Source organism: Cyanistes caeruleus, chromosome 12 (assembly GCF_971803275.1).
Source record: "Cyanistes caeruleus chromosome 12, bCyaCae1.hap1.1, whole genome shotgun sequence".
Lineage (NCBI taxonomy): Eukaryota > Metazoa > Chordata > Aves > Passeriformes > Paridae > Cyanistes > Cyanistes caeruleus.
Window position 1 is genome coordinate 7,665,800 of NC_141712.1, and position 118,706 is coordinate 7,784,505.

General features: G+C 44.7%; 4 protein-coding genes across 16 annotated transcripts; 2 read left to right on the forward strand and 2 right to left on the reverse strand.

Moving 5' to 3' along the window:
• Positions 1-33,948: 33,948 nt before the first annotated feature.
• Positions 33,949-46,535, reverse strand: CCNE1 (cyclin E1). 2 transcript variants are annotated; one of them, XM_086848219.1, is made up of 11 exons: positions 46,323-46,535; positions 45,911-46,001; positions 45,674-45,742; positions 39,239-39,381; positions 39,028-39,163; positions 38,077-38,223; positions 37,248-37,343; positions 36,759-36,893; positions 36,565-36,676; positions 36,321-36,478; positions 33,949-35,447 (listed from the first exon to the last, which is right to left on the reverse strand). In XM_086848219.1, the coding sequence occupies exons 2-11, from the start codon at positions 45,944-45,946 to the stop codon at positions 35,325-35,327; spliced, it is 1,155 nt and encodes a 384-aa protein (XP_086704345.1). In that variant the 5' UTR covers positions 45,947-46,001; positions 46,323-46,535; the 3' UTR covers positions 33,949-35,324. The 2 variants fall into 2 exon arrangements, with proteins under 2 accessions (XP_086704345.1, XP_086704344.1); XM_086848218.1 differs by lacking the exon at positions 46,323-46,535 and adding an exon at positions 46,112-46,306.
• A 78-nt stretch (positions 46,536-46,613) lies between these two features.
• Positions 46,614-83,409, forward strand: LOC111934657 (uncharacterized protein F13E9.13, mitochondrial-like). Of its 5 annotated transcripts, none has more exons than XR_015275563.1 (9): positions 46,631-46,693; positions 46,857-46,932; positions 48,086-48,168; positions 54,544-54,724; positions 59,357-59,507; positions 61,301-61,428; positions 65,983-66,156; positions 66,914-67,021; positions 82,667-83,409. XR_015275563.1 is itself a non-coding variant. In XM_086848220.1 (7 exons), the coding sequence occupies exons 2-7, from the start codon at positions 46,860-46,862 to the stop codon at positions 66,171-66,173; spliced, it is 807 nt and encodes a 268-aa protein (XP_086704346.1). In that variant the 5' UTR covers positions 46,614-46,693; positions 46,857-46,859; the 3' UTR covers positions 66,174-66,919. The 5 variants fall into 5 exon arrangements, 2 of the variants coding, with proteins under 2 accessions (XP_086704346.1, XP_086704347.1); XR_015275562.1 differs by lacking the exon at positions 82,667-83,409 and adding an exon at positions 68,519-71,066; XM_086848220.1 differs by lacking the exon at positions 82,667-83,409 and having other exon boundaries at positions 46,614-46,693; positions 65,983-66,919.
• A 3,855-nt stretch (positions 83,410-87,264) lies between these two features.
• Positions 87,265-97,029, forward strand: C12H19orf12 (chromosome 12 C19orf12 homolog). Of its 4 annotated transcripts, XM_086848223.1 has the most exons (5): positions 87,344-87,384; positions 89,089-89,169; positions 89,282-89,382; positions 93,657-93,833; positions 95,953-97,029. In XM_086848223.1, exons 3-5 carry the CDS (start codon positions 89,370-89,372, stop codon positions 96,213-96,215), a joined length of 453 nt encoding a protein of 150 aa, XP_086704349.1. In that variant the 5' UTR covers positions 87,344-87,384; positions 89,089-89,169; positions 89,282-89,369; the 3' UTR covers positions 96,216-97,029. The 4 variants fall into 4 exon arrangements, with proteins under 4 accessions (XP_086704350.1, XP_086704349.1, XP_023790587.1 ...); XM_086848224.1 differs by lacking the exon at positions 89,089-89,169 and having other exon boundaries at positions 87,265-87,384; XM_023934819.2 differs by lacking the exons at positions 87,344-87,384; positions 89,089-89,169; positions 89,282-89,382 and adding an exon at positions 89,883-90,017.
• Positions 97,030-110,133: 13,104 nt separating this feature from the next.
• PLEKHF1 (pleckstrin homology and FYVE domain containing 1) lies at positions 110,134-117,241 on the reverse strand. Of its 5 annotated transcripts, XM_086846993.1 has the most exons (4): positions 117,130-117,211; positions 116,697-116,904; positions 114,260-114,305; positions 110,134-112,510 (listed from the first exon to the last, which is right to left on the reverse strand). In XM_086846993.1, exon 4 carries the CDS (start codon positions 112,496-112,498, stop codon positions 111,677-111,679), a length of 822 nt encoding a protein of 273 aa, XP_086703119.1. In that variant the 5' UTR covers positions 112,499-112,510; positions 114,260-114,305; positions 116,697-116,904; positions 117,130-117,211; the 3' UTR covers positions 110,134-111,676. The 5 variants fall into 5 exon arrangements, with proteins under 5 accessions (XP_086703119.1, XP_086703120.1, XP_086703117.1 ...); XM_086846994.1 differs by lacking the exon at positions 116,697-116,904 and having other exon boundaries at positions 117,130-117,238; XM_086846991.1 differs by lacking the exon at positions 114,260-114,305 and having other exon boundaries at positions 117,130-117,191.
• Between the last annotated feature and the right edge of the window lie 1,465 nt (positions 117,242-118,706).

A 118,706-nucleotide genomic window follows, 5' to 3' on the forward strand; every position in this document is an offset into this window, starting at 1 on the left:
TTAATTATTTTCTCCCATATTACACTTTCTACATGATTTTACATTATCCAGTGCACAGCATGAATGGCACTCTGAATTAGCAAGTGTGAAATATGTACATATACACATGACATTACCCAAGTACACAACTGAAGATGCTTAGCAGAGTCTCTCCTAAAGATGTTTCTACAAGTGCCCATGATACCCTGAGGAAAACAGCCAGGATTTTCTCATAGAGAAAATTTGCCTGCTTTCCTTCAAGAAGTCTGTTCCTTTTCATTATTTTTTGCAGTTGGATTTTAATGTTGAAACCTATCCAGAATATTAAAACTACCTACTCCTAAACAGTTGGATGAACTCCTCATTCATCCAAGTTCATTGCTTCTCCCCTCCAGCACTGTCCTCCCTCTGGCTCATACACACTGCCTCCAGTGCTCCAGGAGCCCACTGTTCCACCCTGTTTTGTCCACTCAAACATTTCTGCATCCTTTTCAATCTGTGCAAATCAAACCTCTTATTTTAGTCCTTTCATCACTAACTCTTATGTTCCCTTGTCACCTGTGCTTTTTATCTTTATTTTCCTGTATAAGGCAGCCTCACAGAAATGACTGGAAAAACTATTACCCTTTCTCTTTCTCTCCATAGCCACTACTGCTGCCACATCAGGAAGAAATCAGCTACTTAATTACAGCGTATGAGACAGATAAAATGCCAATTTTGCCTCCTATTTATAATGATCACTTAATTTTGCAGGCACCCCACAAAGAGCAGAATCTGCATGCTGGTCCCTCGTATTTTCATATTGTTATTAATAATCTGAGCATGAGGGGGGTGAAAGACAGAAGAGATCATATTTGCTGCTGTACAGCTAGCTCTACACTAGCTATCAGAACTGTAGCACAATAATCCTATTTGTGAGCAACTAAATGTATCTATATTAATCACTGAGTCATACAATTATTGAGGTTAGGAAGGACCTTTAATACTGAGTCCAGCCGTTAACCCAGCACTAACAAGCCCACCACTAAACCATGTCCCTTAGTGCCACATCTACACATCTTTCAAACCCACCCAGGTGTGGCAACTGCCCCACTGCCTTGGGCAGCCTGGTCCAGTGCCTGACCACCCTTTCAGCGAAGAAATCTTTCCCAATATCCAACCTAAAGCTGTCCTGGCACAACCTGAGGCCATTTTCTCTGGTTGTTTCACTTGTCCCCAGGGAGCAGAGTCCAGCCCCCACCTGGCTGCACCCTCCTGTCAGGGAGTTGTAGAGAGCAATAAGGTCCCCCCAAGGTTCCTTTTCTCCAGGCTGAGCCCCCTTCAGCTGTCCCTCATAATGCTTGTGCTCAGGGGGACAATCTCTGCCCTGTTCTGCTGGCACCACTGGTCTGTGTGCCCACCTGGGCACACCTGGCTCATGTTCAGCTGCTGCCAACCAGCACCCCAAGATCTTTTTCCACAGGAAGCTTTCCAACCACTTTGCCCTCAGCCTGGAGCAGCACACGCTTTCCTGGCATAAGCAGTCCCTTCTGACCCACCTTATAGACATCTTTTGATTGAGCAAGAAGAAAGATAAAAGGGAAAGAAAAGCATTATTTGATTATCAGTTGAGTAAAAATGGAAGAAAACCATTAGCAGTAAAGGAACCTAAGAATCTCCAGCTGCAAGTGTAAATGTACAGTCACAGTGCTCACAGAACATTTTGAGTTACAGCGTTCACAGGTTGTATTAGGAGGCTTTGAGTAACCTGGAAATATGGATCCATCAGGAAACACAGTTCACTTCAGGGGAAGCTAGCAGTGCTCAGACTTCTTAAAATCGGGTCCATAAAGACTTACACCTAGAGAAGTGTGTCCCTAAGATAGCCAGAAACTAATTGGTCATGGATAATAATATAACATGCTTGCCCTCCACCATTAATATGGGGCTATATTAATATATCATGGCTTGGTAACATAGTATGATTGGAATCTATATCAAATGATTATGGCAATGGTCCATTAAGCAAATAGTACATTAAACCAATAGAAGAGCATTAAGTGTTTGCTCCATAAATGGGTATATAACAGCAGGTTTAGGATTTAAGACTCCCCAATAAATGCAATATTATATAAGCTGCAGGTTAGCAACGAATTTGCTCTACCTCATTGATTTCTATATAGAACCAGACAAAAGGAGCCATTTTCTATCCTAAGGTTTGCACTGTAGCCAATTAATATGAAATATTTTCCTATGAAAAGTCATACAAACATGACCATGTAATTCCCTTCTAACAGAAATGTTTCATTAGTGTTTCTGATAGAGGTCATCAATTCTTCTTCATCACATTACTTCCATCTTGTCCAGCAATTATTTACAATGCCAAGGACACCAAACACTTCTCCTCTGCTTTTTTCCCCTCACCAATGTTTGAGTTCAGCTTGTCACAAAAGTTTAGTAATGATAAAAACTCTTGGACAGTAGCCTGTGCAGGATGAAACCCTTTCCTGTAGTGCCCTGATGTTGAAAGGAAATTATTCAGATGAAAGAGGTTTGACTTCTGTGCCCATTCCCCCTGCAGGGTTGTGATGAGGACTTCCAAAAAGAAAAAACAAACAAACAAAAATCCAACCAACCAAACAAAAAAAATCATCCACCACAACAAAATTCAAGTTGTGATTGGAGATGTTTATCCACATTTCCAGGAATGCATTGAAATGGCAACACTTGCACAGGTCACCATGCAGCCATCACCTGGCATCTGACCCAGCCACACCAGCTGGAAGCTGGACAGCAGTGTCAAGGTGAGGGGCACCATATAACAACAGGAAGGTCACAAAGAGCTGAGTCTCTCCAATATCAAGCTCTGTCTCTGAGCACAGCCTTAGTCCCAAAGTCACTTCTGTTGTGTTTTGCTGTACAGCCTCTGCCAGGCACCCCCCACATTTTCCCAGCCTCTCTACTGCAGCTGCCAAGAAAATTCTGACAAGAGGCTGGATTGATCTGTACCTTCCCAAGCCTTCCAGCCCTCTTCTTCAAACCATCTGCAAGGAAAACTCCTTTCACCTTATAAAGAAAACAAAGGAGACCATTTTTCAAACAAAGAAAGAAACTGAAATTAAATTATGAAAATCTTTAAGCGTGTTCCTGTGTACTGTCTCACCAGCAGAGCACAGGCCTGATGTCCTTCAGCACACAGCTAAGTCATGGCAGCAATCATTCCCCCCACCAGCACCTTCCCAACCTGCCTGTCCTGTACACTAGATCAAGAGTCACCTTTTTTTGTGTATCCTTTAACAAACTCACATAAATAAAAGCCATGTGGTATTGATAGACACTATTAGTCTACAAGAAAGACTTCAAAAAAACAACATGGATAGGAGATGCAGAACCCAAAGGTTCAGGCCAATTATTATAAACAAAAAAGGAATTCAAAAATAAACCACTAAGTCACTCAGTACAAGCTGCAGCTGGGGGCCGGGGCCACATCTCTCCCACTGCATGAGCTGAGGAGCAGCAGAGCTTTGGGGGGCACAGACCCTGCATCCCAGAGCTCCCCTACCACTGTCTGTGTGGTTCAGGTGCCCAGCCCTGCTTCTGGGCAGCTCAGCTGCAGCTCTGTGCCCTGTCCCCAGGGCAGGCAGGCTTCACCCAGTGCCTCTTCTCCACAGCAGGGCTGTCACCACCACTCCCTTGCAGCGCACTCCTGGGGTTCCCAAGCCAGCCCTCCCCACCTCTGCCCCCCTCCAAGGCTGCCCAGTGCAGTTTGCATGCACCCCAGCCTTTTCCTTCCTGGGACCTTTCCCCAGCACACACAAGTTACAGCCCTTCTGCTTCTCTCTGCACATCGAGCACAAATTGCTCCCCTCCGCATGTGTTTTCTGTTCACGGAAACACGGATCTGGTGACAGTAATCCTCTTTAGTTTCAAAATGGTTAATGGTTTTGGGCTCAGCTCCTCTCCACTGTGTGTTCAGCTTTCTGGCCTCTACAAAGCGAGCATAAAACAGAGTTTCAGACACTTCTGTTCGCTGTGCACGAGAGTAAAGTGCTTGAAAAGATGCAAGATAGTGAAAAATCAGTGCGGTGTGTTTCTGCCTCATTCATGCCTGCCAATATCATTTTAAAAAAATCAATAGATTGCAATTTGCATTCATTTTAATACATTTGCATAAACTCAGGCAAATACATTGAAAGCTTTGTCCCTAACAACTTTAAAGTTATGCTGGAGCAAAACACCAGCATGGAGAGCTCATTGCAAGCTGCTGCCTTGGGGGTGGTTCGAGTGGGCAGGTTCTCCTGTCCCTGCTCAGGGCCAGCTGGGCAGGCAGCGTGGGCACGGAGCAGGGCTGGGCTCTGCCCTGGCAGCATCGGGAGGGATGGGCACATCCCTGCTCACAGCAAGGCCAGCTTGTGGTGAGCCCAGACCGGTTTTGTGGCTGCAGGTAAGTTCTCAGGCTGTGAGTAGTCTGCCCTGTTTCACTCCCACGTTTTGGAGCCCGGTGTTAGGTCCCTGAGGGCTGATCAGGCTCACGCTACCTGCAGCAGTCACTGAGCAGGAGATAGTTCAGGGACACAGAAATGTGGTTTGACACTGGGACATTGAGGCTAGAGCAGACTAAAAAGTCTTTCCTCCCTCTAGTGGGGAGCCTCTAGGTCAAATCTGTGAATTCACCTAGCTCCACCAGCAACTCTTTCTCTTTCCAAGAAGGTGTGTTTCATCTCCCAAATCCACAGATGATCGGGTATAAAATTTGTCACAAGACAAATTTTGCTTTAGAAAGCCTCAGGTTTTCTGGCTCTCCTCTGTGTCCAGCCAGAGCAGCATCCCCTCAGCCTGTGGCACAACCTGCTACATATTGGGACTGTCCCATGCTGTGCAAGGCGCTTTCTGCCATGGCCCAGGTAAAACCAAGCAGGCAGAGCAGGGCAGGGCAGGGCAAGCCACGAGCCCCCATACCCACAGTGCACATCCCAACGCTGGCACTGTGCAGCTCAGCCCTGCAGCAGGGCACAAAGCCCAGCCCTGCACCCCAGAGCAGCCATCCCCCAGCCCTCAGCACGGAGAGGCTCAGCAGACAGCACTTCTCCAAGGTCCTCAAGCCACGCTGTTGTGCAAAAGTGGTGCTGCTGACAGACTGGCACAGCGTGGTGCCCCTCAACCTCAGCAGTCAGCCACAGGCACCACCAGAGCCTACCAAGATTTAAGGGGAAGAAAAATAGTGCTGCTTACAGGCCTAAAACCAAAAATACAAGGGTAAAAATGAAATGAGTAACGGCTTTTCTGCAAAATGTGTGAAATATCATCGAGAGACTAAAATCTGCCGTTGGCTGGAATATGAATAGTAAAAAAAATCACAAATACACCGAGGCCTTCAACATTGCATCTAGACCAAAGAGGGGCAATGTGTTGGAAAAAAATCTTTCAGATTCAGTTCAGAGAAGCTGATTTCTGATGTTCTTCAACTCAGAACTTGGAATAATTTTTTCCTCTGTAGGAACTTATACAAAAATGACAAAGAAGGAAAAATATATAAAAAGCCAAGAAATAATGACTTTTTAATCTTTGATGATATCTACTCAGAGGGTAACTATCTACAAGGATTGCAAAATTTAACCTATCCTTTCCATAGTGACAACAGAATTTATAGATTAAAGATTTATAGAATTTAAACATTTGGAATGAAACCATCTGGCTCCGCAATAGCCAGCCCCAGACTTAGTGCTTCAATAGCTAGAGCTCTTCTCACTGAACAAAAGCCAAACCTCAAGCCATCAACAGCATCTGGCTATGATAAAGCCCTGCTCCAACACCAACTATTCAGAGATGCTCTGCTAAATTAGCAGGATGCCTCCGAGAAGCCGAACTGCACAAAGGGGTAAGTGGAGACGCAGTAGGTGTCCTCTGGGAAGGCTGGAGAAGGTGCTGAGCATGTGCCTCGCTGGGGCAGGAAGAGCATGGTTGAAGCTGAGCAGACAGACTCAATTTTTTAAATCTGCTCTCAGAGGGGTCAGTTGCTGTCTGGGTGTTCACAGATGTCACAGGAGGCAGCTGCTGGGAGCAGCCAGCAGGGTGGTGCCATTCCAGGGAGGGTGACAATGCAGAACCCAGCTCCACTTGCCCAAGGAAGCCACCTCCACACTCTCCCTGTCCCCATCCTGAGGCTGGGGACCCAAACTACCCAATTCCCCATCAGGGAAGCAGGATCTCCAGGGCTGGGGTGGCCAGAGGCTTGCTCCCCACCCAGCCAACCAGCCTGTTTGGAAGCCATTTCTGTTCCTCAGTGTTAAGGCAGAAATAGAAAACTTGAGACAAATCTCTGACATTTTATAAACTGCATTTCCACTAACAAATGTAGACGATACATTTATTGACATTGTAACAACTCCTCCAGGACAACTACATTTTTTTAAAAAAGGAAGAATAAAGATAAATCTCCCATAGATATTGCAATGAATCTTACCCTGACATCCTAACAGCTCTGATTCAATCCTTGAATAGGGAAGAGCTCATTAAAAATATCTTCCCCAGCCGCTGCATGGGGCCGATGGCTCCTTCAGCCCAGCCCCAGCGACTCCCGCGTGCAGCTGGTGGTGCCAGACAGGCACAATTTATGGTTTCATGAATTTGATGAAGTGATATATACACTCAGATTAGTATGTTTGTAAGAATTGTAAAGGTTTCAGGCCCAGATTTTGTGAACTACAAGTTTAATTGGCCCGCGATTACTATGACTGCATATGCAAATTAGATCAGCGCAATTTCACATGTAAATGGCCATAAATTGGGCACGCCGAGCCTGCTGTGGCCTCACTGCCACTCCACCCGCCTGGCACTCGAGCCAGCCCCCGAGCTCTCTACACCTGCATCTTGCTGGTGCTGCTGTCCCCAGGATCCATCAGCATTGCTGGGAAACGTGGCTGGAGGCTCAGCCTTGGGCTGGGGAAAGCACAGAGTGAGGCACCACCAGAGCATGGCAGGCTGCAACCCAAAAACTGAGCCAGAACCTCTCCAAGGTGCTTCTCTCACCTCATGAAATCCTTACCCAGGGCTTGTCCATGCTGCTAACTCACCAGCAACTAGAAACAGATCTTACCCCAAAGTTTTTCATACAGGCTTGGTTGTGCTTTAGAATTTTTGCAAGTTTTCCAGACTTCAGTGCCTTCCGTCAGGACAGCCTCTTCCTCCTGGGTTTTCATTCAAGCCAAGAAGTGTCCGCAGTTAATGGCAACCCTGAGCCACAGGACTGAGCCCCCATTTTAAGGCCATTTAGCAGATTTGAACCTAGACTGGTGCATTTCCACCCAGGGCCTGGAGCTTTGGTGCACTGCAGGGCACCATCTAGCCCCCAGCTTTGGGGCCTGGGGGGAGATGCTGCAGCACCTGGGGACCTGCAGAGGAGCCACCTGATCCAGACAGAGCCCTAAACATCTCATCTGCACACTGTTATTGTTGTTGCTCTTTTTAATGAAGAAAGACTTCAGATCTTCAGCCATGGACTTGTAGCTCTTCAAAAAGAAAAAATTCAAAGGCTAAAAGCCTAATATTAATGAAGAAAAACAGAGCTATGCAAGCCTGAGACAACTAATAACCTGTGCAGAGCTATAAACTGATAAAGATTTGCTGGTCTTTAGTAAGAAGCGAAACACCAAGAGTTCTCATATAATAGGAAGACTCCAGCATTCAGTCTATCTGAGCAAGATGCTTTAGGCTTAGTTTCCTCAAGACTTTTGTGCCTTTTATGGACCATTTCTGCATGTAAAACAGGAAATTAGTGCACTAAAAATGACTTATACACCAAATTAGTCTGTTTTCATACCCACAAAATCCCAAAGCAGCTCTATTTAACTCTGACCCAAGTATTCACCTCAGGGGTGAATTACCTAGAGAAGCTGGAGTCAGATGGAAAAGCATTTTCAGCTTTAGGAAGCCTACTTTACATATTCACCAATAACTTCATTTTGTGGAAACCAGTGCAGATTTGGTGGATGTTGTGCCTTGACCCAACGTGGCAGGAACCATTCCCATAGCACCAGAACCCCACAGATCCCTTCTGACCATGGCTGCTCTTCTCATGCTTTCCATTTTAGGTGAGCCCTAAAAATACATTCCAAAATAAAGAATTCATCCAGAGTACCCAACCTCAGTAACCTGCACATGTTGCAGTGCCACAATTTCCACACCCTGCTGCTGCTGGGCTGCAAATCTCACAGGGATGGGGATGCAGGTCTTTTATTCCTACAAGGAATATTCCTTCCACGTCATCCCCTGCCTGACACAGGGGCTGAAGGCACTTGGGAAGGAAAGCTAAGCATGTTGTACAACAGCCTCCCAGACTGTGGAACTTGTTCCCACACATTTAGGGGGCACTTTCCAGAAATGAGGATATCTTCCCAGTGCTGGAGGCACCACTCAAAACTTCCCTGTAACTGTTTCTCATTCTCTGGGTGTGGGTTAGCCTTCAGGAGGTCACAAGCAAGAACTGGAATAGAAATTTGTATCTTTTGCTCCCTTTAACTCAATGCAATCTCCTCTGTTTACATCTGCAAGCTACATCAGCAAAAACATCCTGCACAGATGAACTCTACAAGTACATAATAAATAAATAATAACAATAACAGTTTGTGTTAATATAGCACCTCTAATCCAATTATCTGAAAGCTCTTTGCAAATACTAATTAATTAAGTCTTGCAACACCCCTGTGACATAGGTTATTATTATCCCCACTTTATATATGATAAACGGGAGTCACCAGAATTCCGCTTCCCTCGAGCACGTGTTTAGAGCAGAATGGCCAGAGCCTGAGAGCTGTGCTCCAGCACCACACACCACATCACTCCACTGATGGAAAAGGGTCTCTTTTGGTGAAGACCATCACACTACAACAGCAGAAAGATGGGAAGCTTCCCAGCCATTACAGGGTACAGGCAGAGCCAGCCCTGACACATCACCGAGCACCAGGCTCCTCCCTGCAGCTTTCCTGCCCCAGAGGATCCCTGCAGATCCACACCGAGGGAAGATGAGGCCACACCTTGCCTCTCCAGCCATCAGCACAACAGGAAACAATAATTATTTGCCTTGGGTCTACTCCAAGGCCAGGCTTGCAAAACAAAGAGGCACTGAGGAAGAGCTCAAGCCCCAGAAGGGCTCACAGGCACGCAGGACTCTTTCCTGGCTTTGGTTTCCTTAAGGTGTTGTGAATTTCAGCATCCCCTGAAAAGTGTAATTTATGGCAGGTAAATTTGTGTTTCATCAGGAAATGCTCCATCCCAAAAGCACAGGTGGGTGGAGGTTGGAGGGAGTGGCACTGCCCAAGGGCTCCCTCACCCTCTTGCCTGTGGCAGCCAGGGAGGCTCAGGCTCAGCCCCAGCTACACAGATAATCCACCTTGCTGCCTTCTACATGTCTCAGCAGCTTCAGTGCTCACTTTTTTCATAAACCTTTAGAAGATATCCTAACATCATGGAAGCAAGTAATTTTTTTAACTTGCATTTTATGAAAAACTAATTGTTTAAAAGAGAGTTGCTGTTCGCTCTTTGAGGAAAGCAGGCTGGGTTACTTCCCATATCAGGAAAACTGGGGCAAAATACCTCTGAAAATTATTCCTTTTTTTCTCTCTTCTGACAGGGAAGCACATAGGAAGGCCTTCCAATTTGTCAGAACTCATTTTTTCCCATACTGTTTTTAATCATTGCTGTAGTCTTGGAGAGCTTTTGGAGCTCCCTGGACCAACCATCCAAGTCCTCTTTGGCACACTTTTGGCAGCAATGTAGTGGGAACCATCCATCACCTCATTTCAGCTTACCCCAACACCAACGAAATGGTGTGAAAATGGGAATATTTTACATTCCAGTTGTACCTTTCCAGGAACATGCTGACCTTCACCCCAGAAGCGTGTTTCTGTCAAACCCATCCCTGCTGTGTGCTGAGCTGTGGTCTGCTTGGTAGTAACAGGGGGGAACCACCCTTTCATCTGCAGTGAAATCCATCCTCCCCATTTTTTAACATCCAAGCAATAAAATTCACACAGCTAAATGAAAGATGTTGTTAATTATTTTATGGACTCGTTGCCAATTCATTCTCTCCCGTGTTACAGTGAGGTCAGTTAGGTGCTGCAGCTTCCCCACTTCCCCAGCAGCACCACACGTGCCATGTGGAGAAAAATGGGCAAGGAGGTGTATTTAAGTATGCTTTAAGTCAAACAAGGTAAGGTGTGTTTGCCAGTTGATTACTAAACCTAGGAAAGATCAAACGGCTCTGCTGGAGGAGAACTGGGTACAGCAGCTCGTAGCAAGTGCTGTGGCTAATTCCAGACCAAAGGGGAAGCAGGATAAGAGGAAATTTATGAGTAAGCTCTTGAAGTAATGAAACGAAAGTAATGCTGATTGGCCTCATTTGCAGCAGTTCAAAAGCTGATCAGCATCGCTGAAGTAGTGAAGGATCAACTGACAATCATTTCCGTGGTGAGGAGCGGAGCTGACCCGCAGAACACAGCACGGGGGTCCAGGCACAGGGGCCACAGCTGCCGGCCCCCAAACTCCCTCTCAGCATCACCCAGACATCCTGCTGGCCCTGCCAGGTTCCCAGTTTCCTTGGGAAACAAGGGGTGCAGCACTGCGTGATGGCCCGAGCAGCTCACAGGGTGCTGTAAAAAATGTGGGGACAAAGCCGGAGAGTGGGGAGTGCCCAGAGACCCCTCCCAGGAGCCGAGCACCGTGCATGGAAAGCACTGCCCCAGAGCAGAGAGGAACCTGTGACCAGCTGGGCTTCACAGGGACAGGACATTGGCTGAGATCCCACCAGGAGCTCCTGTCCTTGGAGCTGGAGGGGCTGTGGCAGCCCGGGGGGACCGTGATCCTCCCTGTGTGCAATCACGGAGCCAGCAACCAACAAATCCACGTGAAAGCTGCTGGATCTCCAACTACCCCAGAGCCTGTATTTAGGATAACAAGGGTTTGTAGTGTGCTCACCCAGAAATGGGGAGGGGAGGAAGAGTGGCACATTTGTTACTAATATACCTTTGCTTCGAGACTGAGTCTGACCCGTGTCCCGGTCAGAGTTGTATGGGAATACATTATTTGTGAACATGGAGCCATCTGGAAAACATGTGATTCCACTGGATTTGGACAAACCATCTGCCTATAGGTTGCAATGAAACACTGATGGAACATGCAGTTTATGGAAATGTTTGTCTCTTCCTGGCTGATGTGCTGTATTATGACTAATTTTTGAAGGCCACATTGCATTAAGTCAGGATGTGCAGTGGAAACAACATGCCTGATAAAATCTTATGTGAGACAATGAATTGTAATATGTACATTTTAAGACTGTAGAGAAAAAAAAACCCGGCCTTTTTCATCTACTTATTGATTCAAGTCCTTATGTAAGCACAAAATCGCTGACCATAAACAAATACAGACAAAATCATTGTGTTTCTAGTAGTGTTTCACATACCTGGGAGGAGGGGAAAAAAAACCCATGAACCCTAAATCAGTAGAGCACTTTTGATCTTTGTGTTTTGACACTGGACACAGTGAGCTGGTTTAGTTTAGTCACTATAATGGGGAGAATACTAATCCGCCCCAGCACTGGCAGTTCTACAGGACACAGTGGTTGTGCCTCCATGAATTTCTTCCACACCAAACTTTATTCGTGTAGAGAACAACATCCTCTAAGGGCCCAAGAGTTCCCGTGTGTCTGTGTGGTGGCCCTGCGTGAGGCTCTCAGGGCCGGGCTGCTCGGGCAGGAATTTCCTGCACGAGAAACTTGTTCTTTTGGGCTGGGAGGGATGGAGCGGTGGGAGGGCAGACGGGAACCTGCGGGTGCCGTGGAGGGATGCGGTACAGCGGGGAGGATGCGGTACCTCGGGGAGGATGCGGTACCAGGAGAGGATGCGGTACCGGGAGGAGGATGCGGTACCAGGAGAGGATGCGGTACCGGGAGGAGGATGCGGTACCGGGAGAGGATGCGGTACCACAGGGAGGATGCGGTACCGCGGGGAGGATGCGGTACCGGGAGGAGGATGCGGTACCGGGAGGAGGATGCGGTACCGGGAGGAGGATGCGGTACAGCGGGGAGGATGCGGTACAGCGGGGAGGATGCGGTACAGCGGGGAGGATGCGGTACCACAGGGAGGATGCGGTACCGGGTGAAGGATGCGGTACCACAGGGAGGATGCGGTACCGGGGAGGATGCGGTACCGGGAGGAGGATGCGGTACCGGGAGAGGATGCGGTACCGCAGGGAGGATGTGGTACCGGGTGAAGGATGCGGTACCGGGGAGGATGCGGTACCAGGAGAGGATGCGGTACCGGGGAGGATGCGGTACCGCAGGGAGGATGCGGTACCGGGAGGATGCGGTACCACAGGGAGGATGCGGTACCGGGTGAAGGATGCGGTACCGGGGAGGATGCGGTACCGCGGGGAGGATGCGGTACCGGGGAGGATGCGGTACCGGGGAGGATGCGGTACCGGGAGGAGGATGCGGTACCGGGAGGAGGATGCGGTACCGGGAGGAGGATGAGGTACTGGGAGGAGGATGCGGTACCCCGGGGAGGATGCGGTACCGGGAGGAGGATGCGGTACCGCGGGGAGGATGCGGTACTGGGGAGGATGCGGTACCGGGGAGGATGCGGTACCGCGGGGAGGATGCGGTACCGGGAGGAGGATGCGGTACCGGGAGGAGGATGCGGTACCGCGGGGAGGATGCGGTACCGCGGGGAGGATGCGGTACCGGGAGGAGGATGCGGTACCGGGAGGAGGATGCGGTACCGCGGGGAGGATGCGGTACCCCGGGGAGGTTCTGCGGGGCTGTGCGGGGCCGTGCGGGGCTCGGAGCGGCCCACGAGGTGGCAGCAGACCCTTTGGAATGCGGCGGCGGGGCCGGCGGCGGCCGGGGGCTCTGCCGGGACAGCCGGGCCCCGCCGCTCCGGGACGAGCCGCCTCCAGAGGGGTTTCACGGAGCAGCGGCACCGGCCCGCCCCGGCGGGGCCCTCTGGCAGGGCTGGGCGGTGCGGGAGCATCCCCAGGCGGTACCTGGGAAGGAGGAACAGCATCCCCAGGCCGTACCGGAGCATCCCTCGGCGGTACCTGGGGCTCGCCCCGAGGTGCAGAGGGCTCAGCCCTAAGAAAGAAGCGCTGCCCGGTCTCCAGCCCCCTCTGCCGCCCGCCCGGGACGCCCCTGCCCGCTGCCGCACTCGGCACTGCTGCTGCGGGACTGCCGGAACGAGGAGGAATTTAACGTTGTCGAGATCTTTTTAAACGTCACAACAGGAGGGAATTGTCCCTGGAATACCTGTGGTTCCCGGGAACAGCCCCTCGGGGCGGCTGGGGGCAGCCTGCCGGGCTCTGGGGGCACTGGGGCTGCCGAGGACCCGGCGGTGCTGGGGCTCACACGGTCCCTCGCCCATCCCGTGTGCCGCAGGCAGAAACAGCTTCCTCCTTTCCTCTTTTTCTGCTTCATCTGCCTGCTGGGGCAGAATTAGGACCAAGCAGGCCTGCCCTGCCCGCACTCCGGGAGCCGTGCCGCTGTCGGGCTGGGCTGGGCAGGGCTGGGCCGGCTTTGGCAAGGCACGATCGGCGCTGCGAGCCCACACACGGCAAAAGCTCAGCGGCTGCCAGCCGTGTCTGGGGACCTGCGGGGTGACGGCAGACGGCCGAAGGAGTTCCTTTATAAAGCGAGAATGCAGGCGTGGAGTTGCTGTCCACACCGAATTTCGCCCCAGAAGAGCTCACGCGCTGATAGACACTGCTGCACATCTCCGCAATTAAGCAGTCAGGGAGTGCTGAATAATGAACGAGCACAGGAAGGCCTGGGCTGCAGCTGGGACCGAGTCCCCCGGTAAATGTGGCGAGTGCGGCGGGCACACAGCGCTGGCAGAGCGCTCCAGCCCCGGCTGGGCCAGGGAAGCTCCCTCTGAGGAGAGCGGATTTCTCAGAGTGCCTTCTCCATCCCCTGTCCACCCTCCTTGTCTCCCTGCCCAGCACGGGGTCCCGCACAGCCGGTGGCTGTCCCCAGCCGGCCCCTCTCTGCTCCCAGGGGCCGGTTCCCTGCCACCCTGGCACCTCTGGGGCACAGCCCGCTGCCCGCTTTAAATGAGCTGCGGAGGTAGCGTGCATACACCTGAGAATAAAGTGAAAGGTAATTAAAAGATATGACCTACATCAAGCAAGACCATCAAGCGCCTGTTACATTAAATGAGGTGGATGAGTCCTCCATCCTGCCCAGTTTTAGCATTTATTTTTGGGCAAAGCGTTAGCACAATGGCATTTTACCTCCCCCTCCACACTTTGGGTGGCTATATACCTTTGTTTAAAAGACTGTAAGGAGCAAAGAAGTGAAAGGAATTAATGTAGTTTGAGGTTATTGCTTGAGTGGGCAGAAGAACATGAAAATTCAAAACATCCCAGCAGCCTATAGATGTAGGCAAACTCCTGGCTGTTCAGGCAACTGATTGTTCAATAAATGCAAATGGACAAAGCAAAGCATCACTGAACTTGAGAGATAAAGGTCCCCTAACAATAGAGGCTCTTTACAGCATTGAGTCCAATTTTTTTTTTTCCTGTTTGTATAAGTAAAACCCAATTTGAGCAACTGAAGCATCAGCTCCTCACAGTGAAAGATAATTTGTCTGGAGCAGCCAATAAGATAGTGTAAGATCCTCTAAAGGAAGTCCAAAATATGTATCCTCATTTCATTAATAAATGGCTTGAATCCAAGCATAAAAATGATGTGACTTTAATGGTTTTTCCAACTGGTAGCCACATTCCTTGTTAGCGAGAGATCCCATGTGGGAACATTAAAGTGAGACAACCCCACACAGTCTGGGAGTGATGAAACATGACCTAGCAGCTTCAGCACGCATCAGAGGATGGAGCTTGGTAATAAAATATTCAAATAAGCAATTCAGCCCTAAATGATGCTCACTGTCCAGATTTTGAAGCTGAGGTTTAAAGATCGTCATATTTTGAAGTGCCAAGTTTCCGTAAGTAAATATGAAACTGAAAGTCAAGAGCTGGTAATTACGACTTGGTTGTACCTGGATATCTATCTCCTTAATTTAAACATGTATTTCAGGTTAGTCCAGGAAATCTATCAAAATCCAGCATCTCTTTGTGAATAAATCTCTGTGAAGTTGGCATGCCACAGGTAGGAGAAAGGTCATGTGATATGGTATGTTCTCATTTTTTGCTTCAGTAGACTCATTTTTTATTGAATAGCAGAGTAAATATTTAAGCAAAACTAGTGTAAACTGCTGGCAGGTATGCCATGCTAAGTAGCAATCATTTACTTTTAAATAATTAAAAGTCAATATACAAGCATAGCATTCTTGTTGCAGTGCAGCACACGGTGCCACCGCTCTGCCTACATGTCACTTCAGAGCCTGATTTACTAACAAAGCATTTAGTTCAGCTCATTTGGAGGGGGGGAAAAAAAGGAGGTTTTTAATAATCCAGCCTCTATGTTGTGTGTGTTTGCAGGTATTTTGGCTATGCAGACCCCAGCTATTTCTGGGTGAGGCTGAGTCTGTATTACTTGTGGGGCTGGTAAGAAAAGCCCTGACTTTCTTTGCATTATGCATAGTGGAAGTGTCAGGATGGCTCTGATGGTGTTTAATTAAATATTTGGCAGTGTTTAATTAATTAAATATTTAAACATTAAATACTAAATAGGATGTGATGTCTGCTTAGTGGACATTATGTCTCAATAGCCATTAGTCATTAAATAGGACTCAAATTGGCCCTAGAAGACTCCCCTTAGCTAAGCAAGGTCTTAAGTACATGCACTTTTGGATCTTCATTAATAAGTAATAGAGGCCAATTCAGACTATGTAGCAACACAGAGATCCCTATTAACAGAAACACTGGTGTCTCTGTTTGAGACCAGGCTCTCCAGCCTAGCCAGCAGATGAGCTGCCCAGGGCAGAGGGGTGGAAAGGGCTCCTCGAGTGATGCACGACGCTGTGGCCAGGGCGGGAGGGCAGCGACAGCAAAACCATCCCCAGCGTGGCTGTGGGGCACAGCTCCTGCACTGGCAAGGACAGGGCTGCAGCCAGCACGTGCCTGCGGTCTGCCAGCACCACGATGTCTCCGTGGGACTGCTTTGGGTTGACTTCAGGGGGTTTTAAATGAATTCCATGGTTCAGTGTTCACACACACTTAGGCTCGCTGCACGAGCCCTGCTCGCCCAGGGAGCCCGGTGCAGCCACCTCGAGGTAAATGAGAATCAGCTCCTCACGCCCACCCTTGGCCAGATTCCCACGAGTGTTGGCCACGGGCTGATCCAGCCAAACATTCCCATGCCAGAGCTCTCAGCCTGCACTCTTCCCATGGCAGCAGCACAGCAGCTCACACGCTGAAAACTGAGAGCAGGCAGAAGTGCCTGGTGAAGTGGGGTCTATAAAAGTGAAGGGGACTGATGTTTTAAAGATTTTTCTGTAATATAATTTCAGCAGGGAAACAACATTTTACAGGCCCATGTGGTTTTGAATTTGCTAATTTATTATTCTCTATTCCCCAGACAACCACTAGTGGCAAACACTTCATGCTTTTCACCTCGGTGGTATTTTTGGTAAGATTTATCGGTTTTACCATTAGATCCAACTCTAACACACACTGACACTGCCTTTCAGCAGCATGCTGCTCAGCAGAAGTTGTGTAGCCCACACTAGGGACTCAGGCTCCCTGGGGACAACATGCAACCCTGGCACCCACCCTGCCAGTGGTGATCTGGAGCTTTTCAGGGTGTGATAAACAGATTACAACTTGAAGAAACTCTGAGATTGTTTTAATTGATGCTAAAGTCAAATTATAATCCAGCAGGGGGATCCCTAATTAACTGGAGGTTTTACTTCTTTGGGGAGCTGTGGTAACAAGCCACGTGCCATCAGTGGGACTTGGGCAGGGCCATGGCAAGGGGCCTGGTGTGCTCCTGCCCCGGTGCTCCTCTGCGTGTGTTCATAGATCTCCCGTGCCTCCCAGGCTGCAAACACGCCAGTAATCCTATTGTGCTTCTGCCCAGTAGTTCTTACTTGAAATATCATTGAGTTAGCTCTTGAGGGATTTGTGTCTGGTGACATATATATTGGTACCGAAGCCAGAGGTCGCCTATTGCAAAGATCATCTTGATAGGATGATTATGAAAAAAGCCATGCTGGTTAGAAAACCCTCTAACTAGATTTGGCCATCTTCTTTCAGCGTCACATTAGCGGATCCTGGTTTCTCTCTGAGTTTTAGTGATCCAATCTTTCTTCTCCTGAATTTCTCCCTCGGGAGCTTTCTACACAGACATTTTAATATATCACGTTATTCTCTGCAGAAATCATTTGCTTAATAAAGAGACTGGATATTTTTTAATTGTAACATTAGCAGTGTTCAGGAGCAGCCACGATGCCCACACCTACGCCTGGCAGGGGCTGGGAAGGGCTGGTCCTGGACCAAAGCCATCACAGCAGTGAGTCAGTGCTTTCACCTTCACATTTCCACCATGCACAGCTCCCAGGGCAGCCAGGACTGCCCTTGGAGGGGAGGGGGTGAATGCTGGGAGCAGTGCTCTCCACAAGATGTTCCTCCACCATTTTGCTCCACGCAAACTGCAGCTGGACCTTTTGTAGTTTTTAAGGAATTGTCAGTGTTGGGATAGGCACTATAAAGCGAGCACCCTATCAAATATTAAGCAGCACAGTCAGTCGCTGAATTGCCAGCTAACTGCCAAACGCAGCTTCATTTTTCAGTTTTAACGCTTCTTGTTGCACAGTGTCAAGCTGTCAGAAGACACTGCCTGAAGAACACAAAACAAGTATCAGTGCCACTCTTCCTAACAATTCAGACAGTCTGCTCAGCATCCTCTGCCCACACCACCTTCCCAGGTGACACGAGGTGAGCCCACACGAGCTGCAGGTGGGCTGTGCTGCTCCCTGCACTCGCTGCTCTCCCAGTTATTTCTCCTGGTAGCTTTGCATGCTTGTTGCGTGCTGTTAAAAGGCTTTTCATTTCCTGACAATTTATAAATATGTATTGGGCCTGAAGGATGAGGGTAAAGCAACTGCTGTTTCTTTTTTTAAAGAAAATTAAACATGACAAACTTAGTTATTCATGCAAACCATCCGCCTGTTATCTCTGATTATGCAGGATCCAAATGGTGAAGCTGAGTGAATGAGTGCATTCATCAAAGTAAACTGTCAGAGGCAGGAACACTGGGTTTAACCTACCCCTACCTATTCTCTTTTGTACTTATGTTTCTTCATCATCATCAGGCAGTGCAGTTGCTTGGTATCAGGAGTACCTATTTCACTACCCTCTCTCTCTTTAAGGGGGTTAATTAGCCTCCAGAAGACAGAGGAGACCCTGTGTGTAGAGCTCTCCTGCTTTAAAACATCACTTCACCAGGATATTTTAAGCTTGTGGGCCAGATCATATCATATGGCATTTCAGGGGCAGAGGCTGGAGGCACAGGCACTTTCACCCAGCCTGAAAGGAGGTGCAGTGTTTCATTGAGCCTTGGCGCTCCTGCATGTGCACATATGTCTGGGAGAAATAAGAAGAAATAAACTTCACACACAGGAAAGTAAGTGACAGATTGATTCTCACCCATCCACCAACCTGCCCCACAGCAACAGAGAAAACCTGGGACAAGTAAACATGAGAAAACAAGAAAGATTGTATCATACTGTCTGAAAATTGTGGCAAGCGCCGCTGTTCGCTTGTCTGTTTTAATGCAGAGAAGCTGCTTCAGACATCAGCTCTTATACTCAAGAACAGCTTTGATGTATCTTATGAGGAAAATGCCCTTTACCTGGCCTGGGGGGATTGGGTGGGGCCAGGTCCCTTCCTGAGGCACCAGAGTCACAGAATGAGCTGAGCTGGAAGGGACCCTTGGGGATCATTGAGTGCAGCTCCTGGCCCTGCTCAATCCCCAAGCATTGCACCATGTGCCCAGGAGTGTTGTCCAAATGTCTCCTGACCTCAGGCTTACAAGCCATCCTTTCCTCTCCCCAACAACCATTACCAGTGTCCTGACTGGTGCCTCCTAACTGGATGGTGCCCAGGTGACCACTGGCCCCCTCTGTCCTGCACTACCCTTCACTGTCCATTCCACTCATTTTGGTGCAAGCCAGGAGCAGAATTTTAAGCCCCATGGTACTGTGCCATGCCAGGGGGGTTAAAGTGTCCAAGTATTTTTAGGGTGGGCTGGAGGGCAAGGACGGCTTCTTGCAGCTGTTGTTGTACCTTCCGTGGTACAATATAATGCTTTAGCACCAGGGAGAAGCCACAGCACTCTCCCAGCGTGATTTACACTCTGGTTGAGTCAGTGTGACAGCAGGACTACTTAACGCTACCCTCCGCCCCCACTGTTACAGAGTTATGACTTTAAACGCCAAATATGAATCAAAAATTTCCTCTCCATTCAAGTCCTCCTTCTGCCCTTCTTATCTGACTCATTTCCAGGCTGCCCACTGACCTTCATGCTAATTGATCATTACTAATAGATAAGGGTAATGCAGCTTTTGAGCTGTGCTTACTGTGTGCTTTGTGCTTCTTGATTGGCACGGGCGACATTTTTTTGCCTAGACGGAAATTAAATGAGAAGCCAGTGGACAATGGCCCTGCACACTGGAGTGAAGTGCCAAGCTGCTGCAGGCACTACCTGAAACGTCTGGAAAAGCCCAGTTCCATCAGAGGTGGGCATTTGCAGGAGGCTGGGTCTTCTCTAACACCCCCACAGAGCACGCTTAGTCTCACCAAGCCCTCTTAGAGCAGCACAAATCTCCCGGGAAGGCGCCTGAATTCAGTGCTGTGAGTGTAGCACTCCCCAGCTGCCCTTTCCCGGAGGCTGAGGTGTTTCATGGGTGTTAATTAGCTCAGGAAGCCACGCAGCTCCCCAGGTATCCCTGGAGCTGAGCCATGTGTGCCTCTGGGTCCAGCGCACCGGAGAGGATTTAAGTGACTTGTCGGGAGTTCTCGGGAGAGCCCGAGGTGCAGCTCAGATCTCACTTGCTGCACGCAGCAATCAGATACTGCCAGCCCTCTGCCATGCACCAGCACCAGGGAGCACATCCCATACACAAATGGATTATTGCTGCAATCCTACAGATAAAGCCATTCATCTTCTGAGGCCCTTGGGAGTCTGAGAAGTTAATACCCATCACAGCAACAAGACACATACAGCACAAAGACACGGGGAAATGCACCTGCAGGAGTGCTGAAAGGGAGACAAGAACCGGAGCAGGAGAGCAAATCTGCACGAGATGCACAGATGTACACACAAACTTCACCAAAAATCCCAGATCTTCGAGCACTTTCAGGTGAAGCCTTCAGAAATATCAACATGAGCTAAAAACTTCAAACTCCTTTTGTCCAGCCACCAATTTTCTTGGAAAGACTGCCAAGGATAACAGTAATTATCAGCCTGGTTCTCAGACTTGGCCAGCATGGGAGCAGTCGCAGGTGGGAGCAGGTGCTGGTGGCACAGGACACCCGGCCTGCCCAGCCCAGGTGTTTGTACATCTGCCCCTTTATCCAGCCACGGTGACAAAAATAAGAGCAGAAATCCCAATGTCCCATTTTCACCAGCTTAAACCCTGGTGATGAGCACTCTAAGAACCCATTTCAGGCAGAATAGAAAATTAATGAGGGAATAAAAGAGGTTGAGTCACACATCTTACATCTCAAATATGCCTTGCACAAATCGGCCGTGATGAATTGCTGTATGAAGTCTGGGCAAGGCTCCTCGCTGGTCAGAATACAGATAAAGCATGTGTGGGGCTTCTCACATGTTAAACAGAGCTCATTAAGGGAAAGATGCTGTTTATCCTTTTAATTCTGACCACATCATTCACTCGTCATCTTATTTAGACCCTATTTTTCCCCAGACTGGCAGGTGATATGATTGCATTGGCCTCAATACAATCACAGCTCACACTTTGCTAGACAATCCAGCAGCAGTGACCAGAGCTTTTGTGCTGGTGCAGCTGGGAGAGCCGAGTGCCTGCTCATGGACTTCCCAGCCCAGCAAACCCACGCGGCCGGCATGGAAACAAAACCAGGCAACTTTCAGTCCATGAATATACATCTCGTTCGGAGCAAAAAGGAGGCTCTCCAGCAGCAATGCCAAACATGCAGATTAATGACAATGCTTTGCCTGTGAAAATGGCCTTGCTGAGTCCAAACACGTTCTCCCGAGATGCCAGATTTTGTAAGTTAGCAAAAATGTTGAGCTGTCTGTTTGCTTTAAACTATTATGTCAGCTCTGCAAGTAAAATATGTTCCCTTGCCTGACCTCCCCATGCTGCTAGGTAGGGCAGCATTTGGCTGGCTCTTGCTTTAACACAGACATCAGGGGACAGCTGGAGGCTTTCCTTGAGAGAAGAAGGGCACAGCCAGCGAGGGGAGAGGTGGCAGGACCCAGCAGCAATGAGTGTTATCACCTGCTGCATCACAGCAAAGCCCTAGTACCCTGACAGAGGTAAAAGCCCTGGTCAGGTGTTGGTTTAAGTCTTCAGTGGCAACTAAAAACAGACACGTTTTCAGAAGGCAACTCTTTAAGTAAGTATCTGGAGCCACACTTTATTAAAAATACAGTCCTAAAGCAGACAATACAAAGGAGCCTGTTGTTGCTGCTCCTACCTCTGTCCCCAAGGGAGAGCTGCTGCAGGAAGAGAGATTAATTGATTTATCCTAGGTCACAGAAGAAGTTAGTAGCAGAACTGGGAATTGCAGAGGCTCCCCTGGGTGCCCACCCAGTTCATTAAGCACAAACTGAACCCTCTTGTCCACAGCACTGGGTCAGAGGCTGTGTCAGGCATTCCCTGAGCTGGGACAGGCTGTCAGAGCCTGGCACTGGGCAGGAAACCCTGGCTGTCAGCACCGAGGGCAGGGCAGCAATATTTATATCAGAGCTAATGGAGGCAAACACCCATTGCTTTCCTGTGATTTACACCCAACACTGCACAGCCAAGCTGAGCCAGAGGAGCCCATCCTTCCACCCCCTTTCCAAAATCAGCACCCCAAACCAGTGGGACTGGGCTAGAGCCAGCCTGCAGGGTATTTTCTCATGTGAGGAAACACTCACTTGACAAGCATTCAGTAAAATGAGTCACACAAGCACAGCTTAGCCTAGGGCTGGTGCTTGGTGTGAGACCACAGGAGGCTCCCAGCCTGGAAAAACATTGCTTGGACAAACCTGGGCTGGATGGCAACAGCCTTGGGTGAACTGCAGTGGAAATAAAACTAGAGGGCAACCTAGTGACAGTGCTCAAACACACATCCCAAATATTTCATCACCAGTATCACCAGAGCACATCTAGGCAGCTTTCTGGTATGCAGAAAATCAGGTTTGGGAGAGCCAAAAAAACCACAGAATGGTACTGGGGGCTGTGCTGAGGTGATTGATTAGATCATGAAACAATTCTGAATACATGAGGGGGAAAAGCCAAACCCAAGGGGAAAAAAAGAAAACCCAAGCAAAAACCCCCCAAGAGCAATAAAGGGGTTGTTCAGTTTTGCAGTGCACTGCAGGGACTGTGGGATGGCACATGTGAGCATCCCTGGGCCACAAAGCTCCTGGACACTGCAGTACCTCAGCTCTGCAGCTCTCTGCTCCCTGGAGCTCCCTGGCCTGTACAAGGAACCTCCTACACCTTTTAACAACTAATTCATAAAAGTATCTTCCTGGGATGCAACTGCATGCAAAGTAAATACTCATCTTGTCTCAATCACAGCAAAAAAACTGTGTGAAAATACACAATTGAAGGTACTTCCCATGCTATAATCATGTGACAGTTCTTCAGAGAGAACAGAACTGTGCAACAAATTCAAAAGCCATGACACTTCTGACTGTGTTGATTTCACTTCCAAGCTAGCAGCAGGTGAGGACAGCTCAGTTTGCTCTTTCCAATATTCAAAAACAGTTTAGCATCAAAAAATCTTTCATAGTGATCACAGTCCAGGAGAATACATCTAATTCCCTTTAAAATAATTTGGAGCTTCACTGGGTAGAAAATTGCTATTTCTGCTCCAATGCTAGAGAATTCCATTTTTAATTATAGAAATTTCTGTTATGCACAATTATAATATTCTTTCATATTCTCCCTCACTCTTAGCTCAAACACACTATTAGCTTTTTAAACTACTGCTATGCATCGGGCAGACACAGGTCACTCCTGCTGCACAGGAATGCTGATGGTCCTGCCTCCAGAATCAGCTCAGAGCAAATAACAGGATGAAGCACGTTTTTTTTTGTATATTCCAGGAAAAATTACCATAACAATCAATGACTTTTCAGATAGAACCTTCAATCAGATGCAATTAGAACATAAAAATATTAACTGCCTTCCCCAGGGTGCAGATATATGGACTGATGCCTTGTGGAATGCAAGCTCAGGACCAAATTCAGTGAGCAGAGTGAGAAACCCAACATGGGAATCCAGAAGTCAGTGAAACAGAGGAGCCCCTTGCTACTGCCTGTGTTTGCAGGATCAGGAAATAGAGGGATAAATTCTCATGTCCCAAACCAATAAACACAAAATTATCTTTACACAATAATTAATCATCCTGTAGAATGAATCAGCTGAACCAAAAAATAGCAACCTGTTTCTGAGGAGCTGTTAGGGGCAGCAGCTGGAGATTCACAGCTCAAACCTGTCCCAGTCAGATGAAACGAGGGCTCCAAACACACAGGAGTGTGTCCAGACACACATCCCCGGGATTAGTGTTTGCACAGATACAAAGATGATGAATGAGTTGCTTTAATCCGTGGCTGCATTAAACAGATTGTCTCTGTACATTTAGTACCTGCTTTTTCAGTTCCAGCGGGAATTTAGTACCTTTGCTGATCAGAATCGATAACTTTAATTGGTAGTTTAGAGTTAGGTGCAAGGTGCATTGACACTAATGAAAATTACTTGCTTAATTTGCCAGTGACACCAGGGAACGTGCTGGGGAAGGCACAGGTGAGGCTGCTGCTCTCCGTGGCCCATTCCTCGGGCACAGAGGATGGGATGGGATGGGGATGGGCCCATGCAGCAGGAGGGTGTGCAGGCAGCTGGCCAAGCACACCCAGGAGCCCAGGCAGGGGCCACATCCCTGGGTGGGTGGCCACAGAGCACAGAGCAGTGGCTCAGGTGTGAGTGCTCAGGAGAACCATGCTCCTCCTGTTGCCCAGGGCACATCAGGAGCCCCGGGACCCGAGGGAGGTGAATCCAGGGGCTCTGGCACAGGCAGGCTGCTCTGTAGCATCTGCAGGGCTTTCTGTGCACCTTGTGGAGCAAATCTCTCCTCCTCAGTGAGCAAACCCACGGCAGAGCTCCAAGGGCAGCAGAGGAGGCAGGGCTGTGCCAGGAGCAGCCTGGCAGCGAGCTCCTGGTGCCCAGGGCAGACACCCAGGGACCACCCCGGGCCTCTGCTCATCAAACTGAAGAGGCCACATGCATCAAGCCCCCAGGATCTTCCAATTAAGCTCATTTGGTGTGGATCAAAATTAAAACACAGCTACCTTGCGGGCATATTTGAAGCCCTCGCTAGCCAGCGATTGAAAGGGCTCTGGCTGGCCCCATTCCCTTTGAAGCATGCCTGCTGGCTGTAGGTTTCTCTTGTGCTCCCTCGCAATTACAGCACTTTTCAGCTTCTCTCTCTCCTTTTTTCTTTAATTTAAATAGATTGAGAGGAATTAAAAAAACCCTCATCAATCAGACTTATCAAATAAAACTGTTGAGGTAGGGCCAGCTGCAGCTACATATGTCAAACTCAGCTGCAGATATGAGAGGCTGTAATTTATAGGGTGCTCAGCTTTTTGAGGGTTTAGCAGCAAAGCTAAACCCATTGCTGTATTCCTAAACCTATAGAGATGCCTCCAAGGTAGGCAAGGATCAGTCCCTGCATACACAGGTCTGTCTGGACTCTGCCCCCTGTGAAAGGGGTGTCTGTGCTGTTCTTGCTGCCTGGACACATTCCTTCACAAGCTGCTGCAATGTCCCCCTTCTCAGGGCTTAGGAAGGACTCAATAGACCTTTGGTTTCTTTCCTTGTCCTTGTACCACGTGTGGCTGAGAGACCTGGCTATATCATCTGTCTGAAACGGTGTGCACAGGTTGTTCCAGTTGTAAGAGCTCAAGTGAAAGACAAGAGCAACAGCAAAACTTCTCATCGATTAACATGGGTCAGTATTTCTCCAGCCTTTGCAAATTTCGGTTCACTGAGGTCCACTTTTGTTGAACACTATTAGCTGAGTAACAGTGCAGCCAAAGAAATCCAAATGCAGTAACATCCCCAGATACCTGCAGGAGGATCTTGATGTGTGGGTGAGAGCAATCCTCAGAGGCACAAGCTGAAAATGATGAAGAATAGATGTCTTGGCAATGCAGAAAGTCAGAGGTGGAGCAGTCTTCCCCCATTATTAAAAAATACTGCTATTACCATGTACCCCCCAAATGCCTGTGTTCTGGGACACAAGTGATGCCCGTGGTTCTCCTGCAGATCCTGCTGGACAATACTTTTTGCAAATACCCTGAGCACAACCCTCCTTCTGTCATGGCAAAGTGTCAAGGGGAGCATTGAGAAACCACAGCATCCTCTCCTCTCCCTCTGCTTTTCCACACTGCTGTGGCATGGCCAGCTCTGTGCAAGGGACATCCCAGCAGCTGCTGACTGCAAACAACAGCCCCAGGACATCCAGGGACAAACACACGTAACAAGAGACACTGAGGGACACAGAAGTGTGGAAGTACTTCATGGCTGTCCTCATGGTTATTTTAACAAAAGCCTAGTTTAAAATCTGAGACTTAAGAGGTTTCCCAGCCAATGGAAGCAGAGGCTTCCAGAGCACATCCCACACAGCAAACACTGTCAGTCTTTCCTTGCTCACAAAACCCGGTTTCTCAGGCTGCTGCCAGACCCTCGTGTCCTCCAACAGACTCCATCTGCTGGTTTTTCAGACAAGCAACTCCTGCAAGGACAAAATATATCGAGTTGAATAATACACACTTCATCTTCTGTTTCTCCCAGCAAAACTGTGCAATTTTTGGAGATATTTTGTAAATTCAGATTTATGATGATTATTTTTCATGCTATGGCTACCACAGTGACCACAGAGAATTTATGGAGGTAATAATGTATTTAAATAGACAATTTTGAAAAAAAACTGAGCCATTGCAATGGATTAACACTCAAACCATTAATATTCAAGCATATTAAGTCACTTGAAGGATTTTTTTTGTGTGTATGCATATTTTGGGGTATATTCTCCTTATAATACGTGGAGAGAAGATATGCTTTACTGTTGACATTTAACACATTTTCTTTATTGCTTTTCATTTCATTGTGAGTAAAAGCATTATTTGTCCACCCAGCCTTCCTTAGGACGAATGCCATCATTTCTGTTTGCAGAGGCAACCAAAAATTAAAGGAAATATTTTAGATGTCAACATTAAACGTCAAAAACTGATTTTAAGTAATTAGTAATACCCTGGCACATGTGCATTTTATTCAGAAAATTCCTGTTAAAAATATTCATTGGGGAATATTCAAATTTATTATGTAGAACAACACGGCATTAACGTGCTGGCTTCTATTTAATGCTTTGGTTCATAGCAACAAAGATACCAATGGGAAATCATTAAACAAATATGAGATTTTTTGCAGCATAATGGGTCTATGTTTGGTATCACTTGAAAAAAAAAAAAAAAGAAACCCCTCACCGAGCACAAACTGACGGAAAAAAAAAAAATAATGCAATGATCAGGCAAAGTACAGCAACATTATAAATGTTAACAGATTTCAGAAAGCGATTTTATGTTAATTCAAATGTTAACGCTGTCCGGGGCTGAGGGAGGAGATAGACGGAGCACAAAGGGCTGCCTCTAGATGGGGTGCGGGGGGGAGGTTTTATTAATTATATTTCCTTTGGAGCCCTAACAATAACATGTCAGTAATCTACACATTCTGTACTTAATTGACGTTAATGATTTGGCCGGCCGGGAGCCTCCCCGCGCCGTGAGAATCGCGGCCGTCCCGCGTTCCTCCAGCCCCAATTAAAGCGATGAGCGTGGGGCTGCTCCTCCTTCCCCACGGCCCCTGGCCCGGCCACGTCCCACACCGGCATCCCCCAGCCCTCCCCGGCAGCCCTGAGCCGCCACAGCCCTCAGGGAGCGGCACCCAGCCCGGCAGCGACCGCCCTGCCGCGGGGCGGCGGAGCTGGAGCACGGCCCTCTGCATCCCCTCCGGCACCACCGCTGGGGACATTCGGGGCTTTGGCTCTCAGGCAGGTGAGCAGCAGCTCCCAGAGCACACACAGCCATCCCCAAAAGCCCAGCCATCCCCAAAAGCCCAGCCATGCCCCAAAAGCCCAGCCATCCCCCAAAAAGCCCAGCCATCCCCCAAAAAGCCCAGCCATCCCCCAAAAAGCCCAGCCATGCCCAAAAAGCCCAGCCATCCCCCAAAAAGCCCAGCCATCCCCAAAAAGCCCAGCCATCCCCCAAAAAGCCCAGCCATCCCCCAAAAAGCCCAGCCATCCCCCCAAAAGCCCAGCCATCCCCCCAAAAGCCCAGCCATGCCCAAAAAGCCCAGCCATCCCCAAAAAGCCCAGCCATCCTCCTGCAGCTGCCCTGGATGCTCCGATCCAGGCACTCAGCAAAGCCATGCACGCAGCTATGGAAGGGAAGTGATGCCTCTCCAAACCAGCCCCTGCCTGGGTTGCTGTAGTAAATTCACCTGTGGTGCCACTCGGCCAACACAGAGCGTCCCAGACTCCCAGAATTTTCATCTGCAGAGTCAGCCCTTTGGGTGACAGCAGTCCCTGGAAAGGTGGTTTCTCTTTAGGCAGGCAGCTGGGGAGAAAGCCCAGTGGGCAGCAGCAGGATCCAAGCCCGCTGCGGCTGCCAGCACTTCCCCACCTTTTCCCAGTGGCAGATGGTCCTTGGAAATGGCAGGAGGAACCTGGAGCCCTACCATGGTCCAAGAGCACGTGGGAGTTACAGCAGCAGCACCAGCAGCGGCTCTGGGCAGATGCAGGATGCCTCCCTGGTGTGTTGCAGCAGTGCATTCCCTGCATCCTCCCAGCACAATGGGATGCAAGGAAGTCATGCAAATTCCTCCATGAGAACCCGTAATAGACCTGCTTTTGTGTATGGCATTTCCTCCCTCCTTGGGGCTACTCAGACTCCTCATCCCACTTCAGTGCCAGATGTGCATCACAGCTGGCACTGCTACAGCCCCAATTCCTTCTTCCTCTCTTCCCACCTTGGATCCTGAGGCCTCCACCATCGCTCCTGCAGGTGGGCTGAGCACAGAGCACGGTGGCTGAGCCTGCACCGCTCCTTCACAGAGGACAGCTGTTTGTCTGACTCCTTTTTCTTCTTACCTGCATTAACAGGAGTCAGATCTTCTTAAGCTGTCCAATGGAGGAAGCCAAGAGACAAGGAAGTGGGGAGAGGAACCACAAAAACCCCCCATGAGTCCAGATTTGGTAGGAAATCAGGTTAAAAAAACCAACTCAGTCACTGCAAGCAAATTCCACCCCCTATTAAGGGGTTTTTAGATCAGCCTTCCCACAAGCAGCACCTCTCCCACTCCCAGCAGAACAGGGTGGCCCAGGCAGCAAAACATTCAACAAATTGTTCCGTTGCCACTTCTCAGGGGAAAACATTTGCTTAAAAACAGTCAGATGAATTTGGAGTGATCTATAGGGCACTTTGTTATGTTAATGACTGTTACCAACTGTCTGTTCTTTATATTAAAGTGTTGACTCATTGTCAGTTGGGGCGAGACAAGACAGCTTGCTTGTGCCTTGCAGTCCTTTTGCACTCACCCAAACTACTCATGTGAAGACACTTTAATATGAAGAGACACTGTCTGTGGCTATTATTAATCTCCTGACTGAAGCCCAGAATACTAATAACACCACGCAGGATCAGCTAACCTTTCCTCAGAGCATTCTTCATTCTGCAGGATTTTGGCCAAAATGAAAGCATTTTTCTCTGCTCTCACAAGGCTGACAACCAGACTTCCCAATCTGAGATGTAAAAAGATTTTCACTTGCCCTCTCCTGTGCTCAAATATCATCATCATCATCATCATTCTGGCAGAGGTAAGAGGGGTGCCTCCTGTGAGCCCAGAAACATCAGCTTTACCCACATCAAACAGCAGCATTTGGCAGGTCTGGCTGAGGTGAGAAAGCATCTTGTTTATTCTCAGACTGATCTTAAACCCAAGTGTAACAACCAAACCTCACTGTGAGCTGTACAGTCCAAAAAATGACACTGGCATCTGGTAAGAACTGCAAGATGGATAATGGGGTGAAAAGATAACCTTTATCTTTTAGCTCTTTTCCTGGTCAATAACTCTTGACACGTAGAAAAATTGTGCTGAGGTACTGAACTGCAGAGGCTGGTGTCCCGATAGTACCCCCACCAAAAAAAAAAATCCAAACACCTTGCACAGAACTGCAAAATAAAGCACTGTATTACTGTTCTCCATCTGATGTTGCTGCTCTGGGATCCAATCCAAGAAAGCTCAAACCATTTATCCTGGTAGCACGCAGAGCACACCATAGGTAAGTTTGTGTAACTGAAGTCTGAACACGATAACCTGAGCAAATCACAGCTGTCCCTACTTCTTCTTTTGCCTTGGGAGGAGCCAAAACACATTTTACACAGTATCATTACATTTTTACTCTCTGCTTTCCAGCAAAGCCACTTATTTTAGTTGTATGTGGGGCCTCTTCCATCCATATCTAAGAAAAAAGCAACAATCCTAGATGCAGAGCAGTGTCTGCTCCCTGCTCATGCAGACCAGCCATTCTCACCCTGTCAGCTTTAGTGGACTTCACATCCTCGTGTCACCAACAGCTTCTTTCTGGAAACTCACATCTGTACATCAGTTACTTTGGGCTCCTGACCCTACTGAGAATAAAAGGATCTGCCCCCAAAGGAAGAAAAGAAACCCAGCCATGTGTTTAGCACCAGGAAAATCACATCTGTGGTGTAGCTGTTAACTGCATGATTTTCCAGAAAATGTTTAGGCTTGTTGCTTTTCTCTGTCAGGAAAATTGTTTAGCTCTTCATTAAACCCATTATAATTTCATTTTCAAGGAATGCTACGGTATAGATTTTGTGAGAAATCCAAACATTTGATGCTTTGATGTTGCCTTTATAGTATAAAAGTATAATATATGTGACTAAATACTGATTTTTAAATGAAGAGTGACAAACTCTAATATTGCCAGAAAGACACTAAGTGCATTTCGATTTACAGAAGCATTTCCCCTCCCCAGCCACTGTCCATAAACAAAGTAGCTTCTCTTCTATCAAAAGTCATGGGAATTTTAAAAAAGCAGCAAAACCCTTACTTCTTTAGCCAAGCCAAGGCAGAAGTTAACATCTGAGACTCAGAGCACAGGAGCACAGGCTGATACAGAAAATCTTTTCCCCTCACAGACAGTTCTTGTCAGGCTCCTGCTCTCCTCCATCCCAGGAACAGGGGCAAGGGCACATCTGACAGAACAGGCACCAGGTGAGAAAAGCTCCACACAGAATTTTTCCTCATATCCCAGGCAAACATATAGGATTTCATATCTTATCCCCTTGAATATTATTGCCATCATGCTGAAAATCAAAAAAGAAGTGCATTATATAAACATATTTGCTTTCTTACTATATGAGTTACATGAGAATGTTTGGCTTGGTAAAACAAACCCAGTTTTCAAGTAGATTTACCCTTCCAGTAGACAGTCTGCTCCCCTGAATTGCCAGCATCTGTAGGACCAAAGCCCCTGGGGATCAGAAAGGTTTTCCTTCCTTCCTTGATAGCCATCTCATTTAATTTGCCCTCAAACACCCAAGTGTGCAGAGTTTTGAAATCTCTGTTTTGATTCAGCCTACAAAGAATACTTCCTTTCTTTTTCTAACATGAAACTCACCTTTAACAGAAATAAAAAGCTTAATGTACAAACCTACCCTTTATGCTTAGCATAAACTTATTATTTCAAGAGATTGAAAGGAGATAGCTCATATAGCACTGCAATATTCTGCAGTCTTAGTTAACTCTTTGATTATGTATAAGTTGTGGCAATAGTGGAATACTCAAAATTTGAGAGAAACACATTTTCTACTTTGAATCTGGTTTGCAGATAGCATGGCTGAAAGAGCACAGGATCATCATCAAAATATTTACTGTTCATCAACTCGAGCCAAGTGGGTGCTCTGCTGTAGTTTTAGCTCCAAAGCTGAGAAGTTTCACAAATTGCTATAACAACAAAAAATGGACATTAAAGTCTTCTCATATTTGTACACACTTTTCTCCTGCCATCTCACAGACACAAAAAATAAAATAAAATAAAACCCCCAAACCTCTCAGTTTCTCCACCTTGACTGGCCACCCCATGGCTGGGGCAAGGACAGGACGACCAGAAGGGGAAGAGCCCTGCTGCTTCCTGCCACAGGCAGCACATGACAGAGCTGCATCCTCTATTTAAATGCCAAACCTGAACAGAGACTACAAGAGTCCAGACCAAGCTGCCCTGGCCTCACCAGCAAGGCCTTGATCTTAATTCCAACAAATTCAAGGCTAGACAAAGCTAACCTGTGTTATTGCACAGCATATACCAGTGTCTTTTCTTGATGGTAGAGACTTATGGAAGACGAAGCATGAATGACCTGGTGCTTTAAATGCATGTTGACAAATGTCTCTAGAGACAGCAGGCCCCTCAATTCCCAGAAGAGAAGGCTTGTGCCAACAAACGAGGTGAAGTGGGTACACCCAGTGTCAGCCTGTGCACTCACCAGTCCCCTGCTGCACTGCACACTGACCCTGCAATGGTTCCATAAGCTTTTATCTTGTAGGTGCTACTCAAATAAAGTCTGGGAAAAAGCCCATTGTAGGCTCTGGCAAGCCCCAGGCTAAATTTCAGGTTCCCTGACACCTCCCCCCAGCAGATGCTGCTGTAAGCCTCATACACTGGCAGCAAGGTCTGAGCTTGGTGTTCCACCCAGCCAGCCTCCTGGATTCAGGCTGCTGCTGTCCTGTGTGGGCAGCAAATAGCACCCAGGAAGAGAGAGAACCCTGAACCAGGCCTCTTGCCTCCACCTTGTGTGAGCAGGGATGCAATAAACCCCTCGTGTTGTAATTGCTGAGAACAAAGAGGAGCTGCTGACCTCAGACCTAGAAATAGAACCTGAGAAAGACCACACTCCTGCTTCAGGGCAGACAAGCTATGCAGAACTATTTCTGTGAACTATTTATATCAATAACTATTTCTGTTAGGTACCTACAGCATTTACAAGAGCAGAGCATCTGGCTGACTCCGTGGGGATTGCCATGCCTCCATCTTTTCTGCTCACCAGCACTGTTCCTTTCCACCCCAGCTCACAACTGCAGCCTCAGCTCACACATTTGGGGTAATTTCCTTCAATACAATCCCACAGCAACTCCCAACTTCCAATTTTACAGTAGCAATAATGCAAAATTAGCACTGGATTCAGTTCTGTTGTTCAGTTTCTCTGATGCCCCCAGCTTTCAGACCAAGGTGAGGGTTTGATGCATTGTTATGACAAACCTTTCAGGAGGAGAAGATAATCATGCACCACCTGGGTTACTGCAAATTCAATTTACTTTGCAGCATGCTTTATGCTGGTCTGGAGCTATTAAAGAGAGACAGTTTCCAGTTGAGGAGCGTGCAGCATTGTACAGCTAAATTGCTTTCCCAGGGCTGCCCAATGCTGCCCCTCCTGCATCACCCTGGGGCTGTTCATCCCTGGAGGCCTCTCCCCACCACCTCTTGGGAGAACACATCTGGGGGCAGAGCCTGCAGGAACATGATATTGGGCATTAGCCTACCTTTGTAGCCCAGCCCAAACACCTCAAACCATTTTCTCTTACCTAGTCAGGTAGAACTGTCCCCTTACTTCCCCCCAACCAGACTGGGACAGGATCAGAATTCAGGAGAATAGGATCCACAAGCAAAGAAAGAAAGAAAACCCTCTTGGAGGTGATTTTTTTCTAATAGGTACAACTATCTTCCTTTAAATTACTGGCACTCTTCTTCTCTAAAAAACTTTTCAGCTTGTGGCAACCAAGGCAAATTGTTTTCAAGCTACCCTGGAAAGGCAGCACCAGAGACAGTATCCACATGTTACAATAGACAACCAGAAAAAGGGTCTTATAAAAGATGAGATAAAAGATGAGAAAGTAAGAAAATAGCTCTCAAGGTAGGCCCCCCCCAGCTGGGATGTGCTGCATCTCTGGGACATGACTGCATTCCTACCTGGGGAACTGCAAAGCCACGATCTCCACACTGAACACGCTGCCTTCCACCAGAATAAAGGAGGCTGACCTTTCACAAAAGAAATAATTGTAAATTTAACAGGATTACCACCTGAAGCAGAGATTGCATTTGGAGATGCCTGCTGTCTGAACAAGTTTAATTCATAGGTGTATCTATCTCTCAGACCCTGGTTTCCCATGCAGCCCAGAAACACATGGAACATTCACTCTTGCATAGGTATTACCATAGTTAAATATTTAGCTGAAACTGGAAGTTAAGAGTTTACCACATCTCTAATAATATTACAGGATATTTTCTTGAACAGCTAAATGCAATCCCCATTTTTAAGAGGACAGTTAGAAATTAAAAAATGGAATTGTGATTTTGTTATGAAACATCTAAAAGGGACTAAGATCTGAAAAAAAACCACCAAAAGGGCTAGCACTGAAGCACGGTTGGTGATACAGGAATTAAACCTAGAGACTACCTTTCAGGAGGATTAGCTTCCCTCATCCACCCCAATTTTGTATTCTACACTGAAGGACAAAGCACCAAAATGTCCTAGCAAATCCTTCAGAAAACAGCAATTACATTTTTGTTTAGGGCATGCAATTCTCGGAGAAATTAAAACCTCTCTAAACTGGCAGCAGCAAACATGTTCAGCTCACATTTACACTTGTTTTGTTAACACAACTTATAACCACTCATTGCAAGGAAAAAAAGCCAGCAGCACCAAAGAACTTGCTTACCACTGATTACCACAGGCGTTTTTATTACATTAAAGCTTTAACATTTATCAGAATACCAGGTCAGGGAAGAGAAAAAAGCAAAATAACTTTAAAAAAAATAATAAAAAGCAGCCTTGATGGCAACTATTGTTTAAAAAAAATCTAACCAACACCAGAAAAGGAACTTCCTGAAATATTAAATGTTGGAGCATTTAAGTTATCCACAGCAGGACATGATGAACCCTGGTAGTCACACAAAAGTTTTCAGTGTTATTGAACAATCCTTTGAAGCAAGCACCAAAAACATGCAAAAACCAAGCAACCATTTGTGTTCCCCTCTTCTCCAGAACCATGAGTTTCCAACAAATGTCCCTCTAGGACCTCTGTGATTCTCAGATGTTGAAACAGTCAAAGACTTTCCTGTTAAAAGGCACATACCTCTCCAGAATTTAACTCTGCACACATTTTTTTATCAAATACTTTGCCAAACCCCCAAAGTTTAAATGATTATTTAAGAGGTAGATTTTTCCTACTTATGACCACTCACTGAGCATCACCCAAGGGTAACAATCCAGACCTGATTCAAGAATTTCCCAGTAAGCTGATCATTACAGAGACTATTAAAAAAGGATTCCCCATGCACTTGTCATGTTTATTATCCCCTCCCCAGCCTCCTGTACCTGGCTAGAGGAAATCCAAGTAGCCCAACACGACAATTTTACCTTAGTATCCAAAATAAAGAAGTTTCCATGGATAAGCCAATAGTGGTAAATAAATAAAGCAATAGTTACTACACTATTCATCCCCAACTCCCACACTTATTAATGGTCACAGTGTGAAACAATCTTAACTGATCATAATTAAAAGAAATATAGAAATATACATAAAACCAGCTGTCTTAGACAGCATTTTTATTAAAATGAATACACAGAGACATAGCAGCTTTTACAATAAAGAGTTTTTTAAAAGGCATCAAGTTGTAAGCCAACCATTCAAAAAAAGAGGCTTTGAAATGTTGTCTTCCATAGCACGTTTTTCCCATTTGTCAACAAGGGACAAATCTGCAGATTACCCCAAGGCACAGTAACCAATCTAAACTCCAAGCCCTTTTTCTGAACAGTTGATCAAGCATCACCCTCCGTAGCAGCATCTGGAGCACACTTCAGTGTTCTTTCAAGTGGCTGGTGTACTTGATCCATTTCTTTAAAATATTTTAACATTCAATAAAACTATTTCAAATAGAAAAACTTCTGTCACACGAAAGTAAGGTTTGTTTTCAGATTCCGTGGAAGCTTATGAACTTCACTGGCAGCATTTCTGTAACGGAGCAGGAGCTACAGCCAGCAGAATAGGCACTTCAGCAAAATTGTCCGTCGACAGTTCCTAAAGTCATAATGATTGCAGTCCACAAGACAGTTTCTTACTACTTTGTGGTGGTGTAAGGACACCAGTGGGGAAAGGTGAAGTCCTATTTTGCTCAGCCAATATGGCCTGTTTTGCTTGAGCTCTGTCCTGAAAGCACATGAAAAAGAGAGAAAAAAAAAAAATCTTTACTTTGGTGTGTCTGTGCATCAATAAACTTCAGTGTTTTATAAAGTGATAGATTGTTAATCTGGAAATGCATATCCATATCTAACCCTCCTAACAGTAACTGATAAAGCACATAGTACTCAGTAGTTACTTGTAGTACAGCTCCAAGAGATCAGTATTAGCTTTTGCAATCTAATGATTAGCATTAGGTATTAGGGCATGTACATTACATTAGGGTAATCCTAATGTACTCCTGTACATTCAAGAAAGCAAAATTCAGAAACAACTGAGCAGGAAGAACTTCAACTTCTACTTAAAATTCAATAACCTAAAGAGAAAAAATAACCCAAATAAACCACAATTTGCTGAAGATGATTTTGATCCTCAGAGTTTCTCACACTAGAAACCACTCTTGCTCCACTGCTTCTCAATGACCACTGTCACGTAACAGTCCCACTAGATCAGTCTCAAGTGATCAGTCTTTATTTTTCCCTGGATCAGACAAGATTATATTAGTGGTATTTCCTAGAGAGAAAAGTCTAACACATGGTATTTGAAGTATCCCAAAGAGTAAAGAAATGCTTCTGATTTTGAGGGTAATCATATGCTGTTTGAGATGAGAGGCTGAAGGCACAATCACCTTTTTAAACTAAATACTGAACAAATCAGTCCCAAGACAAGTCTCTGTCTCAAGAATTTTGGGATCTGGACTACAACCTTATGCCTTTTAGCATCTAAATACACTCAGTCTCAACCTGTTAAGGCTTCACTTAAGTTGACTGTATTTCCTAACCAAAAAGCAAGACTTCAGAGATTTTACAGACAGGTCTTTGTCTTCATTCTGCACATACATACCAGCAAATCAAAGCTGTTTATGTGCGTCTGTATATTGTGCAAATCTTCAGGAGCTATCCCGCTAAAGTGTTTGAGTTTGGAGCTTCCTACTTCCCTCAGAGCCATGGCAAAAGGGACCATCCACTTCACACAGTCCTCTATCTCACAGAATTCATAACCTGCAACACAAGACACATGCTTATCTGCCTGAATGAAGACATAACATTTGTCAACACACAAGATTTAAGTTTATAAATGCCAATACCTGAAACTTTCTGCATCAACTCAGATGAAGAGAAGTGATACAAAGCAGAAGCTGCAAGTATTCCATAGGTATACTCCAAGCAGCCAATATCTAGCACACAGAGATCCAAGAGCTACAAGACAACAGATGTTTAGTAAGCCTGACACAAAACCACTTTTCCAGGTGAAACAGCATTTGAAGGAAATCAGTCTTACCTCTGTTATTTGGACAAATATCTGCTGTGGATATTGTGGCAGCATTACCTCATAAAGATCATTTAAATATGCAACTTGCAGGTAAATGTTTAGCCAAGATACAACAGTCAGTGGATTTAAGTTCCAATTAAGAGCCTGAAAAAACAGACATACAAGATTTCAGTGCCAGTTTAAGTTAAGTTCCTAACTTAAACCACACAAGATGGTTTAACAATCAAAAGCTCTAATCCCAGTTGGCTAAAGCATCTTTAAAACATGCAAATCAAATACTCTCACTCTTCCTGCTGATACAGTCAGGGAACAAATAATTTTGTTAATACACACATACTGGTGGATGTTTTAGATCTCTTATTACCTAGACAAAAACTGCTTTCTAATAAGTAAGAGAAATTGTGCCTCTTAGCATCACCTAAGATTAACCGAGGAGCTCTGCTTTTAGTCTGATTATGCTACACATTTTTAAAAACTAATTCCACTTTTAAGTATTACCTTCATAATGATCAATTCCATACTGATGATTTCATCTTCTGTACAGGCTCCATCTGTAACATAGGCAAACTGGTGCAACTTTGGTGGATAAATTTCCTGAAAGATAGGAGATCAAGTATTTAATTCATGGAATAGGTTGCAACTAGTTTCACGTGTTACTTTTAAAAAAAGAAATAGAACAACCACTGCTTCAGCCTTCCAAAACAGAAAATTTCTAAATTCTGGTGTTCTCTGCCTTTAATAGACACAGATGTCTTGTTCATCATAGCCTTCAAATTTCACTTTGGATGGATCAGTACAAACCTACATGGTTTGACTACAGCACCACTGTGATTGTATCATAACTGACATCAAGATTTTTTTAAGCATCCTAAAGAAAAGTCCTTTTATCTCTTGCTTAAGAACAGACTGAATAGCAGCTCTCTTAAACAACTAAGAGCTTGAAAAGCTGTGTATTCTAGTAGTTCAAATTGTTCCTGTAAATAATAGCTCAGACTATCATGCAGTAGCTACTCTATTGCAATGAAAGTAGTCCCTGTACACAGCAACCAGCCAAAAATTCATTTAGCAACTGCAACTAAAACTTTAGATTTATTCTAACACTGAATTGTCTAATAAGAAAACCAGCTAACACCACAATATAATTTTACCCACTTCTAAAAAAAAGGAGCATTGAAAAGAAAAAAAAATAGATCTTTTTTTCTGTCTCCCAGCTGAAAAAAATGATAGTAACTAACTCCATAAAGCTTTCCACAATGTGTCCAGCAGCCAAGAAGTGTGCTGTGTGTCCATTCACATTTTTATGTTAAGTAAAGCTGGAGATACTTACCTCAAGCTTTGCTGCTATGAATAGAGAAGTGACACCAATAAGCTGCAACAGTGTTTTTACAACATCCTGTTGTGTTGCCATAAAGCGATCAAAGAAATCTTGTGCTAAATAAAAAGTTTCCCTGTGAAGTTTGTAGGCTTCACAAACCTGGAGAGACAACAGAGATTACAAAGGTCAAGAACAGTGTTAAAAAGTCAAATCGAGATGTTACATATGTATTAAAAAAAAGCACAAGATAGAGATAAAGTTTATATTGGCTTTCTACTTCATTGGTATTGTGAAGTAACATGTTAACTAAGTGCAGGAGTTAAACAGTTTCCTTTGACACAAGTGACAATCATTACAGTAACTTCCAAGAAAAAAAACAGATCAGAGTGAAAAACCCTTCTAGGAAATGCAGGCACATGTTCCAACATTGTCAGAACATCAGTTCCTCGTTTTTTGCAAAGATCCATCATTCCAACACCTCTAAAGGGAAAATTCTCACAAGCACTCTAAAGTTAAGATCAGGGATTATGCCACCAAGTCATCCAAATAGCAAAAAAGACTCAGACACAGAGGAGTTGCAGCACATTCTGCATGACAAAAACAGACAAAAAGGCTGTGAGATGGATCTGATCTAAGAGCTATCCACCTTCCTTTTTACAGTGACTTTTGTAATTATTTGTTCAGCCTTTGCCTGCAGTGTGGCCTTAAAAGCTTACCCTGTGTTAGGGACAAATTGATTATTATCCACTATCAAGCGAGATGAATAACAGAATATATTGTCAGTTTGCAGATCATCAGCTCAATACATCATATATTCTTTAAGTTTGGTGCCATTCATTGACAAAATTTAAGATGAAGACAAGTATCTGGAGCTAAACATGCTCCTGAAGTGCACTCATGACAGTTATTAGTGCTCTTCAACAAAAGCACACTTGAAACACTCACAAGCACAGAACAGCTTACCTCCATTAGCCAGTCTAGAAGGATGGCTCTCATTTTAGGCTGCAGCTGGGGATGCCTTTGCATGTAGAATTTATCCCTCACGTAAGTCTCTTCTTTGTTTATCATGTTTTTCCATACATCATCCCTGTTTGCCCAGCTAAGAGAGATCAATGTTTAGTCTTGGCTCATGAGACAAGAGGAAGGCAGAGCAGCAGCAGCCCAGCACACTCACCCTAGAGCTGGCAGTGGGGTAGCTCTGGTGGGAACAACGCTCAGATGGATAAAGCGTGAGTAATCAACAGGAACGGGATCGTCGTCTTTATCCGGAGTGGGAATCAGCATGTGGGCATTCTCGTGAATGTTATTCCAGGACATCTATTAAATCAAACAGGAGATTTTACACTGTGCTTTTTTAAGTAACTGCTTTAGTTGTACACAGAAAATACTCATAACTTTTATCGCAATTTCTTGCCAATTTTGTATGTTTAAACTGTACAAAATCACAGAATGGCAGAGGCTGGAAGGCACCTCTAGGCCTTTTGGACAACTTCCCTGCTCACACAGGGCCACCAAGAGCCAGTTGTCCGTGTCCAGAAGGCTTTACAGTATCTTCAAGGAAGGAGATTCCACAACTATTTTGGACAACTTGTGCCACGCTTGGCTGCCCTCACAGCAAAAAGTGTTTCACATTATTCAGAGGGAACTTCTGCTTCAGTTTATGTCCATCTTCTCTTATCCCAAAGAAGAGCTTGGCTCTATCTTCTTTACATCTTCCCTTCAAATAGTTATAAGCAATTGACACAAACTGCCACACACCTTTTTCCCAGGCTGAACAACCCCAGCTTCCTCAACTCTTCCTTTTAAGAAAGATGCTCTGGATCTTGAATTACCTTAAAGGACCTTTCTGGACTCTTTCTTGTATGCTCAGCCTTTTTTTAACTAGGGAGCCCAGAGCTGGACACAACACTACAGAGGTGGCCTCACCTGTGCTGAGTAGAGGGGGTTTTGCTTGTAAGCACAGTAGAGAAAGCTTGGAACTAAAGCTGAAGAACGTTCACCCTGCCATCCTTTTGAAGGACCACAGCTGTTTCGTGGAAGGATATTCAAGTCAGAACCTCCTACTCTCATGCTGCATTTTGTTTTTACCAAAAATATACTTGCCCATAGGTGAAGAACAAGCAGATGGAACTCAAAGATCCAAATATGAGGTCAGGATTTCTGGTAAAGAATATGTAAGATAACATGCCTGAAGCCATGCTTTCATGCAAAGCATCTCAGATGGTGAGCACAGCAAAAGTTTGTAGAATTTTGTACTCATTCTTTTAGCCGCTATGATAAAAACCCAAAGCACATGTGACCCAATATTCAGAATATAGACAAGCACATGTTAAGCAATTGCTGCTAAACTATCAAGCTGATAATTTTATATGTCAAATTCTGCCATGGTCAGCAAGCATCAGATCTCACAAACTTTACCTGCTATGTCTTTTCAACTCTTATCTGGACCAGAACTTAAGTCTAGGCTTACTCTTCTACATCTGACTTTTAAACAGGATCTTGTACACTTCACACAGTGCCCCAGGAAAACACTACTTTCTTTGCAGTAGAATACAAAGCCAGACCTATGTCATCATATCTAAGCAAATTAAAATTGAGCATCTTTGTTTCACACTGAAGTCAGCCATCTTGCTGTAAATTGATCAGTTCTGCACCACTAAAAGGACAGAACTCTCTAATAGATTTCAAATGTGCTAAAAAAATAAATTAAAAATAAGTTCAGATAAATCATTAGACACTATCAAGTAAATCACTATGTGAAACTTGGCCTCCTGCAAAAAAGCTTCCACAGCTGATTTTGCCATCTTGCATATGACATCACTTCCCAGAAAAATGGCTCCCTCCTGCACCAGTTTCACAAACAGAAACCACTGACTTGATGAAACAAAAACCACATTTCACAGTTCTCTCACAGCTAAAACTGCTTTGCACTTTGAGTTACTGACACACAAATCAGTCTTTTTTCTTCTTGGGAGTTCTACATGCAAATATAGCATAGTTATATACCCAGCCATGCCAGAATTTAATTTGGGTGGGGAGGAGGCAAACAAGAGAATAGTATCATTATCTTAAACATTACCAAATCCTTGCAAACTGAAAGTTCGAATGAAAACGTCACATCGGCATTGCCTGAAGTTAACTTTTGTCCTCCCCCAAACCTAGACTTTAGTCACACTTTGTTCTCCAAACTGCACAGCAAGCCCAGCTGCCAACAGCCTTTGGAGAAGTGCTGTCTTATCAGTTAATCAGCAAACAGAAAAGCAGTAGTTTATACAGTATCTATTTAAAGGTGCATGCTACACCAGCAGCTTCTGGAGGACAAGAGACTTACCCACAAAGTTCTCAAAGCAGACAGATCACATGCAACAATAGTGAAGATACTTCACCACCCTAATTTTTCTATAAGGACATAGAAATCAAAGTTCAAGAGCCTCTTAAGTGTTTTGAAAAGAAGGGAAAAAAGTTTTTGACTACATAATGTCACTTAACAAGACACTGAGGAAAAGATGCGAGCAACACCACAAGTACATAGCTTAGACAAGAACTAAAGTAATGTGCAGGGCCTCAAAAGAAAGCAGCTTATTGGGGAAGGAGACAGGAATTAGTTTAGGTGAGGGAGCACACCATAACTCTGGCACAGATTTTGGTTGAGAGAATGAACACATGAATCAGGCTCTTGAGTCTTTAAAGCAGATTTAGCAAGACACTCAATTGAAAGTAAGGAACACTACCAATAAACTGCATTACCTCACACTGCAACTGTAAGGAAATAGGACCCACCACTGAAAAAAGGAACAATTTAAGGTGGGGAGGATATGAGGAAAACATGAAGAACTTCCTTTGGGCTTGCACAGAGGCAATGTGAAAGTGGAGACCTATCAGAAAGCAACAGATGTTACCCAGAATCTGTGCAGCCTAACAGAGGAAGTACTACAGTCCTGAGCTTCTGAGACAAACAGGAGCTGAATTGGCACACAAGCAAAAAAATCAGCAGGGAGAACAGCCTCTTCAAACCTGTGTGGAGCACAGCAAGAAAGCTTGGTGACACCCACAGAAGTGTTCCAGGTACAGGAGCAACTAAAGATGCAGATCTCTGTCTCAGACCTAAGAAAAAGACACAGACTGGAGAAACTGAACTAAGCATGTGAAAAGGCTCATAGGAGAAGGGGTAGCAAGAGGGCAGAAGGTGGGTGAGAAACCCATTAGAGCACCCAAGCCCATACAGCTCCAAAGAGAAAACCCAGGAGTTCAGAGGTGAGGTCTTTTTAAAGCTCAAACACTAGCAGGCCTCAGTTTCCCACAGCATATCACCATTCACTTGTCCATCAAATACTCACAGAAATTAATCTTTTTGAACCTTCAGGACATAGATCAGACACAAAACAGAGCCGGTAGTGACCACTGGGGTTATTGATTATAGGCCAGGCAAGGCCTTCAGTGAAGAAGAAACATCTAAAAAAGCAAACTGCTGAAACCCTTGTGCACCTCAATGTGAGCTAGGAACCACCAGAATAAGATTCCACTGAAAAGCAAGGAATGCAGCAGGAGGAAGAGAATGACCCAGAACTGCATTCAAACAGCAACATCAGAGGTTTTTCAGCATAGAAATCAATGGCAAACAGGCCTGTCACCCTAAAAGCAGCACCGTACACCACGGACGGTGGTATCACTTCCAAGTCCACAGCCTTAGTTTGCTCATCAGAAACAGCAAGACCTATAATGCTAGCCATTTTTTACTCATAGGATGCATTACTTTGAAGTACTGAATTTTTCTTTGCCATCAGAAGGGAATCCCAGATTTAGTAAACAGGACAGAGAAAAGCAACTCACACCATTAAGTTGTTCCAATCCTCTTGGGATAGCATAGGAGCTTCTACTCCTTTTAAATAAGAGTCTAAATGTCCTGATCCAGATTAGAGCCAAGTCAGGTTCTCAACCTGGGTATAGTTTACACTGCTTTTTTTGTGGGTTTTGTTTTTTTTATTGAATCTTCAGAAGTTAATTTAGATTAGTCAAAGAAATTTTCTGGACGATATTTTCAAAACACTTAGGTGGAACACTTTGACAATGCAAAAATCATACTCTGGAAAATGTCTAGTGAAGAACTGATCAAAACTCCTTCCTGAGAGTTTATTCCACCTTTACATGTGAGAACATGAGCTAGTTTCATCTGAAGAAACTAACTTCTAGATTTAATTCTTCACTTTACATGGAGGTGACCATGCAACTTGTATCACAATTGCACAGATTATTCTAATCTAGTTAAGATGAATTTTGTTTTACATGGAGCCTTGGAAGTGCATTCATCCCCACAAAGCAGCCAGAATTAGTATGAGAATTGCTAGCAGAATTACAGCAGTGCCAGTTCTCCAAAATCAAACACAGAATTTATGCAATATTCTGCTGTCACAGACCTGATAATATAGCCACCCTTTCATCACATAAAGGGTAACGGCATCCTAATTAAGAACTGGGGCCTTATGTTCCACAGAAGCAAACTAATGAATTGACTATGAAGATGTCATAAAGTGGGATGTGACTCTGATATTTTGCCTTGTGGATAAACTAGTGTCAGTAAACAATTTATTTAATGTAGAAGTCATGTGGTATAGGCTGCAGTGGATTTATAGCTGCTTGCATTTTAGAACTGTCGTGTCTCCACAGAATAACTGTCGCCCTGGCTATCATTCCAGCCTGCTATACTGCTGCTGGAACCGTAAACATATTCTCATTAGTGGTCCATGGCAATTTATATCAGAGAATAGCTTGTGTCACACCATAGACTGAAGAGCTGCTGCTGTGCAGCCAAATGTTAGCTTTTTTAACCAGATCTGGAACAATCTGGCTACTTTGTCACAACAAAAATACTTTTCCTATGTAGGAAGAGGCATGATATCATTTATTGTTTATAGAATGAAAGGGTCAAATTCCACCAGCATCCTATGATTACCTTGAAAAATTCCCAAGTACAGATTTTTGATGCCTACTGACTAAATTATCTAAGTTTTAGTTTACCTATCATTCCTGAAGGAACACTGAATGGCTACCAGGCCAAGAGCACAAACAAGAAGACAGAATTGGAAGTCTTTATCTGCTTTCAAGGTTGAAGGTCAGCATATGCAAAAGATACTTCAAGTTTCTTTCCACATCTTTCTTACAGACAGTAAAACTGGGTCCCCGTTGAGATTTTCTAACAAATACCTTGTCATTATGCAATAAACATACACAAGAAGGCCTTGCTCAGTTTAAACAGAATGAATCTTCTGATGAAGGAGAAAGCTGCAGTGAAGGACAGGCAGCTCTTCCTTGTCAGAAGTGAGAAATTAGTTTAATATACTGTGCAAAAGAAAGACAGAAGGGAAGGAGAGATCCCCTCATTAAATGCTCACCATTTGAGCCCTGCTTAATACGTTGACTGATAACTAGTGTACGCAGTTGCAACAAGCAGAGGCCATTCCAAACAATGATGCCCATCTGTTATGGTAGCACTTCAGTCTTAGAACTTCCAGCTGCCACTTTGGGTTAGATGTGCCACATTATGCACAGGCTCGCCTACCAAATGGGGACAGGCTGCACACCCTGACCGTGACTTCTGCAACCTCAGCATCACCCTGTGTGTGCAGGGACAGGCTGAAGTCTCAGTGACAGTGACTGAGCAGGTGAGAGTGTGTTCAGGGAAAAAAGGAGGGGAATTAGCCTATTCCAGAACACAAGCTACTCAAGGTGCAACAGCATCACACTTTCAACCTCACTCACCAACACAGCATCCAACAGAGATACCAAAAGCATCTGCTTTTTCAAGAATGTGCAAAGCACACAAAGGGGACTAGAGGATACCAGTAACACTAGCTTTAACTTTATAAGTCAGCTCACTCTACAGGCCTTACTAAGAAAGCTAGCAATGGTCACTATCAACTTCCACTGCAGGGCTGATTTTCACAGGTAGAGTGACTTTACAGAAATATTCCTTCATTCTGCAGAGAAACAAAGCCTCTTTTACTGTACCATGAGCATCTAGTATACACTTCCAAGTTCCAATCAATCAGGAACCCCTTTCCTAGTCTGTCTAATAATTATCCTTTACAGTAGGAATAGAGTTGATGCTGGAAGGGGAAGCTTTCCTCTCTCCCAGATGATAGAGAAGTTGAGACATGACTGCAAAGAGAACCATCTCAAGAGATGATTCTGCCTGCATGCTTAAGTGTCTTGTGCTTTGGCCAGCAAGCTACAGGGGCACATGTGCAAGTTACATAAACACATGACTGCACTTCTGCACCTCTCTGGAGAGGTAAACACAGAATAGGTCAAAAGGCTTGACAGGTGCACCCTTGCAACCCCAGGACAGCTGAATTCACGTCATCATTAACATGTCTCAGACCAACACAGATCTTGTGTCTTGCAGAGACTTCAAAACTACATTTATGAACCAAATTGTTTTGCACACTCCATCATCATTGAGGGCCAACAGTCCCCCTTGCCCACTCACTGCCATGCAGCATGTGGCAGCAGCATACCTATTTCACCACGTTAACATAAATAATAAGGTATTGCAAAGGAGAGCAGAGTTAAGTAAGATTACAATATTTGCATATAAAGCAAATTCAACTACCTGTTTTTCACAGGGCTTTTTTCTAGTCATCTCCATTTTGGCAATTTCTTCATCAGGATCCTGTAAGAACTATAAAAAGCAAAATGTAACTTCCGGAGCACAAAGCGCGGGACAAGCAGCTGTTGGCCGCCTGGTCCCTCAGGAGCACAGCCCCGCAGGCCGACCCGGCCCCCGGCCCACCGCGTGGGCCCCGCACCCCCAACAAAAGGCGGCGGGGCCCAGCCGGGCCGCACTCACCGTGGCCACATCAGCTTTCCTCTTGCGGGCTCGCATGGCGTACTCCGCACCCGCGTCCCCCTTGGCGGGACCCTTCTCGTCCGCGCAGCCGCTGCGGAGAGAGGGGAAGCTGAGCGAGCGCCGGCCGCGGGGGCCTCCCGGGGTGCCCGGAGGGGCGCTCGGCCTGCAGGGCCCCGCGCAGGGCGGGCCCGGCGCACTCACCTCTCCCAGTGCATAGTACCCGCCTTGGCCGGCCAGGGCGAGCCGAGCACCGCACGGGACGCGGCCGAGCGGGCCCGGGCCGCAGACCACCCGCTCCCTCCTTCCCCCCGACAAAGGCCGGCAGAGGCGCGCAACGGGCGGCCCGACCGGCCCCACCGGCTCCCCCCGCCCCGCGGCCGCCCTCTGCCTACCCGCACTGCTGCTCACTCACCGCCGCGCCAGCCCTCGCCGGCCGGGAGCGGGCGGCCGGTGGGTACCGTGCCGGTGGGGCAAGGCGGGTTTCGCCAGGCGCCTGCTGCCTCACGGCGCGGCCGCTCCCGTCCCTGCGCGCGGCGCGGGCCGCGCCCGGCGGGACATTTAAACGCGCGGCGGCGGCGCGGGGCCGCCTCCCGACCGCGCACGTGGCCCGCGCGCGGGCCGGGGCGGGGCCGGCGGGGCGCGGGAGCGGAGCGGAGTCCCGCGCGCGGCAGGGGGCGGGGACGGGGGCGGGGCCTGCGGGATCCCGCGCGGGGCGGGGCCGGAGGGGCGGGGCCTGAACGCGGAAGCGGCGGGAGCGGCTGTGGCACGTGGGACCGTGCCGGGGTGAGCCGAGCAGAGCCGAGCCCAGCCGAGCGGCTGAGGGTTCTGTCCCGGTCCCGGCCCTGGTCCCCGGCCCGGTGCCTGTCCCGGTCCGCGGCGGGAGGCGGGACCGCCACCATGGCCTGCCGGGCCCCGCTCCGCTCACGCCCTCCTTTCCCCCCCGCAGGCCATGCAGCGGCCCTGGCTGTTCGGGCGGCTCAAGGCGGCGGTCATCGGGATGGTGCACGTGGGAGCGCTGCCAGGTAAGCGGCGGGCGGGCGGCACGGCCGCGGGACCCGGAGCAGGACCGGGAGCGGGTCTGGGTCGCCGGTGTCAGCCCTTAGCCCGGCTGCGGGCCCCCGAGGGCTGTCCCTTCACCGCAATCACCGCCCCGCATGAAGCGCCCGAAGTTTGGGCGCGCCCCGTTTAAGAAGAAAAAGGCGGGAAGCAGTTCCACATGGGGAGCTGGGCTGAGAAAACAAGGGTTTGGGTTTGGCGAGCTCTGTGTTTCAGGAAGCAAGGGTTAGGGAGTTGCACAAATGGGCGATGGGATAGGCTGGAGGTTGGATAGAGCTCTCCCATGCCCTTAGGGGCACGTGGAAGCTCAGACAACAGGCAGGATCTGGCAGCCTGGCCTCCTCGTCCACCTTTCCAGCGGCTGAGGGTGGGCAGAGCTGATCAGGACAGCCCACCTTCCCCCGACAGGCTGATGCCCAGAGCTCGAAGTGCCCCACGTTCTCCCAGAAGCAGCCCCCAGGTGGTAAGGCCATTCACCCTGTGCTGGGAAATCAGGCCAGCTAACAGAGCTGGCACAGGGCTCAGCACAGTCCTCTTTTCAGACTCCCACCGCCTGACCTGAGGAGCCCAAGTATCAGAAGAGACTTAAGGGAAGTTCATTGAACTCCAACAAAATCCGTATGTGTATATTTCTGAATAAATGAAGATCGGATTCAATCAACCTTGCAGATTAAGAACAGCTTTAACTGGTTTTAAACTCACTGTCATTTAGCATAGGTGTTCTGTGCTGACCTAGAGGTCAGTCTTGCCCATAGGTTGTACTGTCTGGAGCATCACTAATGCAGGATAAATTGTAAGTACATATTATACAATTACACATATTATACAGTTATAAGTAAAGCTAAGAGCAGGCCTCGTGCAACAGTGGATCATAGCAGACTCTGCTCAAGTTTGTGAATTAGATTTAGGAGCTGAATGGTTACAGCAGCTCTGCCAAGCTCAGATAAGGAAAGAAACATCAGAAAGGCATGTCACAAGGAGATCAGGCAGCCTTTGAGCAAGTTTGCCCTATACGTCCCTGTTTCAGTATGCAATCCCCATGGATGTCCTGCCCAAAGCAGTCCCTGTCCATGGGTTTGGTTTGTGCATGCCCTGGGGTAAGCAGCATTATTCTTGCAGGGACACCAAGAAGTTCTCTTCCATTGACCCAGATCATTGATCAAGCTTGTCAAGAGGCAGAAGCTTACAGGGATGCTGGAGTTGTAAGTTTTGGTTTCTTTCTTCCCATGATGGCCGTTAACAAAACCACTTCTGCATAGGCAGACTTTTAAATTGAGCCTATATAATTCATCAGAAGCATCTTGAAGCTCATCAGTTAGGGGGATGCATAAATCCATGTCTTTTATTTCAATATAGGAAGTAGGCCTACTAGATTACAGAAAAAAAAACCTAAGGTAAGTATCACCTGCACCCAAAACAATTGAAAAAGCTGAGATTCAAATTGTTCGAGTTGAATGAATCAAGTCAATTTAAGGAGTTAAATAAAAAAAAAGTGGCCTGAAACAAGGGCTGGCATTCAAGGTCTCTGGCTGTAGAATGCTTCATCAATCCAGTCTGACAAGCAACTGTATTTTTAGCTCTGTACAAGCCTCTGGTTTCCTGAGGTCGTGGAGGAATGCCATGTGCACAGCTGATACACCGCATGCATACCTCAGGAACCTGGAGGGTGCAGGATCACCCCACAGCTGTGTTTGTAACAAAGCAGCACAGATAATGCAGGATATTTTTTTTAAAAAAAGAGGCTTAGGCCCTTTTCTGCCCTGTCTAAGCCTCTCTCCAGGCCCCTGGCAGCAAACATGCCTGCTTTGCACATCCAGAAGAGCAGGCCCAAAAGGCCAGTCTCAGCCAGAGGCAAGAAGATACTGCTGTCAGAATGGCTGTTGGACCTAAAGTGGTGTAGTAATCTTCATAGGTCAGTAGATTTTAACAGGGTGTATGTCCTTTTGAAAGGTCAGATATGTTTTAAACATTTCATTACACCTTGTCTTGGGATGTTGATGTGCTTTTTCTTTGACCTGCCCATAGCATTATGAACATTTTCTGGTGGTGTACTAATGTCCAAGGTTTGAAAATTTCTTCAGTGAACAAGCTGTCACTGCTCTGAGTGGCTCTTTTCAGAAAAAAAAAAACTTTATTAACAAGCTGATTGAAACAGTTTTAATCTATAAATTAGAATGATACTTTACAGACAGAACAAAATTGAATACAAGAGCTTAGTTTAAAGAATAGAAGACCAAGGTCAAAATGCAGGACAAGTCACACAAGGTAGGTTATGGGCAGAGCACTGATACTGCTAAATTAGGAAAGAATGCTGAGAGTAGAATCACTGAAAGGATAAACAGCACTGGGGTAAAATGATGCTAGCCTGGTGGGCTTCAGTACCTGTGAACCAGATAATCATGTGTGAGATCTCTACCCAGTCAGAATAGTCCCTGACTGCAAGCTGGATAGAACAAGGAAGTGTTCTTCCTTTTATCCTTTTATCTTACTTTTATCTCCTTTGAGATAAGCTTTAAAATCAGTACTAGCACAGAGTTTTAATTTGGCTTTTATGCTTTGTCTTTTCAATGGCTGTACTGAATTCTGCAATTCCAGATCTAACTGCTTTGCCTTTTCTACAAGTGCATTGCAGTCTCTGAACTTGAATATATCTTTAAACCTACCTGTCAAGTAGACACATGAGGTGAATGCAGTCATTCCTCTACACATTTGGACAAATTCAGGGCTTTGAGAGTTATAATTAACCCATTTTCTTATAGAAGTCACGGGAACATCAATATATTTCCACACCAGTCTTCATTCTAAAAGTCTGTACAGTGTTAGAGAACAGAACAGTGTTTGAGCCATATAACAAACAAGTCCTTTATTAAGGAGATAAGTCTCAGAGATAATCAGGAGAGCCTCCATAAACATCAATAAGGTTGCTTAACACTTTCTGCAATTCAATTCTTTAGTTTTTTTGTGCTACTTCAAGAGAAATGCAAGTTTTCATGATAGATTCTTCAGGAGGTTCCCAGCTTTTACACAGAGATCACCACTGCCAAACCATTCTGGAATGGGAATATATATTTGGATTTCTTGCTCAGTATTCCAAAGGCACTGTTAAGCTGTCTGTTTTCCTTGTGGAAGAAGAGCTAGAAAAAGTTTTTTTTCCTGTGGATGTTTGTACTGACAGTGTTCACAACTGCTGCCCACAGTAACCCTTAAGAAGATATGTAACCATTTGCTGCTATTTAGATGTTTACACATTGTTTCAAATGTTCAAATTGGTGTTAACATTTAAAAATAAAGTGTGTGGTCTTGCTCACTCCATCTGTGTTGCACTTGGAAGTAAATTCTGGTGTATTCAGAGTAAGGTGACTTGTCTGGCACTTTCGCAGCTTCACATAATAAATATGAAAAATTTGTGATATTAGAGCACAGTAATGAAAACAAGTGAGTGCTCAGTTAGGAAGCCATCTGTGCTCAAAATGTATATGCTTTGTACTTGTGTGTTGCTAAACAATGAAATTCCCTAGACAAGATTTTATAAGCAGCAGGCTATGAGGCATTATAATCCCTCCAATTTCTACCAGCTTTTCTTTAAGAAAGAGGCAAAATATATATTCAGGTTAACTTTTATTCATTGCATTCAGCCTGGCTGACATTTGTTTTGTAGCTAGAAAATAGAATACAAGTTCCCACTTGACTGTTAGTTACTGTTCCTAACTGTAGCTATTGGAGTAGCTGACATTAAAAACAGTTACTACTATATGTATTACATTGATGTTTTAAAACAAAAAATAAAGGAGTGTTAAGCCTATTGCTCTTACAACTACAGTGATAACTGGAATTCACAATGCTTAGAATTTAATAACAGTGGAGACAGAATAAAGTAGTATTTCTGCATAGAAACATGTAGGTAGCTTTCACTTGGATTACAGAGGTTAACATTTCAAATCTCAGCTGTATTACAGGAAAATAAAATAGCACACAGACTGCCCACAGCTACCTCCTATGGCACATGCAGGAGAGCATGAGGTATCAGCTTATTTTTGTTAGTGATCTCCTGTTCTGGAGGTGAGTTTTAAAAGAAATTGCTAAGAGCTGTGCTTACAAACAGCAATTAAATGCTCTGCAAAGGCACCTTATTTCCTTTATAAGGGGCACATGAGGGTAATTGCTGTCATTGTCTTAGTCCCCACCTGAACCTGTATAATAATAGGGATGGTCCAAGCTCCTTTCCCTTTCTGCAGGAAGGAATAGAGGTGATGAGCTTGGAGAGTTTTGTACTGAGGTGTGTGTGGTTGCAGATAAAGCCTTTCTCTGGGGAGAAACACTCAGGTTAAAGTTGCCCTGGGTAAAAGTTACATTCAGTATATGCTGGGTTAAAACTTGTGCAATTGTTACATCAGTTGTGGTTTATAGTGTTGTTGCTGTTTTGAGGTTTTCCCACTGTAATATGTGAGTGGCTGAAGTGTTTTAAGAGGTTATTTCTGTAAGCAGAATACAACTAAGGAAATTATTTTTCATGTAGCTAGAGAGCTCTTTAAATGACCTATTTTTCAGTAGCTAACTGTGTTACAAAGGGCACTTCACATGTGCGGTACTTCAAAAGTCATTCAAAGTAAAAAGGAAATATAGTGTTTGAAAATTACTTATAATGAGGCTTAACACTTAAATCATCTTAATATTTAATGGAAAAGGAACATAGAAGGTATTTGTATGAGTTTTATCTCATACTATCTAAATAAATCCTGTTTTGGAGGCTTTAATGCAGAAGCTGTTTCCATAGGCTTCTAAACCATAACTTAAGTTCCAAGAACTTTAATTTAGCATAACTGTTTTCTTTCCCCCATTTTAATCAGTTGTTTGATAATACTGAAGTTTGTTTCATATACGTATCAATTCAGTAAACACAAATCTGTGGTGTTACATTTTTGTATAAAATATGAAAGAAAGCTTTGACTTAATGCATCTGTAATTCAGCTTTCTGTACTGCAGAACATATGTTGTTCTCTTTTTAATTAAACAAAGCATAATATGCAAAAGAACAGTTGGATGGTACCAAAAGAATAACACATTATTAAAGTTCTATCAAAAATATTCACTGTAACTGGACCTGGAGGCCATAGGAAGAGGCAGTTGCTGAAAAGTGAATATAGTAAATTTAAAGCAGGAGAGAGAACTGTTGCAGTCTTCCCATATGCCTGTGTTTTGAATTAGAATTCAATGAAATATTTTTATATGTAGTACTATGGCTAGGGGTTTTTATAATTTATTGAAAGAATTAATTCATTAATGTAGCTAATGGAATAATTTGCTTTATGCAAATCCAGAACTGTCAAAGTAGTAGCAAGTTGTGAAAAGTTCAGTTTCACTGTGGAATTTCTGTGGAATTCTGCCAGCCCTTGCTCTTGATTTTCTTTTTGGCTACTAGCATCGCTTTTTAGGAGCTGAACATTTTGAAGCCCCATTCCCAGTTGCCTTTCTTCTGTTAAGATTGATTCTTGACTGCCTGGAAGCCTGGGGAGGCAGTTTTGCAGAGCCTTGTTCCTGGTCCTTGTGATAAGCTTGGAGTTTCCCTGATACCCAGATTTTGCTGAAGTCTGCTAAGTAGAGCATTTCTGAGCTGAGGGCTTCCAGGCTTTTTGGCCTCAAGGAACCTGATTTTGATGGTTTGTTGCATTTTTTCGAATTTGTTTTGTTTAAGTATTATAGTTCTACATTAGTCTTTTTGCCACATGCAACTACTTCCCAACTTTGCATTCTTGCTTAGTCTGACTTAACACATTTACATGTGGAGAGAGCAAGAGGCTACAGGATTTCTCTTTCTGTTGGTACCACAAAAGGATTCGGTAGCTGTGCCTCAGATACCAAGGTGATTTGGTCAGTTCAGGTTTGTTGGAACAGTCATTCCAGAAAAAATGACTAAAAATTCTTTTTTTTTATTGTGGTTTTCTTAGGACAGGTTGTTATCTTTGTCATATGGCTACCTCCCATCACAGGTAGAGAAGTGCAGGTGTTACAGATTGAACTGGACACACAAAGTCAAGCACAGATGTTTTGGTTGGTTGCCATACCCGATTGCCTAATTCAGGTTTTCCTGGGCTGGAATTGTGTCATTAAATATCTGATGAATGTCACCACATAGTGCAAAGGTCTGTTGTGGAGTGTCATCATATCAGGTCCCCTTTTCCATTAGCAGGTTGTGTCCCTTTGCTTTTTAGGTAGCACGTGTTTTGTGTGTTTAGATACTGAGCTGTGAGTAATTTGGGAAAAGCAGCTGTGCCCTGGTGCATTGAATGTTTGCAGCTTGTGTGCTTGGGCTGGCCATGTTGCTCCACTGGATTATTTCCTTTCCACTTTTCCCCACCCTTTCTGTTGGGTGTTCATTTATGATGCCTGTGCCTTAACCTGTAATTCAGCCATTAAATGCTTATACTGTTTTATATACTTTATTATCTTTTACTGCCAGAAGGGCTTCCACACTGTAACAAAGATTAGAGAAGTGTAACATATAAAAGATTTTTTAAAAGGAAATTTTTTTTTTGTACCCCCTTCCTGATTCTCTACATTATTAATAACCAAGCTGCTATGTTTAATCTAATTGTATTTTTTCCAAAAAAATGTTCCTTCTATTCTTGTTCAGTTACAATATCTTTGAAAGGTGGAGCTCTCATTTTAAAGGATTAAGATGTGTGATAAAACTCTAGACAGAGCAGAATTTATTTGCTATATATGCAGTTAGCTCGTCTCTTAAACTTTCTGCATTCTTAGAATTAAGCTGGTGAGAAATATCTGGTTTTCTTTTCATCTTCTCACTGCTAATGCAAAATACCAGATATAGAATATGTTTCAAAGCTCCACTTTTACTCTTGTTATTAATCCTTGACAAAATTACATTGTATCTGCAGTTGTTGCAAACTTTTTGGTATAGCCTATGCAATGATTGGGAAAGTCTGTGGCATTAGACAATGTACAAATTGTATCAGCAGAGTGTTTTATCATCATTCCGTTGTTTGCCACGAGCATGTCCATGTGGATGAAGAGGTATAATAGGTAAATAAATTCCTTCCAGTAATTCTGAATACAGAATGGGAGAAATATCAAGTTTGTATTATGGCATTTGGCACAATAATAGTCAATTTTTTATTTATCCATACTAATGCTTATTTCCTGACACAAATTGAATTGAAAATTTCCCTGATTTTCTCAGAGTCCTCTGTTATCCGAACGTACTCAATATCTTGTATTCCCCTTGGATAATTGAAGTTTGACTTTACACTATTTTTAATGAGGTATAAGATTTAACTCATTTGCCTATAGTTCACATTTTAGGATGGATCAAAGGAACCCAAATTGATGAATGCATAATTAAAATCACATTTATTTCTCTTCATGATTTCACTGCAAATACCACACTGTTGATGAAAGCACTTTCATAAGTGGTTGTGTGCATCAACACAAACTTGCTGTAGATAATCCTTCCTTTGAAAGAAAATCTTTGCATTTGTGTGTCTTAATAGACAACATATAACAGTAAACTGGCCACATTTGTATGGTACAATGATGTTTTTTAACAATTCTTTCCCCAGGATGGGTTGATGGTGGAGAACATGCACGACGTGCCGTACACGGTGCGCCCGGGCCCGGAGGTCACCGCAGCCATGGCAGTGCTCGCTGCTGCGCTGAGACAGAGCTGTCCCCGCGTCCCGCTGGGTGTCCAGGTGCTGTGTGCTGCCAACCAGCAGGCAATAGCCATTGCTCTGGCTGCAGGTAAAGGAAAGGGCTCCTCACTTATTCCTGCTGTTGCACAAGCTGCACCTTGTGCTGCCATAGAGACCGTGGAACGCTCTCCGTACCCTGAAAAAGCAGCAATTAGATCCTGAGAAAGATGCCTGCTTGATTAGAATGGATGGTACTTGTGCACTGCTTCAGTTGGAGGCTGCTAAAGGCTGCTACCACAGCTTTGTAGGTGAAACCTGTCTAAATGTAATGATTAAGTTTAAATCTGCTCGTGTATAAAAGCTGCCTTTGGTGTAACTCTTATTTACTTCACTTATATGTGAGGATCAATTTAACCCGTGGTGGTTAAACATCCTGTTTCAACATCTATTTATATGTTGTTGCTGCTGCTGTTATCCATTAAAATGAAGTTTTTGTTGTCTTTTTTTTAATGAATGAATAAAATGAAGCTTTTTATATAATGACAAAAATTGAGTGTACAGAAAACCAAAGTACTTAAAATTAAATTGCATATGGGGGAAATTAAATACAAATTAATCTGTCCTTATTGCATGAATCCTAGAGTTGCTAAACATCCTGTTCTTACTGTTTGCTAAGGCAATTTTAGTTTTTCATAAGTAACCCTCCATGATGTAGAGGTGAAGGCTGGCTTAATGTGGAAAGACTGTACTTCCTAAATTCATAAATTGAAAAGAATCAATGCATGGTTTTGCCCAAATTGACTGTCATTATTGTAAGGCTGCACATTTTTGCATTTACAAATTTATAGAACCAGGCAGAAGATGCTGGTATTAAGTGGAAGCTGTACTTCAGGTACAGTCATGTAGGCTAACCTATCTGCAGTGGCAGTTTTAATTATGCCTTATATGTTCTAAAAGCTTTAAAATCTTGTTAATAGATGTTTTGAACAGGCATTTGTTTTGTGAGCTTTAAAAACAGATGATGCCATTTTCAAAGTATCTAGTCACTTCACAAATTAAGAAGACATCTTAATTTTTATTGTTGCATTGGAACCTATATGAAAACCTCAAATAAAAATGGTAATAGAATCCAGCTTTAGTTTTTAGTTTGCTGCTTTTGGGCCACTGGAGGTACATAGGTATTTGGAAAGATAGCACATACCCTATTTTTAAAAGCAATCCTTTGAGGAGCAAAAATCATGCCTAAATAAGGGATATAGTCTGGGAACAATGCATTTCTCTTCTTTGCAATTATTAATGAAGGGAAAAACTCCTGGAGGGCTTGAGTTTTTCTCAGCTCTACTACTGTTCTGCACTATTTCCTCTGTAACTGTAGAACACCAACCAGAAAGGGCCTGTGTTTAATGGATTTCATTGCACTTTTCTAAAAATGATTGTCTCAAGTTCACTGAACAGGGAAGCAGAAAGAAAATCACTTTAAGCAAAGCCATAGTAAAGTTGGTACCTACTTTTTAGGTAGCAAATTTAAATATTTTTTTCTGTAGTGACTTTAATGTCAATACAATTTTGACAGGTGGCTATTAAAGCAAATCCTGTATGCTCTTACTACAAAAATAACTTGCTGAAGGTGTTTCAGCTAAAAACAATATGTAGTATCTTCTGCCTACTATACAGTTGCTTCATTTTCCCTGTGGAAATCCCTGTCTTTGGTAGGAATAGCTGTTCTTAAGAGAACCACAGAGGGAATTTATAACGGGTCTGTAGGAGAAGGTAATGATTTTATTTTGTGTAGGGTAGGGGGAAATGCATAGGTCTGCAGTGTGACTAAGTGCTCAACTATCTTGAGCAAAGACTTGTAGGGTCCTGTGCCTGGGTGAGCCTGGGTCACTTATCATGAATCAGGGCTCAATTTTTATCTTATAAATTTAGAAAAAAATGATTCAGTTGGAAGGGACTTTAAGCAGTCATCTAGTCCAACTACCATCTCTACCTGAAGCTGCCCTTTTTCCTTTCAGAATCAAGTTACTGAAATTGCAGTTCTGAATCAGCCTTCATCAGTGATGATGACATGGTTGATAGCTAATAAATGAGGCACCATGTCAGGAGATATCCCAGATCTCTCCATGTCTTTTGTAAACACAGCTTTGCTGTCTGAGCCCATTCCTTTCCCTCCTGCTCCAGCAGAGTGGGAATTCACTTGCTATGATCCTCGATACTGTTTAGGGTAGGACAGAATTGGGCAGAGTGGTGCACTACACTTTTTGCTGTCCTTTTTCACTGCCACCATATTAGTGCTGTGGTGAGGAGAGGCAGCTCAGCTGAGAACTGCAGCAGGGAGCAGCCAGAGGTGCTGTGAAAGGCAGGGAGTGCTGTGGATCCTGCTGGGGAGACCCTGCTCCTGTGTCATGCTGAGCACATGAGGAGCTGCTGCAAGACAATGTCCTGAGAAGTATTTTTGCAGCACAGACACACCCTGCCTCCAGTGTCAACAGCAGCCAAAGTCAATGCTCTTCTAAGCATTCTCTTTATTAAGTTTCATTGGATATTCCCCATTCTTGTTTCTCAGTGAAACTACAAAATGTGTTGTTCCCATATAAGTCAGAATTGGGACTGCCTATTAACTATTCAATGGCTATTACTTTTCAACTTGCCAAATGCGAAAGTAAGCAGTAATATCATTCTCACAATTTTATGAGCATAAAAATGAATTCATTAGCAGAATCTGATTATGGCTTCATAAAACAGAAGGGTAATGATATGTGCCTGCACCTATTACACTTGGTTAAAAATTGTATTTTCATGACTTCCAAAAACGCAGTGAGAGTGCAGCCTTGTTAAACTAAGTAGAATTCATTGTTTAGCAGAAAGTCTTATATTACTGCACTAAGGAAACACAAACCAAGCATCAGCAATGTATTAGCAGTGACTTCAGTAAATGAAATTACACAATGAATAGGCCCTGTCCCGAGTTAAACCTTGATTGCTGTGAAGGTGTCACACGTCTCTAGGCTCATCCATAGTTTTATGATTAGAGAAATAATTATATAACTCTGAATTGTACTGTAAGCTTGGGTGATGTAATTAGAAGCTATAGCTTTTGTTCCTTGATGTAGAAATCTCAGTTTAGCTACTTGCACTGTGTTTATCACCCAGTGTCTACAAGCACCTGCAGTGGTACTTGTGGCACACTCTTGTCTTTGGATCCTGAGCGTACTCCACGCTTTGCACCGCTAATCTCAAGGCACAGGACAGCTTGCATTTGATTTGGCATCCATCTGTGATGTTTCTTGTTAGCTGGAGTCTGTGTTGCTAAGCAATACAGGCTCTTCTCTATCAGGCGTAAGCTTCTGCTTCTGCAACTTCAGGGCTTTTGGAAGGAAACTGAAATTTTAAAATAAACAGACACCTTGTCATTTGGTAAATAAATTTTCAAGATCATCTATGTTTATAGTTGGAATGTGCTAAGGCAATGCCTCTGTTGCCTAATCAGTTCTCTGGTGGATAGGATTGCATTTTTGACGACTGTTTCCACATGCACTGCTTTCCTTTGTATGATGTCGGCTCTAATTAAATGTGCATCTGACTCCAAAGCTGGAGCATAGCAGAGCTTCAGAAGGGCATGGAAGACACCTCCAAAACAAGCTGGAAGAATAGCAAAACTGCACAAGATTAGTGCAGAGCTTTTACACAGATGTGTAGAAGAGGCAGGTTTTAAATGACAGGTTCAAGGCTATGAAAGACAGAAGTAGGGAGTGCAATAAGAGAGTCAGAATTAAACTTCGTGCCTCACAGCTCTGGGTTTATAGCTCTGTGGTCCAAGGCTTCAGTCTTACAACAGAGATATTTTCAAGGCTGTGGAGGGTGGCCCTGAACATCAATGACTGGCCCATGTGAAGTAATTCCAATTCATAATCTTCCTTTTCAGTATCTATCCCACCAAACCTTCCTAGTGACAAAACTTAATGAATATGGTGAATCCATGTTAGTAAGGCATGGCAGAATTGATGGTTGGAGTAGAATGGCAAATGTTTGACTCTTCCTAAGCCTTTGGCACAGCTCTAGAAGTAATTTGTGATGCTGTGTAGGAAACATACGCTATGTTCAGATGGAGTCACATGGGTTGCATATATAACATGTTTCAGCTGTGTTTCCTTGCCTAATTTCCTAAAGAAAGGTGGCAGTGCTATTCCTCTGTGTCTGTAGCCTTGATGCTTTTAACCTGATGGCCAACTTCAGGCATATTTAACAGGGGAATAGGTGTCAGAAAAGCAGTAATGCAATGAAAGTTTCCAGAAAGAGGGAAGAGATGCAAGTTAATGACCCTCTTTGGAGAGAAAATACATCATTAGAATAATGGAGCTGTGTTTTGACCCACCTGCTCCTCTGTCTGGCACACCATGGCAGGAGACAGGGCAGGGTGTGCAGCTGCCTGTTCTGAGCTGCACAGGAACAAACCGAGGGGCTGAGGGAGAGAAGGGCACCAGGGGCTGGGGGAACACTGGTGGGGTCAGTGGGAGAGAGGGGAGCTGAAAGCAGTGAGTGGGAAGAAGTCAGAGAGAATAGGGGCAAAAATAAAGAATGGAAAATATGTGGAAAGTGAGGTTGGTTAGTCCTAGAGCACATGAAGCAATTTGTGTTGGGATCAAACAGGAAGGTCAGTGAGGTGAATTTTTTTTGGCTTTAGTGTTTTTCTTTTCCAGTTCTCAGTTTTATCTAAAATGTTGCTTTTGACTCTTTTCAGGTCTTGATTTTATCCGGGCTGAAGGGTTTGTGTTTTCTCACGTTGCTGATGAAGGGATTATAAATGCCTGTGCAGGTGACCTGCTACGATACAGAAAACACATTGGAGCAGACAACATTCAGATTTTTGCTGATATTAAAAAGAAGCATAGGTAAATACAAGCAAAATTTTATGTAAATATGAATGCAATCATGATCTTATATTTTTCTCCATTTTCTGATTTTTTTTTAACATCAATTTTCTTCCAGGAAAGTCAATCATTTAGAGAGAGGTTTATTATTTAAGTGCAGACGTGCAATGCTGTGAGGGGATACATTTAAAAATAAATCTGCAGCTGTAAGTTGCAAGTTGCTTTATCTGTGAAGTTTATAGTTGCTTAACCTTCAAATTTTCAATATGCCAGCTATAAAAGCCTTGCATCTGGTACAGGAACTTTGTATGCACGTGTGTATGTCTATTATGTCTAAAGAAGTTTTGTTGCTGAAAGTTAGGTATCTGAGATTATTTTTTAGTTATGAAGGCAGTTGCCATATAAAAGCATCCAAGTGATAATATTTTGGCATTTTAAAAAGCTCTTCTCTTTCTTCTCCTTTCTGCCAATAATACTGATTCCTGCTACTTAAATCAGTGCTGTCTATGTAAGGGTTATGTTCTATGATTATCAAACAGAAGGAACTTATGACAGATAAATCCAATTTCTTTTCTACTTATACTTTATCTTACCTGTCACATGGTACTTTCAGCTATTTAGATGTCATTCTTTGGACTTGTCTTTCTTTCCCCCCAGAAAAACTGCTCAAGTGCTATGTATTATACATGCCAAATAACCTAATTAAAATGTTTGTGTGTAGTATGTGAGCAATCATGAGAATAATCAAGTTTGGAAGATCTTAAATATGTAATAAGCAGGTAATAAATTTCAAAAGAGAAAGGAAGCAATGCAGAGTGGTGGTCAGATGAAGCTTTCCAGGTCCTTGTAGAGCAGTTTCTTTCTGATGACTTTTTTATATATATATACAAATATGTATATATATAAATGCAAATACAATGCATTAGACCTTCTGTAAATGAAGTTGCATCATGTCATTTTTATTCTTAGTCTTGACAGTTGATGAATTGGTATTTGGATTATACTTCCCATTTGATGAAGAGCTGGCCTTCAAGGAAGGGGAAGAAGTTTTCGTTTCAGGCAGAAACAAGCTCAGAAGGAAACTGAAGGACTTGGTTGAGCTTTTTAATGTAGAAAAATGCAGCTGCCACTGAGAGCTGCTACGCTCCTGTTCTTTAAATGAGGAGATACTGTTCTTGTGCCATCACCACTCAGCAGTGCAACATGTTTGCCATAGCTGTTGTTTTCTATTTAAATACAGAAACAACAGTGTCGGGTGTTCAACCAGCAATGGCCGGAATTCTTTCCAAGTTGGGGACCACATAAATTAATAGCTGCTGTTGCGATAGGTTTCAGACCAAGTGTGTCACCCATACATCAAAGCCTGCTGTGCAACAGCTGGGATGCAGGTGTAATTGATGTTTGTAATTGCTGTGTAAGATGATTCCTGTGGTTATATCAGGTATTAACTATACTTTCTGTTAGTTGGACTTGTGGAGGTTGTCGATTCTGTCCTAGGCAACAGGATCTGATTTATGAATGAGGGCACATCCACAACTCCCACTCGAAGTCAGAGAGCTCTGTGTGCTCAACACTTGTGAAATGCAGGTGCTTGACATGTAAGCAGCTGTCTCAGTTGACACTTGGTGGTTCACACTTAGCACTCGCTCTCCAGAGCCAGGAGAGCCGGGGCAATAACCCATCCGTCCAGGCACTGCAGGAAAAGGTTGGTTTTTACCTGTTGCTCGGGTGGCAGTGGCAGTGTGAACCCCGGGGGGTTCTGTGGGTGGGAGGATGGGGAAGCAGGGCACAGAGTGACGGCCGTGTCCCCGCAGTGCTCACGCCCTGACGGCCGATGTCAGCGTGGCGCAGACCGCGGGCGCTGCCCAGCTGTTCCTGGCCGACGGCGTGGTGCTGACCGGCACGGCCACCGGCCACCCCGCGGACCCCCAGCAGCTGCAAGGTGAGAGCCTGCCTGCCAGGGAGGGGCAGTGGGGAGAGAAACTCCACTGTGGGCTCTGACTTGATCAGAATGAACATACCTGGGTGTTATTTACATGGGCAGGGGTATGTTTCTATACAACAGTTTGTACAGGGCAGAAATGACAATAATTCCAAGCTTTTATAACGCTGAATGATGTGGAGGCTGAAAGGAAATACTGTTTCATTTGTAAAAAGCTACTTTATAACCCTAGGAAACTAGCCATATTCCACTAACTAGCTGGCCATAAATCTTTCCACTGAAGAGTTCGGTGTTTTTATCTTTCACAATGAAAATGGAATTCCTGCAAGAAAAGGGGCATTTTGATAAGGCACTGTTCCAAACATTAATACCAGGGAAAGTACTGCTTGGAAGATTTTCAGAAAGAATACAAGTTCTTTGGTAGACAGGAAGATATTAACATCAAAATAATTTTTAAATAGTGTGGATTTTTTGTCAAGGGAGGCTCGTTTGACCTATGAGTTCTGACCTTTAGAAAAGTGCTATGATTCTTGATATTTTTATATTGGCATAAGTTTGGGCTGTGTTCATGAAATGGTATTGCTCCCATGCTAGAATTAAAGTTCTGTCATGGGGACATTTAATTTTCATCACTAATTTTAATTTAGATCAATGACTTGAATTTGAATGTCTCACTACATAAAATAGAATGTATATTTTTTTAGGTTTTACTTTACCTCACACGCTGTAACTTGGCATGTTTTGAAGTTCCAGTGCACTGTATTGTGTTCAGCTTAAATTAGCAGATCAGCATGAAAAATATACTTTACCTGCCAGAGATAACCTGGACCTCAACAGGTTGTAGAGACTGCAGCATTTTCTTAGTCTAGAGATCCATCCCTGTTTGTACTTAATGTCTCCGCTGATATTAATGCAGATTAAGTGATTTTTAAAAAATATTTGTTATTTCTTTGGGCAAAATCTTAGGTTAAATTCTGCTTTCATGTATTCACATGCAACCTCCATTGATTTCCTGCACCAGAGCAAAACCTGCCCTGTAGGCCCAGAGGCTTTTTTTGTCACAGGACCCCAACCAGACAGAACCATAGCTTCTGCTTTTCTTTCATGTGAACAAACTTGTCAGTCTCTGTCTCTTTCTCTTTCTGGGTCCAAAGAACAAAATGAATCAGAGTTGGCAGCTGTAATGAAGTACACATTAATTCTGTGTTTGGATTTGTTATGAAAGCAAGAGTGTGCAGATCACGGGTTTATTGTACTTAGATCACAGCATTTTGGATGTTAGCAGGCCCTCTCATGAGAAAGATGTCTTAAAACAGTTGAGAAGAACTTAAAAATCAATATTCCACAGTATAAAAAAAATTACAAATTAGGCATATCTGTGTCAGGAGGTTCTTAAAAGGGATCAGATCTACAGTCTACAAAGTTGGTGTTGATGTGAGTGAGATTTTGCATTTCAGGAATTGATGCAGCCCCGGCAGTGCCGTATTACGGTGATACAATTGGGCACCTTTCATCACACTGCAAAGCAGCTCTTGAAAGCAAAGCTGAGAGACAGATGAGATTTTTGTCATGTCTCTTTTTCAGCTTTGTTGTGCAGTAATATAGAAGTGGCTTTGCCTTTGTGTCTTTGTGTGGAATTGATTGATTTGTGATGGGCTGTGGGAAGTGTTTCCCTGTCAAGGCAGAGATCTGTGTTCAGTCAGGTTTTGTTTGCAGTTTGTGTTGCTGCCTTCTCTAGGCTGGCAGGCTCTGCTCCAGGGCTGCCTGGACACTCCAGGGCACCAGATGTCGATGGAGTACGAGGTCTGAAAAATCAGGCTTCATGTTGTTAAGGAGCAAGAATTATAGCTGAACATTTTGAATTACAGTTCATTAATAAACCACGTTCTCATCTAAGAGTTTATAGAAGTTCCAGTTTGCTGCCTTGTGGAATGTTCTTTGGTTGGATGTGTGAACCCATCAGGTTTTTTCTTTGGCTGTAACTGCTGAAATACTGGCTTTGCATTCAGTTTGTATTTTGAGTGACCAAAGCTTTGCATAATGACTGCTCAGTTACTTCTTTGAACAAAGCAAAGCATCTCAGCTGAGTAACCTGTGAAAAACAGGTACATAGTGAAATCCAACACCTGGCTGTGACTGTCACCTCCTTAATTACTGTTCATAAAAGGGGCCTCAAGACTGACTCACCCTCTCATTTTTTGATGGCCAAAATAGAGGCTGCTGCCTGTGTGATACCCTCAGAGACAGAAAAAGTACTGATCACTCACATCTCCTGTTTAAGCCTGAAATTTAATGACAGAGTCCTTTGAATTAAAAACCTAAAATGTGTTAAGAGTGGAGCATTACCATAAACATAACGTTGTGTATGGTACAGTGATCACTGCAATGAGAAAGCTGTTAAAGAAGAGTAGTCGAGCAAGTTATTGGCACAGTGGTGCTTATTTTTATACCACTCTTTGCCATTGTTTTCAAGCTAGGAGCACTTGGCCTTTATTTCATGAAACTTGTGCATACCACAGTTCAAATGCTTTCATTGTGCTTTGCAACCAAGCACGATTGCATTGGGTTTTATTGAAGACCTGTGTGCAGCAGTGCTGCCACAAGAAAGAGCACAGTGCCCTCTAGTTACAGTACACTGGAACAGAGAAATCTGTGTAAACTTCAGTGTCTTGTTACTGTAACAACACAAAATTATCTTTTTTCTCACTGTGTCAAAAAAAAAAAAAAAAGTCAGAAAAAGAATGCCAGGAAAACTGAGATATTTGAAGCAGAGCTCTATGTTTAGAGCTATTTTGACAGTGACTGAACATTGCCATACAAAAGCACATCTCACTGCTGTTGCTTTATTTTCTTTTACAGGCTAGAATTTGTGCTAGCACAGCCAATACACAAATCACCTTCTACTAATCAACTTTAGGCCCTGATGTGCTTGGAAAGGACTTAAAAGTAGCATCTGTAGCATGCTTAATGAGGTAACACATCTCACTGCACACTGAGCACTCCCTTTGCCATTCTTCACATTGTCATTCTGAGTAAACCTCCAGCCCAGGAGATGAGTGTGCACTCTGTGTGTCACATGTGGATCACAGCAGCACTTGATTCCTTCCCACTTTGGAAGGCTTTGGGTTGTTCTGGAGTTTCAGATCAGTCTCAGGTTTCACTGGGTTTTCCCCTTTGCCCAGCAGGGCTGAGTTGTTGTCTCAGACCCATATGAACATGCTCTGTTTAATTATTTGGCTCTTCATTTTTTCTGCTGATGGGAAATAATTATGAAACAACTCCCTGCTAATGTGCTTTATGCACTTGTAAGAATAAATATTGACTTGGAGCCTGGTTCCTCTGGGGATTCAGTCAAGTACTGTCACTAATCTATGGTCAGATGCACCTTAATCATGCACTGGTATTGATATAAAGCAGAAAGGATATTCCTGAGAGCATATAGATATTATATAAATAAAATCCTTTTTGGAGCAGGATATCAGTAATAATGCTATAAGTAACTAGAAAGTAATTATTTTGTTGCTGTAAGCAGAATGACTAAGAATATCAAATATGCATAGAAATAACAAGTTTTAATCGTATATGCATGATCCATCTGATTTGTTTTACATTTTCAGGAAGGGCTATGTTGAATGGTTTTATTTTTGTGTTAAAATCTTTTTAAGAAGGAGTTATTGTTCTTAGATGGAAAAATGGTAGAGCATGTGACCTAAAAAGAGATTCAAGAGCATTTTAATTGATCCCTTTTCTTCAGTGAAGTAGGAAGGTGATAAATAATTAGTCTTCCCTGAAGCATAATTAATAAGTTAGGCTTCTGATGAAACTTCATTTAAACAGTGTTTTGAAGCAGACTTTTATTTGTTGCATGTGTGCTTTCCCTACTTACCTCAAGCTATAACTACCTTACCATCAGTTTATCACTAATTAAGCAAATTTATATGTTTTTAAAGGTCAGAAATAATGGCTCACAACATTGCTCTAAGGGATGAAGCATCCAGTCTTATGAGTCACTCTTTGGATGGTCAGTTTGACATAAAATGATGAGAAGGATGCTTAAGTAATTCTTGAACTGGGCTTTTTTTTTCCTCCTCCCAAAGCTAGTATATATTTTGAGTTTTGTTTTCGTCTGTTTCTCTTCTTGAAACCTGGTGAAAGGTCAGATGATTAAGTAACACTGTATATAGGAAAAATAAGAGGCTTTTTTATTCCATTGTCATTCCTCATACTGGTAAAGGACCTCTTCTCTTTCTGGCTTTTGCTTTCTGGAAAAACTAGCTGAGCTGTCAGTGGTGCCTGTATGATCCCTGCTGTCTTTCATTCAAGCAAATATAGGAAGCATTCCAGACAACAGAATGTAAAAAGTAAGATTTCTTTTTTCTGTTTAGAGGTTTTTTCTGGAGAACCTCTTTCATTCTGCAGTAGAAGCAATAAATACCACAATCACAAATTTCTCGATACTTTTATTTTTCTGTTGAAAACAAGGCAAATTAGAGTCTTTATGGAGAGAGTTTCAAAGACAGGAATTAACCCTGATTTTGGTTTTCTTCTCTTCAGAGGTGAAGCATGCTGTGAAGATTCCTGTGCTGGTTGGGTCCGGAGTGACTCTGGAGAATGTGAGGGATTACTTGGATGCAGATGCTCTAATAATTGGTTCATATTTCAAGAAAGAGGGATATTGGGCAAATGCTGTTGATCCTGACCGAGTCAAGAAATTCATGGAACACATAAGTAAGCTGAGGGAATGAGTTTGTCAGCAAGCACTTTCTGTTTGTGTGTGTTTGTAGAATTGCAGCGTGGTACATCCTACAGAATTAAAGCACAAATCGTGGCCGGATGGCAAATAACACCGAATAAAAACGCACATCATCTCCATTACTAGCTGGGAAGCTTGGTGACATACTTCACAATAACCTGCTGCTCTAGGCAGCACATTTCTGTGGTACTCAAAGCTACCATCAATGCAAAGCCAACTCTGGAATATTATGTGAGATATTCTCTCCTATAAGTTAAACGATTATGGAGTTTAAGAATTTTTAGAAAATGTTCATCACAGGTGAGCTGAGTTCTGTTTTGCCTTTAAGTACAGCAGGATGTCCTAAGTTTACAGCTAAAAGTGTTGTAAATTGGACAAGTTAATTAGCCTTTCAGTTTCCCCATCTGTAAAATGATGATAATAGCACCTACATCACACAGGGGCCGTAAGACATAATGAATGAAAGAATGTACAGAGCTTTCATCTCTCCAAATGAAGGGCTCTTTTAAAGTTCAAGATCATTATTATTTTCATTAGAATTGTGCATTTATACAATTGCTACATTTTTGTAATACCACACAAAAATTTAAGGATAATTGGGGTATTGATTTACTTACAATACTTATTAGAGAATATATGTAAATATTTAATTACGTTTTAAGTAGATTTGGAATGTAGTCAAAATGCTTTTGTAAAAACTGGAAATTTTAATAAAGGTTTATTATTTTTCAGCAAGCACCTGCAGCGTTGTACCTCTCTAGATTAATAATAGTGATGTAAAAACTTTTTTGGACTACACAAGATATAATTACAATAGAAACCTTTCTACCAAAGCCACAGGTAAACAGAGATTTTTATTTTTCATGCAAAATGTAGGGAAATCTATTACAGTCTCACTGTGAATGTTGTAAGAGATTCCCTTCAAATTTGATCCTTTAGCTCTAAGGATCTTAAAAGAACCTAAGGAATCCCTGTTATGTCATGGCTGTACAAAATGTGGGCATATGTTTTCCTTCCTTGGGACTGGGAGCTCAGTTTTTTCTCTGGGATCTCTTTTTCCTTGATGTGTGCACATCAGGCTTCTGCTGATGCCAATGAAAGTTAAATTGTGGGTATCAAAGCCAGTGTACAAACATGGGGTTTGTGGCAGCTGGCAAAGCACCAATGCTTCTCTGAACAAGATACATCCTCCTTCCAAAGACAAAAAGATTTTCAAGATACTTAGTTTGGTTAACATAATGGTGATTCCAGAACCTCACAGTATGGTTGATTCCAGAGTGTCACAGTATGAGATTGTCTGCTCAGGTGTCTTTTTTCTGGACTGGTCTGTTTCCCATCAAAAGCAATGAAATCTCTGGTGTGTTGACCTACTGAAAAAGAGGTTCTTTAGGCCCTGTGGAAACCATGGCTTTTCTCCCTTTTTCTCCTAAATGCACTGACACAGCTTCAATGTGCAGTAACCCTTTCAGGTGCCTGGTTGTTGTGTCTGGCACTGCTTTGTTGGAGTTCACATTTACACAGGCACTTTAAATCTGTGTGTAGTGGTGCTTCCCTCAAGCAGCAGCTGTGTCCCAACCCTACCCCTGTGCCAGCAGGAGCAGCCCTGTGGCCTTGCAGGGGTCAGGAGACTGATTCTAGCTGGAACCTAAGCCAGCTTGTACCAGCCACACTCAGGATGGGGAAGGGAGAATGGAGGTCATCTTCCTCAGTCCTTGCACCTGCAGCTCTCACTCCAGGCTCTTGGTAGAGGCAGTGCAGAATTATTTAAGGATCATGAAGATGCTTTTTGAATTTGTGTTCCACACAGCCACAGCAGCTTTGCCAGCTAAAGCAATGATCTGGTTTAGTCTTACAATTCTTAGCCTGAGTAACAAATGTTATTTTATATCCTCTGTATTGTGAAAACTACCATATTAAATTAAAATAAAGGTAAATTCATTTAGATACCAGTAGTATCAGTCTGCCTAAATCAGCCATATCAGTACATGTCAGGAGAGTTTTGTGTGTTTCCATATAGAATTGCACAGAAGATTTAGTGAAGGTTGTCCCAACAGGTATGCACTAATACAATTGCTACCAGCTTTGGAAGTTATTTTCAGTAAACCTGTGAGCTTGAAAGGCTGATGTGCAAGCAATGAGCACTGGTGCTCTAGTGCTACAAGAGTAAAAATCTTTAGATGAAAACTACAACAGATACACTGATAAGGATTGTTCAGTGGGGATAGTTGTTTTCAAAGAAACTGGTGCCTGTTGTCAAAAGTCATGTTCACTACTGTGAGTTTAAGGATTTTGTGTTTGCCAGTGTATTTTCTGAATTGGTTTCTACTTACATCCTAGAAACTCAGAAGTGCCTGAAACTCAAATGGGTTTTCATCTGAATAAAAGGAGGGGGTAAGTGAGAACTTCCTCAGTGCTGTATGCAAGATCTAAAGGCAGTGATGTTATACACAGTGGGTGTTTAAGACAGAAGCCTCAGTGAATTGGTGTAATACTTGTAATAATGCAGTGAATATTATAGACAGCACTTTCACTGCCAGGATTTCATGTAGCACACCACTGTCTAAGGAACACCAGCACTTGTGCAAGGAACAGGTCATAATTTGAGTCTGTATTGTTGCATATGAAAGGTAAGTGCAGAATTTAGGGAACAGAAGTAAAGGAAAGCTGATTTTCAAGCCTGAAACTGTGACTGATCACCAGCTCTGTATCATTCATTGTGCCAAAAGTATTTGTCTAGCAGCATTAAGCATCTGCTTGCCTGTTTCACACAGATGCTGTAAGTAGAATTTGACCTTTTGTTCAGCAAGTGTTTGAATATTTAACGTGAAAATATTAAGTTATCAGAAAGGCTGACTCTTTTGGGAAGACTGTTCAATTTTTATACAGCCCAAGTTAAAAGTACTTTGGAGCATGAACAACTTCAGAGCAGAACAAAGCAGCCAGTGCTAATGTGTAGAAACTCCAGAAGTAAATAACAGCTGTTCAAGAAGACTTCTATTAAATATGTATTAATTAACTTGAAGTGCATCACTTAAATATGTGAAGAGATTATCTTGTGTTAATTTACATTAAAACACACAGCACTTGTTAGCCTCATTACACCACCCTAAGTATATCCTAAGCTATCACCTCATCTTACACTGAGCGTTTTGTTGGGTGTTGATTGCTTTCGATTTGCCCTTTTGAAATGTCAGATAGTGGCCTCCATTTCTTGTTGGATCTCTTCTTTCTCTCAGGTTTTGCTCTTGCAGGTTACTGTTCTTACTTGTGTCTGTTCTGTGCTGAGCAGAAAGAAAAATAACAATAGGTTGTGAAAATATAATAGTAATTGCCCACCCAAACTTCACAGGTGGGTGCTGCTGTTAACCTATGAACCAGCAGAAAATCCAAGTGTCCATTTGTGTAGGAAATGATTTAATGTGAAGATTCAGTATCACCTTTAGACCAGGAAAGATAGATAGTGAAATGGAGTCTCTTTAATGAAATTATAGATAAATAAAACACTGTGCTAATAATAGTGGTCTAAATCAATGTATCAATCTTCATAAACTCTCATTCCATCCATAAAACAGGTATTTTTAGGTGGACTTAAGTAAAAACTCATCCATCTTTCTGTTTTGGTGCTGAAACTATATAAACTTACAAGATTTTCTTTAGTATCATTTTAGCTACAGATCCAGCTGTTGGGCTGTTCTGTCATCCATTATTTTGACTGCACAGACTCCCTGAGCACAAGTTGGAGTCCAGTTCTTGTTTCCCACACCTATCCCATCACACTCCTCACTAGGGGGAGACTGAGGAATGTGAGAACTCACAGACAGGCCCTGGCAGAGGAGGAAGGGCAAATGAAACCAAAATATTTGGCTTTAGCAGAATCTTGAAGTCCTCGACAAGTTGCTCCATTTCATGGCTCTCCTGGGAGAAGTGAAGAGGGGTGTTTGCTCTATTTTCAGGCTGTTTGCAGCCTCTTCAGTTGAGACTTTGTGAACTTGCACCTAGACTGTGTTTCTAAGAATGTCTTTGCTGTATTGGTGCTCAGGGAGACATTTTTTCCTAAGTGAAAGCTGGCTTTGCAAGGTAGTTTTGGCAATATGGAAAGTGCCGGCTTTAGAGAAATCCGAGCTTGGAATTCACAGCCCTTTGGTTCAAGAGCAGATTTAGATGCATGTATCTTCACAAAAAATCCTTTAAAGGCAACTTAAACCTTCACTTACTTTGCCCTGACATCCAGGCAGTGTTTGCTGTGCTGAGGAAGCTGAGTTTAGGAATAAAACTGACTTGGACTTTTTTCTTGTACATATAATGTATTTATCAGAAAGGGTGGAGAACTGGGCTGAGATACTGCTTTTGTGGGCTGAAATGCCATGGTGTGTAGTAGAACTGGCCACCCCTGCAGTGAAGATATTTTTCCTAATGTCCAACCTAACCCTCCCTTGGTTCAGCCAAACTAAAAGGCCAGGTGGTCTCTGGTGAAATCTTGAGAGTAGTAGATGCTTTTCCACCCTAATTTATAAAATCACAGATAATTAAAGGTAGGAAAAAAGTCTTCCTGCAATGCAAACAGGAAAGCCTTTCATATGAAGTAAAAGGGTTGCAATTTACAACATAATCTTTCTTTGCTTACAGTTAGAATCCTTAGAAGTAGCAGAGCTAAGGAGAGCCTAAGGTGTTTCTTGTTAAACACTTAAGGATAGGAAAAGATGTGTGAGGGTAATTATCTTGATTAAAAAAATTGATCATCTTAAATAGGTATTTTTCAAGGTGCTAAAAAGGGATTTTGCTGATTTGGGCTGAAACTACTACTCTGTATCTATGTTTAACTCCTCTGTTTCCTGTCACTCAAATTTTCATTGTTTCATGAAGTAAAATCATTGTCACCAGCAAATGTTAATGCTTCATAATTTCTTTTTTAAAAGGATGTCACTCCTTTAAAAATAAGTGATGAATGAATGAGGGACATTCATGAATGGGATGCTGAGATGCTGTTTGGTGCATGGGTTACTGAGTGTTTAGTATATTAAAATGCAATTCCTCCCTCTGTCCTCCCACCTGTGCAAAGGGAGGTGGAATATTCAGGGTAGGGAGTAGGAGCTGCTGAATTGGTGGGTATTTATTTTTATCACTCCATGAACAACATTAAGTGTAAAAATGTAAGTTAAGTGTAAAAAAAAATAATTACATATCTAAATTTGGCAAATCTGAAATGAAACCAAGTGTTCAGGGTAGTAGCTGAACTCAGAATTGTTTGACTTTGTGCCTGGACACTGTTGGATGTGCTATGTCACTGCTTCAGAAAGGGGTCACGAAACAGAACATTGAAATTGTGTTTCATACAAATGTAGGAGGAATCCCAAATTTAGCAGTAAACAAAGATGAAAACGAAGGCAGCACAATAAGGGTAAGAAAAGATGCTTAAGTTTCCTGCAGTTCCTGCCTCATTGTTTATTCCAGCTTCCTGTTTTTTCAGTCTGCTTCTCAAGCCTTTCTTGTGCATATACACAGATTATAGTATGCACAAGAATAAGATGAAGGCAGAAACTGACTTAATGAAGACATTCTTGTGAGAGAGAAAAGATTTTGTTGTCCACAGATGCGCAAAGAAAAACAGAAAAGCAGCTGCCCTTGTAAAAGTAGAGCTGAGTGCCACGTCATGATGCTTTACTCAAAATCTGGTGTGTTTAGAGTCTTTGAGAGCTTCTGTACTGTTGTGCAGGGATGAAACCAAGAGGTGAAACAAGAAGCTTCTGTAAGTCTCACATCTTAGATACTGTCCTGAGCAGTGCCAGTTTTCAGGTGGCAAATAAGTATAAAAGGAAATAGCTTTCATAACTCTGGTATGGATGACACTATTAATAATCAGTTCTGTGTCAAAAACTTTCTCTTTCCTAAGACCAAGCTATAGAGATAGTCATGTGCTGTCATCTTCCTCTTCAGAGGAAGATTCTGATGGGCAGAGGTCCTCAGCTCACTAGTTCCCATCTCTGTGGGAAATCAGTTTGTCTTTTCTGAAACCTTTGAGGGCAGGGACAATATAAATGATGGAAAAAAATTGAGTGGCAAGTTGGGTGGGAGGTGAGGTGAAGTGGAGCTGAGACACAGCAATTAAGTGAAGGCTTCTGGTCACTTGGCCTGCAGAGTTAAGGAGCTAGGGATGCTGGTTAGCAACAATTATTAAATTTAAGGAATATCTGTACTACACACACAAGGCTGTGAGCACTGGCATCTGGGTGAATTGGGCTGGTTTATTCTACTCCTTGTGTTATTTGTTTATCAGCTGAAGCATTTATGAGAGCAAATGCAGCTGGTGGTATTTGAGCTGTGGAAATTATAGTTTGCAATATTCTTCTAACAGTAATTTGAGAGTTTAAAGAATTCTGTAACTAATATTTCAGTCATGCACTGAAAACCTACAAGTTTTAGGAAATTTTTTTTCACGCTACCTTTATCAAATAGCCAAAAATTCTATAGGATTCCTCTGAAGCACTAACCATGGCTGCAGCAGTGTACCTGGTGAAATACATCAGTGGTCCAGTCTGCTTTGACAACTCCTATGTAACCAAATATAGGAGAAAGAGAAGAGAAAATTTGTAGGGCTGGTAGTGGCTTGTATTTTTCAATAATTTATCAAGATTCGAGAGCACAGATTTCCTTTGGGAAATATTAGTTCTAAGGTTTACAAAGTGCCTCAGTTGTAAATACCCATAAAAATGACAATTTGGTAGGTCGTATTTATTCTTAAGCAGGTCAAAGGACATTAGCGTATTCCTACTGTATAAATCTGTCAAGTACAGAATTTCTTTATGCTCCCAAATCACAAAAGCACCTCTTACAGTCAAGGAGAAAGCGTCACATTATTGCCAATCAAGGACAACAAGCAAGAATATTGATCTCTACCCAATAACTTTTGCCCTGCTCACTAAGTTTTTATTACTGAAACTGGACACATCAAGGGATTGGATTTAATATATACATATAGTGCTGATTTATTACAGGAGGAGAAATATGGTCTGGCCTTACTTCTGGCTCAGTATTTTAACACTTATTTTATTCCTTGCATGGAAGCTTTTTCTACAGCCAAAGTGTAAAATTTCCAGCTAGCCCTGGATGTGCACAAATCTTCAGCTTGCAGAAGTACACTGACTTATGGGTGTACAAGCATCCTGCCTTTGGTGACTTTAGAGTTGTGAGTCTTGATTTTAGGAGTTTATGTATGTGAAAGTCTGTGTTAGGGGGATTGTTACTTCAGAAAGACATAACTAAAGATAAGCTTGGGGAGAGAGGGGGGGAGATTGAAGGGTGTGTGGGCACAAAAGGTCTGGGTGCTGCTTCCTGAGTCTGGTGTGAAGATGTGCTGGCTTTCTGCCCATCTGTGGAGCTGTGCATGTAAAACCCTTTGAATAGGGGCTGTTTAGCAGTCACAGGTATTGGAATGAAGCAGAGGGTCAGCATCATGTATCTTGATCTCCTGTTGATGAAACTTCATGGGTTTTGGTCATTTTTGTTTGATCACTGCAGAGGATTTGACCTGCTCCACAAACACAGCACCTTTGAACTCTGTCCACAGTGGTAACCATGGCTTAAGGCAGAGGTAGGATCAATGAGCTGCTTTTTAGAAGGGAGGTGCATCTACAAAACTGAAGGGAGAGTTCTTCACCACAGAATTACAGAACAGTGGGGACTGGAAGGAGCATCTAGTCTGACCCACCAGCTCAGAGCACGGTCAGTGGGAGCAGGTTGCTCAGCATCTTGTCAGGTTTTGAATGCAAGGATGGTGTTTCCACAGCCTCTCTGGGTAACCTGTTCCAGTATTTCAGTGGTCAAGGGTAAGCTACTGAGTTAAAAATACAGGCCATGTAAGTCACAGATATCTGCTTATTTTGCATCCTAGAGAGCAGCCAGCTCCCTGTGTAATTACAAGCCCTGACAGCTTTTTACCTGTCTAGGCAAAAGATATGAGTTTTGATTGCTCTTTGGCCTTTCAAGAGCTGGTCAGCCCTTTCACAGAATAAATGCATGCAGAAGTAGCTGATGGATTTGCTGCTCATGTTCATAATGCTGTGGAGAGAGCTGGAGAGGCCATACCCTACTCTCCATCATTTCCTGACGGAGCAGGCAGAGGGACACATGCTGAATTTCTCCAGACATGTCCTTCCCAGGCCACACATTTTGCCAAGAGGTTATGTGCAAGGATTATGTGTTTGTCAGGATTTCCAGATGTCAAGTAATCCCAGCCTTTTCTCAGCACATGAGCTAATCCTACTGTGCCTGTAGAGCAACCTGCCACTCCCTGGAAGTGCCCCTGCACGTGGTGTGCACACTCACACTGCATCTGATGTGGCTGGGGGTCCTGTGCGTGTGCCCTCCTGTGGATTTCCACAAGCACAACAAATTGGATGTGTCCCAAACATTTTGGATTAACTCTGCACGTTCAGGCCATCTGTGCAGCACATGTACCACTGGGCTGGTGGTGCTCTGAGGGTTGGATACAGTGCTTCTACCACACAGCTCCAGGGAATGCATTTCAGTGCAGGAAGAGTTCAGAACTGGATCATGGCACAATCAGAAATCATGCTTTTTACTGGGAACCTCTAGGAAGAATTCTGCCATATGAAGAAGCTGATTTTTCAGGTTCTCCTGAATTGCTACAGGTAATTGTGTAGTCAGCCTTGCCCTGCCTTCAGGGTTCTTTCCTATGGCACAGGTCTCAAAAGGATCTGAGAAGGTATTGATTTTGATTTTGCATCTGTGTGTCTTAACTAGAACATATTTCCTTCACCAATGGGAATTCAAACCAGAAAGGAAAGTGAACAATGTGGAGCTGAGACGAAAATATGACCCAGGGTATGCATTGTCTGCAAGTGTCAGATGGAAATGCTGAGTTCTGCCAGCTGCCTTTAAAATCACCTCTCAGAATCAAGCCTAGAATGAGAAAGTGACAATGACTTCCATGTCACCTTTTCAGGTAAATACAGAAAGCTGTAGTTGCCAGAGTAGTGATGAATCATGACTTCCTTCCATCCAAAGAGCCTTGGGCTTTTTCCTCATTCAAACATTTAACTTACTTGCAGGGCTGACAGAAAAGCAGTAGATTTTTTTTCCAAATATCCATTTGCCTTTCCATTTATCTCCTTTGATCTAAAATATAGAACCTGATAGATGCCCTAGGTAAATCAAACATTTTCCGTCTGCCAAAAGGGTTTTGCAAATGCTTATTTCATGCCATTACCATTTTTCTGTTTCTAGCAGTAAATCAAAAAGTATCAGCCATTCATCCACTTTAAAAGTAATGCCTTTCCTTTGCATAATTACACATACCCAGTGGAGATCTGTGTGCACAGTAAATCTATTCCTTTAAAAGGTTTCGCCTTAAGTACCACAGTGACATAAATTGGTGAAGCACAAATTTATTTATTTAAAAGGTTTATTCTTTTAACTGAACGAGTAACTGTTACACATCCATTGTTTAGTTTGGGTGGGGAGGGCTTTTATTAATGGATCAGATTTAATTTTGCAGCAGATGTTTATGCAGAAAGGTCTCACTCCTTGCAGGACTTGTAGCAATTGATATGCGTGTGTAATTTATTCTCATTACAGGTTTATTCTTAACTGGTGTTCAGGGGGTCTTCACTGTATCTCTAGTACATCCTTGAGAATTAAATAGTTTAACGAATGTAATGAGCAAGCCTGAAAGAAGCACATATAAAGCAAAAAATGGATTTGGGTATTACCTCTCCAAATTTGCAAATAACGCAAGTACGGTATTAAAAGGGAGTGAGAAATTACCAAAAATAAATGTCTTCAAGTAATAAATGCCCTGGATGGTATTTTGGCAAAGCAAAGATTAAAAAAATGGATCTTTTCATCATTCTCATGTAAACTTGCTCATCTTTGTAAGTCATGCTTCTAGCTCTCAGGGGTGTCAAACCTAAAGCAGACAAGCCCAGCTGGTGGAAGCCTGGGAGTGAAATGATGAATTTTTTAGCAGATCTGAGTTTATTTTTAGGCTTTATAGAATTATGTTTCATTTCCCTGTGAGTGAAATTGTAGGAAGTAGCTTAGAAGAAAAACAAATTAAGAAACTTCACCAGAACAGCAAAAAATAGCAAAACACTGGACCCTAACTACAGTTGAGCACAACATATCCTGATTGCATTTGAAATTGTGGCTACAGTTTAGTCCTGCAAATATTTACATACATGCTCAGTTTAATGCTTGTGAGAATTCTTGAAATGAGCAGTAAGTCTGAAGAGACAGCAGACTGCAGGTTATGTTATGGCATGGAGAACTGAACAAAACCTCTAGTGTGAATATATTTCTGTGGGTATATTTTCCATGATGCTGAATGTGGAGGTAAAATTCTAGGTGTCTGGATTTTGTTAGGTTATGCAGTAAAAGAAGTGTGGAAACATGCTGGGGGAAAGTTCATAGGGAGGTTTTGGGTCTGGAATCTTGTTTGGTTAGTGAAGATAATTCCATTAATGCAATCAACATATTCAATGCTATGATGTCACACTATCCATTTTTTGCTGGCATTACAGAACTGTCAATTCTTTCCTACAGTTAAAAAGAAAAACTGCATTAGTATCCAAAGCTAGTCTGGGAAAATGCCATGGACCTGGGATGAGGAGATGCATATGATAGTTACAGATGTAGCAAGGGCTGTTTTCTGCAGGAAGTTTATTACTTGCAGCTACACATCCCATGTCTGTTAAGGTCACTCTTTTGAGATTTCGTTTCAAGTGCATTTGGCTTTTTGGGGTCTTTTCTAGTCCACAGAGTAGATCAGATGTTGCCAACCATCCTTTATCAGAATTGGTGGTGGTGCTGTCATGTGGTTTTGCCTGTGACAGAAAGTGGATTAGCAAGTAACAAAGATGCCTCTTTGAATCCCTCGTCCTAGAATGTGCTCCTGGGAGTGCTGGGGAGCCTTCCCCACTGAAACAGCCTCCCCTCTGTTCTGCACTTGGGAACCAAAGCAGCCACCTTAAAGGGTGAGAGAGTACCTCAGCTTCCAGACTGGCTCAATCTTTGTCTTCCCATGCTGTTTGCATCGATGCTAATCAGTGTTAATTATGGTAGTGGGGCTTGTGATGTACTCATTATAAAAGCCATCCTATTTTTCTGTGCTTGTGCAGTCTGTCACACAATAGAGCCCTGATTGGGGTTCCCTAGATGCTACAAATAGTAATACAATTTGTTATAATAATGAATGTGTGCTTCATGGTGTAAGACTACCAAACTCAGATCATGGAGCTTGGAAGCATCACTTGATAATGCTGTTTGCTGTTACCACTGACTATGGCATTCTGGATGTATCTTGACAGGTGGAGTCTCAGCAGCAAACCAGTTAAGTTTTTGTTTGTGTTTCAATAGGTGCTTCTCTTTAAATTTGCATTTGAGTCTGTGGGTTTTGGTGTAAATATATGCTTGAAGTTAGCTGTGCTTAAAAACTCTTCTGATTCAGCATCCTCACTGTGCTGGGTTCTTGATCCCACCACCACTCCATGAGCTTGGAGCTTGTGGTTGCTGAAGGACAGGGTGCCAGGGTGTTTCTTTCCTAGGCTGAAGGTTAGAGGTGCATGAGTAGGAAGGTGCTTTGTCCCAGGAGTTGTGAGCTGCTGCTGGGTGTAGTTTGTAACAAGGGTTCCCAGCTCCTGCAGGGGCTGCAAGTGGGGGAAGCCCAGAGCTGGGAGCTGATGCTTTCCCTCCTCCCACAGCTGCAGCCTCCTCCTCTCTTACTAAGAGCTGACACCTGAGAGGTGCAGTCTCTTATGACGACTTTGGTTCACTCCCACTGTTATCCTCACTGGAAATTTCAGCACCATTGTTTATATTTATTAAGTCATATACATAACTACAATTCATCCCCTCACTCTGCACTACCTTTGTGAGTTTTGGTGACTTACATAGACTCTTTTTTTTTTTTTTTTTTTTTTTTTTTTCCAGAGAAAGTTTTCCACAGTGTTATTGCTTCTTACCTGGTTTGTTATGGATATTGGTTCCAGTCCTGTTTTTTCAATTCCCATCAGACTGCATGCTTGAATTTCAGTTACCTTCATGCAGTTTAGGTGTGTGATTATCTGCCTGACTCTAGTTTTCTGCTAGAGTGCTGACCAAGCCTGTGTACAAAAATGTTTTAAATTCCTTAGATGTTACATTACCTCTCTTGAGTATGTGTTGTTTTAAGAGGAATTCAAGTCAGTGGAGAGCTGCTTCTATGTTTGTAATTAATTTAAAATATTTATTATAGCAGCTAGATTTTTCCCTGTTAATGGTGCTTTACTGAAATTTCATGATCTACAGCACACCCTAGTGATATCTGGAAATCATGAAGTTACACCCAGTCAATTTTATTTCCTTTGTGGTGAAGCACATCTTAGGACTCCAATAAACAAAGTCTAGGAAAGTAAATGCCTAAATGCCTCTGTGTATCCAAGATAGGAAGAGGGTTTATAAAGCGAGAAACAGCCTTAGGAACTGAGACTACAGGCTAGTCCTCTGTGAAAAGAACATCTGTATATTGAGTTCATCTGGCTCACAACCTATAACGTTTGACATGTTTAACAACATGGGGGAGAGCAGCCCAAGGTTATATGGGAAGACTCAGAAATACCTCTTGGGTTCCCATTTAGAGTGGAGAGAACAACTAGATATAAATAAAAGCATTGTGGAAGAAACCTGCAGGCAGATTTCATAGGTCAGAAGCACGAATTATCATTTACTCTATTATAGCCAGAACATTAAAATCTCTACTATGTATTAAATTCATTTTGCAATGTATCAGGTCACTTGGTTTTTCAGGTGGTGAAATACATACCTGTATTTAGTTTGGAGTGGCCCTCAGGCTCCACATGATCCTGCAGAGCTGTGTGCACCTTCCTAACTTTTTAGCCTATTGTCCACTCAGTTTTTCCTGGATTTCCATATTTCAGTAATTTGTTTTTATCTGATTTGTCTAAACACACTTATTGTCAAGGGTTCTGAATTGGCTGCTGTTGACCCCATGACGGGGTGAGAGGAGAAAGCAGGTTTGGGAAGGACTCTGACAAAGAAGTGTAATTAAGTAGTCAAGAAGGAAGGCAAATATTTACCAGAGGTGAAATCAAATAGGTGATGTGTGGATGACACTGAAAGAAAGTGAAAGCAATATGAGCTCCAGCTTGGCTCAGCTGGAAGATCTGAGCCCATATCTCTGTTTCATGTACAGAGCATTCCTTGGCTATGTCAGGCAGATCTGAATATGGGGTCCTGCTTTCTGGTTCTCTCACACATGAGAAATCTGTAATACTTTAGGGAGAGACAGGTTTCCTCTCAGACCTCTGCATTTCACTCTTGTCAGGTAATCCAAACAATAATGGAAATGAGTGTTTTGTTTTATGTAAATAAAAACAAAAAGTTTGCAATAATTTATGGTATTTATTTAAATGACATGCAAATTACTTTGTGAAACTTAGGGGGGAAAGTAGCACAACTGAAACAGCACAATTGTTTCCAAGAACATTCATTTCAAATCCACATACAATATTTCATTCATGCTTAATTATTTCCCCAATGCTAGTCTAAGCATTACTAGTTTCCTTTGTCTTTTTGCTTTTGCATGCAGCATGATTAGCAAAACTGCTTGTGCTCTACCAACTCCTGCACATATGGGGTTTAGCCTCATTGTTCAAGGGGTGGAGCAACAAGCAATATGAACACTCATGCTGCCAAATTTGGCACACGTGAGCCCTCCAAAGTATACAGATATCACCCGTTTCATTTAAATCCCTGTCTATATTTTGCATTGGTACCACAATGGCAACTCCATTGTCTGGGTGTATTATTTGAAGCAGCTTTTCTCCCATTGTTTGTGCACTGTAATCCTGGAGGTTTCTGAAGTTGTCGTGAGCAGCTTACGTGAAAGAAATCACTTAGCTCGCAGTGAACCTGCTGGCAAAGGAACAGGCCATGACTAAAGCATGAGAGCTGTGATCTTTCTGAAGAAAATATCTTCAGTAGATTGCATAATTTCTTGCTTTCATGAGACTCCATTCTCAGGTTTGGACTCAGTATTTCCTTTTGTCACCTCTGAGGCATGATGGGAACATAGGCTGAAAAAAAAAAGAGTGATGATGCTGGCTGTGGATGTGTACCCTAACAACATTTTGTACACATCTCAAATGCTAGCAAAGATACAGCTACTGTTTGTCAGAAATTTAGGACAGTTGTTTATTCTAACTGCAGTAAAGGCTTGGCCTTTTACTCTACCGTGGTATTGATTGAATTGGCACATCCTGCTGAGAGTCTTTCCAACAGACTTTTGAAAACTTAATGCTTGTTTGCTTAGGGAAGAGTAAAGAGTTTCCTGGCATGTATTGTAGAGAAAGAGCTGCCCAGTTCTTTCCCTTTCTAGCATTCAGTCACCTGCCTGGGCAGTGCCCTCTCCTCCAGTGGCACTTGCCTCTCGTGATTGTGTACACACACACTGTTGTCCATAAAGCCATTCAGCATTAGCTGTCCTTTACAAATTATTGTAAAACCATTACTGGTTTTGCACTGCATCATTTTACTTCTGACATGGTCATCTGTGACATTTTTAAAGCAGTGGGTCCCAGGATGAGGGCTGCAGAAAGCAGCCTTTGTAGTTTGCGAAGTTTCCAGTTCATTTTGTTTCCTAAGCCTAGCTCATGTTAGAGAACAATATAAATGCTATATGAACACTGCCCTACTCTGCATTTAGCTTAGCTCTTCAGAGAGCCCTGTTGCAGCCACACAGGTATTACGTGATCCCAAAGGGTGACACCTTTGTGCTTGCATGTGACACTGAGGGCTGAGCCAGGAGACAGTATTAAAATCTGCTAAACTCTGTAAGTCTGAAAATCCCATTTTAACTTATTTGAGTATCTGCAGTGACTTTTGGAAGCTTCACATTTGCTCCATCATTGTAGAGAGTGTTTCAAATTCACTTTTTCATCTTTTTGCCTGCAACATACCACGATAACAGAAAATCAGGTAATGTAATCAGTACAAGCTGGCCTCTTTCACTCTACTACCTGCCACATTATCAGAACTCATATCCAGGAATGCTGGAGAAAAACGTTCCGTGTTCCTTCGGAAAACTTTGGAAATCAGCTTCTTTGCACTTACAGTATGTCTCCAAAGTAATGTGTGTTGGGGGCCAGAATTACACACAGCTAGGCACTTACTGTTCTCAGACTCCAGAAGCACCACTGAATAGTACCAAGCATGGAAATGTATCCTGGTGTTATTCCAGACACCTTCAAATGTCATCCTTTGATACTAAAATGTTTTGTTCCTTAACTGAATGTACAAAAGACATTTTAGATCTGATTTTTATGTTTGTCTACTTTATATATGTCCTTTAATAAGAGTTTTGACAAAACCTCGGGTGCACTACTTTAGACACACTGCAAAAGAGTGGCTGTAAGAGACAGGGATATTTTTAGCTCCTCTCTGGGAGTCCTAGCTCTTCTCTGGTATTTTGTGTAGCTATTTTTTAACCAGGTTTTTATTTCCACATCAGTGTTCGTCCAGGCTGTAACCTATAAACATGTAAGCTAATTTCAGGACACTGACTTTTACATTCAGATTGCTGTAGGTTTTTTCCGAAAAGGTCACAAAATGACTATACCAGTAAACACAATTAGTGATTTAGGTTGCTGAGGAAGTAAAAAAACAGCATAAATGACTACTGTAAAAGAGGCTAAAAGAGCAGAAGATAGGTAATTCCATTTGCACCTAAAGTACCTTTAACAGCTTGCTTGGGTAGTGCTAGCTAGAAATGTGTGCTGAGTTCCAAAGCACCAGCCTATATTTTTGGACCATCTTTCAAGACTGAGATGATATAAGGCAATTAATAGTGTTTTGTGACCTTCTGCACCAGTAGTCCATCTTTTTGGCATTGAAACTGATTTTGCCCAACTTGGCATTTTATCACCTAGGAGTACATGGGGAGATCAAAGAGACACCTTTTACAGCAGCGGTGGAATGATTTAGTTCTGTCACACTGTTCTTCAAATTCACCGTTTCTTACAAGCTGATGAGGCAAACCTCTTCTTTGCTTAATATCACATAAGGTACATTGAAAGGCTGTGAAGAGGCAGATGTTCTATAGCTTCACTTCATATGCAAAAACCTGTTATTCTTTATTTGCATTCAATTAGAAGTCAGACCCCGATGAATATCTAATGTAGGAAATGGGGGAAAGATTTGCCATCAAGCATATGCTTTGCTTGTAGTGGATCTCAGTAACCTGCTATTGTGTCTTCCTGCAGTGATTCGGTCATTTCCACTGTATTATTTACACCTTCCAGCTCAGTTAATAGGTGACAACTGGAGTTACATTCCTGCTTTTAGAAATGTTGCCTTTTCTCTCTCCTTATAAAAAACCATTCTACAGTTGCAAATTTCCGTTACTAAGTAGCTCTGTTTAAGGCTTTAAATGCTGTAGTGTTACTTCATAATTCATTTTCTTTATTGATACAGTTGTGTCTGGTTTGATCCTGTGAAGCCTCGCCATTCTCCTGCCTAATCCTGAGTGTAATATGAGGTAAAAAATTCAGTTTTATAACCAGAAGTTATAAAACTGTTGTGTTGTCAAGAAGGGAAGGTTTGAATGATCACTGCAATATGAAGCAGAAGTGGCAGACTCTTCCAGAACAGCTGCTGTGATTGCTGTGACCCTGTAAGAGTACACATACCACGGTATTTCAGTAGCAAGGGAGAGATGGAAGTTGTCTGGAGCCCAAGACATCAGAGAGAGGGATAAGCAAAGCAGCTTTTCATCACTGCAGCACAGGGTTTTCCAGACTTTGAGGGAAAACAACAGGAATTCCATACCCTCCTAAACTGGGATGTGATTAGAAACTTGCTTTATTGCATCTTCCATCCTCTTTATTCTTTGTGGCCCACTCCTACTACATGTTCTGGAGAACACATGGCATTTCTTCCTTTTTCCTTTTTTCTCTTTGCTTTTCTTTTGATCTAACATTGTAAATTAAACCTTCCTCACCCATATCCAAGCAATGCATTGACACAAAAGGGGAACCTTCAGAGTATTTTTATGTGCTTTGCAAATTTAGGCAAATAGATCAATAGTACTTCACACATGCATCAGGTTTGGAATGATTTTTTTGTCCTGCCATTGTGATACTAAAAAATGCCAAGATTTTAAGGAAAAAATATTTAAAAGTCCAACTAGATGAAGTAATTAAACTAATTCTGTCACATACAATTGCCCAATCCTCATGTTTTCTTTGGGAATCTCTAGCATAGACTAAAATGTAGAGAGACAACCTTTTTTTCTATGCAACAAGATTAAGTGTCTCGTCTTGGGGGGAGGAAAAAATAATCTGTCAGGGTTTCTTGTGAAAGTAATAGGTATTTCAGATAATTGGATCAGGTGTCTCTGGACAGACTCTCCTGACTGAGCCTGCTTCTGATGAGCATTTTCTCAAGATGTAGTGAAGGACAGGCTGAAAGCCAGAATGAATCATTGTTTTGGTAGCAACAGCCCATCTGCAGCTGAAATAATTCATGGTGCCCCTTGGCCTATCTCTTAGTATGTCAAAAGCTGTGCAAACATGAGGCTGAGGACAGACTGAAGGGGTTTGCAGTCCGTTTGGGTTCTGCTGTTTGTTAGGGAAGCTCTTGACAGATATCTGCCAAGTGGCTCATCAGACCAGAGTACCAGTGCACCACTGCTGCAGTTGATTTCTGATGCCTGCTTTTGACACATAATGAGGATTTTGAGGGGTAAAGGGGAATGTGGTTTTTATCTTGATTTTTAAAAGCATGGAGATCCTAACCTGAAGAGAAAAAAAATATATAAAACATCCTGATACAGGAAATGAAATAGTGAATCAATGCTGATAAAAGGGATGGGGGAAGAGCAATGACATCTAGCATTTATTATCTAGTATTTATTAAGAACCCAGCTCACTGCAGAGAATACGGAATCACAGAATGGGTCAGATTTGAAGGGAATACAGTGGGTATCTGGCCTCACCTCCCTGCTCAAGCAGGGTCATCCCACAGCACCTGGCTCACGACTGTGTCCAGACAGTTCAGGAATATCTCCAGGGAGGGAGACTCCACACCCTCTGTGGGCGGCCTGTTCAGTGCTCGGTCACTGCACAGGAAAGTTCTCCCTTATGTTCAGGTGGAACTTCCTGGGCACCAGTTCCTGCCTGTTCCTCCTGTCCCATTGCTGAGCCCCACGGAGCAGAGCCTGGGCCATGCTCTGAGCCCTCCCTTTGGACACTGACAGACAGGGATGAGGTTCCTTCTCAGCTGTCTCTTCTCGAAGCCGAGCAGGCTCGATTACCTCAGCCTTCCCTCGGCAGAGAGATGTTCCAGTCCATAAATACAGAGAGAATACAGCGAGATTATTGACAGGATCGGGTGTGCAGCAGGACTGCCTTGAACTGCTCTCACTCCACCAGCTCCTAGAATTAAAAAGCACACGAACGTCTGCACCCGGAGCAATGCTGGTCCCTGTTGGTGCTCCGAGGCCTTCCCGAGGATCGGGAGTGGAGGTGCGGGTTTCCCCAGACCCATGGGAGGAGCTGCGGGCTCTCCCGAGGCGCGGCTGCCGCCAGATGGAGCCGCCGGGCACCTGGGAGCGGAAAACCCATCGTGGGGACACCCGAGACAGCGCCGGGCTCCAGCCAAATCCACCGCCCGAGAGCTGTGCTGCTACACCGGCATCTCAGCCAGGACAGGAGCAGGCATACTCCATCAGATCCTGCCTGGGAACCGCAGACACCACCGTATCTTAACCCAGCGGGTGCAAGAAGCAGATTCCTGTAAAGAAGCAGATTCCTGTAAAGAAGCAGATTCCCGTAAAGAAGCAGATTCCTGTAAAGAAGCAAATTCCTGTAAAGCAGATTCCCGGAAGAACTAAATTTCTGTTAACTGCAGATGAGACAGCGTTCATGTAAGAGTGTAGTGTGGTTGTAACAACATGTACATACAAGAATAAAGGATATATACATACCCTTTTTACATATATATATATATGTAAAGGATATATACCCTACACAGTTATCTTACATTTTGATTCTAGTCATTTCTATCATACTAAAAACCAGACCTAATAAACACCTACTGATGATAACCTGTGTGTATTTTTAACTGGAGTAGTGAAGTTACGTTTCAGTTTAGCGTAGTGGATAGTATAAAAATCCCCTCCTTTGATGGTTGGCAGACTTCATTGCTTTTAATTTTGCCCCTTGGAAAGCTGCTTGCAGCTGGAATTTGGGGTGTTACTTTTTAAAATGTACATGACATTTAGGTTCTTTACTCATTTTAGAAATTACATTTGTATTTTACATCCAAATCGTAAAAATCAAGAGCATCAGTAGACCTGTAACATTTTGAGTTGTTACACAGAGAGTTATTTTATGTGATCATATAAAGCATGGGGAGGTTAAGAAGTCCCCAGTGTAGCCACAGGAAAAGGGACAAAAATTGTGAGTTATATTTCTCCTTCATTTTTCGTCCTGCATTTTCGATTTCTGAACAAGGAATGAATGGGAGATGGTTTATCTTAAATCAGAAATGAAATCATAATGATGTCTGTTTACAAAGACAGAAACCTCTGTTATTAAAGCATTCTTGAGGAAATGGCAGCATTTTTAACATTTGGCAGTAACTTTTCCAAGGCTGTACTGGTATTAGGAACCAGTGTGATATTTCAGGAGCCATATGTGACACAGCTGTTTTAATGCTCGTTTGATTGCTCCTGGTGCTCTATCAGACTAGCACACTGCATTTTACTGAGCTGGGGACTGAAACAAACCTGGATGACAAGAATGCAAAAGTGTCTTGACATTAAATTCTCAGAGTAGGGCCAGGCACGTCTGTGGCAGGCAGCCCCTTTCCTCCTCCTTTATCCCAGCTCAGATGGGATTGGGATGTTCTGTTCTACAGCCATGTTCCTAAAATCATAGCATCATAGAATGGTTTGGCTCAGGAGACCTTGAGGAACATCTTGTTGCAACCGCCTGCCATGGGCAGGGACATATTCCACAATCCCAGGTTTCTCCAAGCTCTGTCCAACCTGGCCTTGAGCGCTTCCAGAGACGGGGCAGCCTGTCCTTCCCTATTCCAGTGCCTCACCACAATCAAAGGATTTTTTCCTAATTAAAGCAATGACAGGGAGGTGTCTTTACAAACTAACTGTGGGCCTGCTGGTAGATAAAGCCAGATACTGATAGGTGAAAAAGCAATGAGGGAAAACAAAAATTCCAGAGGAATTCCACTCATTGACACAGACTGCTGCTCATCCAAGGCCATGCTAAATTCCTGGACTTAGAGAAAAAGATCAGGATACACATTAGAAGGGGGTCTGTATTAGGCAGTTCAGGAAGTCTGTAGCTCCCAAGCGTCTCAATCACTGGGGAAAGACGGGAGAAATGCAGCTGGGAAATTAGGATAAAAAGGAGGCTGCATCCTTTAGCAATTTGAGAGACCCCCAAGGCCTCTCCCTTTATTCAAATAAAGCTACAGAACTTTATTTACTCCTCTGTCTCCTTTTTGGACATAAAACTCTGTCATCGTGAAGTAATTTCCTGACACTAATCCCTAATCTAAACCTGCACTCTCTCTGTCAATTGTGAACCCATTCCCCCTTGTCCTGTCACTACATGCTCTAGTAAATCGCCTTGCCCCGTCTTTCCTCTAAGCTCCCTTCATGCACTGGAAGGCCACGGTTAGGTCACCCCAAAGCTTTTCTTCTCCAGGCTGAACGCTCCCAACTCCCGCAGCCTTTCCCCGCGGGAGAGGCGCTCCATCGCTCTGAGCAGCCCGGTCCCGGTGCCGCTCCGGACAGAGGCCGTGTCCAGCCGGGCCTCTCCGGGCCGCGCTGCGGCTCCTGGGGCGGGCGGAGGCGGCGGCACCCGGCGGCGGAGCAGGCGCGGAGGCCCCGCTGCCCCGGTCCCGCTGCCCCGGCCCCGCTGCCGCGGCCCCGCTGCCCCGGCCCCGCTGCCCAGGCCCCGCTGCCCCGGCCCCGCTGCTCCGGCCCCGCTGCCCCGGCCCCGCTGCCCCGGCCCCGCTGCCCAGGCCCCGCTGCCCAGGCCCAGCGCCCCGCGCCACCCGGCGGAGCTGAGGGCGGGCCGGGCCGGGCCCTCCGCGGGGCCCCTCCTCCAGCGCCAGCGCTGCTTCCTGCCCGGCCGGCGGAGAGCCGGGCGCTGCCGGCGGAGGTAGGCGGGGGACAGGGGAGGCAAAGCAGGGCTCGGCGGGGCGCTGGAGGGCTCTGTCGCTGAGCTCCGTCCGTGAGGGCTCCGCGCCGCCGGCCCGCGGGGCTCGCGTGTGCGGCCGCGCCGCCGCGGGGAGCGAGCGCCGGGGGAGCCCCTGCGGCCGGGCCCGCGCCTCGGGCCGCGCTGCGGGCGCGGCTCTGATGCCCCCAGAGACTTCAGGCCGTGCTGAACCCGATTCAGCTGCACAGAATCCCCGAGTCATTGTGGTGGGAAGGGAGCTCGGAGATCGTCCAGGCCAACCCTCCCGCCCAGGCGGGGTCACCCCGAGCAGGTGACAGGAACGCGTCTAAGTGCGTTTCCAATGAACATCTCATTTCTCCAAGTCACACTGCGGCTGGAACAATGCTTCAGCAGTAGTAAACCTGAAATTGACAGGCAAATAAATAAAGAAATAGCTATAGTGTAATTAAATTTCGGCTATTTGAAAGGATTTATAATTACATTTTATGCTCAGCCTATTCTAGTCATAACATTTTTAATAAATTTTAAAACATTCAGAACATGTTGATTAATTTTAATGAGATGAAATTTTATGTTTTTGCAATGAGTCAGGGAAAACATCTTTAATTTTCAGGCTTAGTTCAGATTTTGAAGATATCACTGCCGTGTGCTGTGCTGAGTACCTCTACAGGGGAACAGCTCTGCTGTTTGTGTTTCTGAATGTCAGCCCTTTCTCTTACCTGAAAGTCTGATTATTGGCTTCAGTATCAGCTGGCTGATGAAAGTGACCTGTAACTTCTTGAATATAGCCTTCAAAACAGAGAAACTGGCTAGGAAATGGGGGGGGGGGGGGGGAATCACTCATAGTTTATAATTAGAAGGACTGTGAATAGGTCTATAAAAATTCAAGGGCAGAGGGAGTTATGGCCAGTCTTTCACAGATGCTTTGTAATTTAGCAGACCAGGTAAGCTGGGTGTCCTAAGTGCCTAGACAGGTTAGGTGCCAAATTTCCTTTTATCTCAGCGGTATGAGATCATTCCCTGCATTTTTAGGCATCTAAGAACCTTGTAAAATCAGCCTCTAGGTCCCTAGAAGTAGTTTGCTCATCTAATGAGTAAATATATTACCTCTTGTGTTAAATAAACCAATTAAGTGCTTTGATTATGTTACATGCTTTGATAAATACACAGAAGAAGAGCAATACTCTTAAGGTCTCAGTTCTTACAAAACAATATTAAAATGCTCTTTTATGCATTTCAACTGAATCCAGGTTGTCTAGCAAATACAAGACTTTCTTACCAACTCCTTGAAACTAAAATCTGAGTAAATATATATTTAGTAACATATTATTACAGTAAATATTTGTAGATATAGTGTATCCTTATGGTTAGGAAAGAAGAGTACGAAATGGTGAGGTGAGAATGGCAGTAAGCATATTTTAACCTTTATCCCACCAAGCAGGAGTAAACCCTTTCTAAGCAAAATAAATGAAAGTTGCAAATGCAGAGCAGGTTGAAACCTGCTGTATTTACTGGTTACTGATGCCAATCATGATTTATACCAGGCAGACCACCTGCTTTGTGGGTTTCAAGTACTAGACCAGGCTCTAAAGGTAGGATTTTCAGAAAGTGATGATTTAGGAGCCAGATGTTGCTCATGCTTACAGGATGTGTATGGACCAGTGATGAGATAGTCTTCCTTTGCAGATGGGAATATCTTGAGTCCCTATCTGTCCACCAGCTGTTACTGAAATAATTGACGGACTTCTGGCCTGTTTTATCAATCAGGTGACATCTTGCACACTGTTTCTTGTGAAGCCATGTTCTTTAGTCTGTCTCAGTGTCTGAGTACCTTGTGTTTGGATTTGCTCCAGTGCTGTTCTCTTATTTCTTGTTAAAGGTGCAGGACACACAGAGCTGTCATTGTATGGTTGAGACAGAAGAAATTGTTGCCTCACATTCTTGTTCATCACCATATAGTGTCCACCATGATACAGACAGGTAAGAGGGTTTAACTCTGTATCTTCACAGCCTGGTGGGTTTGGGATATGCAGTGTGGGTGGGTTCTTGTGCTGTGTACCTGCATGTGTCAGAGATGTTCACTCAGTTACCTCAGTGAGAAGCTGTAAGGAGCAGTGAGGACAGCTCGGTGGTAGGGCAGGCTGGGTGCTGGTGAGAGCGGCTCCTGTGTGGACATTTGGGAAGGGGCTCATTTTTCTCTAAGTGGGAGAGTGAGCTGAGGGATAGGAGGGTTTTTGCATGTCTGAAGTCATCATTTGGTGAAGGCAGAAGTAGGGTGATGAGATGGGAATGTTAAACTGGAAAGAGCTGAAATGAGCTTTACACCATAGAGTTATCTGAGGACCCTCTTCAATTATTTGTATTAGCAGGACTTTCAATGAGTTGGGTACGATGTAATTGTTTTAATTCCTTTAATTATTCTTCTTAATTTTCCTTCAGCATTTTTCTTCTCAAGAAAACCTGCTGGTTGCAGGTTCAAAGTTGAGGTGTTGTAACATGATTTTACCATTCCCTTTGGATGGAGAGAGCAGGAGCATTGCTCACTTTGTTCCCCTGCCCTTGGGGTGAAAGTGAGAGAGAGAGCATCACCTAAACTACAGAATCTAAAACTTGGGGTGAGTGTCTGGGGAGACCACAAAGACATAAGGAAAGCAGCCACTGAATTGCAACAGAATAAAAACATTACACAGCAAAGCTTGGTTTCTCAGCAACTTCACGTTCTAGAACTCTTGTGTTTGTTTTTTTCCCTTGAGATGCTGAAGATTCTTGGTACCATGTGAAGCCAGTAGGAGCTGTGGGGACTTAGCACCTTTGAAAGCTGCACATAATTTTATGGATGTTGACATTTCTATCCCTTCATTAGACCAAATCCAGTATTTTACAATCCTGATGTTTCCTAATGTCTGGGTGAATTCACTAGAGAACGGTTTGGTGCTAGAATCAAATTGCAAATTAAGTTACTTGTCAGTTGCAACATCAGAGTTTATGAATGTTTTTGGCTGTCATGTGATTGTACCTCTAACACACAAAGTTTACAGTTCCTTCTGTGCTGTTCTGGGGTAGGATCCTTGCTCCTTTGTAGCACCACTGGCATTTTGCAACATGGAACATACCTATCTTCCTCTTCTGCTTGCTTGTGATTCTGATCAATGGGTTGATGTCAGATGCAACTTTGTGCACATTCTTGTAGTTGTCTTCTTACAGACCTTACCAGTCTGTGAGGTGTCAGAGGTTTGCAGCTGCTTTATAAGCCTTTTGTTTGTCTTCCTGAGTGAGCTGGCTAGCTGCTGACAGTCATTTAGGTTTTTTTTTGTGGGGGCTGCTTATCCTAATATCAGGTTAAACACTGTTGTGGTGTATCTGTGCTGCAACTTGTTAGTGTATTGTCAAAATATCCTTTAATGGCCTGTGGTGTGTGGTTAAATAAATATCCGCTCACTGAAAATTGCCTGATTGATCATCTTGATTTTTAATTGGAACTTAATTGAATTTTTTCAAGGAATTCATAATTCTATGTGCCAGAAGTAGGAATCTGGGATTACTTTACATGTTAGGACATGGTTTGTGCTTCTACTAGTGGTCTGTATGTAGAAGAAGTCTTAAAAACCCTTCTTTGTGCTGTCCCTCAGGTGTTCATTAATGTTCTCTGCAGGACTTAAATTATAGTGAATATGGCAAGAGTTTATAGAAATATTTGTTAGAGTTTGGAGAAAATGAGTGCTCCTTGTAAAGTCTTTGAGAGTTTTGGGTGTGATGCTCACATCCAGAATTAAGCAGGAGCCACTCTGCTATGCCAAGCACCTTGTTCAGTCAAGCCAAAAAAGCCCAAATAAATGTTAATTTTGTGAGTAGAAATTTCCTTTGGGGAAATTGTGAGGGGAGTGAAATGGTCAGTAATTTAATATGAGAAAACTACTTTCAGTTTCTTAAGTCCCAGTAAGTTTCTGCTTTATCTTGAGGCTGATTAATGAGTTACCAATGTGCTTGCCACAAATTCGTTCGCAGAACACCAGAAAGCAGCGTGAGTACTACTTTCATTATGCTCTGGATATTTTTAAAGTCAACTGCACTTTGAAGCTAGTTATTTCAGAGTGTTTTATTTGTCCAGAGAAGCCAGGGGTGGTTGGTCACCTTTGCCATGGCACCGTGAGTGTTGGCCGTGTGGAGGATGGTAATGCAGGTGGACTTTGGGCAGCCAGCTTCAACCCAGTGCAGGAAGCTTGTGCTTCAGCTGTGGGCATGTCTGCTCAACAAACATCATTTCCCATCTCTTACAATTAAATTGCTTTAGGAAATTGTATCCGTTTGAGGGGGCAAAGCTGATCTCTTACTATCAGTGAGAGCCCTGTATTATCAGCTCTCCTACTTGTGTTGTCCCACCCATGCTGCAGAACCTTCACGCTCTGGAGAACTTATTGTGAGACATTCACTGAATTTAGCCCAGAGAAGAGATGGAAATTGATTTCAGCACATTGTGCTAGTCTGAGAACATGCCACAGAGGTGAAGCACAAGCACAAATCAGTTTCTGAGAGGAGGGAGTGGATCCTGCAGCACTTCAGACTGTTCAGGGCTCATGTGAATGTCACTCTAGGTGGAAAGCTGCTCACCTTTTGTTAGAAAGGTAAAAACAAACTCTTCATTGTCTCATTTTCCATCATTCCCAGGCCTGGCATGGGAGCTGTACTAGTTGTGTATTTTGGGGTTTTTTCCTTACTGCTCTAGGACAGACAGAGCATTTGTTCATTACTTGGAGCTTGAGCCCTATTGAATGAGATTATTTGTAGCTCTGGAAGCAGAGTGTGTCACTCTGCTGTCACTAGCCAGCACACACTGCCATTCTGAGCCACTGCTGTGTCACCAGCCTGCCAAAAACCCAAAAGCAGCAGTGGTAAAATGATGAACTTGGATGTTTTCTTTAGACTGGCACAAAGATGAATGAAGTAGTGAGAGAAATCAACTATTTGATGAATTTCCTACTGTGCCTCTTTGCAGCTATGGAGCATATGTGGTCCCTTCCCAAAACCAAGACTTTTGTTCAGTGTCAGCAGTGCTTGGATCCTGCCGTGACATGGATGATTTGCACTCAGCCATTTTAGTGCAAAAGAAAGCTTTCTCTGTTGCAGTAGTTAATTTTTAATATGAAAAATTTTAATATGAAAAATAGTGTGATACCACTCCACTTTTGCTTTGCACTGAGGAGATCTGTTCAGGAAAGACTCTAAAACAGGTTGGTTTGGGCTGAGAAAGTATTGCATACACACAGGGATAAGAGGTTTTCTAGAGGCTGAAAAAAACCCAAATGCTCATCTGTTCTATAGTGCTGACATTACATGTACAATAAGAAATCTGCAACTTGTGTATATGTGATTTTATTTTTAGTACTATTGAATACTCTTTGTTTGTTTTTGATTATCCTTGGAAGCCCTTTCCTCAGCTGAGGTGCATGGTGGGAAGTATTTAGGTAATGAGCATCAGCAGCAAGTGAATGAGGTGAAGTTTTGGTCTCAGAGTGCTTGTTCTCTGGGACAGGTCTCGGTCCCTTGCTGAGAACATGTGACAGCATTTTACAAGCTGGGGTCCTGAGTCTCTGCTTCATCCTACATGAGACTCTTCAGGCATCTCTGCTCTGAGTCCTGACTGCCTTATCCATCCACCCCTACGTTTCTGATGGCCTGACTCAAGAGCACCCTGAGCACTACATGTCCCAGTACCAGCTCTCTCCTCCAACACTTCCTCAGGGACTTCTTGGTTGCTACAGACAACTTCAGAAATCAGCATGAGTATTTAAACATGTAACAAAGCAGGGAGAAGAACTGATATGTGAAAATAATTAACTGATTTGTGGTAAAAATTAGGACAATAAGAAGATACATGAGAGATTCATCAATTATGATCTACTAGTTGTGGTATAGTGAAGCTCTGTCATTTTTCTGGAGCTTTGTGTGATGCTGAACACACATGAGAGTTGCTCAAGCCAAAAGCAATGTACTGAAGAATTTGATATTGTAGAATTCGATATTAAATTTGTCATAAACCTGTTTTTTTCTTATCTAACCTGAGATCTCATTGGCAGTTGTAATAACTTTCAGTAATTACTGTAAAGAGTTGTTTTCTGAGAATCGAAACAGAAAGCAAATACAATTTCCTGTATTTGACCTTAAATACCAGGGTTTTGTTCTGCTCAAGTTCATTTAGCAGCCGGGTTTAGTCTCAGTTGCAGCGGTCAAAAGATCAGTTACAACATCTTCTGCAGGATTTGGACTCGCCGAGATGCCGATCCGTGTTGATGATGTGATGGCACTGCTCAGCCATGTTGCCAAGGTGAAGGGCATGAAAGCTGCTGTCATACATTCTGGCCGAGGAGCTCTGCTGACAGGAGCATCAGCCTTTTTGGGGGGGCTGCTGGGAGGCCCACTTGGAATTGCTGCCGGTAAGTGTGCTTTGCTTTGGGAACGAGAGGGTGGTTAAATCCCTGAGTGGAGAAATGAGGAGGTCTGAGTAGGAGGTGTGGGTTGAAGGAAAGGAGCATTCAGTATTGTGCTTTCCTGCTGTGATGGGGGGTTGAAGGTGAATAAGCCTTAGCATGGGGCAGGATCATTTTCCAAATTGGTTTACTAAAAATTATGCTTATTGCTGTATTTTAAAAGCTCCTGATATCCACGTCCTGATGAACTTGGTTTTTATCTGCTAGTTGCATTATTCCCTGTGACTTTGCTTTTCTTCTTGTTATGGAAAGTTACAGGAAAGCCAAAGTCTAGTAGTAAAGAATTGTCTCTCCTCTGGAATTAAGAGTTGTCTAGTTTGGAAGCTGCCTTGTCACTGAAGGCATGTGGACCCTTGAGTGCTGAGCAGTTGAATATCCTGTGAGCAGTTGCAGGAATTTCACAGGCTTAGTGATTCTGGAGTGAATTGCAGTGTGTTTTCATCAGGTTGAGTTACAAAAACAAGCAAATAATTTGGGAGGAGTGATAGCAGAAAATGCAAAGTGCAGCTGTGTATTTACTCCTATTACAGGTACAAAACTTAATTAATAGCCAGAATAATATTTTGACAAATATATGACTGAAGTTATCAGGAACAGAGAAGGGAAATTTAGCTTTTGTAAAAACTTCATAAGCTTAAAATCTGAAGTAAAGGTAATAATGGAAGTGGCCTCATTCTTGAGTGAGATGAAGAGAAATACTGAAGTTATTCTTGGATGTATTTTCTCTTTTAAGTGTTTGTTTAAGCTTTCATAGTGTCTCCCAGTCTTGCTTGATGTTCTTTAGCCACTGAGGAAGGCACTGGAACAAGTATACCTATTACTTTATACTGAAAGTATACAATAATAAGCATATATAATAAGAGTAATAAGTACTAACTGAACTAAAAGCCATGACTCAATTACTGTGCAACTGAATCATAACCCTCTCATTTGACTTTTAAACTTGGAAAGGTAAATAAGCCAAATAACTTTAGGACAGTTAGAGAGACATTTACAATCAAGTGCACTTTCATTTGCTCAGACAGCCTGGATAGGTGTGTGACTGGGTGGCCAGGGTTGTCCCTCTTGCTGCTTTGCACCAGGAATGTGGATGAGGTACCTGCCATGTGCAGCATTGCTGGAGAAGCTTGCAGTCATCATGCTTCCCAAGGACTGCCTGCTCTGAGCACAGTGGACTGTGGGCTTGTTGCTTGGGGAAAAAAGTGTGATTGTATAACAAATCTTGTCTCGATGGACGAGGAGCTTAGACATCAATACTTCCAGTGGCTTTTGCATTAAGTGCCCCTAAATCAGTTATTGATGTTCTCATAAAAATCCCTTGAAGATGAATTCAGCCATGGTAGACTTTCAAGTATTTTTGTGGTATCATGGGGAAAATTGCGAACTGAGTAAAAGCTGCAAATTAAGAATTTTTGTCTAATGAAAAACTGCATCCCTGTGAGTGCATAGGTGACTTTGTAGGAACAGTCACTGGGCTGGCAGTTTTGGTGGCAGGGTCAGTTCTGCCAGCTCTATTGTGAGAGTCACTTCTTTGCCTTCCTTGCCTTCCTGTGCATGGGGTGTGCATGTGGTAGGTGAAAGCCTGAAGGTGTCTAATGGGTTGGGTCTCTGAGCACCTGCAGGGCTTCATGTGTGTAGGAGGCTGCAATGTGTGACTCTTAAAGAAGCAGAAAGCTTTGATCAGTCTGGGAGTATCTGGTAAGAGATTATGACACTGATAAGGCCACTGATGTTCTGGTGTTTTCCTTGAGCAAGATTTTATTTAGCAGTAGAGCTTACCCTAAGAGAGCGTCCCAAGGAGTGTTTTGTTTCTGGTTTCTAGCCTGAAACTATTAGTGTTGATTGTATAAAGGGTTTCTTTATGATTATTGTGGATGTAAAGAGCTTTTAAAATCCTTTTTGGTAATTTGGATATCATGTATAAATCTAGTTAAAGCAGACACATATACAACTCTATGTTGATTTCTAATCAAGGTGGGAACATTGTTGGTGAAGGCTGTGGATAGAATTTCAGGCTTTAACATTAACTGGTAAAGAGTAATGATTGATTCACTGTCTTTCCTAGGAGGAGCAGTGGGTGGATTGCTTGGATGGGCAACTTCCGGACAGTTCAAGTCAGTCCCTGAGATTTTAATGGAATTGCCTGCTGCTGAGAAGCAGAAACTCTGTGCTGAAGCCATGGCTGTTGTCAAGAACTTACACTGGACTGATGCTGCTCAGCTGATTGGTTTTGTAATGGCAAATCCTACTCTCACAGACAAGGTGTTACAAGTGCTGACCACTTACCTTACCAATGAGATAAAAGCACAAGTCAAGTATGGAGAATAATCCTCTGCAGAGCAGGATTTTTATGCTGGAACAAATTTTACTCCGATAGTTGCAAATCTTCAACACAACAATTACTAGTTATCAGTACTAATTATAAATATATGCTGAACTAAGTAATTCCGGGGTGCTTGGTTTTGGTGTTTGGGGTTTTTTTAATTTTTATCATTATCATTTTTTATTTGTGTGGATTTATAAAGATAATATTAGGTTACTGCATTATCCTGACACTGACTTGCTCTGTAATTTTGGATTGCTCTGCACTAGGACTGATTCAAAACACTGAAGGGAATCATTCTGCTCTTAGGCCAATGTGCCACTTGTGAAAATACTCAAATTTTTAGGAGACTTGGTTCTATTTGTTGAAGTGATTTGACTTTTTTCCCCTGTGAATGATGGATAAGGTGCCAAAGTAGCTGGGGCACTTTGAAGAATTTTACCTCTTGTTTGTTTCAGCCCTGCAAAGGAAAGTTTTATCATGAAGTATGTTACTCTACTGTGAATTTCAAGGACTCAATCCATACTTTGTTAGTCACATTTTTATTGTAATTCTTGAGTTATCTTTTTATGTAAGAAGTGAGCAAATACTTAAACAAGATTTCAAGTAACATGAAAACAAACTGTGAATACTGTCAATTCAATTTTCACCAAGGTGCTGTGCCCTAGAACCGGGAGGGGGTGGCAAGCATTAAAAAAATGTGAAGCTGAATCTTCCAGTTTTACATTAGTCCCAGGATTAAGGTTGTTATTTCAGCATTGGTTTCTTGATTGAGTCTGTACAGCTGGTCCTCTGTTTTCATTAAAGTATTCATAAGAAGCCTCATAGTGATCTGTGTGTTGCTTTAAAATAAATGAACCCTTTAAGAGCTCAGGCAGGCCTGTAGTGGGCACCCAGCAGTTGGCAGCAGCAGTGCTGCTGGGGTGGGGTGATGTGCCAGCACCAAATGCCATGGTGCTGAATGTCCCAGACACTTGTTCACACTGGGTTTCAGGGCAAGTAAGACAAGTTTGTAGGTATAAAAATGTGCAGGTGTGCCTTCTTTTTATGTAAAGCCAAGAGAAACTGCTCTGACAAGTTCATTTTTTTTTTGCCTAAAATAAAGATCTATCTGTGTGTGTGTGATGATGTTTCTACAAGTTAAGGTTTAAATGGTAAAGCTTTAAACTCAGAAGCTGCTGTTGCATGCATTTGATCAATTTACTTCTGCAGGTACCATTTGCCTTTGATAAATTCAGTGGAGTGCAGGGCAGTGACTGTTCCCAGCATTTGATCACACTTTTTCAGTGATGTGAAAAGGAGGTGGAAATGAATGGTAAGTGGGCACTCCTAACCTTGTCAGAGTTTCATAATGCCAAGCCTGAAATCAGTGGGGTCTCAGTTTCATTGGGAGATTACACATGCTGCAACTTTTAAAAGATTTTAAAAACTTTATTCATGTAAAAATACTACTTTCATGAATGCAGTTACTTTCATTTGCAATTTTCTGGTTATTTCACAAATTAAATTCAGTCTTTCCAAAACAACACACTGCTAGCAGTGGCAGATGATTGAACAATCCAGTGGGATGGAGTTGACATCCTATGCTCAGCTGTTCAAACCCGGAAAGAACGGAGTTGACAACTGATTGTAAAGCAGGCCATAGGAAAAAATGGGGATTCCACTTCATCTGTGATAGTATTTAGTATTTAAACAGACCTTTACAAGTTTCAGACATCAATATCATGACCCCCATTTTACAAGTATTCATAAATTTGGGCCCAAACATAGGTAGTGAATTGATTTTTATCACTTGTTTCAGTGTAATAGATGTGGATGGAGTTCAGATCATTTTACCCTGATCCTTTGCCCTCCTATGATACTCTAAGAGTATTCTTTGAAATGCTTTTTATTATACCCTTAGAAATTGTAAACCAATTAGAATGACACTCTTTTAGCCTTCACTGTGGTATAAAAGGGGCATGTGTCATATGGATTGCAGCAGAACTTGGGTCCAAGCAGTTCAGAGTTCTGTACAGACCAGTTGTAGCTTATGTCAAGCCCCACTTCTGCTGAGCTGCTGGGAAGCTTTATGGCACAGAGGAGCATGCTCTTAGTCATTACAATAAATTTAACTTTTAGAGGTATTCAGATGACTGGAGTAGAGAAGAAGAACCAGAAGAAAGGAATTGAATTCCATTTGTTCTCTGTATATTTAACAGGTTTGATGATCTTAGAGCTCCTTGGAAGGTGGCAGGTAGCTGTTTTCAAAGTGGCAGCAATAGGTCTGGAGACTGATCTGAAACACATTTCACTACTGGCAATGGAAGAACAGAAATGAGCTCAAGTGCTCGTCTCACGTGAGTTTGGACTTAAGAGAATTAGGAAATGACCATTCCTGATGGACGCCCTGATACTGAACTGCTGAGGGAGAGAATGAGCATGGCAGCCACAAAGATGTTGTTGTTTGTGTTTCAGTGCTTTATAACAGTTTATGTTGCTGAATGCTGCAGGAAGAGCAAATTGCATCTTTAGTGCTCTGACTGCAGCCCCATGCTATCGTATTGAGGTCACCATGATTTTTGATCTGTAGCCTTAAGTGGGAATTTGGGCGAGTTAAAAGCACCCTTCGGCAGATTTGATCATCTGAGGGAGAAGAGCAGCTGCACAAGAGTGTTTTAATATCCATCTGTTGCTGTTCTTTGGTAGAGACATGGCTGTCCACCACTGCATCCCTTGTTGGTGTTGGAAACAGCCACAGGCGGGGGATGGCATCTTCTGAAATCCATTCCAGCTGCATAATGTCCAGGCTGAGTGTGAGGCACTGCCATTGCCTAGGAAACGAGGTAAGACAGTGCCAGCAGTTTTGGGAAGCAGCTGAAAGAGTCACTGTGGGGAGATGTACATATTTATATAAAGAAACCATCTGCGATGCTGATTATTAACCTGGTTTGGTTGTAGATGTGACAGAATCAAGCTAGGTTTTCACTGGCAGATGGTGTATTTTTAGTTAAAAATTCTTTTTTCTTTGTTTTTTTGTTTTTTAGCTTTCTGATTTCAAAATAGAAAGCAACACAAAGTGTTCTGTTAGCAAGGACAGGGACTAGATATGCTTTTTTAAAAGGCAGTCCTGAATTCAGATACAGATTAGTAATTGAGATGTGCCATCTAGTGGCAATTACATTAATTCTTAAACTCAGCCTCTCAAGGCTGCCTCAGCATCTGGATAACACAGTTAGTTACCTTTTTCTATGAAAAGTAAGGCTGCATTATTTTTTTGCTCTTGCTCTGTCAAATTTCTAGCTTTAGTGAATTTGTATCAGACTAAAAATATCAGCCCAGCTACAGACTAGACTAGAATTTATATGCATTCCCTGCTGAAGTTGGCTCTTTGGTGATTATCATATGTGAGCTGTAACAGCACAAATATTTACTGCAGCTGCATGTCACATTTAATTACAGTGAGAAAATACAGAATCAGGCAGAGGAGGGCAGTTTACTTCTTGATTACTGAAGGACAAGTGGATTTTGTGAGCTGAGCAGCAGCCAGTTTGCAAAGGCAGACTGTCCACAATGGAACTGGCAAGCCAGTGAGGAGTTTGTTACCTGGAGGGCTGCATTTCCTTCTGTCCCACAAAGGAGGGTGGCTCTTGGCTCAGCCTGTTCACATCCCATTTGTCACATCATCTCTCACCTCTTAGGCAGTATGAAAAGTAACAGGGATTAGCATTCCGTGGGCAGCTTTTCCAAGGAGAGCCTCTCTCCGTGCGGGGCTGCACACCCGCACCTGCAGAGGGCTTTTCTGGGCAGAGCATTCCCAAAGGAGACGGTCTCCCCTCTCCCAAGGCTGCTGGCAGGAGGGGGTGCTGTGCAGCCACCTGTGCGGGGGCACACACTCCTGTCCTTGTCCTTCCTTTCCAGGGTGACTGCTGCCCTGCCCGTGCCTGCTGGCTGGGGAGCTGCTCTGCTGCCTGACACCTTTGTGTCACCTCCAGGCTGGGGGCTCCATGTCCTCCTGCAGCTTGCTGGGTGGCTTGGGACACTCACCCAGCTTCCCCTGGGTGTGAGGGGGCGAGGACAGCACCCAGCTGCTGCTGGGGGGCTGTGTGAGCTGGCTGATGGTAACTGGGGTGCGATACTGCCAGCGTGCTCTTAGCGTTTGTTTCTCAGCATCATCTCAGATGGTTCCAGAAGTGTGGTGTGTGGTACTATGTGTTGTAGCCTGGTTACAGGCTGCTGTGCCCTGGCAGAACTCTTGCCTTTCTCATAATTTATTGTCCCTCACAATTTATAGCTCTTGCCATATGTGCTCCAGCACGTGGGGCACAGGTGGGGTGGAACGTCTGCCATCACCTGCTCCCACCAACATTCACCTCTGTAGGGAGGAAACCCTGTGCTTCAGAGGGCTGGGTGGGCCAGGATAGCTGCTCTTTTGAGGTACAATTCTGTTTAGCACACATGGCATAAAGCTGTTGAGACCCAGTGTGTGTCCATATTTCTTTCAGATGACACCCTTCTGATGATTGCAACCCAGAGAAGATGAGCATGCCTTTTCTCACTTTGGCTGGTTTACAGGAAATTAGGGCTACAGAACTCACTGAAAGATTATAGGAAGGGGATTGTAGAGTCATTAAGCAATTTGATTTTCCACAGCCATACTCTCATGGCATACCTGCTTAGAGGGTCTGGCCAGGTTTACTTGTGCACCTGGAGGATGAGTCAAATCCTCACTTCATCTCCTGGTTCTTGATTGTCAATGATTAGCCAGCTTTTTTGACAAATCTCCTCTTTCTTTTAGGATATCTTTTATATCCCACTGCTCCTGCCTTCCTGTGAGCCCCTTGGCCTGTTGGGCCGACAGGAAGACTGGCATATGTGGCTTGCTGAAACTCCTGCAACTGTGCTGCTGTCAGTGCAGGGCCTTGTTCAGGAGCTGCCTGCGCTGTGTTCTCACATGTGGGGCCCTCTGGGGCTGGGCAGCAGGAGTGAATCCTCCATTTGATGGAATGGCATCCCTCACTATCCAGAGAGGCCTCTCTGATAATTGTTCTGGTGCTTTCACATACATACACTTCCAGTCACTTGTTCCAGAATTAATATTTCTGTTAAAAACTGTGCAGATTCATGTGGATATTAAATGTTCCTGTTTTTCCCTCGCAGAGCTGCAGCAGCTCCAGCAGTGCTCACTGGTGACACAGGGCAGGCCCAGGGGTTTGATCCTGTGTAGCTGCAGTGGTAGGACCTGCTGAGCTCTGTCTTCACCAGCGGTTTGGCAGTGCTGGTGCAGCCAGAGGATGTAAAAGCAATGTGTTTTTCCCCCCAACTAAAAGCTCTTACAGAGAAAGCAATAGCTTACACTGTCCCTGCTTGATCAGCTGATGTATAACTCCAGACTAATTGAGTAGCAGCCTTTCAGCTGGGTTGGAAAGCTTTTAAAAAACCAAAGGCCTTTGCATTGAAGTGAACTAAAGCTATTAGCCCCTAATTAAAACATGAGGTTTCATCTTTACCTTTCTAGACATCACAGAAATCTATGTATTTTTCAGGCTGTAAGCCAGAAATCAAACATTCATCATGTAATTGCAGTAAGTGTGGGCTAATACTTCTCATTAAGTGTGATTTATGAATTCCAGAATCGCCTACGAGGTAAATATATAAAATTATTCTGAAGTCTGCAGAAATTAAGGTATTCATTTCTTTGGATGACTGTTCAGAAGGAAGAATTTAATGTGAACATTACAGCTTTCAACATTCAGTACAGACACTGCATTTGGACACCTGTACCTCTGAGTCACTGCTCATCTTTCACCTGAGCTCACCCTTCAGCTGTCAGCAGGGAAAGCAGTGTGGCTTTGAGGCAAGCCCATTCTGCTGGGCCTTAGAAGATCTATCACCTTCTCTGGCTCTTCTGCTTGTTTGCTGGGTGACCTTGAGTAACTCCTCATCTAGATCCTGAATGCGCTTTTTGTTAAACACTTTGTAATCTATCAGTAGGAAATGGTGTGTTACAGAAATGTGATAGCTCTGTTCTATAGCTAACCAATCTCTGATCCTGCAGTCAGGACACGGGCATCAAAGAAGGAATGTAATAAATGTTAGTAGAGGTTCACAGCAATCAGGACAAAGAAGGAACTGCTAAGTTTTGAAATGTAGCAACTTTCTTTGTGGCAGGGGAGTGAAAGATTTACACTGATGTTTGACCTTAACTAATTAGACCCTGTACAGGAGTGTCTAACAGGATGCAAATGTTTTGTATTCCTTATTTCCTGCTCAGCTTCAGTAGGCAGGAGTGATTTAGGGTGAAATTAAATCTGTCCTATGCTCTGACATGCTGCTTTGGAGTAGAGCACTCTCAGATTACTTTGTGCATGTAATCTGCAGACAGAATGAAGGGTTTGTTATTTCTGTATCAGTCAGTGAGACATGATGAATAATCTTTGTAATTTGGGTTCATTCTAAACACACAAAAGCTTTGAAGGTCTTATTTTTACCTCGCCCTGCTGCAGCTCCCTGAGCAGCTCCTTGTGCTGAAATATTAAGGCAAAATAATTGGAGAATCAGAATCAGCTCCTGAACATTTACAGAGATCTGAGTGTTTGTAGTGGGGGAGACCATGGAGCCAGTGGAGGTGTGTGTTTAGCCTCAACTACACCACCCCAGGTGCTGGCATTCCCTCACAGCTGGAGGAGATCTGCCTCTCCTTACAAAGTGGGTAAAGCCTGGCCTGGCTGTAGGTAAACTCATTCTTCTGATATTGGTATAGATTTCCAAAATTAGTTTTTGTTCTCACCCAGCTAACTGTCCAATGGATATTTCCCCTCCATTTCTGCCCTCTCTCTGGCAGACAATTCTGCTCGATACCAATAGAAGTTTTCTGCAAGAAAGGAGCCCAGGGCAGCTCTGATTTTTGATTGCTATCTGCATTTACCCAAAACTCTGTAGCTCTACAAATCCTACTCTTTTGGGGAAAAAATGAGGGGCCCATCTCACTTTTCTACCTTGCTCTTCCAGGTAAATTTTAAACCCTACATAACTAGTTTTTCAAAATCCTAAGTTAAAAAATTTACTCCCTTTTAGACCAGTGAAGGAAAGCTGAATGTAATATTCGAGCTTGAGAGAGACAGGGTGCAAGAGCAAATGTTCTTGCAAGGGATAGAGAAAAATGGGTCAGAAAATAGTAGATTGAAGCAGAACACTTGCTGAAGTATCAGTGGGAATCATCTGCCTGCTCTGCGCCTGTCTGTGAGCCACAGTTCATACAGCAGACTTTGACCAAACTGCAGTTTATTAATGGCTTATGCAGGAACAAAGTCAGTAATAAAAGGCTAACTAGGGTGGTGGTGAAGAAGGCTCCTGGATATGATTTTGCTGGCTTCCATAAAAAGGGGCTTGCATGCTTTTTCCCAGCCATTCTCTCCAGGAATCTGTGTATAAAAATATTTGTTCCATAACCACAGTGAGCAGCCTCCCATCGCCTGGCAGCAGCCTGCATACTTGAGGCTTTTTGCTGTCTGAAGTTTAACTCTGCAGGAGCCTGTGCTGACTCTGAGTCTGATCCTAATTTCAGACTTTCATGTTCTCAACCCGGGCCCGTGAGGCTGGGGCTGCTGACAATGGCAGCAGCACATCCCTGGTGAGTATGGGGTGAAGATCAGCCTTCACATTGTGCCACTAATGGTAAGTACCAGCAAGGATAATCGGGAGCACTCTTGTAGTGCTTTACGTCTTCAAAGTGCTCTGCTCTTACTAATTAGGCTGCCTTGTGACAAAGGTATGTATTTGTGCTGTACCTAATGTAATTGTGCTGTATTGTTACGCCATAGACCAAGATTGGATGGTGTCTGCAGATAGCAATCAGGAAATCAATTAACCAACTATTGGCTGCTCACACCCCAGCAACCCAGCCAGCTTCAAAGCTGCCCCACGTCCTTTGGTTAGCCTTGGCCTGTTTTTGGGAGCCTGGATATTCCTGGAAAGCTGCACGTGCCAAGTGTTGAGCGATGTGGCTGCGGTGCACAGCTCCGTTTCCAGCCGCATCATCCCTCAACCCTGCCCAGAGGATGCAGTCCCGGTGCTCCTGAGTTAAACCCAGGCGCTGCTGGGCTTAGCCAAAGAGCTCAGCTCTGTGCTGCTGGTGCTGTGTCCCAGATCATCCTGCTGTGTACAGGTCACAAAGGACACGCTGTGCAGTGCCACCACAGCGAGGAACAGAGGGGATGCTCTACCTGCAAGGTTTCAAAACCTTACTGGGCAGCACAGGCACCCTCCCACAGCACCCCAGTGCCTGCCAGCAGCTGTAAACATTGCCATGAGCCTGCAGTCCTGGTATTGGGAAGTGGCACATAACCCTGGCTACAGAGTGCTGACCTATTTTCTCTCAGGAAACAGCTTGAGGTCACTGGACAGATTTCTGACAGTACAAGCTCAGTGCTCAGCAGAGTCAGGAGGCAAGAAGGTTAGGACAGATGGGAAAGGTAACCAAGAGGTAAATGCAGTTAGGTCATTGAACAAATCCAGGTAGCAGCCACATCTTGAAGGGTCTGTGCAGCCTGCTTGGTCCACTCGTGTTTGTCCTTTTGGAGCCAAAGAGGACATTGCAGAGCTGTGAAGGATACAGAGAAGAATAACACTGTATGGGAGGACACTTGTGCAAAGAGAGATGGGCTGGTTTAAACTGTTCCACCTGGAAAAGGCATTAATGGGGGGAGATTTTGGCACAACCGTGACTGGCACAGAGGTGACTAGGAGGAACAATTCTGTGGTATAGAAGGCAGGGTGCACCCCCTGAACTGGCAGAGGTCAGGGGAAGTTCTTGTACACACAGTGTGATGGGGAATTGTGGAGATAATTGCCACAGGATGCTCGAAGTGCCAAAACAAAAATGTGTTCAGAAAGGGATTAGGCAGATTGAGAGTGAGGACTGGTCACACGAGGTCAGGACCAACCACTGCCTCCACAGGTTTCTGACAAGAGACTGAAGCAGCAGAAGCTCTGTAGGTGCCCCTTAGGTGCTGCCCCTCATGACTTTGGGATAGGAGAACTCTGGCTCTGGGTTGGTAAGACTGTTTTCATGTTCTCCCAGTTCCTGCAGTGGTGTGCCAACACGTGCTACTGTGAGTAAAATACAGTGTATGAACTGCCAAAGCAATCATGTTCTGAAAAAAGCATGGCATTTTTTGTGTTGTACAAAAGGGGTTTCCTGTGCTAAGGAAGACCTGCCCATTTGCCTTTGTGTCTTTTATTCTGCTCAGGAGTGGAGCCTTCCTCTCTCACTGCCTTCCCATGTACAAACAAGTGATTAAGCAGAGGACCTGACCTCTCCTTGTCCATCAGCTGCAATCAGCTACTTCATGATCTCAGAACTGCAATATCATCTTAAAAATTAAACCAAATGCTTTTATTACTTGCACCACAGAGAAAATGTCTTCAAGCCACCAGAACCCAAAGCACTAGGCCATATTTTTAAAGAAGGAAATCTTCATTCATAGCCTTTTAAAGTGGAAGTTGTATTAAGATATGGTCGTGCTATTGCTTTGTTTTGCACAATCTTTTTCTCTCTGTATAAATATTTATTTATATTTATTTTTTTAATATATATTAAAAAGCTCCTTCTTTTCCCCTGTCTTGCTGTCATTCCTAAACCTGCAGCCAGGAGCTCTTCAGCTCACAGAGGTGCCTGTTGTGCAGGGCTGGTACAGCTGTGAGGGAGGCCCTGCTTGCTGCAGCCTCCTCCCAGTGTAGCTGGACAAACTGTCCCCAGGAAAATTCAGCCTCCAGAGGCAAATTCTGGTGGAGAGAATGAGCAGGAGGAGAAAGTTCCAGTGCTTTGAGTGGGAGGCAGAGCTGTATGGGAGGTGATGAGCTTCCAGACAGCTGTTAAAACCACATCTGTTCCGGAGCAGTCTCTCAAAGTCTGTGTCCAGGGTGCTGCATTGCTTATGCTTGGACAATGACCAGCTCCTCTGCCAGCTTCCAGCACAGGACCCTTCCATCATTTCCCAAGGGGAGCAGCATTTCCAGGGCTGGGCTCCCCTGTTCTTCATGCACTGCCCAGATGGCTCTCCTGAAGGGTGAGGGTGCTGAAATGGGGGGAAGCTCTGTGGAGCTCTAACTTGTAAGGGCTCAACCAACAAACACATCCTTTCAGATCCCTTCTGTGACACAGACATGGCTGCACCAGCTGCATTCCAGATCCTGTTTTTATGGAGGTAACACACCTCCAACTGCTGCATTATAGGGAGCAGCAGCAGTACTGTTAAGTCCTGAAGTAGCCAAGTGTGACAGTCTCCATTTGTCATCCCCCCAGATTAACAGCTCCTTGCCAGTGGATTTGGTAGAGCCTCTCATCATTAAAGCTGTTTCCTTGCAAACAGATGGCTGCAGTGTGTGACATCCTGAGTGCCTGTGGGACCCAGCACAGACTGAGGGGCTTGCTCAGCCCGTGGGGGTTGTATCTGCCTCCAGCCTGGTGCTGGTGAATGAAGAAATGCAGCTGCAGCCTCACACGCCGCGGGACGGATGTGCCTGACACCAGGCTGTCTGCTGAGGGCTGGGGGAAGCATCTGCCCTGCTTGAGCCCCAGCAGAAAGCTGTGCTGCAGAGGCCCCAGCAGTGCAGTGTCACTGCTGCCCTGGGCTCTACAGACAGCTGTGCCCAGCAGAGTGTCGGGGAGAGCAGCTGGATCCTGCTGAGGCAGTGAAGGGCAGCCTCTCCCCAGAGAGGAGACAGCCCTGCAGCAGCTGTGCAGGGGAAGGTGCTGCAGCCCCAGCCCTGCAGCAGCTGTGCAGGGGAAGGTGCTGCAGCCCCAGCCCCAGAGGCCTGGCACTGGTGCCTGGGAGCAGGGCTGGCTCACAGGGTGTGCAAGGCCCTATGCTACCTATGAAAGACTTCTGGACTATGAACAGCACCTGGCTCTTAGAGGCTACTCAAACAGGAAACAGCTGTGCTCAAGGACGTTTTAGGGAGGATATAGAGACTCACGTTAGTTTGCCTGGAACTTGCTGCCGAGCACTCATCAGGTCAGAGGCTCTGTCAGAAGCCAGGAAGCTGTGACCTGGGTGTTGGTGGCCTTGGTTTGTGGCTTGGTTCTGTCTCTCACCCTGCATTTGGAGCTGTTTGAGCCACCTGAGGATGACTGTGAGGGGCACTCTGGAAATCCTTTTTATATGAAGCCACTAAGACTCTGGTTTTACCTTATGTGTAACTCTTCCTGTAAAAAAAAATGTGTCTTTTTTTTTTCTTGTTGCTGTTAGAGAGAAAGAGAGCTGTCTGGCCTTGAGTTAATGCTTTTTCCTTCTCAAATCCATTTTTTCCATAGGTTGTCACCAAAACACATTGTGTTTATGATTTAAAAAAAGGAGAGGCTGGCCAAGGCTCAGCAATCCCTTTCTGCAGGGGGCAGTCTGGGCAGCAGGATTGCAGGTAGCAGGATTACAGGCAGCAGGATGGCTGCTGGCAGCAGGTGCTCTGCCCCAGCGTGTGCAACAGAAGGTGCTGCACAATAGAGCTTAGCTAAAGTGAAACCTTTTATCTAGCTGCCCTCCTTTTTCTCTCCCCTTCCTACACTAACAGCCTGGGGAGGTTGTATAACTCGCTCTGGGCAGTGAGCCTCTCCATAAGAGGTTTACAGAAGACCTGCTCATTGCTCCTTTCATTTCCAGCCCTTACTGGAATTCAGGTGAAATGCCAGCTTTGCTGTTGCTCAGGATTCACCAGAATGTCACACCACCTCCCTGCCTGCCTCCTGTCCTCCAGCTGTGGCACAGGACCACAGCACTGGCTGCATTTGGAGGTTTTGTGAGCACAGGCAGGAGAGGCTCCCTCCCATACACCTGCATGGCACTGGGGCTGCTCCTGCCTGTAACATTTAGCAGACCTGGCTGGGTATTGGCCCTGCAGAGCTTTATTTACACCCTGTGCTCCTCTCTGGGTGCCCTGGGCACCATCTCCAGCACACAGGCCTTGGGAAAGGGTTTCTTACAGCTGTGTTGTGTCCACCATGGATGGGACAGCAGTGTAACATCTCCTTCCTGCCAGCACCATTCTTTAAGGTCCATGGCCTGGAGCAGAAAGAATGAGAAACAGAAGCCTGTACTTCTCATTGGAGTTTAACACTTCACAGCTCAGGAGCAGCTGGGACCATGCATGCTCCTCCTCTTCCTCATCAAAAATCCAGGCTGAGGAACGTGAGAAATGCCTTGCAGCAGTAGGGAGCTGGAAGAGGCTGCGAGCTGTGGCAGAGCCAGAAATCCAGCTTGGATAGAAACTGAGTGTTTGAGAAACTGGGAGTGAGACTCGGTTGGAGCAGCTGGCTCACTTCTCCCTCCTGAGCCCCTGTGAAAGCTGAGTCAGCATTCTGTGGGAGCCGTGAGTGTCTGAGAACTGGTGTGCACCTGGGAACTGAAGCATGCCTGAGCTGTGCCTTGGGACAGCACAACACACAGCTTTCCTTGAACCTTTCTGATTCTTTCCGTTTATTTGCAAAGCAAATCTCCCCCTCACCTTCTCTTAAGCTTTCTTGGCTGGCTGCTGCACCAGTGCCATCCTCTTCCTCCACTGCTACCCAGCTCTGCAGAGCAGAGAGGATGGTGTGCAGTGGGGACACCTTCGCCCTGCTGTGCCCTTTGGGCTGTGACACCTTCAGGCAGAGGTTGAGGAAGGAAGCCCTTCTGGCCAGTGATCCCCACACTTCACGTGTGGGAGTCCTTCAGGAGGAGGCTGTGGCCCCACACACCCTCCAGCCTGCAGATGTTTCCCAAGGTGAGCATTGGAGCTGCTGCTCTTCCTGGCCACATGGAGCTGCAAACTGGAATGAATCTCTGGTAAGGCCTTTATTTAGCTACAACAGAAAGAGCACAAACCATCAGGAAATGCCCTATTAATGCACTGGAGATAGAATCAGGCTGGAAAACTCCAGGCTGGGCTGTAACAGCACATAGCCTGTGATTTAAAACCCATGTGTTCAGCAGGCCAGAAGCCAGGAGCCCCAGGCTCTAATCCCAGTGCTGAGCTCTGCAACAGAACTTCAGGAAGTGGAGGAGAGGCTTTGTTTAAATTTCCCCATGTTTTCCTGGGCAGGATCCTTTTACCATAGGCATTAGAAGTTTAAGAATTGCTTGGTTTCTTGGGGCTTCCAGTTGGTGGAAGGCGTGTGCATTTCCCCAAAAGCCATCAGCAGCATGCACCAAGAAAAGGGGCTGGGTTGGTTCTGGTGGTGTTTTTGGTTTTTCCTAATTTTTTTTCCCCTGCTGTGATTAAGAAAAGTTCTTGTTCATCAAGAAGGCATTCTTTAGAGGGATTATGCTCTTCCTCATTAGAGCATAAAAGCAGTTCATAGGTCTTTTGGGGCTGGCAATAGTAAGACCTTCGAACACCTAAAGTAAGCTGATCTCTAACAGAACTGAGGATTAGGTTCAAAACTGCAATACGTTTCTGACTGGATGCAGATTCAGCAGCTGGGCTATTTTTGGCTTGTGAAGCATTCTAATGGCTGTTTATTTTTAAGGTCATTTTCTGTTTGCATAGCATGTACACCCTTCTGGTGGGTGGGAGGCATTGTAAAAACAATCACTGCTGTGCAGAGTTAGGAACTAAGCCGGGAGAGGGATGGAAAAAACAGAACTCGGTGTACTTATTGCTTTAAAGCCCAAAAACATCTGCTTAGGTCATAAGGTTTGTTGGCCCACTCTGAGCTGTGTCCCCACCGGAAAAATACCATTCCAATTAATACAGACTACTGCAGGGGATTGCAGAAGACTTGGGAAAAGTCTGTCAGACGACAACATGGTATAAATAGAAAGGAAGCATCAGATTCGATGCCCTTACCTTCAAGCAGGAAATAGAAACCAGAGCAGTCTCCCCACAGCTGAGGAGTCACAACTTGTGCTGGGCTGGCCAGGCCTGCATCCCAGCTCTTGTTAAAACTTCTGTTCAATAATAACACTCTTTATTGCCCTGCTTTCCTGGCTCCTTCCTCTTGGCCATATCTTTATTCACACACAGTCAAGTGATACAAATTCACTGGAACAGTAGCAGTTTATAAAAGACAGTAAGAATAATTATCTTGAACTGAAATTAAGAAAAAAAAACAACAAAACATGGCCATCTGTCAAGCAATGCACTGATTGTTAACAGGTCATGGTAAGGAAACATTTTAGAACATTGGCAGTGTATTCCCAGCCATGTTGCTTTTCCAGACCACAAAATACACAATACAAAAATATACTAAAATTAATAAGGGAGTTTGTAGAAATGTCTGCTGCAAAACTATTGCTGTTGTCTGATTTCCTCTATAGTTACTCCCACGCTACATGACGATAGAATACTTGAATAAAGCACAGTTTATTTCTATCTGAATTTGAACTTTAAAGCTGATCTCAAGTAAACTGTAAAGTCTTTGGCTCCCATCCTTGAAGTACAAAAAGGACCTTAACTTTGGACTTGTGAGACTGGTAAGGCAGGAGGTGAGCCCACAAGTGAGAATCCAATGCCTTGGGCAGCTGCCCAGGAGGGAAGGGGAAGCTGAAGTGCTGTACTTCACAGGATCTTAATTTGGGGCTTTTTCCTGGATTTTTAAAGACTTTTAACAAGTCTTCCCTGGTCTGTCCTTTTACCTGATAGGCTTGAGTTTTTCAAGTTTCTAGTATTCTGGTAAAACTGCCTGTGTTTGAGATCTGGGCTCTGCACTTTAGTTGAGTGAACTGCAGTACCTCTCTCCCTCTATTTCACTGCTCAGTGTAATTTTCCCTGTCCCTTTCCCCTCTCCTTCCTCCTCCTGGCTCTGTGCCACTGGCATGGCCTCTTTCCATGTAAGAGAGCTGGATGCTCCAGTGCTTTGTGAGGGCTGCTCACACTGAGCCTCACACAAGCTCCCTGCATTCAAAGTACCACTCTCTTAGTGTTTCCAACCTTGAGAGACACAGGTGAAGACAGGGAAGCTGGTGCTGGCCTTACTGTGCAGGGATGAGCAGCTATTCCCTCAGGCTGGCACACTTGCAGTGAGGATCTCGGAATGCTCATGGAAAGCAGCATCCAGAGTGGCCCTTGCTGTGACAGGAACACACTGTGAGCAGGCAGATGTGTTCAACTCTGGGATTTCTTGCTTCTTTTTCTCCCAAGAGCCAATGTCAAGACATTTCAAACAAGAAGTTCACATTGCTGAGTTTTAGCAGAGAGGAAGAATAAGGCACCGAAGGTGAGCTCATTTGGCCAAGACTGATCCACAGGGTGCTGCCCCAGTCCTCAGTGCTCTCCACTGAGCTGCCCTCTCTGTGCTCACATGGTGTGAGATGTTCTCAGAGGGGTAACCTCATCTCTGCTCTGACACCACACACAGGGGCCAAGATCCACCTTCCTAGGCATGGCCTTCAGAGAAAGCTTTGAGAAGGACACGCATGGGAGGGCCTTCAGAGAAAACATTGAGAAGGACACACACTGGAGGCCAGGGGTTGGCTTCTCAGTGTCTGAATGGCACCAGCTCCCAGGGAGGTCAGCTGTGGAAAGATGACCAGGATACTTCTGAGGTATAGAACTCAGTGTCTGCTGGCCACTGCTCGGCCTTCTCGTCGTCAGACTTGTCGCTGTCATCGCCACTGGAGGGCTCGTAGCCCTGGATGGTGGAGCGGATCGGCTCCGTCTGCCTCCGATCCGCCTCTGCCTCCTTCTTCTTCTCCGCCAGCAGCTGCCTGTAGCACAGGCTGCAGACCCTCAGGGGCTTGGGGGACAGCCGGGGCATCAGGAACCTGTGCCTGGAGCAGTCTGCGCACACGACGAAGCCGCACTTGCGGCAGTGGTGCCTGCGGGTGAGCGTGGAGAACTTGGTGTGCGTGCAGCGCATGCAGATGTCCGTCGCCTTGTCTGGGATCCAGGGAGCCGCGTGCTCCCTGCAGGGCTGCCGGCCCGTCTTCGTCAGCAGGTGCTTGATGCACTCCTCCAGATGGCTGATCCACTCCTTCCTCTCCGTGAGGGAGGCTGCGGAAACCACAAAGGACTTCTTGGAGGTTTTAATCATCCAGCGGTTCTTCATCTGCAAGGTGTCTGGCAGCGTCTCCAAAGTGACATCTTCAAGGGGGATGATGTGCTGGGAATTGTACTTCCTTTTGTTGATGATTATGCTGCCGTAGACGAGGATGTCATTGAAAAGGAAAAATATGCGAGGCTTTGGTTTCTTGCGGCATTCTTTGGTTAAAATCCCTTCTCCCAGAAGGACCCTGCCTGGCAAGGCTAAGGGCTGTCCAGAAGCCCCAAAGCAGTTTTCCACAGCAGCAATGCGCTGGCTGTTGATCTCGGTATTTGCAAGATGGTCCACCATCTCCAGCTCACTCTGAGGAGAGGAAAACAAAGAGGGAAGTGGTGAAACTGCAGGCATCTGCACCAGGGTGAAGGTGAGCAGCCAGTGTAGGCATGCGTGAGAAGCTCCTAATGCAATCTGAGGCTACAGGTAATCTCACGAGCACTCCTCCTTCTAAACAAAATCTTCAAACTTCATTTTGCAACAGCCCAGGCTATACTGGAATGGCTCAATTTGCAGCAATAGAAGCCTTTGAAGGCAGAGCCAGGTCTTCCTGGTCCTGCTTTTTACCAGTCTACCTGTGCACCCTTGGAAAAGAAGGCTGCTTTCAGGTCTGAGCCTGATTTTATGTAGAGCCATAGATCTGCATAAAGGGGTCTTGAGAGCAAACCTCCCGTTTCTGACTGCACACCTGCTCTCTCAAGGACTGGTTACAGACACACACTCCCCACAGCTCCATTTTGGGCCAGAGCTGAGGCATGAACAAAAGAAAACGCTGTGATATCGCTTGTTCCTGCTGGTCTTCCATGGATGAGAAAAAGGGTAAAAAAAAGAAATTAAAAAAGCCCTCACAAGGTGAATAAACCCACACAAGCTAAGCCTTTCCTCCGTTATCCCAGGACTGCTGGTGCTTCCAAATGCAAGACACATCATTCTGAAAACTGTGAGCTCTGCTGAAGGGGAAGTGGAATGCAGCACACTCATCTCTCCCACACCTCTGCACCCTCCTTCTCACACAATCTGGGGGTTTGATAGTGTGCTGTGTTTTTGGTCTAACAGGAAACCCAGGTAAGGGTAACTCTGAAGTGAAAGCAGCTGCTTGCTCTTGGCAGCCCGCAGTGAGGAAGGTGCTCCCTGTAAATGGATTTTTTTGTTGCCCCTTGCAGGCTGGAGGGTGCTGCCCCAAGGCCAGCTGGCCATGGGAATGTGAGTCATTTCCTCCTGCAGCGAGGTAGCTCAGCCATCACGAGGCAGCTCCCAGATCACAGGGGCATGTGTTGTTACCCTGGCTGCTGCTAATGGCTCCACTGATGCAGAGCTGGAGGGAAGGGATAGAGGAGGATGACAATATGCCTGCTCCTGTGTGTGGGGGACATTCTACCCTTGCTCCTCACCGCCAATCACCCCTTTGCTGTGCTGGAGGGAAACCACAGAGCTGCTGCTGAAGGCTGCTGCACCCCGTGTACCTCTCACCTGGCACACAGACCGGACAATTCCTCTGAGTTCCTTCCCTAGGGTGAAAAGGCACAAGGCCAAGACACAGGTTTAGCCATGGGAGACCTAAATGAGGCAACCTACCCTGCAGGAACAGCTTTCACTGAGAGGCTGAGTGCTCCTGAAGAGCTGCCTTCCCTGGGGTCCCCCTGGAGCTGGAGGGAAGGATGTGCATCCTCAGGGCCTCAAAGCACCAGAGTGCACGGGATGGAGCTGGGCAGTGCTGGGCACATCCACTCACGTGGCTGGGCAGTTTACATTCACTGACTGCTCCAGCCTGGCTGCAGCAGCAGGGGCTGAAATCGCACCCCAACCAACCTGCCATGGCACAGACATGCAGCAGCTGGGCAAAGCTGTCATCAGAGGGGAGGGAGCCTCCATTCCCTCCGTGGATCCATCAGCCCGAGTGGGTCTGTGCATGGAGAGCCCTGCTGCTGCAATAAGCACCATGTGTAACACCCTCTCCCTCTTAAATACACAAATTAGGCTGAAGAACAAACAGGTAGGGCAAACTGTTGTCCACAACTGTGCACCAAATTCCCTGACTAGGGTTACCTGGACTCTCACCTATCCTGGCGTGTGGTCTCTCCACAAATCCCTGCATGAGGAGTTTCTGTGTGAAAGAGCAAGATGAGCACATAAATACAAAAGGAAAAACGCAAATTACAGCTTGGGATCCTTGGTGTGCAAAGACTGTGAATATACTGCAATAATACACTGTCAACTTTTGGCACCAGCAACACCAAATGGGATAAACCAAAACAGTCCCACCACTTTCCTTTCCTCACGTTTCTGGGTTACAGAGCTCTTAGCCAAGCTCTTTTACTTTATGTAGTTTAGAGGCATGGCCCAACCTCTCAAGAACTGATGGTACTTGAATGACTCTTTCTAGGGATCTCTGCACACCAGATTCCAGTGGAAATGAAAATATTTTGTCAGATATAAAGACCTTGCCTGCACAGAGCCAGGAAACCCAAACTCATTTTCAAAGAGGAGTGTAAGCTCTGCTGCTGTGAAAGCTTTAGCTGTTGCATTGACCTGGGTCCCTGCACCAGAAAGCTCTTGGACTTACTGCATGGAGCAAAAGGAGAAGGGGCTGGACACAATCCTGTAGTATGAAAAAAAAATGAAGGTGAGCTCTCATTACACATCAGACTTCCACCTGCAGGTATGTCCTTACTCCTCCACCCTCTAATTTGCTACCTAGTTAAAATACCATGAATTAGCCTAAGAAAAGCCAGCTCTGTCATGGGAAAATCTTCTCTGCTGAGACTAAAATTGTTGGCTGCTCTAGCCCAGGGTATTTCTTGAAGGAGTTTTCCTGGGATGCAAAAGCAGAATGTTTTCCTTCCATCTCTCTCCCCGCTCAGGCATAAGTGACTGGAGAACAGCACATATAATAAAAAGAAAAAAAAAAAATAAATAGTAGGAGTGGGATTTACAGTGCCTACTTTTAGGCTTGGACAACTCACCCTATCCCTGTGTGTGCTCCCTGTTCAGGTAGGGGGACAGAAACAGCCCCATCACATCCCACCACAAGCCAGACCCATCCTGCCCCAAGTTCCACACAGCACTTGGCTGGACTGGCCACATAAAACACAATTTCATGTTACTGCTGTGACTCACTGCAAATAATCCACAGTTTGGCTTTGGAACGTAAGCACTTTGGGAATCTGGTAAATAAAGATAGCTGCTGAGTGTTACTATGGTCTCCTTTCCTGGGAGATGAGAGCCTCTCCCTTTGGAACAAAGTGAGGATATGAAGACTAACCTATTTTATTCATTTTGGTAAACGATTTTTTTCCTGTTTGCTCAAGTTTGCTGTGTCAGGTCAGCAGGGTCACAGTGCTTATTACCAAGTGCTACATATGTCTGTGTACCACATGCAGCAGCAGCAGCTTACCCAGCTGAAGTTAGGGGGGCAAGATGTGTTTTTCTGGCGTGCTGCTTTTCACAGAAGTTTTTGGCATGGCAAATTCTGGGGTTGTTTTTTTCATCAAGATCTGCTGGTTCTGCATGTGATCAAATACTATGCAGTGAATATGACTATGACTGATGTTCAAAGGAAAAAAAAAATACAGCTTGGCACTCCACTCCAGAAGTAAGCACGCCACAACACTTAACAATGAGCGCTTGTTCACTTGTGATTATAAACAGCCATGTTGATGCCTGCCAGGCACACCATTTCAACTTAAGCTCACGGGTCAACAAGTCAGGGGTATGTTTTTCAAGTCTGTATGTATCTAAGGCTTAGGTGTACTGATGTAGCGAGCTGTTCTACCTGATCCTTGCGTTCCTGCCGTCAGGCAGAACTGACAGCCTCGGCAGCCATGCATACCTCATGCATACCACGCATGGGATGGTCCACGACACCGAGATCTGACTGCTGAGGGCTGCCAGCAGAAAATGCCCCGAGCCTCGTCTCTCTGCAGCTTTCCCTGACTCCCTCTTTCTGCTTTGCTCTGAGAAATCCCTCCTGGAGTTAGGGCTGGCAAAAGCTCTTGCTCACCATGGTCAGCAAGTAGGACGCAGCTGCCCGAGCAGGCATTAGAGCAAGAACAAAGTTCCTCTCCTTTTCCTGCCCGAGGGCATTGCAGCTTGCTTCTCCCTGTTTCCCGGCGTGCTGTAACTGCAGGGCCACGGAGCGCTCTGGTAATCTCCTTCCTGCCACGCTTATGAGCAACCCAATTCAGCACGTGCACATTTGGGGACCGGCTGGCACATCGGGCCTTTAAGAATGTCGCCAATGCCGGTGGGACACGGGCTGCCTGAGCTACCAAGCCTCTCGTCACTGCTGCTCGGCTCACGGCCAGAGGCAGGGGAAGGCCGGGCAGCGGCTCTTGGGGAGCTCCGGCTGATGCTACCAAACCCAGCCGCTGGCAGCCTGAGCTCACTTGCGGCTCTTGGAAGTGCCAGCCCGGCTCAGAGGCGCCCGAACAGCAGAGGAAGGGAAGGGAGGGAGGGAAGAAGGGGGAAAACCACGAAATTCAAGGCAGAGCCTTACCCTGCACTCATCCGAGGCGCTCCGCCGCTCACCGGAGCCGTGACCAGCGGCAGGCACGGGCTGGCTGCCGAGGGGGGAACCAGGGGGGAAGCGACAATTCCCCGTCCGGCCCTGAGCCCGGCAGCGCACGGGGCTCTCTGGAACAGGCGCCCGGCCCAAGCCCGCTCCTGCACACAGCTCCGCGGCGAGAGCCGCCGCCGGGCTCCTGCTACACGGGCAGAGTCGGCAACTTGGAGAGTCCCACTGAAAACCCCAACAACATCCGCCCCTCAAAGCGCCAACCCACCCCGCCCCTCACAACCCCCAACACAGCCGGGGCCCAGCCGGACCGCACCCCGCCGCTCCGTCCCACCAGAGCGCTGCTGTCCCCCCGCTCCGGCCCGGCGGAGGGAAAGCCCGGTCTGTCCCCCCTGCCCAGCCCCGCTCCCCGTACCTGCGGCCCCGGCAGCGCTCCCGTGGCTCCGCTCCGCTCCGGGGCCGGGCCCGCTCGCTCCCCGCCCACCGACACCGCGGCCAATGGAGCCCGCGGGCCGGGCTGGGCCGGGCTGGGCCGGGCTGGGCTGGGCTGGGCTGGGCTGGGCCGGGCTGGGCTGGGCCGAGCTGGGCTGGGCCGGGCTGAGCTGGGCTGGGCTGGGCCGGGCTGGGCTGGGCCGGGCTGAGCTGGGCTGAGCTGAGCTGAGCTGGGCTGGGCTGGGCTGGGCCGGGCTGGGCCGGGCTGGGCGGGGCTGGGCTGGGCTGGGCCGGGCTGGGCTGGGCTGGGCCGGGCTGGGCCGGGCTGGGCGGGGCTGGGCCGGGCTGGGCCGGGCTGGGCTGGGCCGGGCTGGGCCGGGCTGGGCGGGGCTGTGAGTGATCCCCACGGCTGGGTGTGATCCCCAGGGCTGGGTGTGATCCCCAGGGCTATGTGTGATCCCCAGGGCTATGTGTGATCCCCAGGGCTGGGTGAGTGCCCTGCTGACAGCCAGCAGCCTCCTGCACGCTCTCCGCTTGGCCCCGCAAGCAGAACTCGGTGTATTTCGTTTGCTCGCAGTTTTAGGGTTCAAGTTTCATCATCCGCTAATCGCAGTGAATTCCGTCAGGCAGAATGGCAGACGTGGGTGACGTTGTATGAAGATGGTTTCAATGATAAAATACCCCCAGTGTTTTACAGTTAAGGAGAGGGATATAAATAGAGCTACGCATAACACTGGTCCAAAACAGAAACCAAACCTCTTCCCAAGCTTTGGATCACATCTTCTAACCACTTTTGTGATTACAATTACAGACGTTCGTGTAGAGAACAAGCTATTTACACCGAAATTGGCGTTGCAGAGAAATCTTTTGCATTCCTCTCTCCCCCGGCATGCCACTGCCAGGAGGGTGCTGGGGTTGGTGGGGCTGAGTCCCCCAGAGCTGCTGAAGGTGCTGCAGGGGAGCCGAGCTCTGACCCTTGCCAGGTGCAGTCACACAACCCCAGGCCTGTGCTGATCTATAATTCAGGTGCTTGCTCACTTTCTGAAATGGCTTTTCTATTTTTAATGGGAAGTGATGGGCCTGTCAAGGTATTAGAAATATTTTTTTTTTCCAGGTTTTCATTTTCTTTGGTAATAATAATGTGGGCTGGGTGGCTCATGGTGCACTTTAGAGCTAAAGTGCTTGGCAATCATAGGAGTTTCCACAAGACCTTACTTCTTTACACCTTCTGTTTGAGTCAGAAGAGCAGATAAATGAGGGCATGGGCTAAGTTCAGTGCAGTACGTGGCTGCCCAGCAGTGTACGAGGGAGGGTTGCAGAGCTACAGTACAGAGGTCACTGACAAACCCCTGAAAACCTGGGAGAAAGCTCAGCACAGAGGGGAGGCTGCTGGGCTGAGCAGGTCCAGGTTATCACTGGGGCTTTAGTGTGGGGGTCTTTTCAGTCCTCCTGCCTTTTCTGTGGGACTGAGCGGTCTGTCGGTGGAAGGAGCATGGTCTGCCTTTGCAGACTGGTTCTCACAGCTGGGAGCTGGTTTGTGTCGAGCTGGAGAACCAGCTC

Excerpts from the sequence above, each read along its gene's own strand:
- CCNE1 (XM_086848218.1), bottom strand. Across the intron at positions 36,677-36,758 it reads TATTTGTCCAAATAACAGAG|CTCTTGGATCTCTGTGTGCT; the intron begins GTAAGACTGATT and ends GTTGTCTTGTAG. Across the intron at positions 35,448-36,320 it reads TAAACAGCTTTGATTTGCTG|GACAGAGCTCAAGCAAAACA; the intron begins GTATGTATGTGC and ends ATGTGCTTTCAG.
- LOC111934657 (XM_086848220.1), top strand. The coding sequence starts at position 46,860 with ATGCAGCGGCCCTGGCTGTTCGGGCGGCTCAAGGCGGCGGTCATCGGG. Across the intron at positions 46,933-48,085 it reads GCACGTGGGAGCGCTGCCAG|GGACACCAAGAAGTTCTCTT; the intron begins GTAAGCGGCGGG and ends TTATTCTTGCAG. Across the intron at positions 54,725-59,356 it reads AGCCATTGCTCTGGCTGCAG|GTCTTGATTTTATCCGGGCT; the intron begins GTAAAGGAAAGG and ends GACTCTTTTCAG.
- C12H19orf12 (XM_023934817.2), top strand. The coding sequence starts at position 91,381 with ATGTGCTTGCCACAAATTCGTTCGCAGAACACCAGAAAGCAGC. Across the intron at positions 91,424-93,656 it reads GCAGAACACCAGAAAGCAGC|GATTTGGACTCGCCGAGATG; the intron begins GTGAGTACTACT and ends CATCTTCTGCAG. Across the intron at positions 93,834-95,952 it reads CCCACTTGGAATTGCTGCCG|GAGGAGCAGTGGGTGGATTG; the intron begins GTAAGTGTGCTT and ends TGTCTTTCCTAG.
- PLEKHF1 (XM_086846990.1), bottom strand. The coding sequence starts at position 112,498 with ATGGTGGACCATCTTGCAAATACCGAGATCAACAGCCAGCGCATTGCT.